The sequence below is a fragment of the Heloderma suspectum genome, chromosome 3 (assembly GCF_057233095.1).
Source record: "Heloderma suspectum isolate Gila_16-S chromosome 3, 16-S_ref, whole genome shotgun sequence".
Taxonomy (NCBI): domain Eukaryota; kingdom Metazoa; phylum Chordata; class Lepidosauria; order Squamata; family Helodermatidae; genus Heloderma; species Heloderma suspectum.
Window position 1 is genome coordinate 258,968,517 of NC_139460.1, and position 133,138 is coordinate 259,101,654.

The following is a 133,138-nucleotide window of genomic DNA, read 5'->3' on the forward strand; positions in this document are numbered from 1 at the left end:
TGTGTTGATTCATGTTCAATGCAATGTTTCATTATATCCAAACAGAAACTATAGCCCTATTTTACTATGGAAGGTAGAGGATATTGCCCAGCATTGCTGACCAACACTCCTCAAGGTTTACCCGATCATTGCATTTCTAGTTAAGATTATTCCAAAGGGAGCACGTAGATAGAGCATAGTGTGATCTATTTTTAAATGCCATCAGATTTCTGTTTGAGTAACATTTCCCTGTTCCCAGATGAGGTGTTACCTGAAGCAGTGCCCATGGAGGCAAAGCAGAACAAGGCGTTTGCACTAAGTGATCACATTTATTTGAATATTTTTTTTGTGTGTGTTCTAAAATTGGTTACAGAATAAATACCTGCGCCTTATAACAGGAAGTCCACTTTTTTAATACAAAGTGCTTGTTAGAGGAAGTTGCATCAACAAAACACAGGAAGGAATGTGTGCACCTTGACACACACTTCCCTCCTGGAAACTAAAACAGATTTTTTTTATTTCTTATTTTTTTAAAGTTTCTTTTCCCTTTTTTGTGCATTTCATTTCCTGTCATTGTGTATTTACAAATCTCTGAAAGAAGAAAACAAATGCCAATATGCACGGTACGTGGCCTTTTAACACACAAAAAAATCAGCCTTAAAAAAAAAATCTACACGTGTCATTTCTTAATGAATCAATGATAGAAATTTTCTCCTGTTAAAAATGGGAAGGAAAAAGAATTTTAAAAGGAAAACCAAAGAGCCCGGAGACTTTGAAATAGAAAAGGATCATTTGTCCCCTTAAAAGTTTTCCAAACTGGAAAAGTCGCAATGTCACATGATCCAGAAGTAGATGCTTGATTGAAATCCTTGTTAATTTCTTCCACACTCCCCCTCCCCCCAATCTGATACAAGGGAGGACTTAAAAAATTAAATTAAAAATAGAGATGACAGCAGTGCCCCTCTCAAACTCTGGCATGTGGTAGGGATAAATGGAAATGGATCTGATTGAAAACAACAACAGAAACTAGATTTTTAAAAAATCTTCAAAAATCAACAGGATTCTATCCGAACCAGATGGTTAACTGGTGACATAGTGTTTGGTGGAAGGCTGACCATAAACTCTATAGAAATCCTGGCGTCCATGTTGCTGAGATGCATCAATCCATTCTCTCACTGCCAATCCCGGAAGCGACTGAGGTACAGATGGAGCAGGTGGGAGTGGGTGGGAATATTCCTGCGATGACACTGTCCATGGAAAGTGGCCTGACCGTGGGTATGGTTGATGCCCACTGTGATTGGATACTGAAGAACAGTAACAATTGTCCACCGAGCAGACGAGAATTTTGCGCCCACCATACTGAGACAGCACAGACTGCTGAGATGATGTGCTGTTGGGGTAGTGAGACGGGTTGAACATGGAGCTGGAGTGAACTGGCTGAGGGCCACTGGGGAGTCCTACTATGTGCTGGGTGGAGCTACAAGGCACCATGGGTTGTGCAGACTGGCCTTCGCCGGCCGAGGCTCCCTGGCTCACATACTGGCTGGCAACAGGTCCCGAGGATGGCTCCAAGAAGCTGGCTTCCGGGAAAGCGGTGGAGTGCTTGCGTTTCTCAGCTCCTGAGTTACTGACGCTGCAAGGGTACATAGGGATGCTCTGCAGGAATGGCACTGGGGTGCTGAAGGGACCTGAAGGGAAACAGAGAAGACAGGTACAGTTATCCTGATCAAAATCTCAGCCCCTGCCTTTTCAGTTAAGTGATCAACTTAAAGAGGTCCCCTCCTCCAAAGATCCATTTGCTTGCTTTCAATGAAACAATGAAAGTCCTGGCAGGTAATGCTGCAGAAAGAAGTGACCTTACAACTAGCTACTAAAAATGAAAACAGAAGCCGGAAAAACAGCCCCTGCTTATCTAAGCCCAGCCTTCCCGACCTGGTGCCCCCCCAGATGTGTTGCACTACAATGCCTATCATCCTCACCAAGAACAGCCATTGCCATACTGGCTGAGGATAATGGATGCTGCAGTCCAACACATCTGGAGGGCACCAGGCTGGGGGAAGCTGATCTAGCCATTTACCTGCTCCTCCATGGTGTAAATAAACCCAACACTGCAGCAAATTAAGAGGGTTTTATCTCAGGACCATTAACCAAGTTCCAGTCAAGGGGGTATGATTCATGGGAGGGCTGTGGAACCTGCAAATCTGTAGCCACATAATGTTTTCCAGAACTTGGCACAGAATACCTGCAGCATGCCAAGCGCTTGGTAAGCACTGCACATAAAGGCAATGCCCCAGGTCCTTCCTGTTTTAGATCTCAGAGCTGCCTGCCAGCCTCCAGTTCTTACAATAAACAAACGAACAGAAAACACACATTTTACAAAATGGTGTTATATAGACATAACTTGGATTTCTGGGGGCCAGACCACTAGCCCAAAGGTTGAAGCTACAGCCCGAACCCCTGAACAGCCAGTCTTTCCAGCTGCTTGTTCTCAGCATTTCAGTACAGTGATACCACAGAAAGTGTAAGATGCTTAGATATATATTTTCAGTATGTGTTTTTAATAGATGTTATAGTTTTATATTGTATTTTTAACATTTTATCTGTTTTGTGAGCTGCCCAGAGAACTTGTGTTACGGTGGAACTATATAAATACAATTAAAACAAACAAAGGTAAACTTAAAACTTTTAGATGCAGTGGGTGCCTTGCACCAGCCAAACATTATTTCACTTTGCTTGCCAGGCAGGCCTAGCAATTTGGCAGAGTCCAGGCACAAAGGATATTCCACCAACACAGACGGCTCTCAAACAACACACAATGTGTGCAGTCTATCAGGACATAAGGACGTAAGAAGAGGGCTATCTAGTCCAGCATTCTGTTCACACAGTGGTCAGCCAGCTGCCTGTGGGAAGCCCATAAGCAGGACATGTGTGCAATAGCACCGCCCTGCCCGTGTTCCCCAGCAACTGGTGTACATAGGCATACTGCCTCTCATACTGGAGGTAGCGTATAGCCATCATGACTAGTGGCCATTAAAGAGAGGACATGTACGAGGCGAAAATACAAAGAGATCCAAAGTCACCAGGTCTTTCAGACTGGGGCTGGAAGAGAAAAGGTGAAGGTCAGCTGCATCAAAGTGGACTACTCTTGGCCAAGCTCTGGAAATGTGCTAGGAATGGATACACTGTAATTGTGAGACAGCAAGCAGAGGCCTATTCAAGTGCTACAGCACCACCCACATTGCATCGCTCTTCACTTCCAGTGAGTAAACAGTTTTCAATGCAAGTTAATAATAATAATAATTTAATAATTTAAATTGCGTAAAAGTAGTGACATTATTTATCTTACAGAGAGAACATGCCACATATAGAACAAATATCTAGGTTTCCAGTTGAAGTTTATCCATAAATTAGGTACAGGACCATGACTATTATTATTTAGGCTCCATAAATAAATTTGTCCCATGCAGCAATGGGGGGCAGAAAATCAATTTCCAGATATTTTGGACTTCAACTCCCAGCATTCCTAACCACTGGCCATGCTGGCAGTGGCTTCCGGCAATTGAAGTCAAAAAAATCTGGAGAGCTGCCTTCTTCCCACTACAGCACCAATCTGCATACATAACAGGAAGGTTGCATGTTTATTTTTGGATTAGTATTTGGTGTTAATATTAGATCAGTGATGGATATAAAACTTGGGTCATGGATTTCTTATTGTTGATTGTTAAATTTGCTTAGGGGTGTGTGCGCGTGCGTGTGTGTGCGCGCGCGGTCTGTCTATATGTCTGTATGTAAATGGTTTTTATATTATATAGAATATTATATTTTTAAAAGTTTTTTGATCTTTGCAAACTGCCTAGAGAGCTTTGACCATTGGGCAGGATAGAAATGCAATAAATGAAATGAAAAAAAATTATCAGGGACAGTATCTGGCATTAAAAACAATTTTTTAGTGAACCACTTGCATGTATATTAAAAAGATGTTGCATTGTGACTGTGCACACTCCTTATTTTGTGTGGGCTTTTTTTTTATCTATGTGCATTCATTTTAAATTTGTCATCCAACTGTATTGGGACCTTGCAATCACCACTGGGAACATTCTCTCAATGTAGAGAATATTTCTTTATAAGCAAAAAGTATAACATCCTTTATTTCAAAACAGGACTCTATGGGGTGGGGTCGGGAGTTCCATATCATGAAAGGTTTAGGTATTATCAGTGTATGTCCAAGGCATATTTGATGCTTTTAACCCGAAGTTAATGATTTGGTCAAAAATCCTGTAGACAGGAAATCTGCATTCTGCAATCAGAATGTATTAGGTCAGTTAAGTAAATAATAGAATCAGGGAGTTGGAATGGATAAGACTTGATACCTCCTCCCAATTCCCTGCAATATCTAGGCCCAAAATAATTTGACAGATTTTCATCCAGCCTCTTCTTCAAAGTCCCCAGGGAAGGAGGTTCTAGCACTACAATAGGCAGCTTGTTTTAAAGCCAAACCACTTTTACAACGAAGAGGGTTTGTTCCTCCAATATTCAGCCTAGATTTGCAACTTGAATCCACTGCTGCTTTTCCTAGACATAGTGGAAGCTGGTAAACAGTTATTCATCCTCTTCTTTACATCAGCCAGTATTTTAGGTATCTGAAATATCTTATCATATCCAGAGCCTTCTTTGTGCCAAGCCCAGCTCTTTCATCTTTCCTTTATTTGAAGGTCATGTGCTTTTACCCATTATCACCCTTTTTGAAATCTCTTTCAAAACTGGAGATAGTACTCCAGCTGAAGCCAAAGTACAGCTAATCTGTAGAGCAGCTTTCCCTAACCTGGCATCTTCCAGATATTTTGGACTACAACTCCCAGAATCTGCTGGTTGTGGCTGATAGGAGTTGTAGTCCTAAATGCCTGGAGGGCAATACTTTGGGGAAGGCTGTTGTAGGGCAATGCTTTTGCCTCCCATGTGTTGCCTATGTTGTTTTGGCTACTACAATCCAAAAGAGAAACTGCCTTTTCTTTTTTGGCAGAAGTGCTATTGTTGCTGACTCGTATTCATTCTGTAAACATCATGCACATGTATGGTTCATTGCAGTGCCATGGAATTTTTCTCAACAGGCACTAGGATTGTATTGGGCCTCATACAGAGAAACAGAGGAGCAATGGAGATGTTTGGGAACCAAAAGAGCAAGACGAAGGCTGAAATCTTATGCAAAGTCACATGTGAGCCAGCCCCTGAAAAACTCAGCGGGGCCTGCTTCTGAGCAAATATACTTAAGATCAGGCTGTAATCCTACACACAGATACTTGGAAGCAAGTCCCACCCAAAGACTGATTGGGAATTACTTCCAAGTAAATATGCACAGGGTTAGGCTGCAAGAGGAAGAGAGAAATTACAGGAGAGTGTGGCTATTGGAGGTGGGGGAAGGAAAAATAGCCTGAAATGTCAGACTAGGGGCCGGTAAACCTTGACATTATGAACTTCCCTAAGTCATGAAAAAACACTCTCCAAGCCTGTCCAAGTCTAACACCCATCTGTTCCTGGTTCCAACTCTAGACAACAGGAAGTAGCCCCAACTCTGCCCTTCTATTCAGTCCATAGGTTGCCCCAGGATTACTCTGCAGTCATCTGCACTACAGGGATTTGGAAGAGCCTCCTGTTTTAAAGTGACGCCTCGAGAGGAGGGGGGAACCTCTGGCCTTGCACATGCTGCAGGAATCTCAACTCCCATCAGTCCCAGCCAGCATGGCAAATGGACAGGAGGGATGGGAATTGGGAGGGCCACAGATTTCCCACACCTGGTCTACAAGACTCAGCTTGGAGAAGGTCAACACGTTCTACTGCCCAAATGGTTTTTCCAGCACTGTTACCTCCTACTTTGCTAAAAATACATTGCAGGCAGCCCTGGGGTTTGAAGGTCTGCCTTTTATCTCAGTGGAGCTGGCGATGGCCATGGACCAATCAAATTCAGGTACTAATCCCAGCCAACACACAGTAGAGACAAGTTTTGCTATGTAGAACATCATTTTGTGTGACTTCTGTTCCCCTGCTACCGCCTCCTGTGCCCTTTGTACCTAGATATCTGGTTAAAAGCACTACACCGACCTGCAACATCAAAGCTAAATAGGCAGAAATTATACAAAGATTGGTTAGAGCTCTCCCTCTCTGGCTGCAGCTTACACTAACGGGGACTCATTGGTGTGTACACAGGAGAAGGAAGGGCCAACGGAGCATCACTCACCTTCCAGCAGCTTCCGCAACTGTTTTTCCTTCTTGGCAATCTCATTCAGGAAGAGCTTGGAATTGAGGTGGCCGATCTTGGGCGGGGGAAGGCTGCCTCCTGTGCAGTTCTGAGTCCTTAAAAGGAGCATTACAATGCATTAAAGACTGAAGTCCTGAGCTTCCCTTCTATCTCCTGATGGGTGACTTCTAGGAAAAGACCTGCAATTCCCTCTGGTTTCCGATTTAAGCCACTTGCCTCTTTCCTAGAGCTCGGTCACTCTGCTAATTTGGGAGGGGCCTCAAGTACTGGATGGTTTCTCCCTCAGGGGGTTCTGCCGAACCTTGCTTTCTACACCTATGGTGAGTCTTCTTTCCTCCCAAGCCCTGTGAGGAGACAATTCTGCAGCTACAGGATCTCCCAACTTATTGTCTCCCTAACTTAATTTAGGGGAAGCCCATATTCTCAACTTTGACTCCATCCACCACTATCGTGTTTTCTTACATTTTTTTGGTCAATAATAATAATGAAGTTTGTCCAGTTTATTTATTTATAGTTAGTTTTCACTAACACGGAGCAGGAATTTATTTTAAGCTGTGTGGATTTACTCAGCATTGTTTGCTTTCCCTTACTTGACCGAAGCCAAATAACACAGGACCATACTAGAGACTGAAGCCAGATTCCAGTAGAGTTCAGAGTCATTGACCGGGTTTGGATGACATGCTGCGACTCACCGTGGGTTATTTAACCCATGCCAAACTATGGTGCCTGCTGGAGCCAAATTGCATATGCAACCTCCATTCGGGAGTTGACGTGTCATGCAAACCCAGTGAGCATGGGTTAAACAACCCTTGCATGACCTTAAAACAGCGAGGGTTGTTTAACCCTACTAGAATCTTGCTTTAACTGTCACATAACCCATGCCTGCCAGGTTCGCACAATATGAGAACCCCAATCGAGGGTTACATATTCAAAATGCCAGCCGCACGTGCTGCAGCCTCACCATGGGCTGAATAACCCACAATGGGCTGTCATGTTGTGTGAACAGCCCTGCTCTTTTGAGGTCAGATTTGGTCAATGCATCTCTTTTGAAAGGTTGCCCAGTCTTCACTTGATCCTTGAAAGGTTGAACACCCGGTCTTATGGGTTTATAATTGCCCACTGAAGTGAGGTGATGGTTCTGGACCGGATTTTGTACAGCTTTAACTTCCCATCATGGGTTCCCATCTAGTCTCCCTACTATTCATGAAAACACTCCCTACTATTCATGAATATTTTCCCCCGGTGAAAGTCCCTTTCCAATTTCTTCTCATCCTTCCTTCTGGAAAGCTAAACAGATTGTGTATCTTAATTCTTTCAGTGAAAGCAAGGCTTTTCCCCATTCAGCCAGTTCTCCAAATTTTTTCTTAAAACACAGGTACTAGAATAAGGCAGTAGGCAAAACCACTCCCATCTAATCCCCGTGTCTGGCCAGGATGGAACCTTGTACCCTTTTGTGAGCATGCTACATGATACAGAGTTCCATCAAAATGCAATAATAAGCCATGGGTGGAACATTTGCTTAGGAAGTCTACAAAATGTACACCCTTTGATAACTTGAGCTCCACCCCCAGGAGATCATCTGGATTTGCTGCATTAGACACACACTCTTTCAGTCAAGCCTGAACTGCCAGGAAATGTATTTCTTACCTATCCATCAAGATTTTCACCGACTTGGTATTCTAGGAAGCAATAGAGAAAATGGAATCAGAAGCTGTCAGTCATGGATGAGCTCTTGTGCCACAGCAGCTTCAGCTTGTCCAGTTCTGTAGACTTCTCTGCTGTTCCCATTGGTTCCATAAGAAAGATGTTTCTCCCGCCCACCTTCACAATATCCACACACTGTGCTTTACAGATATATCCAGGAGGGGCCATAGCTCAGAGCAGGGCACATGTTTTGCTGGCAAAGAAATCCCAGGTTCAGTCCCTGCATTTCCAAGCAGGTTACAAGGTTAAGAATGAATTCTGCCCAAGACCCTGGAGTACTGTGCCAAGCTACATGGGACATTGGCCTGATGATATCAGGGAGCTCCTTATACTGATTTAGGGAGATAATACTGGACTGCTTCATGGGGTTGTTGTAAGAATTAATGAGAATATATGTAAAGCATTTTGAAATGCTATGTAATTGCTAACTTATTATATTCGAGGTCAGTTACATCATGGTTCCACTGACATCCTTCCATCTCTCTGTTGGACTGAAGCTTCTGCTGGCATCTGCTCAAACATAGTCTTTAGTAAGTGTACAACATCTTAACAAGTGAAAAATAAATACTGCTACTTTACAGAATTCTTTTAAGTTTTAGATAGTTAAGTTTAATTTTTCTAAGTTTTTGATAGCTTTGCTCCAGTCTCCTAGACCACAAAGGTGGATCTAGAAGAGCTATCTTCATCAGCCTTGTGGGTATTCTTTATGCTCTCTCTCTGAAGCAGCCAGGCAGAAATGACTTAACAAACCTTTAATTCAGATGGGAATTTCAGCCCAGTCCTTGGTCCAACACTTTCTTTGCTGCACCATATTGATTCTAGACTTTAACCTGCCACTTTGGTTCTAGTCCATAACAAGACAGCCCATGAGCTCTGAAATATATTACAAGGGCTGCTGTTCTCATTTTCATATAGCTCCCTAGCACCCCTGTCATGTTCCCTTTCTGCACTTTGTCAGCCTCATCATCACCATCACCACCACCACATCATCGTAAAACATCCTGCCCTCCAACCAAATGCAATTCCGGATAGCTACCTTGTATCTCAACAACAACAAAATGTTTGGTTTGCAAAGACTTTACCACAACCCCAGTGGTCTGGCTTTGGAGACTTGGACAATGTGGCCAATAGTGGTGGATCAGCCCAGGTAAAGGGATATACTCTAGTATGGTGTAAATACCATGCCAATCAGCTGCTGAGATTTACTTGGAAAGCCTCTTTTTGACAGACAATACTGTTTAAGAGGTGAAGGGTATATCATCCTTCTAAAATTAGGAGTGGGCCATCTGGTCTGTCTGTCTGTCTGTCTATCTATCTCATTTCATTTCTATACTGCCCAATTGCCGAAGCTCTTTCTATGTAAGGGGGAGATTAGCCCCAGATAGGGTTGCTGAGCAGAACCTTACTCTGAGTACAAGGTCTGAGGTGACCCTTTTATTAATTAGTCTGGCATGGGAAGATTCAGTCTAGGAACCCAGAAGGGGACACCTGTTGGGGTCACCTCCCTTCCCAGCTGCAAGGGAAATTGTCCACCAAGGCAAGCTATTAAAAACAGCACCTGAATTACAAATCCCATCACCCTGAACTCAAAAGGGGTGTTTCCCTGGGGAAACTTACTCCCAGAGCTGCAACAATTCATATATAATTTTGCTTGGATGGTTCTCATGGCAGGTAGCAACCTTCCCTGCCTCTGCCTTAAAGAAGTGTTGGCAGAGGGCCCCTAGCCTGATCTACCTCACGGGAATATTATCTAGAATGACAGTTCCAGGCATTGGCCAGAACAGATTAGCTTCAGCTAGGCTGCTGCATCATGTGTGTTCAGGGGATTTCACTGTTATCACATTTGTGATGATCAGCCCCACCCTGCACTTCCTCCAAAGAGCTTGGAGGAACACACACAGTTTTCACATTTCACCCAAATAACTGGTATGCACACCAGTTGCTGGGGAACATGGGCAGAAAGGTGCTGTTGCACTCGTGTCCTGCTTGCGGGTTTCCCAAGGGCAGCTGGCTGGCCACTGTGTGAACAGAATGCTGGACTAGATGGACCCCTGGTCTGATCCAGCAGGGCTCTTCTTATGTTTTTAACCATGTGAGGTGGGTTGAACTGAAACAGTGACTGGTCCAAAGTCACCCAGGGAGATTTAGGGATGAGAGTGGGGATTTGAACCTGGGGTCTCCCTGCTGTATAACCAACACTCTCCCCCCCGCCGCCCCACTTGTACCACCTCAACTGTCAACAACATACATAGAAATGGGAGCCCAATCCTTTCCTAATCTATTCCTTCACATATTTTGTCATTAGGAAGTGGCAAGAGCTCAGCTGTAGAGCACCTTCTTTGTATGCAGTAGGTCCCAGGTTCAATCCTCAGTATCTCTAGAGAAAACTGGAAAAATTCCTGCCTGAAACCCCGGAGAGCCGCTGCCGGTGTCGACAATACCGGCCTGGATGAACTAATGCTCTGACTCAGTATAAGACATCTTCCTGTGTTCCCAATTCAAATGTTCTGCCCTACTCCCAACTGACACAAAGCATACACAGTTTGTTCTTTCCACACACAAGAAGAAAATAAGAAGCAGCCCTGAAAAACATACATTGCTCCACACCTCTGGCCCCATATGGAGACCAAACTGGGTTGAGCTTTTCTCCCTTGGGATAATGCTTGGTCATCTGTATCACCCTGCCAAGTGGTAAGGGAAATTCAGCCATGTATTTGGACCTCAAACTTTGATGTACAGTGCGGTAGATGGTGAGGTAAAATGGCTGCCTGCATGGGCTCACTTTAGACACACAATGGACAACCTTAAGGGTGTCATCTGGGCAGGTAACTGAGTGGGTCTGCCAAGTCACTGCCAAACCCTTAATCAATCCATGTAGGGTAGGTTGAAGAAGGCAATCCTGGTTGGGCCAGCTTTTTAACACCAGAGGCCCTGCCACCTCTCTCAGTCTTTCCACAATCCTTCCTTACATTTCTGTGGTGACTATGTGGTATTTAAAAATGTAGAAATGGTGCCTACGCTTCTGTATTGAAGAGCGAAAATAGGTAAACCCAGAGTATCCTTTGACTTTTCCAGGCGGATGGGTCTTCTCTCTCAGCGACACTTTCTCCTGTTGCCAGAGGGGCTTTAAAATGGTTAAAGGGGAGAAACCACAGCCAAAGGAACAGACAGCCTAGGACAGCCACAGCCAGCATGCTTAAAATATTCCAGGGAGATAACTCTGATGGTCAAGTAAATCTGCATGGGGATGCCACAGAGTACCTTGGGAAGCACTAACGGAGGGGACAGCAGAGGTCCATACAAGCTTGAAAAGAGGAAACAAAAAGGGGTGAAAGGGGGAGAAGCAGCAGCTGCTAGTTCTAGGATGCAAGCCTGAGGCAGCGGGTGAAGGCATAGCTGTGAGGCGCTCGGGCAGATGGGAGCTTGAAGCAGGTTGCCACCATAGGCTCAAAATCCTTCCTTTCTCCTACTGCCAAGTGTCTCACCGATCCCTCCCCTTCCCCAAACAACCCCCACTTCACCTTCATGAAGTTGATGTCCTCGGTCTTGTCATACATGACCTGAACGGAGCTGAGCAGCTTCTTGGCCTCCTGCATGCGCTCACTGAGGTGCAGCACCTGGGCAGCGTTCTCATTGCAGAACTTTGCCTGGGCCTTGTCTAGGATCTCCATCGTCTTGCGCAGGTCCTCGTCAAGGATCTGGTGCATCTTCTCATACTGAAGGCGCACCTCGTCCTTCAGCTGGTTCACCTTCTCCTGGAGGTACAGAAGGGAGAAGAAAATGCCTGTGGTCAGCCACCCTTCGCACCTAGGTGTGGTATCCCTTCATGGCTGGGGGAGGGTGGGGAGGTCGCATTTTGAAATTCGATTACTGGTGTTTCTTATAAAATGGCAGTATCTAAGCACTTTTCACTCTCTTCACTGATTTGTGTTCCTTTGTTAAAGAAATGAGTTTCCTTGCTTTGTTTTATCAGATTATTAGAAAGTTGCAGGAATACAGAGTTGTTCAAGAAATGAATAGGACAGAATGGTCAGAGGCTGGCAAAGTAGTTCAGCAGCCAATGTTCTAATCCAGTTTCAGGGAAACTGGTAAGTCAGAGCAGAGGCAACGTCAGATACACAGGCTGTGAGCCACGAGTCTCGGGTTTTTTTTCCTAAGTCACGGAAGGAGAGGGTGAGACACCTTCATTAAGGCATCAGGACGCAGGATGCTAGGAACGAAATCTTTTGGAACCAGCCCCTGTATAACAAAGTAAGGTCCCAGTTGTATAGAAGCTAGGAGGGATAACTTACAAAACTCTCTGCCCAAGGCTTCACTCCAGGACTCCTTATGTTCTTAATTTATTGTTGTTGGCTTGCCTAGAAACTATAGCACAGGTGTGGGCACATGTGGCCCTGCAGATGTTTTGGACAACAGCTCCCATCAGCCCTAGCCAGTGAAGCCAATGGTGACAGATGATGGGAGGTGTAGGCCAAAACATCCGGAGGGCCACATGTTGTCCACTCCTACTGTAGCAGACAGTCCCCTTATAAGCCCATTCTAATGGATCTATTCTAGTTCCTCCATGCATGGGGAGTTAGATTATTGCTATGAAGGCTGCAGCTCCTTCCTTTCCAAGTTCCCCTATCAAGGCACTTTCTTGATAGGTGGACTTGGTGGGCGACTGCAGCCCCAGGACCCATCTTCGTTTTAGCATCTGGGGTTGGGGGTGGGGGGGAATCAGTTACTTCAACCAGCCGCTTGTCAGATTCCAGCTTGTACAGCTGCTCCTCAATGTCTTGCTCGCGCTCTTCCAGGCGGTCTTGCTGTTTCACCAGCATCTTCTGCAAGGGAAGAGATAAGCAGAGAAAAGGCTATGGAGACTCTTTAAAAAAAAACACTACTGGCATCAGACTAAACAGCTGCAACAGCTATAAGAAATGCTGAAAGAGCTCAGGGAACACATGTGCGTAGAGAACCACTTCCATTGCTACGTTTTTGTAGGAAAGTAGCCAGAAGATAGCTTGAAGCCTGTCTTCACTGTTTCATGGATGGTCAGGCACTAATCTGAAAAAGTGTTCAACTCCAGAACTGGTTTATCCTAGAAGCAGGGTAACTTAGAAGCGACTTGTTCTCTCCCCCTCCCCATGTTGTCTGCAATGTATGAAGTGGAATTCGCTTACCTCACCTGCAGTGTGAGCCTTGAACCCCAAATATCCTCAATGTCTTGACTCTCCCACTGTGACATTAGCATAAGAACAGGGAAATAACTCCTTTTTCCTCCATACTTGCGTGCTTCTAAGTAACACATGAACTGCCTTCTCAAGGTTCATCTTTGACCATCCTGCAGTATAAATTGGCAGCCGGCGGCCATTTTCTGGCTTCTTCCCTACCTGAGCTTTCAAAATGTAATTAGAGGGTGGCTCGCAAAATCATCAAGGCACCCCCTGCAAAGAGCCAAAGGAGACGCACACATACACACACTAAGGCCATTTGAAAAGGATGAGAACTCTGCACTCCTCTCTTGGACATCTCATGTCTATTCTTTTTTTCATACCATGCTGGTCAGAATGAAGGTGCATTTTATCCATTAGCCTGTTTCCTCCAAATGACTTTTGCATTCCTGATCCCTCAAATGGCTCAAGATAATTTTTTATATGACAAAGATGATGACCAACTACACAACAAAGAACTACTGCCTTTCTTATGGGCAGCAGCCCAGATGGAAATTGCAGCCAGCTGGAAAGGAACACACAAACCCACAATACAGAAATGGTGCCTCGGGGTTTGGTCAATCACGCTTATGGAAACGCTGACCCACGTCAAAAGAGCAACTAGGAATGTTAACTATAAACTAGACTTCTATACAACTTGGCATCAATTTATAACTTATATGATTAGGCACAAGGAAACATTAAAACCACCACAGACTCATGGTCAATTATGGAAATATTTGTTAGAATAACAGGATATGAAGGGAGTAGGACAGATGAATAGAGTATAGGTGAGGCAATCGCTGTACTGTAATATAGGAGACTGATGACAGATGGTAGTCAATGTATCCCCAAGTTGTCTTATCATTTATTAATGTTTTATTTGTTACGAAATCAATAAAACTAATTATTTAAAAAAGATCACTTTTGATTAGTTCATGTTATTAACAACCCTTGCCCCCAGTCTCATGAACAGCTTAGTTTATTATTTATATATAATGTTTATTTGTTTATTTGAGAGAGGGAAAGGTTTTCCACCACCCACCGTACTTGAAGCATGCTTGAAGTGCAGACTGGCAATTATATCCCATGTTAGAGATCATGCAAATGTTGTGGGCTTATTAGCCCACAGTTTAAAATTTATGAATATCTCATTGTGAGAAAGCTACCTTAAACATCCCTGAGAGGTATCTGAAAAGGAGACAGACATCCATGCTTTCCTTATTTAACAGTAATACTATTTTTGTAACCATGGGGCTAAGTTATTAACATGTACAAGAGCTCAACTTACATTAACCAAGATAACTTTGCTTGGCTCATTCCTGTTTAAGTGTTATGCACATTTCCCTCCATTTCTATTTTATCTCTTATTTTTGCTATTGTTATTAACGCCCCCCCCCCCCACGACTTCTTGTATCTGAGAACTTATAGCTGGTTAATTTTTTGAAAAGGTATTACTTCCGAAACGCTTAAGAAGCTAGGCACTGTATAAAGCAGGGGCATTTACCTTGGTTTTCTTAGCTGTCAATAGTACTATTTAGGAAACCCCAACAAAGAAAGAATTTATAGTATTTTCAGTCAAACTGGCAACCCCCCCCCCTCCACATACTATAAAGCAACAAGGAAGATTAAAAAGTGGAAAGAAAGAATATCAGTCCTACTATTGGTAGTGTAACAACCAAAGAGGTTGATAGCATTGACATAGTTATATTCCACAGTGCAAGCTTGCATAACGTGTGACTTGCCACATATGTGGCCTGCTAGGTGCTTGATAACTCTCACTCCTTATTTTTGTAGTCCCAGACAACCAGTGACAACAGGAAATGTACTGAGCCAAACGCAAGTCACCATAGATGGTTAGTAGGGTCACAAGTTGTGCAAACATGCTCTAGTGTAGCATCATCAGAAGGTATCAACTTCCATACTGTGCCTGATTTTTAGATGTTAACTATCACCACCACTTGGCTTTTCTAGGTCCCCAGTCAACTCCAAACACCAAATCTGGAAAAATGACACCAAGACAGTGGCACAAAACGGCATTTTGATAATTGCACAATTAATGCACAGATAGAAGAGAATCCAAATAATGCAGCTTCTAATCCAAAAGCCCTTCCAGCAGTTTCTTGGGGAGTGGGGAAGAAATGACAATATTTATAAAGAATCCTCACTGATTTGGAAGAAAGTGGAGATATGAAAGTACATTAGGCAAACAGGTTTTTGAATGAGAAAGCTTCCCAGTTGACTTGATATGACAGGGAAGTTGGTCTCATTTCAGGCACATGAGCTTTTTATGATAATAAAGTTCCAGATAAACCAGTCTTGCTGAATCTTTGCCTTTTGCATCAACAAATGGTTTTTTCGCATAACCTCAAAAGTAAAATGCACACTTTATATCAGATAACATTGCCCAAATATGTCACTGATAAGAAACATTTTTTCACAAAATGATTAAGCTCTGTCCCTTATTGCAGTGTACAATGGCTACAGCTGATCAACAACTACCATATGGATAATTGTTACATTTGTACCTGCATTTCTTCCAAGATGTTGAGGGCATTTCATCCTTGCAATCGCCCTATGGGGTAGGTTAGGCTGAAAGGTAGTCCATGGCAACCTATGGAGATTCTTGTTGGAGCAAGGATCTGACTCCAAGCCTCCCTAGTGAAAACATGTGGGCACTGCCTGGGGAAATCGTATAAGGCGGGGTGACAACTCTGGGGGAACTGCAGGCCATTTCTGCACCCCTGGACTCCTCTGCACCGAACACTCTACAAGAGACCTGCAAAAACCTCTGGTAGTTTGGTACTGAACTTTGGCAGCAAACTGCTATGAAGCGCTACAAGGATGAAATTTAGCTTGTTCAAGCTAGATTTGATCCTTTTAGCACTTCGTTGTCCTAAAAATCAGCAATTTCCCCCCACTGTCACCATTTAATTCAGAGGAGTGGGGGCAGAGGCCAACACTTGGGGGGGTACATGCTGTCCACCCGTTATAAGGTATGGATGAAAGGAGAAAATAAACAGGAGGCTCTGCCCTCCACGAAACAGGCAAAAGGACAAACTTCCAGCCCATTTTGCCTTCAAATACGTCCAAGCGGCTTATGTATAGTTCTCAGGTCGTCTCCCTTTCGGGCAGAGCCAGACCTGCTAAGCTCTGCCTTCAGACTATTCTGAACAATCAAGAACTGATTATGCAAAATAAGAAAACTTCTATAAATGTTGTTTTCTTCTCTTCCTTCCCCCCACCCCCACCCCCACCTACTGCTTTACCCATCATATTATATTGGTCTATTTCAGATTGTGAGCCTACAGGCAGAGAATAGTCTTCTTAAAAATTTATTGTGCAGCACCTAGTAGTTTTAGGCAGTTGATAAATAAAATACGATGGTGGTGATAAAAATTGCTGAATTTATTCAGGCCTCAGGATTTGTGGTTTGTTTTTTGTTTTGTTTTTTAAGTTAGGGCTGTCATGTCATCTATTTAAAGTTGTTCTTAGCCGATTAATAGCAGTGGTTCTAAATCAATTAAATCTACACAAATTGCATACTAGTAAAGTGAATGATATTCTAAAGGAACCACATATTTTCTTGCTTTTTAGGTGATAGATCTATGTGTCACAGCATGCACAATCGTAGAATAGACATTCTCTTCTGTGGGAGATAGAAGGGGAACATCCTCTTCTAAGATGGCACCCACCATAAATGCTTCTTGTAAGTCCGCTTCCATAACCTGATGACCTCTAGATGTGTTGGAGTACTGGGGGCAATGAGAGACCAACACATCTGGAGAGCACCAGGTTGGGGAAGGCTGTTGTAAACTTGTCTTTAAATTAATAATTCCCTAAAATGAGAAGAGAAATAGCTACACTACCTACTCATGCTAGTTCCGTGACCACAACAAAATCTTTACACAGATCAGGGCAAGGAGAAACAAGGAGATAAAGGGGGAAAGGAAAGGTTCCTCTTGTGCAAGCACTGAGTCATTACTGACCTCTAGAGGGATGCAGTTTTTCCTCGGCGTTTTCCTGGCAGACTGTATAGCGGGGTGGTTGCCATTGCCTTCCTCAGTCCTAACTACCTTTCCCCCAGCAAGCTGGGTACTCATTTTACCGACCTTGAAGGATGGAGGGCTGAGTCGACCCGAGCCGGCTACCTGAAAACCAGCTTCTGCTGGGATCGAACTCAGGTCGTGGGGAGAGTTTTGGTTGCATTACTGCTGCCTACCACTCTGCGCCACACCATGCTCAGATAAATGGGGAGGCAAAGCTTTTTTAACTGACCCGAAGTGTTCCTGTTTCCTCTCTGTGTGGTAGTAGGTCTCACTCTGTGCAAACAGTAGTGTACTTTCCACTATCATCAGATGGGGAAAATAATACTCCCCCAAATGCCCAAGTTCCTGTAAAGGTGGGGGAGAGCAGAAGCTAAGCCAACCAAACTCACCAACCCCCAAATGGCTACTCTGTTTGATTAATCTGCTCAACAGCTTGGCTTGGAGAAACAGCTCTCCTGCCATGAGCTGCTGGTATAGGATCAGTGCTGGGCACCTCCAGTCACTACCTCAAGGGCATGCTGTCCACACTACACACACACACTCCACAGATGTTTGCCCTTAATTCTCTGTGTGCGTTTAATCCCAAAAATCTACCTAGTTTCAACCTTGAATAAAACAAGAGGAGGACAGAGCGGGAGAAAATGTTAACTGGTTAAAATAGGCAGGGGACTTTCTGCAAGTTGCATGCTGGGTGCGGGGACAACAGGCAAAGACCAATTTTGAAGGGATTACTACTATTATAAACTACCACTTGGGATTTATAATCAAGTAATTCTGGGTCCAAGCAGGGAGAGATGGGAGGATTAATTGCACTGCAGGGAAAGGCAGCCACCTTCTCCTTAACCAGTAAAAAAGAATTTGGAGCCTCCCCTCTTGTTCTTGTTTTTGTATTGTTTTCCCTTAGGGTCTCAGGCATCTCCGGCCTCCTTAACACCTGCCTAAATTGGGAGGAGGAAATGGCTGGGAGGGCTGCAGCAAGCACTATGGGAAGTTGGGTGGCCTCTGGTTCTGTTGTCTAAAAAACAAAAGGGACACGCTTGCAGACTGTGCCCCTTTAAGGAGAGAAAAAGGGCCTGCTTCTGCTTACTCAGATGCTTTTTAGTTTGCTTGTTTGTCTGTCTATTTTTCCCTTCTGGAAGGTTTTTAGATAAAGTGCTGCTGGTATTTCTTCACCAAGGGGTTTTTGGGCAATATGATTGGCTCTTTAGAGATGAGAGATGCTTTCTGCCTGAGCAAAGTTGCTCAGTGCAACCACAGCTGTTTCCAAGAGCTCAGCTACTCTGCTAGTTAATTAAGATAAGCTCTGCAAAAGCTGAGCTATGAATCAGTTAAGACTAGTATCCCCAAACAGAGGAAGAAAAAAAAAAAAGACCCAACAGTTTCATAGCTTTACTTTTTACATCCATTTAGAAATGTGAGATGAACAAAGTGCAAATGTTAAAAATCCCCAAGCTAGCTTTATTCATGTTCCTGTCAGCATAGGTCAAGAGGCGAGACTTTCGCATCCCCCTCAACTGTTCCTCATTATGGGGGACATCCCACATTTGGCAAAGTCCTCAGTTCTCTCCCAGTTTTAGGAGACTGATGTGCTGGAGAAGGACCCACAGCATTTGCAGCATTCATGAGAGAAGCTTTAAAATAGAAAATGAGAGAAGATTTAAAATAGAAAGGCAAATGTGGGAGGCACCAATGTGCAGCATTTGCGAGTCTATTCCAGGCACGCTACAAGCGATTACTCTTCAGATATCTCTGCCCATAATGCTGGCGGGCATAGAGCTGTCTTTCCCAACCCGATGCCCTCCAGATATGTTAAACTACAACACCCATCATCCCCAATCAGTGTGGGTGCTGCTGATGTGAGTTGTCGTCCAACACACTTGGTGGGGAAAGCTGCCATTGATTGAGGAGGGAGAATGCTTTCCAGTACACTTTAACCAGGAGACAAATGATCCCCGGCATTTTGGAGGTGCTTCACTCCAGTGACAATACTGAAATCCGCATGTGACAGATAAGGAGGAGATGGCTTTGCTGCAGGGACAACAGTTGTGCGGCTGTTCACCCACTCCATTCTACAGTATTTCTAGATGCATACAGTAGGACAGGAGAAGGGAAATGCAATAGCTTGGATCTTAACTTTCCTTCCAGGAATGGAACAGTACTTTCTCACCTCCCCCTTCCCTTTATACCTTGAAAATCTACTCCTGGGAATTGCGAGACACCTGGGAATTTCTTGGGATATGGTGCAAGGATCTGTAGATGGACAGGGGAAGTTGGTGAAAATGCCCCCTCCCTTTCATGAATGAAGGAGCAACCTAGGATCCAAGCCAGTGTCTTCAAGTATTTTTTTTATGGGTCCCCTAATATGTCATGGGAGAGGGGAGGGAAGACTTGCTACACTTTCTATTTTAATAAGTATTCCTGGAAGCATATTTCAGAGCAGGGGTTGCATGGCCTGGGAGCACATGGTCTCCAATTTTTATTTTTAAGAAGTACAAAAATGCTAAAATGTTCACAGAATAGGATAGTTGGGAACAGTAGAAAGGAGGACAAATTGTGTTGCTGGCCACTAATAACATCACAGGAAACATTTAATAGGCACCAATGACATTTGCACACATTTTCCACAAGGTAACCACAACAACAATGGATGCGCTATTTGGAGAAATACTGCATTTTCCCCAGGTACAAAATATTGTGTTTTGACTGCCTGGAAGATACAGTCTCTCAGCAACTGAAGCACAACCTTCAGGGAAGACATGTGAACTGCGTGCAAGAAAAATACATTCATTGTGCAGAAAGGCTCTGAGAACACTTCTGCGTGACTAGTTTTTTAAAAGGTCTGAATGTGAATTTTGATACTCAACATGATTACTTGGGGTAGGGTGCAGTGAGGGTGAGAAGACTTACATGTACAGGGTTATGTCAGGATTCGTCCTCAAACCTGTTTTTACTTTTTCACCTCAGTGAAACTGATCATGATTCCACATAAAGGGGATAATGACATGAACAAGACATGTAGTTTTCTCAAGGGAGCATCTACTTCCAAACTAATTTTCTCTCTGTGCAATGAATAGTTTTGGCTGACTGTTCCCAACAGCCCAATCACGGTATTTATAGGTTTAAGTTTTCATTTAAATTTATTTAACATAAAATATTTTTATCCTGTCTATCCTCAGCTCATGGCAATCAGACATATACCTAAACATTAAAATAAAAAAATCATTACAACAGATAATAGCCAAATCCCCTCTGAAGTAAGAAAGTTTTGTATCTTTCTGGAAGGAAATGAGAGAAGCAACTCGAGATCTCACACCAGGGGCGGGGGGAGGGGGAAGGATTCCAGGGGCTTGTAGCAATAATCTTAAATTTTCTCCTCTCTGCTATTTATATTGTTTTATTCAGACACAGTGGGCCGATTAGGGCTTTCAGGCCAGAGCCCTGGTTGTTTCCCACCTGACTCTCAGCAACAAACAGTAAAAGATTTTTTAAAAAATATTTTTTTGCTGGCAGGTTTTTTTTTCTTTTTTACTATTACCAGCAGCTGGTACACCAGCTACACATTCCTCTCTCCTCATTCAGGAACGTAAGGAGCCCAGGAAATCGTTACTCATGTGCAAAGGAACAGAGCCACTGCACATGCTCACTCCTTCCTCTTCAGTTTATTCAGGCAGCAGGCAGGGCGTTGGAGAGTCCCAACCTGCCTGGCTGCCAAATATGGGCATGTGCAGGGCCTCTGGGCAAACAGGAGACTGGTGAGAAATACTTTCAGACATGGGCATTGAGTCCAAGCGCTCCCAGCCAATAACTAAGCAAGAGTGCAGGGCTGTTATCCAGGGATGAGCCAACCATGAGTGAGAAAAAGCAGACACTGGATGCAGCACTTTGCAGGAGCAGGTAGCACAGATGGCGAAGAGACATATATCCCACCCTCTCAACTTCTGCGCAGTGAGTGGAAACTATTCTATTTTTAACTAATTTGATAGGATTAAACTACACAGCATGTAGATCTGCACCATTTTACCTTAATGTAAGCATGCAGGGCCCCAGTTTGGACCACCACACATGGCCACTTTTTTTTTAACCAAATCCCCCCCAATCCAACCAGGGATTGAAAAAATGAAAATGTATTTTACCTTAGTGTAACTACATGGGCACCCGAGCCAGATCAGGACTACTGCACATGGGGAGGGAAGGTATAAATCTTCCCACCCAGGCACTTTTTAAATTTTTTTTTACTAAACCTTCTTTCCACCCATGAAGGCTTAAAGAAAGAAACTCCATTGGCACCAAGGGAATCCCCCCCCCATTTTATTACACTCCCGTGAGGGCGGGAACAGGAGAGAGCAGCTGGATCAGGGCCCCATAGGCTTACACTAAGCTAAACAAAATGGTGAAGATCTGCTCGAGTTTAGTCCAGGGTGAGAAAAAGTGTGTGTGCGTGAGAGAGAGAGACAGAGACAGCTCCTTCTGTGTCTGTGTGTGTGTGTGTGTGTGTGTGTAATAGTAATTCACAGTGCAATCCTATATATATCTACTCTGAAGTCTGTCTCATTGTTTTCAGTTAGTTTACTCCTACATAAGTCTGTACAGGATTGCAGCACAAATCTCTGTATGTAAATCTGTATATGCCTCATGGAATCCAAACTCCCCTCACCAGTCAGAAAACAGTTTTTTTCAAAAATTATAGGCCGTTTTGGGGTTTGGACTCTTCTTTTATTAAAGCCATGCTGTGGCACTTTAGTTCTTTTTATATACATGTGTGTGTGCATGCGCATATGCTTGCACCTTCTAAACCCATCAAGTTTTCTTGTTTCCCCTTATGCCTTGGGATTTGAGTTCTGTGGGATTTGAATTCTGTGCAGACGAATTTAGGATCAAAAGGACTACTTTAATGCAGCTGTTTGGGTCAGAAACCTCTCCCTCTCTAGTCCTCTGCTTTACCCTAATGATAACTGGCTCCTAGTTATAAAAAACCATGTTTTTTTTCCCTTTTGGGGATGCTCCATGGATGTGGAAAGAGGTGGTTTTTGAATGCTCTTAGACCTTGCTGACCTTGCTTACCCCTGAATAATCCAGTCCTTCATGCTTCTCAGTAGACAACCATAAACTGCTTGTTTTTTGTTTTTTTTTACTATGCTGCTTACTTCTGACGAAGCATGGAGAGTGGTAGTGGTGGCAAAATGATGGATTTTGGATGCTTTCAGAGCCTGATGCTAGGTTCTAAAAACTGCTTTCCTGTGTGGCTATGAGGATATCATCATGTGTTTCTGTGTGGATTCTTCCCCACTGTTTTGCATTTATGATTTTAAAGTCCCAGAATTCTCTGTACAATAGGAGCTGTTGCTGGAACAGGTGAATGTGGGGCCAAATAAGTGCTTTTGTGTGGCTGTATAAATCCCCACCCCACCCCTTTGCATTCAGTTTCCCCTTTCTGTGACATGGGCTGTTGGCTGCTAGGGATTCAGACATTGCTCTGCCTCTGGTGACTCTGCCATTTGCTCCATCAGCTCCAGTGGCCACCTTGAAGTTTTCAGCAGAGCTGGAGTGGGACCTAGATTTCCTAAGGCGGCCAAATACGCCACTGAACCATATTTGGTAAGAGCTCACATTATCCAAAATTTGCAGACTCAGATTAAACAAGAATTGCCTTGCTAGTTCAAACCAAAGGCCTGTGGAAAAAGCTAGAAAAAATTGGGGCGGGAGGAGAGGCTGACTTATTTTTTTTTAACCCTGTTTTTCAGGATTTTTCAGAGACTTTTGGAAAATTGGGGGGATATGATTCCTCCCTTCCCCACGGTATGTGTGTTCCCCAAGTCTTCACATCTCTAGGCCAGCTGGATACCCTGGAAACTCTACTGGCAGAGCATAATAGTGAATAGCCACGTTCTATTAGGTAATTAGGTAATAAGCCAGTTTGCACAACTGAACAGTCATATGAATAAGACCATGATGCTTGGAAGCAGTGGGCTGGTTCGCATGATAAGACAGCCCACCATGGCTTATTTAAGCCACGCTGGGCTGAGGCACATGCCAGGTGATATTGCAATATTCAATACCTGTCCATGGCTGATTCTGTCAGGTTCACAGGTATTGAATATTCAAAATGGCTGCCTGCATGCACTGTAGCTCACTGTGGCTTAAGCCATGGTGGGCTGTCTTATCGTGTGAACCATCCCACTGCTTTAAGCATCATGGTCCCATTCTCATGACTGTTTTTGCACCTCCAAATTATGAGGTTTCAACACTCTGAGCATTCTTTATGAAATTTACTTCTCAGGAATGTTAACTGTCTTTTTAATTGATTATATGCAAGCTGTTCTGGGACCCTTCTTGGCTGAGCAGTGGCGTAAAAATACTTCAAATAAGAAAAGGGAGGGCAGGGAGAGAGGATTATGTATGTGTTTCTCAATGAAGATATTTGATTTTTATCAATTATGAAACATTTATTGCAAGACAGTAACACTGGCCTCTTCAAAGCTAAAAATGAGCCTGATGAGCAAAGCTAAGCAAGTGAATGGCAACATGGAAAATCAATTCTCCAAGGTTGCCCCTGCATGTTACACTTCATAGGATAAGACCCTCCTGGGTATGTACAGGACCCTTTCACATATGAAGATTTAACTAATTTAATGGCATTCCTACCCTTTTTAACTACTACAATTTAGGTTCAGAAACTCTGAAGCAGAACAAAGATTCTTTACATAACAAGTAGTCTTTAAATAATAGTAGCGGCAACAAATTTTACACAACGGATCTGTGGTAATTTCCCCTGTAGCAGCCAATTGGTTTAGCACTGACAGCCCCGCTGGAAAAATGAGCCAGGAGGCCTTGGATAATTTGTGTATTTCCAAATGTAACTTAATTTGCATATAATTTTAATTAACACACTGTATGGCAAGCCATGGCTAGTGGGCATGTTGACCATATGCTCCACTAGCCTTATTTTGGAATTGGTAACTCCCAAATGTGAGCCAGGTTAGGACTAGTCATAATGGGATTGGAAAGCTCTTTTCATTTCTCTACCTGTTCCTATGTCAAATAATAGGAATAAAGGACTACATAAATGTAAGTAAAGTGCTTCAAATAGGCTAAGTGGTAATGGCTTGCCCAAGGCTAAGCTATTTCATCCAGGGACTTCTACCTCTTAACACTATGTAACATCAGCTTTAATCCCTGGCCACACATGATCAAATCTATTTCTTCAAACTGAGAACTAGAAACTTACTTTAAAAGCCAACCCTGGAATTCTCAGCATAGTAACAAGAGACCCACTGGGCTGCATCTCTACAAAAGTGTGTTGGGGGCCTCATGCAGTGCTAATACTGTGTGTTGTACACCCCGTCCCTGCACAAGACAAGCATGCTAAATGCAACAGAAGGATGACATTATGCAACCTTCAGAATCAGTCGCTTTGCTGCACTGTGAAATCTCCCTTCTTAAGTTACCATAGCTGGTTGCCTTAGCAACCAGTGATACAATAGTGAACAGGAAGAACGGAGGAACAATTCCAGTGTCTGAGCACAATAGACTTCTGAATGAAGGGAAGTAGTATTCTACTTCCTCAGGGCAGCTTTTGCTATTGGAAATCTCACTCTAAAGCTGATAGGGACTTTTGAGACAATAGCCATTTAGATAAATTCCACATTCCATGTAACATGACAGCATTATGCACCAGAATAATTTAATTCTATCAATACACACACATACACACGTGCAAAGCAATCTAACTGGAATAGAGTTAGACTTGTCCTATCAAAGACCCAAAAGATAAATACACTCCTAGTAGCATATAAAGGCCATTCACTAGATCTGGTTAAAATTAACTTGAGATTTTGCAAAATTAACCACAGTGTTTTGAACTTGCTTTATGAATGGTGATCCATGTCACTGGCATTTTTCTTTCCATAAACCGTCGAGAGATACAAAATAGCCTAATGGTCCAATCCTATGAGACTATTATTCTGTAAACTACATTTTATCCTATCCTTCCAGAGAGCTCAAGGCAGAACAGATGGCCCTCTCCCTTTACCTCACAAAAAACCTCTGAGGTAGGGAGAGAGTGAGTGACAGGCCTAAGATCATCCTGTGAGCTTCATGGCTGAAATCTGAAAACAGGTCTCCCAGATCATAGCGGCTGAAAGAAAATAAAAAACTATCCCCACATACCAGCAGAAGGATTTACCCCAAGCCCAAAGTGCTAGCATAGATATTCCCTCCAAGGGAAAGTGTTGTCTGGATGCAGGAGTGAGGCTTTTGGATTCCATTTTCTGAATCCTAAATTTGAGGCCAATGGCACAACTTAGTGGTTTATGGGAAAGAGGCAGAGCAGACTTGGCTTTGTACTAGTTGCTACTCATTAATTTTTGAATAAAGTGTATCTACACTGGATATTATCTTTGTCATCACAAAACTGGTTCCTCTAGTCCAGCTAAATAAAGCACATTCACAGAACTGGGTTAACCCCTGCCGCTCCCAAAGACATCTTAACTATTTAAAAAGGGTATAAATTTATTATTTTAAACAATTTCATGTTTATTTTGGCAGTGTGTTATATAGTTTGAATACTACATAAATACTACATAAACTACTTATTCACATACGTTTCTGAAACAAGAACTCCTCTAGAGCCAAGAGATGGGTTCACAGAGTTTTCATCTCAGGAAATATCTGTTTTCCAAGTGTAATAATCAAGAAAGTGAAAGGCAATTAAAACCAGAATCTACTTCAGAAAGTATCACCTATGTTGGAATTCAGCCTTCCCCACCCTGGTGCCTTCGAGATGTGCTTGTATACAACTCCCATCATCCTCAGCCAGTGGCCCTGCTGGCTTGGAGGTGTAGTCAAACACATCTCAAGGGTGCCATGCTGGAGAAGTCTGTTGTAATTAATTTATCCTGTGATTATTTTACAGTACAACACATGACCATTAAAAGTTTGCTTTCAGCAACACTCTTGTCATGTTATGTGTACCTGTACTACAAACCTACAGTCAAGTTCCCATTACAACGAACACTTGGAACCCCACCTACTTTCAATAGGGATAGGCAGGATGACATAGCTTCCCAGAATCTGAAGCCACTGGATCACAGAAACAAAAAAAAACCTCCCCGTTTAAAACAAAGTTAATCATCTGCTCTGTTTGGTATAAGGAGGCATTTGTACTGTTGCAGCTGCCAAGGCTAACATCACCCAGTGCTAACATCAAGGCTAACATCACCCAGTGCTAACATCACCCAGTGCTAACATCAAGCAGCACTGGGGACAATCTTCCAAGCCACAAACCTGCAACAGCATTTGCTGCAAAGAAACTCGCTTATGCTTCCTCAGAGAGTTACTTGCTGGCGCACACACACAAAGAGCACTGTGGTATATGAGCAGATTTGGTTACCCAGAAATTCAAAATGGCAACACTCTTCCTCTCTCAAAAACTTAATGTTTCAGCTTGTTACTTTTTATCCTGCCCTTCCTCCAATTAACTCAGAGCATGTTTCCGCCCCTCACCGTCCATTTTGTCTTCACAACAACCTCGTGAGGTAGGTTAGGCTGAGAGATAGTAACTGGCCCAAGGTCACCCAGTGAGCTTTGTGACAGATTGGGGACTTGAACCTGAGTTTCCCCAATCCAACATGCTAGCCTCAACACATCAGCCACTTTCCTTCTGCTTTCACTGCTGCAGAGATGGGTTTCAAGAAGTAGTAAATCATCAGAGAACAAATAAAAAGCATACATTCAGTATCTTTTATGCTCCTCATGATTTCCAAGTCTGCACAGCTTGAAAGCCAGCTCATGATCTCCACATTTGAATGTACATAAGAACATGGTGTGATAAATGTAACAGGTGCTATAACTATAGTTTGGCACCTGCGATGTTCATAAATAAGACATGTAAATTATGTTAATTTCATGCAATTCAAAATTGTTTGCTGCCTGCTAGCTTATCATATACTTCCAGCGGGATCCACAATACCAAAAAAGATATTCACTCCTACATTGAACTACAAACTTAATATCTGCAGGAGCAGCACGAAGGTCTTCCATTGAAGAGTTCATGAAACCCAGGTGAGTCCCTACATAATACATGGGAGCCAAGCAGCAGATGTTGGGTGTAGCTAGAACAAGCCAGGAGACCTCCTTTCTCTAGTCTTGTGGCACAAAGCCAACCCAAATGAAATGACACTACTGAGAAGTAATGGAGTCAAATGTGTTCGCTAGATAATTTTATGGGCCATAACTTTCAAGTCATGCATGGTAAGATCAGGATAATTAAATGTCATGCTTCAGAAATCCAAAGTCAGGAAGGCATTCCCAAATCCTTGCACTGAACGTTGTGCCACCCAGTCAAGTGTAGACTCCCTTTCAAAAATCCTGGCTGGCCAGCCAACCCTGGAGAAAAACTCAACAAATCTATCTGGACAGACGATATTCTTATGGAAGAAATTCCAGCCTGGCCTGAACTGGAGGCTGCTAGAATTACAGTCAACACAGCAAGTTGGAATAGCTATCGTGTAAAAGCTTGTTCATGTTTCCATCCTATTTTTCCAAACACCAATCCAGATACACCCTCTATTTTAGCTTCCCGATAAAGCATTCACACCGCAGTGAGATTTGGATCTGCTACCTTAGGAAATCTCCTACTGCTCAGATCCAGTCCAGTCCTGTCCTTGTTGTTCCTGTAGCTGTCCCAAATTCTCCACTACCCTGTTGTCACAGCATTCTTCCTGCCATAAGTGTATCTTGGCAAAGAAATAAAGGAGTGGAAAAGAAAAGGAATATAAAGGAGTATATAAAAGGAACAGTTTAGTGCAAGAAGTGGTGCGTGATGAAGCCTGCAAGCTGGTTTTCCCATCCATTTTTCCTTTCATGTAGCAGTCAGGTATGAGAAAGCAGAAGTAAATACATTTTTGATGAGAAATCGGCATGATAATACAAGATTCCCAATGGATTTTCTGAGAGAAGATCAAACCTTTTGTGGGTTTGACCACAGTTACAACCTGGATGGAAATCTAATCCACAGTTCTGAAAGAGGCACAGGTCTGATATGATGAACCCTTTTACAAAGATGTTAGGATAATTCAACCAGGTATTGCCACCTAGCGAGATGCCTGCCACTGTGGTGCGTATGAGTGTGTGTAAGTAGGCAGGGAACTGTCTACTGCAAGGAACCCTGGGGAATGCTGGGTGCCTCTGTGTTCTCTTGACAGATGGAGACATTCCAACCATTATCACTGAGGGCCCAGAACAACTAGTGTGAGTGGCCAAGCTATTCCTCACACTGCTCTAGTGCCAAGCACAGAGCTTTTACTTTTATATGAGGGTAGCAACAGATTCTTCTCTCAATACGAGTAGAATCCCTCATTTTGTTAAGCCCTGGACATCCTTCCATCACTCTGCCACCTATATGGCCAGTCTGTTTCTGCACAGGTTCTCAGAATGTTTCAATCTAATGCTGAACGCTTAATGTAAATAATACAACTGCTTACATTAGAATACAGCACTGCAGATATGATTCTACCAGGTATGATTCTACCAGGCTACATAATCTATCAACTCCAGGATGGCAGCGGATCAAACAAGAGACAAGTGTGGGCATCAAGGGCTGCAGTAATGAGCTTTGACCTCTGATACGATACCTGGGTGCCATCCCTCACCTCTGCTACTCACTTCTCCAGTGACCTTATTCATGTCCCTTCTCAAGGACACAGGAATGCATTAGTGTATCTGCAGAGGCTGCGGCCCAACTGCCGTCTTATCTCAGTTTGAAATAATGCAGAGGAAGGTGGTATCAACCCACTAGGACCTTGGAAGATTTGATATTTTTGTACGTTGCCATGGAGGAGATCTGCATTTTCTTTTCCAGCGGGTTAATTTTTCTATTTGTAATTGACACTTCTTCTTTTTTGGCACCAGCAGGATTATTTAAAAAGTAACACCTTGAATACTAACAGTGAGAGCTGCAGCAAATGATGTGCCTCCAAAGACACAGGCAAAAGATCCAGAACAAGGGCAGGTTAACGGGTTAGTGCAGCCTTGCCCAACTTGGGTGTCCTCCAGGTGTGTTGGACTACAACTCCTATCTTCTCCAGGCAGCATGGCTCATGCTGGCTGGGGATGATGGAGTTGTAGTCTGACACATCTGGAAGGCACCCAGTTAGACAATGCTGCATTAGTACCTTCGAGAACAGAAAACACTGAAGAGGTGGAGCGGGAGTGTCCCCTTTTTTCCTCCAGGTTTTTTTTCTCCTCACTTCATATAAGAACATCAGAAGAGCCATGCTGGACGAGACCAAGGTTCATCTAGTTCAGCATTCTCTTCACACAGTGGCCAGCCAGCAGCCCACGGGAAACCCACAAGTAGGTCATGCATACAATAGCACCCTCCTGCCCATGTTCCCCAGCAACTGGTGTCCACAGACATCTGTTCCTGCTACTGGAGGGAGAATATAGCTCTCAGGACTAGTAACCATTGATAGTCTTTATCCTCCATGAATTTGTCTAATCCCTTTTTAAAGCCATCCAAATTGGTGGCCATCACTATGTCTTGTGGAAGTGAATTCCATAGTTTAACTATGCACTGTATGAAGGAGTACTTCCTATTATCTGTCCTGAATCTCCCACTGATCAATTTCATGGGATGACCCTGGGTTATAGTATTATGAGAGGGGTAGAAAAATGTCTCCCTATCTACTTTCTCCACATCATGCATAATTTTGTAGACCTCTATCATGTCTTCCCCTCACTCGCCTTTTCTGAAAGCTAAACTGTCCTGGGCAGTGTAACCTTTCCTCATAGGGGAGTTGCTCCAGCCCCTTGACCATTTTAGGTGCCCATATCTGCACTTTTCTAACTTTACAAAATCCTTTTTTAGGCTATATTCCTTTGGAATATTGAGACATAACTAGAGCCAGGTTGGTGAGCAGGCATGGAGTTGTATACCTCAAAGTTTCCCTTCAGTCTGACCAATGACCTTGGCAAGCCCCCACGATTGGTCCCAACACCAAACTGATTAGTCACACTAAGGGAATAAACTGCTGTGGCTTAGCTCGTTTGCTTGAGTCATATGGAGCTGTTTGCTCTGCCGACACATGCTTTCGACTTGTGATCCAATGTGGCCCAGATCACATAGGACGATTGCAAGGGTGGGGCTAAGGGCTGAGGTGAAGAGGTGGCAGGCAAGATTCCCATACAAAGATGTTATGGGAATAGCATGGACTTTGAACGTCCTAGTTAACAATGGCAGGAATGCACAGTTCAACTTCAGTTCCCAGAATCATCTGTGAGTAAGTTCCTGGATCCCACCATTCCAAGTTGGTATCATACTCTTACACACCACATTTCCTATGGAGAAATCCCAAAATGTGTTGTGTTAATTCGCACACATTTACAGACCTTGGAATGTACAGAGAAACTTAGAACCAGTTTACACGTACAGCAAAATCACATAACACTATACTGAGTAACACACTATAGCTCAGGAGTCCCCAACCTTTTTTGGACCCGTGAACATTTAGGAATTTGAGGAATGCTGTTGGCACCACCACAATATTTGTTTATTTTACTTACTTACTTACTTATTTATTTATTTATTTAATGTATTGATCGCCCATCTGACTGGTCACCCAGCCACTCTGGGCAACGTACAACAAGAACAATTCAAAACAATAAAATGCTACATTAAAAACATCACATTTCTAAAAATACCCTAAAAATGATTCCCATGGAGGATGTGGCTAGCCACATAATGCCATGGAGGCCTGGCTAGTCAAAAGTGAGCTAAAGAGGGGAGGGGAGGGGAGGGGTGGGGTGGGGGAAAGATAGTGAGGCAAGGAGGGAGGGGGAAATAGCAAGGCCATAGGGTAGTGGGGAAAGAAAAAGCAAGGCTAGAGGTTGGCTGGGGGGAACAGTAAGCTAAAGAGGAGGGATGAATAGCGAGGCTAAAGGCTGGCTGGGAGGAGGAAACAGCAATGCAAGGGCTAGAGGGGAAAGAAAGAGTAAGGCTAGAAGCTAGAAAGAAAGATTGCCCTAACGTTTTCCAAGGTTTTTTCGTGGGCACCACTGGAGGTCCTGGGGGCACCATGGTGCCCATGGGTGCTGTGTTGGGGGGCCTGCTATAGCACTTCAGCCCTCAGGGTTGGAGGGAGGATGTTTTGAATTCTCTCCAAAATACAAAACCCCTCCCTGCACATAAGATCCTAACATATTAGGATAACTAGCCTAGAACCTTTCTCTCCAACATGCTCGTTTTCTATATTTCTTGAAAGGGAAGAATAATTTTTTTTTAATGCAGCCATTAACCTTGCAGTTTTAAATTCTAGGCAGTCACATGACTTTGCTGCTCATGTAGGTCAGCCTGAACTCAATGAGCACAGCACTGAAGGAAGAAGCTCTCTCAGAGAATGTGGATGCAATTGGGAGAAACAGGGCACCCATCTAATATATGTGCAGTTTTTAAACACCTGTCCATGGACAAAATCCTGCTTGGTATTAACTGTGGCTCTGTGCAACAGCTACTGCTTCCTCCCCCACTTTGGGAGCGAGGTGGCTGAGGAAGAAAATGATACTGACCATCGAGGACCTTGTCTCTCTGATTCTAATTAGATTACACTCCCTCACTCAGCAAAAGAGTGGAATGTTGCCAGCCATAAACCCCCTAATGTAAAGGCCTGCATCAAGCTGCAATCCATCCATCCTAAGGCAATGTGGGAAGGGGACTTCCTCTGGCCCAGTCACCATGGCAACAAGGGGGCACCATCATGTGCATGAGCTATGTAGGGGGGAAGGAGGGAAAGGAGGTCAGCAGGATGGCCTCGTCAATCACGGTGACATTAGGCCTGTGGCCAAGTGAGCAGATAAGTGGCTAAAAGAGCAGACGTTACCCTCTGTTAAGTACAGAACAGAATCTGCTCTGCTGAAAAGCAGCTCAGAGAGATCGGGGTGGCGGGGGAGGGGGGGAGAACCTATCAACCAGTCACCCCTCACCCACTTGCTGGACTGGGAATGGAGGTTACAGTGAGGGAGAGGAATGGTGGAAAGATATCCCACCCACTCTTCCCAGATGGCATGCCTAGCCACTCCCCCTGACTGGGATGAGGGAATTCCATCTTTTCCTGCGCTTGCTCCACCTTGGTTCCCTCTGTGCTCTTACCAGTGGAAGCCAAAGGAGAGGGAGGAGCTTCACAAGGAGAGGAAGAGCGAAGCAAAAAGCAGGTTGGGCCATTAATAAAGTATAAGAGGAGAAACCACGGAGGACCAAACACTGCGAGAAGCAGAAAGGGAACCCAAAGAAACTTAGGCTGCAATCCTACATGCACTCACCTTGGGAGCAAGCTGCACTGCAATCTAAGCAAGCATGCCCAAGATGCAAGGCTGAAATCTGTAGCACACTTACTTTGAAGAAAATCCTATTAAAATCCATAGGGCTTACTTCAAAGTAAGTTTGCACAAAGTGTCTGTGCATCAGAAGGTATACACAGATGGAAGTGTGTGCAAAAGCAAAAGGAAGAGAGATCTCACTAAACTCACACATCCAGAGCACTGATGTAGATGTTAGCAACTTGGGGCAGGGGATAATTTGTAAGAAATCAGTAAAGGAGGAGGAGGCAACTATACATGTATAAACACACATGCACACAGAAAGCAAGTAACTAGATTTTCCTTTTAGGATTTCCATTATACCTCTGAATAATACAGAAGCTATTGCAAGTTAAGGATTAAATTACTTTCTTACCTCTGAACTGGGCACGCTTATTCTCCGTAGTTAAGCCCAGAAAGTTTTAGCCTGGCCTTTTTGAAGCTTTAGTCCTGGCCCTCCAACAGCTTGCACATCAAAGCAAAGAGTCTACCACCTGTAATTTACAGGCAGAAGCACCTGCACACCTAAGTTCCAGGCATTTAAGCCTTTTGTGTTTGCACGAGTTCAGCTAACTGGACAGTATCTCAATTAAAGTAACCCCCAAAATGCATGACTGGCACTAATTAGAGAACCAAGAACAAGTATTTTCATGACAATCTACATGAAGATTGCATGCTATTTCCTATGTGGCTTTTCCATGTAAGGGTTGTGTTGTCATATCTAAAGCAGATCTGTTGGTTTGCCTAGCCTTCAGAAGTGAGCAAGATTCTCAGGGTACACAAGTCTGTGCAGTTATACTAATGTTGCAGTTATATATTTGTTTACCTATCCCAAAAGATCTTACAGAAGATATTATAGAAACGTGATTCGCAGAAGAGATATTCACAAGCCTCTTTGTAAACTTGACAAATTGACCCACTGAAGGCAAAAAATGCAGCACCTTCCTGGTCTCTTCAATGAGGGCTCTCGAAATGCACATCTTGTATTCACAGAACCAATGCTGCAAATGTTCCAACCTCCTGTATTGCCTCTGTTCACTCATATACCAAAATGAAGTGGAGATGGTAATTTGTTTTGGTATTCTTCCTTCTGAGCCATTTGGACACTGTGTAGACATTTTATATGTTTTTCTCTACAAAAGAAAAGGACTAGTAACTTGTTTTTTGTGGAAGTTAAACCCACAGTTTTGGAAACTCTTTCCACCTACCAAGGAACCTGTGTATTTCACCCAAGGATGGAGACATTTTGAGCAAACAGCTGGATTTTATATTTATTAAAATGCGGGGGGGGGAATATACCATTGTTTGTGTGTTCCTTCCTTCCTCCCAGCAACCCTCCGGAGGGTCCCAGGTATAAGTTGAAACCATCTTAGTACCTAGTAGAGCCTCATTTGGATATCAGCAGCCCGCTCCCACTTTCCGTCTTAAGACTAACCAATGCAGACTCCATGGCTTTAACAGCAGCCACTTCCCCCTCCTGCTTTGCTTTGTTTACCATCCTGTTTGATGAAGAGCTCTGAAGAACTCAGAAGCTCACACAGTATTCTGTGACCTTTGAGTTAGCCTAATAAAGGGATTATGCTAAAACAGATTTTATCATTTTGAATGAGTTTCTAAATAAGCATATGCTCATGTATTACTTGCAAACTAGTCTACAGTAAACCACACTCCATCAAAGACTTCAAATCCAGGGCAAATTTTAGAGTAAGATCTTTGGTGTTTGATAGGTATGGGCAGAACTAGAAAACCCCCAGACACCTGACTGCCTGGACAGCTTCAAAATTTACCATTAGAACTTAGGAATCATAAATATTTTTAGCACCGGCTCTTAAAAAATTCATATGCAAATTCCTTAGTTTGTTTTTTTTTAATATTTTTCCAGCTCAGGGTGAACTCTGACACTGAATACAGGGGCCCATGTGCAGATATAAGGCTTGTATTCTTTGCATCCACATCTTCCAGCTGTAAACACCAGCACAATTTCTCACTCCCATTAAACAACACGTTTTGTTCTGCATTTATAAAGCAATCGATGCAACATCCAACTAGATTACTGTAGCTGGGTTTATCTTCTTCCTAGTCTATAGATTGGTCTGTGGTTCAAGCACAGGGGACATCAGCTTTTTTGTACACCAAGCCTCAGTTAATTCTTAGCCAAGCACAGGGCCAAGAAAAGGATCTATATACACACAATACTACAACTACTACATAGTAGGAGCAAATGCATGTCCCCTTTATATAATGTTATGAAAGATTTCGCTGGCCTCCTGTATGAAGAGGTCTGGGAACATTTGATCGTTGCATCTTCAGTGCTACATTATAAGACATACTTGGTCTCTTCCACAAGTCAGAAACAAATCCCTTATTTCTGGGGTCGGACCTCTGATTCAGCCACTGACAAAATCCTCAGCCAGGGATTTTTAAAAAAGAGATTTCCACATCAGGACAGATTTTCCATTCAGCCTCCATGTAGCAGTGCTAATTACAAAGTTGCTGAAGCATCCTGACTATTTTGCTAACACACCCTCCAGCTGTCTTTAAAAAAAATGCAATAAAAAAAAATCAGCTTGGATTTTACTTTTTTTGAGGGGGTGGTTGTTCAGAATTCTAAAGGCCTGAATTATAATCTTTTATGAATCCTATCGTTAGAACAGCCCAGGAACACCAGATGTTCAAGCAAAGCTGCCAACCAGCAGCTGGCTACAGCTTGCAGCATGGTGGGGGGGTTGGGGGGTTGTTGTTGTTAATTTTAAAAAGCAAAATGATACAGATCTATATTTTTAAACAAGCACACAGCTAGAGTTTATGGTACCGATCGAAGCTGTGAGGATCGCTTCTCATCTGCAGGGATAAGCAAAGGTGGAGACACTCTTGAAAAGGAGCACCCCTTGTTTCCATAACTCCCTGGGCCCCTTCCTAAGGGCAGAGAGAACACCAGGATTCTCATTAGAGTGGGATACTCCTTTTTGAAGGCCTGTCCATACAAGCCAGGGAAAATGAGAACAGCACCAACCAACACTGTCTTCTCATATGGTCTGTGTGAAGCTAACTGCATAGACTAGGATCATTAGGCTTAACAACTTTTCTTTTAAAAGTAAAGAAACATTTCAAGTCAAAAGTGTTTTGAAATAGATGGCATCTATGCCAATTTGTTTTTGCTTTTAAGAGGGTAACATGAATTTCGGGAAATTCAAAATGAGATTTCACTCATACTCAGGCTCTGATTAGCCATAATTGCGAGCAGGTTGACGTTTTCCTCCAGGTTATTCTGGCTAATGATCCATAGGTAGACTTGGGGGGGGGCGGGGCGGCTAACCCTATGATATGTGGCTTGGCCTCTTTGAACCATCTGGCTATTTGCTCTGCATACACCTTCTTGTGGTACACACATGCACATTATGGCCTTAATAGGAGAGACAGAGTCTGGGAGTCAAGTGGGATAGAAGACAGAGGGAGAAAAAGAGTTGGATGACACTATCTTGGCCTGTTTTCTAGCTTTATGATTCTGCACCCTCCCATAAAGAGATGTGACGTGCCGGCTTGTTGTTTACAGGGTCTTCCATGGAAACAAGGTGATTTGAGGATAGGACTGGGCAGCTTACTCCCTCAAAATAGGGTTTGGATTCCTCAAGCAGCAAGCTGCGCACATCTGCTTTTGCCAACATCTCTTAATGCCATTCTTAGCTTTTGGGTTTATCATCCTCACGCAGGGGACATTCAGATGTAATGCCAAACCATGGCTTACCGTGACAGAACTGGTGCCAGTCTCAATAAGCATTGAGAACTGGGAAGCTCTAACTCATGAGCGTTCCAACTGGAGGTCAGCCTATATTAAAGGCGCTATGGACTTTGAAGAAGCACGAGTACAGAGCGAAAGGGAGAAGTGAGCTCCGCAGGAGGCACGTCAAGCAAACGCTCACCGTGACCGCCTTCCACCTGGAAACCTATGTCCTCACTGTGGGAGGCTGTGTAGATCCAGAATTGGCCTTTACAGCCACCTGCAGACCCACTGCTAGAGATTAATGTGTTGATTGACCTATCTTCTATGAATCCGTCTAATCCTTTTAAAGAGTTATCTATATAGACTCTATCTTTGGAAGACAATCTTACTCGGTCACGAGTGATCGCCATGAGGTGCCAGTCAGCAAGCCGCAGTTTGCAATTGACTGCCAAACCAGGGCTTGATTTGGGCAAACAACAGTTTGGCATTGCATGCAAACTGATAATTAATGCTCCGTACCGCCCTCTGCATTGTCCTCATAAATACACTACCCTCTCCTAGGAATATGAGTGGCTTGTTGGATTTGTCTTAACTAAAGCGTCAGTGTGGGCTTCTCCTCACAGCCCATTAAAAGGATATGGAGGAGTGCCAGCTGGACAGCGGCTGGGAAGAGCAATATTCTGGGCAGTAAGAGGAGGGGCTCCATGTCCTGTCTGTGGGCTTCCCAGAGGCACACACTTGGCCACTGTGGGAAACAGAATGCTGGACAAGATGATCTGATCCAGAAGGACACTTCTGATGTTCTGATGTTTATCCAGACTATACAAGGGACACAATGGGAAGGTTAGTACTTTCAGTATCTTATTAAAACTGCTGGACAGAGAAACCCAAAAGTGGAGTGCCAATCAGGGATAGCACAAAGGGTGAACTGTCCCAGCTATTCACAGCATGGTCAATATTGTGATTTCCATGCAACCCCTCTCTTTCAAATATAAACGTGCTCTTTGACTTGCATCTAGAACAACCTGCCCCAACCTGATGTTCTCCAGATGTTTTCAGCTTTAACTCTCACCAGCCCTAGCCAGCATGGCCAATGGTTAGGAATCCTGGGAGTTGTAGTGCAAAACATCTGGAAGGTACCAGGTTGACGAAGGCTGATCTAGGCTTTTAAGAAGTGGTAGCAATAGATTGTTCTCTCAGTAGATTCCTCCAGAGCTTCTGGTGGCCATTTTAAAGTTTGTCATGTTTGTGTTCATTACATTGTTATTCCATCCTTCCTCTAAGGAGGTTGGGGTGACATACATGTATTATCTCCTGCAATCACCCTGCAAGGTGGTTTAGGCTGAGGAATCGCCTGAGGGTATCTGTGAATTTCACAGCTGAGTGGGAATTTGAACCTGGGTCTCCTTGGACCAAGTCCAGCATTCAAGATACTAAACCATACTGACTCTCTAGCATTAGGACTGGCTTGGGATGCTGGGAGCTGGGAGTCCAACACATCTAGTGGACACTAGGTTGGAGAAGACTGGTCTACTCCGAGTAGCAACAGTTCTCCAGGATCTCAGGCAAAAGCCTTTCACATCAGCTGCTACCACCAGATTGTGTAGTTAAATCGTTTAGGTGCACAAGTCCTGCAAACTTTGGGCAGTTTCCAATATGGCTGCTGCGCCTCCGCTGGCTCTGTTGCACTTACGGGACCCACTGCAAATGCTACAGGAACTAGCACTTGAATATAATCTGTAACCATCACCATCCCACTGCAGGTACCAAAGCTATTCTGGACCACTAATACCATGCAAGTGCCCCCAAACTCTGCTTATTAATATGGATTACTTTTATATGGATAAAATAATGCATCAACTCATTTCATGGGCTGAACAAAGTGGAGTGGTTCTATACCAGCCTTCCCCAACCCCATCATCCCCAGCAAGTATGGCCCACACATCTGGAGGCTGGCAGGCTGGCACAAGGCTGTTCTATACAATAAAACCTTTCTAATCATTGGGGGAAGGGAAAAGAGAAGGAACCCTCATTAAGCTCCGTGCATCCATATTGCTTGCAAACCTATTCAGCAAATTAAGGGCTTACTCCAAACAGTGAGAACAGATGCTCCAGCAGACCTCAGAAGCTGCCTTGCTACTATCCTGGCCTATATGGGACTGAGGCTGCTATTATGCAGTATATTTTTCTTACTGAGCTGCTAAATGTATTGGAGCTCTAATCGAGAGAGGGACACCCTCTTCCCCTGGCTGGGCCTGTACAAACCATGAGTTCTCTTATGATGTCAAGAAGAATTACTTTCCACAAGCACTGCAGGTGAGCTGCAATAATGTGAGGAGGAGGAGGAGGAGGGAGAATGCCTCAGTCAAGCCTGGGGCACTGTTGGGACCTCCCATTAACATTGCTTTCCATCAGTAACAAGGGACTCACAATATGGAGAAACGTAACTGGCTTGCCTTTGTAAGCTACAAGGAAAAAAGTTACTTTCCAGATCTTAACAGAATATATTCAAGACCCAGTATTGGCAAATGGATGAGTGTTGTACTTTGAACTCAGAGTGCTCTCACCCATCTTTTAATGCGGGACTAACTACTGCTAGATCTGGCCCAGTATTCAGTTTGCTAGCCAACTACAGTTTGCTTCTGTGCTCTTTCCATGCTAGCATTCTTGCAACTGTGAGCTATCTTGCTTCTCTCTGCTTTTCTCCTCATCTGCATCAAGTAATAGAAAGCTGTCCAATGCCTTTTGGGTAAAAGACATAGGGGATAAGACCAACCCAATAAAATGTTCCAACCATGCATTTCTGTTCTGGTTGCCATAAGCCTAAGGAATAAAAAAAGACTATAAAACCCAACTCAAATAAATCCCCCTTGTTTGAATTTTGTAGCATCTTTCGCCATCACAACTCATGGGAGCTAGAGAATCTGGCTTGTGAAATGCTTCTAGGCTAAAGAGCTCGACGTGGCAAGAATAAGAGCTGGAGGGACAAAATACCTTTTCTTTTAGAAAGCTGCTCTCAACTATGCTGGGCTGATACCATCCCAAACAAGTAACTTCTGTCAACTTTTGTTTAAAAGAACTGCACACATACATTAAAAGGCCTAAACTCTCAAAAGGTTGTTTCCGATTTTATTTTAAAATGTTTAATTTATACCACCTTTAAAGGTAAAAAAATCTTCTCCAGATGGTTTAAAAATAAAAGAATAGAACAGTGTGTGTGTGTGTGTGTGATCACACACACACACACCACAATGACCTAAAACAGTAAGATTAAAATACTATCCAAATACAAATAAAAAATAAATAAAATAAAAATAACAGAGACAGTTAAAACTATAAAATGTAGGATCTAGGCCAGCATTAGTTAAAAGTGGACTCAGATGTCCAAGTCTTTAAGGCCCATTTAAAAATAGCCAGGGAGGGAGCCAGGGGCATTCCACAAGGATGGGACCACCACAAAAATGGCCCTGTCTCTTGTGTCCACCAGCCTGATAGATCTTTCCAGCCAGCACATGAACAGGGCTTCCATGGCTGATATTCAGGCCTAGGCAGGCTTATATACAGTCAGGGCCAGAAATATTGGAACAAGGCTAACTGTTTCGGCAGTTGGCCTCTATACACCACCACACTGAAGTTGAAAGGAAACACATCCAGATGGGAGCGAAGTCAGGACTTTCAGCTGTAAGTCAAGGGGTTTGACAAAAGTGGAGCACTAACCATTCAGGAAGGACAGCCAGTGGCATACCCCCCCCCCCCAAGCGTTGGTGGCTCATAAGTAATGGAACGAATGGCTGACAAGCAGCTACATGGCCAGGTGTGGCCTGTTTCCTGGGTACCCCATGACCAATCAAGCAGATAAAAGGCCTGGAGGTGGTTCTGAGTGTGACATTTGCATTTGGTAGCTGTTCACTGGAACTCCCAACATGAGGTCCAAAGAGGTGTCCACGCGAGTGAAGGAGGCCATCATTAGGCTGAGGAAACAAAATAAGCCCATCAGAGAGACAGCAAAAACAGTGGGAGTGGCCAATACAACAATTTGGAACATCCTGAAAAAGAAGGAATTAACTGGCAAGCTCAGCAACAGCAAAAGGCCTGGAAGACCACAGAAGACAACTAAAGTGGATGACCGCAGAATTCTGTTCATGGTGAAGAGGAACCCTTTCACAACATCTAGCCAGGTCAAGAACGCTCTTGCGGAGGCAGGCATGTCATTGTCAACATCTACAGTCAAGAGACGGCTTTATGAATGTAAATGCAGAGGCTTCACAACAAGGTGCAAACCACTGGTAACGCTCAAGAACCGAAAGGCCAGATTAGCCTTTGCCAGCAAACACCCACAAAAACCTGCCCAGTTCTGGAATAAGATTCTTTGGACTGATGAAACCTAGATTAACTTGTACCAGAACGATGGGAAGAGAAAAGTATGGAGAAGGAAAGGAACAGCTCATGATCCAAAGCACACCACATCATCTGTCAAACATGGTGGAGGCAGTGTTATGGCATGAGCATGTATGGCTGCCAATGGAACCGGGTCACTGGCGTTTATTGATGACCTGACTGCTGAGAAAAGCAGCAGGATGAATTCTGAAGTGTATAGGGCTATACTTTCTGCTCAGATTCAGCCAAATGCTGCCAAACTGATAGGACGCCACTTCATATTGCAGATGCATAATGACCCAAAACATACAGCAGAAGCTACCCAAGAGTTTCTCAAGGCAAAGAAGTGGGATGTTCTTCAATGGTCAAGTCAGTCACCTGATCTCAACCCAATAGAGCATGCTTTTCACTTAAAGACAAGACTGAAGGCAGACAGACCCACAAACAAGCAGCAACTGAAGGCAGCTGCAGTAAAGGCCTGGCAAAGCATCTCAAGGGAGGAAACTCAGCATTTGGTCATGTCCATTGGTTCCAGACTTCAGACAGTCATTCACTGCCAAGGGTTTTCATCCAGGTATTAAAGGCAATCCTTAAGTTTGAAATGATGTTGGTTTGGTCCATTACTTATGAGCCACCAACGATGGGTGTGTGTGTGTGTGTGTGTGTATGCCACTGGCTGTCCTTCCTGAATGGTTAGTGCCCCACTTTTGTCAAACCCCTTGATTTACAGCTGAAAGTCCTGACTTCGCTCCCATCTGGGTGTGTTCCTTTCAACTTCAGTGTGGTGGTGTACAGAGGCCAACTGTCAAAACAGTTAGCGTTTTTCCAATATTTCTGGCCCTGACTGTAGGTACAGCCCATCCTTCAGATTGTCCTTCCAACATTTTGAACCCGCCCAAAAGGTGCTGCCTTGCTTGCTTTGGAGGAAAATCGATATGGCACTAAAAATCTAATCACAAATGGCACCTAGAACTCACCACACACTTCCCTGGTGCTGTGCCACTGATTTCCAAGAGTCTAAGGCAAGGGTGGGCAACATGTGGCCCTCCAGATATTCTGGCCTACAACTTCCTGCGGTCCTAGCCAACACAACCAGTGGCGAGGAAAGATAGGAGTTGCAGGTCAAAACATCTGGAGGGCCACTAGTTGCTCACCCTTGGTCTGAAGCTTGCCATTTCCAAATTTCCCTTAAGTAAAAAATCTATATTACATCAAAGTATCTTCAAACCTTACTGTAGCAAGGATCTGGAGGCCAACAGATTCCCTGAAAAGCATCTTAAAAATCTATTGACCAACAATCCATTATCACCCAACTCCGTATCTGTTGCGAACATGTAAGTTTAGGTTCAAACTAGAATCTTGTAGAAAGGCAAGACCATTCCCTGGCTTAGTCATCTGTTGTAATAGCTGGCTGGCAATCTTAAACACACTTACTAGGGACTAAGCCCAATTGAATCTAGTGAGACCAAACTTTGAGTAAACATGCATAGGATTGAACCACACATGACACAAAATGTAACATTTTGTGTCCTGCTTAAATTATATCCATGCTGCACCCAGTTTATCAGTATGTTCTCTCTCTACTCAAGTGCCCTTCTCACTTGCACCCGCTCTCTTGCTCTCTCTCCCCCTCAAAAAAGGAAGTGTTCTTAATTCTACACGGATTCCTATTCCGGAATTTTGTCTGCTGAAAATGCACAGTTCATGGAGTGGCCACTCTTGTGTGACACAAGTGGAGCCATGTAAGGGTTGTGGCCAAGGCAGAAACATCTGCTGCCTGTAGATTTATATAGTAATATTTATCTAGTAACCTCTATGAATTGTGCAATCCTTGCAGAAACGAACAACGTTCCATTATTGAATGGGTTACTTGACGTAAGTCATACAAAATATTAATTACATGAACCTCTTTCTTAACATTGCATTCTCGGCTATTGTTGGGTTTAACACCAATGATCTCAACACCCAGAAGTGATGGGGTTTTCCTCCAGTTCTTGGGAGGCTAGGATTAGATTCTTGAGGCCAAGTCTGCTGAGTCACTTCCCACCACTGCGTTTTGTTTCATTACATTTGTATCCTGCCTTGTGTACAAAATGACAGGACACAATGACAAACATGGCATCCTCATGAGGTCACCTGTGATCTAGATACAGGCTGGGTCCAGATCAGCAGTGAGACTGCATTGGATCCAAAGAACGATCCTGAGGGAATCTTTACCCTTTCTGTCTGAAGCAGGTTTGGAGACTTGTGCATAAAAGCACACAAAAACCACATGCCTTCCTCCTCCTCAGTAAAAAATCCTACGTTTAAGATGGCTAGTTGTACCATACTTGGGTTTCCTTCTGCAACTACTAAGCAAGTTCAAGTCAGCTGTAACATTTTCTCTGGGCTTGGGGTATTCCTAGATTTCTTAAATGCAATGGCCATTGTTTTGCTTATGGGAATCTGCCTTCCACCCCACTCCTCCCCTTCTGTCACATGGTTCCCATGTCAGCCATCCAGCTGCTGCTTCATGCTGAGCTATTTCTATGCCTCTAGTTTTCCGGCCTTTTTAGATTCCTGCTTTTCTAAGCGCTGTTATAGTTACTGGGGGGTCCTGTTTCGATGTAGGCCTATTTCTCCACCATCACATATGTGCACATACACTTCCTATCTTGGGAATGGCAAAGCCAGGTTGTTTATATCAGGAAAGTAGCACAGTTTAAATTATACAGAGACCCCTGACAGACTGCCCCCGTTTTTGCTGGCAACTATCTGTGTTGGCCCCTGTGAAGCAACAGACTGATGGCTTATGAATGACTTCCAAGCTAGGGGCATTGCTAATAAAGGGCCTGCAAACTCCAATACCCGGGATCCTACTTATGCCTGAAATTTTCTCCATGAACTTTTAAGTGTTTCATGTCATAGACAAGGCAAAGAACTGAAGGTGGGTGGGGGTGGAAGAGAACTGGCAGAGAAAGAATTTGTGAGCAATTCAAAAAATAGGATATTAGGAAAGGAAATAGCCTGAGGGCAATGACTGGATTTGTGGTTGTGGTTATCTTGGGATACACATATATTTCGCAGATATCTGCACAAAATATCTCTGCACAAAAGGTATCTCACCAAAAAAGCTGTAAAGGTTTTCAAATTCAAAGTGATGCAACCAATTCATACCAATGTTCCACTAAGTGATTCCAAATATGGCCACATTAATTTTGACAAAAAACTAGAGCAGCCTTCCCTAACCCAGTGCCCTCCAAATGTGTTGGCTGGTGGAAGTTGTAATCCAACACATCTGGAGGGCACCAGTTTGGGGAAGGCTGAACTAGAGCGCTATTCTACTGCAGCTTTCCCTCCTTCTTCATCATCTTCTCTATATCATATAAGGAGCTGCACTGATTTTATTATTTATTATTTATTTCTTTGTTACATTTATATCTGGCACCGAAGGCCTGGTTCGCATGTAATGACAGCCCACAGTACAGGTTGAGTCTATGTTGTTGAATCATGGGTTATCATTATGTGGGAACCCCGCACTATGGTTTAACTAAGGGTTGTTTACCACCAACAACCCAGAGTTCACAACCCAACAACAAATGATAGGTTCTCTTGCTGGTTGTTTGTAGTGAACAAGCCATAGTTAAACCATAGCACAGGGTTCACATGTAATGACAATCCACAATTCAACAACTCATGATTCAACAACAACCCACAATTCAGGTTGTAATCAGGTTGTCGTTAAGTGCGAACCAGGCCTCCAGCAGCGTACATGATGCTCCTCATCTCCATTTTATCCTCACTACTCTGTGAAGTAAGTTAGGCTGAGAGTCAGCGACTGGCCCAAAGTCACCCAGTGAGCTTCATAGCCAATGAGGGAATTGAACCTGGTCTCCTGATTTCCAGTCCAACACTCTAACCACTACACCACACTGGCTGTCTTTTACAGTCACAACAGGGACTGGAACTGAACTGTGATCTCATCAAAAGGTTCTACCAACTCATTTTGCAGCAATACAAACCCCTTCCAATGCTGTCATTGTTCAAAAGCAAAGGGGTACAATGCTTTAGTACTAAGCACTGCGTCTGACTAACAAAATAATACATTTTCATACATGCATTACACAGAGATAATCTATGGACACTGCTCTCCTGCTTTAACTTTTAATTCATACCACATAAATGACGGCAATTCCAATTCACTTACAGCTCCTGCCTTAAAAAATATTCTGTAACTACCAATTAACTGGGGCTGTCAGGACAGGACTAAGCACTTGGTGCAAAAGTTCAAGGGCAGACCTGTATCATTCTAATTTTTTGGCCAATTCAAATGAATGAACTCTCAAACCACCATCCAAACAGAGGTTCTTCTTAGCAGACATCAGATCCATGAGGGCATCTCTAGATCAACACATTCCCTGCAAGGGTCTTCCAAATTAAGAAACAGATGTGCCCTTAGGTTTGAGGGGGGGAGTGTCCCCTAAAGTGTGCTCTAACAATAGCCATTGCTCTCAGTGACCAACCAGAAATGGAGATACTCCAGAGCCGATGTATTCCAAACTCAACTTTGTCAGGCAAACTATTCACTTATGGGTGCATGAGATTTGTTGACCATTGTGAACTTTGAATTTAATTTTCTATCCCTTTCTTCCAGAATGTGAAAGAAAATATCCTAACTTTTGCTGGTGGCGCCAACAGAGTATTAAAAAGGATTCTAGAAACATGTTCTACAGATTGTACAAAGAATTATATAAGCTGTTACTTGTGGATCCTCCAATAACACGTCTTGGATATTTTAAGCATTTCTAGACTGCTTTTTAGATGAAACTCATAAAATGGTAATGGAAGCAGAGTGCTGGTCAATTAGAAGTGGAAACGATACTGAACTTAACTGTGGCAAAATTCAAAATAGCAAAATGGAATTTTTTCATTCCAGCACTGATAAGAGAACTGTATTATGACATGCTTGGAAACCAATGAAGATGATTAAGCTAACAACCTAGTAAGAATTAAAGAGGGTATACAAGCAGAACAAATTCCAGATGAGTAAGTTAATTTAATTTCAGAACACATTTCAAAGGCAAAATACACAAATATTTGCTTTCTCCTTGAAGATAATAAAATATTATCTTCAATATATTTGATCTTTGCTTTAAGGTATTATAATACGAGTATATTCGTTCTGATTTCTACAATGTATTAAATTATTTTGGGTTATAACATATGAACTTTGCAGTGGTATAGTTTTCCTGAACATTTTGAATTGGAAAGTTTTCCAGAAAAAAATCCAATGTCTTAAGCTGATTGGAATTTAGCTTTTGACTTACATTTACTGAGGGACTAAGGTGTTGTTGTTTTTTTAAGTACACGATGTTAATTCTACATTTTATATAAACTGCAAAAAAAAAAATCCTACTTGCAAAAGTAGTTGGACTGAAAAATATTTGATTAGGAATTTAAAAAAAACAATAAAGTTTACCACTCCATTTAATTATATTCAAACCAAAGCTTTACTTGGAAATTATTTTTTACTGGAATACTTGTAAATATTATTTAAATTATAAGGGAAAATCAAGGCACACAAAACTGTTAACATATGTTCAGCATACTCCTATGCATGTTTACTTGGAAGTAAATCCCATCATATTCATTGGACGTTCATCTCAGATAAGTGGTGCACAAGACTGCAACCAATTTTTGCACATGTGAAGAGCTGAGCATTATACATAATAAATATTGTGCTTCCTAGGATTAGTCATCTGAAAAAATATTACAAATTAGTCTCATGAAACAATTTAATTTTAGAAATGGAAAAAAATCTATCCGATATTACTGCAGATGTGAAATTTTAAAAAGAACTATTTGAATGTTTTATATTACATTCAAAAATGAAGTAGCAGGTCACCTACCCATAGGCCAACTTCAATGGATGGAACAGTTCAGCTGACATTCAACACCATGGCCAAAATAACCCTGTTCTGAACTATACAGGTTCTGAATGTGGAACAACATTCTAATCCCAAACCCACAATGGTCTTTGATTAGCACTCTACAGCAAGATGTAGGCAACCTGGTACCTTCCAGATGTTTTGAACTACAATTGCCACAGTGTCTGACAATTAACTATGTGGGCTGGGACATATGGGAGCTGTAGTCCAAAACATCTGGAGGCACCAGGCACTACCCCAGGTGTACAACATGAAAAAGAGTGCAAAGGGCAAGACAACATGATGCGGGAAGGGCTGTAGCTCAGTGGTAGAGCCCACGCTTTGCATGTAGAACGTCCCAGTTTCAATCCCCAGCATCTCCAAGTTGGACTGGGAAAAAATCCAGTCTGAAACCCTTGGAGAGCCACTACCTGTCAGTGTAAACAATACTGAGCTAGATAAACCAATGGTCTGACTTGGCATAGGGCAGTTCTGTATATTCCGATGATGTTGAGGCTCACTGTTCAGGATACACACACACCCTATCCACCAAGCGAACTTCAGAAGAAAATTCTCCTCTTTTCTTGAGGTATGGCAAGCCTCCAAATGCATGTAGCACTAAGGATGGAGAATAAAGAACCAACAGTCTATCAATTAGTGCTTTCTTGGGTTGAGGGAGGGGAACGAATTAACGTAAGAGGCCATGTGGTAGTGGTCATTTTGGCAGCTAGGTCATGTGCTTGAATACTTTAAAGCTGCTAAATCGGGGTGGGGGATCAAACTTCTGGAGCTGGACCATGATTAAACGAACAGATTACGCAAAATTGAAATACTGGAGGGTGGGGTGAGGTGCAGGCACCCAGATCCACATCATAAATCATGGTTAACCCCACCTTTAAACATGCATTAGCTCAACGACACACTCTTCACAGACGCCTGCCTTTCTCCAGTAAACATTTATTCCATGGAAGCACTCTGAATTAACTTCATGTCCCTCAAAATGGAAAGGGGATTCTTTTAACTAATGTCCATTAATAAGCTCATTGGGAGGAGTGGGGGAGAAGAGAGATTCGTAAGTATCCCTGTTGTTTCTTCCCACCACCACTGGGGTCACAATGGAGCCACAGATCTTACAGCTTTCATCTTATTTTGCTTGTAATTCAGCCACCCTACCCCGCACCCCACCCCTGTCTCCTCCCCCTATCCCAAGCCCATAGGAAAGCAGCTTTCAGCGTCAGCGTGGTACGCTAGAAGAGAGAACAAAGGGACAGCACACACACACACACACACTCCCTTTGTCTGAGAAAGGCCATCCATGCCTGCTTCCAGAGCTGCAGTTCGAGCTGATTACCCCATCCAGTCTGAAAGGTACAACTGAAAACCCCTAGAACCATTTTAAGTTCACCTCCCTTTCCCATCCACAAAAACCAGAGGCAGAAGAAATCCTCCCAGCCCTGAGACAAACCATGATTGATACTCGTTTGTGTGCAGTTGAGCATCTGACCTCATGCTTGTTTGCAATGTCAGCAAAAAACCACACACACACACAGAAAAACACAGAGCAAAGGGGAGGGAGAAGGACCTATCAGGAAGTAAGTAGGACAAGTGAAAAATGCATTCAGGAAAGAGGCAGATTTTTAAACAAGCTAATTAGAAGGAAGCTGAATAATACTGAATGGAGGCAAAGCTACTCAAACAAGCTACAGGACTGAGCTTCTTTGCTCTGGTCCACCTTACTGGCTCCTGGAAGTACAGTGGAATAAAGGTGTTCCAAAAAATGGGCATTGGGGCGGGGGGGGGGGGAGCAGAGACAAGAGACTTACAGACCACAGCACTCTGCAAAACCAGCAGACTGTACAAGCAGGTTGGCTTGCCAACATTTATTCAGATTTCAGGTGGGGGGAAATAAAGACAGTCATCCAGAACTTCCCTGTTCGCCAACTGTATCATCTGAATCCATCTACAGCTGACATATTTTCAGCTAAGCCTGGGTGTATGTACAAAACCCCCAAATCCCTTCTGCCCTGTTTGTGAGGTGAGGGGTGGGAAGAGAAAGTCAGGCAGTAGAAGATTCCACACAGAGAGGCAAGGCCAAGAGATGGATTATTTCAGCCACCAGCTCTTGGGGGGGTGGACTTGCAACGTGCACCACATTACACTTAATCTTAGTCAAGGCAGCCAAGCACCCCGTCCTCCTTTTGTTCAAATGACCCTAGCACGTTTCCAAAGTGCAAGCTGAGGCCTTTGTTCAAGCCAATACTCCAACACACAACCACGCATTTCTGTGGGTGTAACAAGTTCAAAGCATTCCACAGACATTCCCTCAGTAACCCTTACAACAGTCCTGTAAGGCAGGTCACTGTTTTATCCAAACTGCACATGGAGAGCCAAGTCTAAGCCATAATGGCTTGTCCAAGGCCACCTAGTGAGTTAACAGGGAAAGAGAAATTTGAACTAGAGACAGTTCAGTCTCTTAGTCACTATGCTACACCAGCTTTGAGTTGCCAAAGAACAACCTATTTATTTATTTATTGTATTTTTATCCCGCTCCTCAGCCAAAAAAGGCTCCCGGAGCAGCTTACAATCAATGAACAAAGAACACAGTCCCTGCCCGCAGGCTTACAATCTAAAAAAGACACGACACACAAGGAAAAGGCAATGGGGAGGGGAGAGAAAAAGAATTAGGTAAACTGTCAGCAGGGCTGGTGGGATGGCTCTGTTCCCCCCTCTCATCTCCCAAAGGAGGGGAAGTCCAACTGGAGCAGGACCTGATGTTCCGTTGCCTGCTCCCTTGCTCCTCCTTCTTCCCCTAAGCTCCTACACAAACCTCTTTGCAACTTAGTTTTGCTACACTAAGAATGGGAGCTATAAGCGTCCTAACAACAACTTGTTGACAATTCTAGGGACCATGGGACAACCCTTTATCCAAGCCTCCTGGGTGAACATAATAAAACCCTATCTTTTCTTTGACTTTACCTAAAACTAGAAACCAAAATAAGGGCTACCAGCTGAGAGTCATCTTTATTTATATTTTGATCCACCTGGAAAAAGCTTGCATACCTTACTGTAAACACAGTCTAAAAAAAATGTGGTACAGAATGCTAAGCAATTATCCTTACAGAGGCCTGCTTCAAGAACATCAGCCCTACGAGTACTTAAACGCATCAGACAAATCTACAATTTCCCCAAAAGTACATTAGCGCATGCATGTGGGCATACATATGGGACAGATGGACACACCTCAGTCAATGGGGGGCTCTCTTCAGTAAGGAGTAAACCAGGGGTAGGCAAGACATTTTAGGCTATAACTTCCATTATCCCTGACCATTGACCATGCTGGCTGGGACTGATGAGAGCTGTAGTCCAAAACATCTGAAGGGCACCAGCTTATCTACCCCTGAAAGAAACATTCAAGCAGGCTCTCCCACTGACAAGGCTAAAATAGAGTTTCAGCAAGTGGTCAGTAAAGTCATACTCCTTTCATAGTCGTAAAAGCCATTTGCAAAATGGTGATATACAGGATAACATCTCCTAAATCCTAGGATCTGATGACTTGTCGCTCCTTGGGTTCAGGAAGCCCACAGTAATCAATGTACTGTATATGAATTTAGTTGGGTTGTTTGACATTACATGCTTAAGTTTAGGCTCATGAGCTTCCTCCTTCTCCTCCTCCAGGTTTGAGGCAACCTAGCTTGGCATTTCATTGAAACTGGTAAACTGTGGTTTGCGCTCATCCTGCAAACCAGAATCAAACTGAAAGAGAGAGTCAGGATCATTTCCAGCTCTTCCATGTGGAAAACCATTATGTGCACATAGTATCAAATGCAGATGAATCAGGCTGGAATGCATTTACATAAATGCAGTAACACCACACACGCAAATTCTTTCCAGGGATAGATTGGGAGGTATAGAGTGGGAGAGAAGAGAGATGAGGAAGGTACTGTGGTATTCAATTATATATAAGCCATTTTTTACCCCAAGGCAAGCATAAGGACTTGCACAAGAACCCAAGCTGAGATTGCTCCCTGGAAGTGAATGGGTCCTTTACATGAAATTATTTATTTGATTTGTACCCTGCTTTTCTACAAAGAAATGGCACTCAAGGAGGCTTACAATCAGATAAATAAAAACTGAAAATAACAAAAACACACTGGAAAATACAATTAAACACACAACGATAACAGAATAAAAACAATCCAAGCCAAAAGACTCGCTTAGACGCCAAAGGCCTGCTTGAATAAAAATGCCTTTGCCTGCCAGTGGAAGGACAACAAGAGAAAGAGTCACCCTACCCTCCCTCAGCAGGGAGTTCCACAGCCTGGGAGCAGCTACTGAGAAGGTTCCCTCTCTTGTTGCCACCAAATGCACCTTTGAAAGCAGTAGTATCAGAAGAACAGCCTGTCCCAAAGATCTTCAGACCCGGGCAGGCTCGTATGGGCGAAGGCCGTCCTTTCCAATAACCTGGTCCCAAGCTGTATAGGGCTTTATAGGTTAACCAGCACTTTGAATTGTGCCCAGAAACAGACTGGTATCCAGTGAAATTGTTATAGCAAGCAAGTCAACAGTCTGGCTGCAGCATTCTGGAAGAGCTAGTTTCCCAACAGTTTTCAGAGGGAGCCAGGTTGAATGTGGCAAGATCATGAACATAAAAATTATGTAGATATGGAACTATCTGGAATGTTGACATTGTACATCATGCAGTGAAGGAAACAGCCATTTGTGTACTCACCTCTTTTGAGCTGCCCTTGGATTCTCTTAGGTGCCACTCCACAAGATAGGTTATACTCCTCCAGGGCCACAAGAGGCAGACCATATGAAGAAGTTAACTGGAGACTATGTCTACATATACCATACCCCCTTTCTCTAGCCTCACAGATGATTTCTTCCAAAGCAGCAAGAATGCAGTACTATTAATTCCTGAATAAACCTGAATAATCCAACATGAACCATGCCAAGGAGATGACTACAGACAGACCAAGTGCAAAGATTAGTCACAAAAAGCAACTTTCTCAAATCCTTTTGTAAAGGGGGTTAGACTCGATGGTCTTATAGGCCCTTTCCAAACCAACTATTCTATGATTCCATAAGACCATAGGCTCAGGTAAAAATCCATAAAGTCAGAACATGCCAAAACCTCTTACCACATGCACAATTTAATCCACCGTCCCTCTTCTTTCTGTTGTTCCATATAGATGGGGTGCTGGAGTGGCAAATCACAGCCAAGTACACCACTGGCCATGCACTAGGTTGTCCTAGGTATCACTCTACATACATTATATCACAGCAAAATACCCTGATGAGGGGAAGGACAAACTGGATTAAGTAAGGACTGAATCAGTTCTGTTCTATTTGGTAGGGCATAATGGAAGCATGCCAATTTAATATAGAACAGTATATTGTACCACGCACCCCAGGACAAGAGGCTTCCATCCTTTTACTCTCACAGAAGGAATCATGCCCAAGTGGCCGACCTACATGTCTTCCTTCTCCAGAAGTCCAGAATTGCAGGGCTCAGAAAACTGCTGCATCCTTTTGTAAAGATGCTCTTAGTGCACCGGGTGGGTTGGGGAAGAAGAGCACCCTACAGATTCCCTATAAAGTTGGGGTCTCCAACATGGTATCCATTATCACCTCCCTTGGTGCCTACCAGGCTCATTGCCCCTCCTGCTTTTTATTATATTTTTAATTGGGAGGCTGGTAGGCTGCAAAGTTAAGTGCCAGCCTCCAGTGCCATCTTTATTTCCAAGAATACTTCTGGGACTTACATGGCAGCCATTTTGTGAGAGCACCTACAACATTCTCTCAACATTCAAAATGGACCCACTGCCCCAGAGGTTGGGGACCACTGCTATAAAAGGTTTCCATGCATTTATCTACAGACGTGGTTAAAGCTTTTCAATCTCTGTTTACCCTACCACAATTAATAATATAGATCTTTCCTAAAAAGGATCCATCCTGGAGTTTGACATCTGAACTGTTCTACCATCTAGTCTTGTCTCTCATTTTCTTCACTGTAAGTTATGAGAGAATGATGGCACAACTAGATCTTGAGAATGATGAAAGAGTAGTAACTTTTGGCTTAAAGCTGTGGTAGGCAGAATCTCCGTTTACTGGTAGATCTCTGGGTAATTTGCAGTAGATCAGCAAGAATTTCTGACTCCTGATTGTTTAACAAAAGCAATAAAATGACTTTTTTCCTGCATAATTAGGCTGCTGAAATTAAAGTCTAGGTTAACCATGAGTGGATTTATGTGTGTGGAAGGACTATGGAGCTCAGTTGAGTTCTGGTACTCAAAACAAATTCCTGGGCTCAGAATTATGTAATTCTAAGTGTAAGTTTTTTGCACTAGGCATTGGTTGGAGGAACTTGGGGTTCTAGTAAAACAACAACAAAGTAGATCCTGCAAGCCTGAAGTCTACCCACTCCTGACTTGAAGTCCAGGTCTGGTAAAAGGGATATCTTATACCCTTATGAATTATACAAATATTGGTTTGGAAAGATGAAACCCCAGCTGGTAATGGCAAAGAGAAAGGCTACCTTAATATGAGGAAATAATGTGTTAGTGAGCAAATGGGCTCAAAGAATGGCTTAGTCTGAAGCTGGTCCTAAAATCTCTGAAAGGAAGCCAGGATACGATTTGAGCACAATCACATGATTGAATTTGGATTCCAAATTCAATCAAATACTTGCACTTAAGAAGTATTTGCACTTAAGTACCACATGGATTCCAAATTCAATCTGATGGTAAGACACTCGCCAATACAGTCTTCCGTCTCAAACGCATTTGGTTTAGAGTTAACAGCCAACTTGAAAATTGACAGATCTTCACTTTGGTGGGGCATAATCCACAATCCTTGCACCATTCTACAAGAGTTCTCCTCGTTGCACTGGGAACCCTATTAGCCTTAATCCTTATGGCATCCCGTAAATAGTCTTGCTTAGAGACTCATATGCAGAGTCTTCAAACAGCATGTGATCAATTGCAGCAAAATTAATTGTAGCCGTGTACTGATCCTTGCACTAGAAGTTGTGGGAATAGCTTTCGCTTAAGGGGCAACTTCATATCCTTTCTTGTAGTTTGGGAAACTGGAGTAGGCAAAGCCAGCGAGGTTTTATTAAGACTACCTGTACTACTTCCACCTAGATCTTATTACCTTTCTCTGAAATGGCCAGAAAATTTCCATGAAGATCAAGTAGCACCCCAGGGGTGGGGGACCAATAGCCCTCCAGATGTTGTTGAACTACAGTTCCCATAATCCCTGGCATTGGACATGCCTGCTGCGAATGATGAGAGTTGTAGTCCAACAACAGCTGAGGGCCACAGCTTCCCCATTCCTGAAGTACTTTGTACTCCCTGAAGAAGGAAGATCTTTGTTGTGTTTGGAGACAAAACAAGTCTATTATTGGAGTTCTGACATAAGGTGTTCTTACCCAAGTGACCACTGATTGGACCCTGCTTTCTTGTGATGACTCCAACTCCTCAAACTGGCATCCGCAGTCAAACTCAGAACCATCCATTTTGGTTGGCATTGGTATTCCCCTTCTGGTTAAACATTTGCCCTCCCAATGGGGGTAGTAAATCAGTATATCTTGAGCTGAGTGGATCTGCTATTGGGATTGGACAGGGATGGGGACATGCTTACAACACAAATAAGTGAAAACGCAGATCCTTGAGGCCTGGGGAGCAAATCCTGAATAACCCTTCTTGTCCTTGATCAGAGTCAAAACATGTCATCTTGAGACAGGAAAATCATTTGCATCACCAAATCCATGATCAACACCAGATGTTGTAGGAACTGGATTGACTGGACACAACTCTTCTTCCAGTTGATCTGAAAGTCATGTCAACTCAGCCATTTTATAGATATGGGTACATTTTGGATTGCTCTTTTAACAGGCCTGAATGAGTAGGTCATCAAGACAGGTATAAATATGTATTCCCTGCTCATCCAGCAGTCATCATTGTAACCAATACTTCTCTGAACATCCTGAGTAATGTGGAAAAATCAAAGAGCAGTAAGGCTGCCGGATAAAACCAAATCAAAGGAGTAGGGGGCATTCCAATGGGATTATGCTTTTGGTGTGTGAAGATAAGCATTCTTCATATCTATTCAAACAATGGACTTGTCCAGTTCTCTCATGGTCACAGTGGAAATCAGGGTCTTCATGCAAAAGGACCCAAGTCTCAAATACTTGTTCAAGCTTTTCAGCCCACAGTAAGCTTGGTGTGTACCCTTCTCATAGATCAGGTTAGCTATGGAATTCAACTAGTGCTGTGCCGAATCCTGCCCCCTATTTCAGGAACTTTCTCTCTCCCTGCAAAACAGGCATTGTTTTTTCTGCCTCTTTTGCAGGAAGGGGGAGAATTTCAGAGAATTTTCTCCTCGAGGAGGGGGACAGGGTTTCTACATACCTTTTTAAGTGTAGGCAATTCTTGAGAGGTCTTCTTTCTTGCTTGCTTGCTTGCTTTCTTTTTAAACACCTCCAGCACTTGCAGGAGTCCAGGACTCTTCTCCAGCCTGGCAGTTCTTTCTGAAGTCCCAGGAAACCATGTGATCTTATCCTCTCCAATAGGCATTCAGGAAGAACTCCCAGCTGGAGAAGAGTCCTGGGATCCTGCAAGTGCAGGGTGTGTTTTTAAAAAAATAAAACATGCCACGATCCCTCAAAAATTGCCCACTCTTTAAAGGGAACCCTGTCCCCCTCTGCAAGGAGAAAATTATCAGAAATTCTCACCTTTCCCAGCTTCTTTTGCCAGAGCTTTCGTCCCGTCTCCCCATGCCAAAAATGGAATAATCGAAATTTTCAGCACAGCACTAAATTCAACACCATACCTCTTGGGTCTACTGGGACTGTCTCTGTCAGTGTAGAAGCTAAGTCATGGCCTCCAGCATCAGGTGTCCATCATGTCCTTTGGGGTAGGGGATATTACCAACGCTTCACTGGGGGAATCCTACAAGTTCTAACCTAAGATATAAACCTTGACAATGGAAGCTATGACATATCAGTCCCTGGAGAAGGAAGTTCCCCCCACTCCCACTGGGCCCTGTAGAGGGATTGCAGTCCCCAGGTCAAATGCCTTTCTTCTGGGGGATGCTGGCCTAGCCAGCAGCAGAACCTAGACCCTCTTCTTGGTCCTTTGCCCCTCTTAGTCACATCAAGTCTATGGTGGTTATGGTTATCTACCTGAACTTGGCTGTGAACTAGGTCTGTGAAATATCTGGTCTTTTTATTCTTAACCGGATTCTCGGGATTAGGCAGGAGGCACAATGGTGGGAGTACCTGGTAGCACACAGCATAGAAGGAAGGAAAACAGCTGTAACAAGGTAATCACTGGCTTGGGAAAGTGAAGACTCACCCTTCCTAGGTGCCTGAGGCAATCTGAATGAATCTTATCTCTAGCTGCAAGCTTGCTGCTAGGCCTTGAAGCCTGCCAAGGAAGAAAACCAGTCTGCCACCTTCTACCAAGGGAAAAGACTTCTAGTGGGCTACAGGAAGAGATGTATTATTCCTTGAAGCACTTTCCAATCAATTTTTGTTGTGTAATCTGCTTCCTACTGGATTGAGAGTATAACCCATTTTGTGGAATGGCACCTGAGACAGACTCCAAAAGCATGAGAGGCTTTTAAAATAACTTTTTCTGAACTGTTCATTTTTCTCAGCAGTATGAATTTTCCTTTTGAAGTCTTTTATTTGTCCAGTGTGTGCCTGTTTCTAAGTGAACCTAGATCAACAACGTAAGGGCTCTTGACGGATCAAACCTAAACTGAGGCAAACAACTGCATGCACAAATTGCAAGTTAAGAGTGGAACAGCTCAAATTCCAAAGTAGGTTCAACACTCTACCTTCAGTCCTTGCCAATCCATGGTAATTTGGACACTGCTGTTCCATACTTTTTAATAAATACCTCATAGACAGAACAGTGTATCACTTAGAGAAAACCCTTGTCCCAAGAAGACTAATACCACAAAGAGACAGGCCACCGTGACAAGGGTAGGCAACCCAGTGCTTTCCAAATGTTCTGGACTACAACTACCATAACCCCTTACAATGCTACCTGGGGCTGATGGGATTTGTAGTGCAAAACATCTGCAGAGCCCTAGGTTGCCTACCCTTGTAACAGATGAAAATATGGAGAACATAAGGATTCAAGCTGGAGATGGATCTTCACAACTCGCACATACAAAGATTTGAAAGTAGTTGCCCTGTTCAAAAGGAGTGCATTCACCTCTCTATCATTGCACTGGAATACCAGGTATTTAAAGTAGCATGTTAGAATGATCAAACTGCTTCCCACACTTTCTCAGTAATCTTCACACCCAGCCTGTAAGGCAGGTCAGCATGAGTATCTCCATATCGCTGAAGAGGCAAAAGGATGAAGTGGGCAGCGGCTTGTTTTAAGCCAGCCACTGCGTTCATAGCTGAGAAGAGATTTTAACTCAGAACTTACTGATTCAAACTCATTCTCTTAGCCACCACAGTACCTCTATGGACCCAAGCCATATGCCTTTTAATTCTTGGGCTAGAATTCTTGGGCATATGGCTCCATGCTTGCTTTCAGCCCTTCCACCCTAGAAAACATCCAATGTCTTGGACCAAGGATCTGCCACTTTGAATAGCCTCCACCACAGATGCTGTATACAGCTGTACACTTTGAAATCCATAAATAAAAGAGAAACCAAATGCACAGAAAACAGCCTGTATTTCTACAATACGGAGCTCATTCCAGGCTTTTACTCAACCAACACCTTAAATGGAAAAAGTAGTATTTAATGAAGAGCCTCACAATTTTACACGCAAGTACACAGGTGGTTTCTGAGGCATATTAGCCAGATGTTTGACCTTCCCGAGATCAACAGGAAGCAAAATCTTGCTTATATCAAGATGAATGCTTTGATCATGGAAACTACTGAATCTTTGTTAAGAGCGTACACACAGTGTTGGCATTACTTCCCAGGCCATATGTCCCTGTAGGGCTGCCCAAATCCTTCATTCCTTAAGCCTGCTGCTCAGAAAGGAGCAACATGCCAGCACAGTTGCCAAAGAAACCAACACTGCAGCCAAACCAACCAACACTGCAGCCAAACCTCCCTGGGCCATATAGGGCGAAATCCGACACAAGTCCTACTTTTAGCAGACCCATTAAAACAAACGGGACTTAAGTTAGTCATGACTAACTTAAATACTATTCATTTCAATGGGTCTACTCCAAGTAGGACCGATGCCAGATTTTGCCCATAATGGCGCACCTGGGCAGGTTTAGACCCTAGACTTAATGGTCTCATGTGGACTCACCTTTAGAAGGTCATGTTTTTACTTCAGTTCTGAAGCACAAAGCTATCATTGCTCTTCTCCCCTCCCCACCATTCTATACATCACAACTGCTTCTACGTTGCTGATATGTTACATCAGAAACCCCCACCCTCAAACCAGCAAGTGTTGGACTGGGGCTCAGGAGATCCGAGTTCTAGTCCCCACTCGCCCATAAGGCTCACTGAATGACTTTGGGCCAGTCACCAATTCACAGCCTAACCTACTTCATGGGGTTGTTGTGAGGATAAAATGTAGAGGAAGATAATGTAAACCATCTTCGGTTCCTTGGAGGAAAAAATGTGGGATATAAATGTAATAATAAATAAAGAGCATCTGTAAAAATATATAAATAAACAAAAAAATATAAATATATAAAAAAATGAGCAAGTGTAAACAGGAGCATCTGCAAACATGTAACCCGCCCAGTTGGCTGCCTCCTAACTCTACAATGTTTAAAGTAATAAGTGTGCTGTGGTGGGCAGCATCAGCCCTGTTGGGCCCCAGCATACCCATGCCGGCCCAGGTGATGGCACCTGTTTACCACTTCCCCATCACCTGCTTATATCTGAATGGAAATTGGCGGCTGGGGGGGCGGGCAGACTTCGGCCCTGAGATCCAGAACAAGCTGCACCACTGGGTCCATATCCTGCTCCAAGGGTAAAGCAAAAGCAAACATCTGCCAAGCTGGATCCTTCTCCCCCCGCCCCCAGCTAACTTTAAAATATATTCAGGTTGTTGAGGGTTTTTTTTAGTCCTGACAGAACTACAGTTAGACGTCTAATTCAAAGCATTCTTCCCTAATCATAACACCCATGGCAGGCTACACAGCACAGAAATTACTCAACAGCCAGTTTCCAGTGCCCCTTATGGAAAGCTGCTGAATCTTTAATAACCCTCAATCCTGCATGTTTCTTGGATAGGACTTTCATTTCCACTTCTCCTCCTTTCTTATCCCACGTCTTCTGTTCTTTCACTGAACTGACATGGAATTGCCATCACTGCCACCTCCAAATTAAAATTCACACACGTCCTTCATCTAAAACAAATATAAGAAGTTCTGCAGCATAAAACAGCAATCTGCAACTATGAGGACTAGAAGCATGCCTTTAAAGAAATTAAAATCAAAATTATTTTGTTGGAATGCATCACCTCCACAACTCCAAGACTAGGCCTATGGATTACAACGAATGAGGTAGCAGACTGGGAGCAAAACTCTGGACTGTACCATCTCAGATTGCAATTCTCTGTGTGTGTGTGTGTGTGTGTGTGTGTGTATGGGGGTGGGGTTAGTACTTCCTCTCTCTATATTTAAATCACTCCTGCCTACATGGAGAAAACCAGCACATCAGAGATAAAGCTTTGGGACAGTCTTCTTGCTATGAAAGTGTAATATATGTACAGAAATCTGTGAAAACTTGGCTCCAAGTCCCGATGCTTTTCCACATGGTATATGTATGGTGCATGCAGCCAACACTGAGCGATGCTGCAAATTAAAGACGGAAGATCACCTAGCGAGCAGCAGAACAGTTCACAAGAGAAGCCCCATAAAATATGGGCCAACTGCCATGAGGCTCTAGGGAAGCAAGCACCTTTTATTTTTCTTCACAACCAATCACAATGATGTTTGCAGCCAGACAGCCCCTTAGCTCCTCTATCTGGTTTCAATGCATGAAAAAGCACACCGTCGGGGTTCAGCTCAAGAGCGATGCACACAGCGGAGAGAAATCAGGAAATCATTTTTTCAACATGGGACTGTAAGCGAAGCACAATCCATGAGGCAAGAGGAGGAAGAAACAAGAAGAGCCTTCCAAACAATGTAGACCATACTAAAAAGCGCATCTTCTGCCCTTTTTAATTAGCGGGAGGTCAGCGAGAATGTCAAGCCTTGCCATCAAGCTCCTCTGTTCCGAGGAGGATATTAGACTTTTAAATGAAGGTGCTTTTGGCCTTTTTCAATTGGATTCATACCGAGGAGAAAAGAATGGTTCACCATGCCTTTGCTCCCCCAGTGGTTGCACTGAACAATATAGATGCAACCTAGGGTCAGACTGATACAGCGCCAAAATTTATCACTGCCAAAGGTATTTCCATAGCCCTCCAAAGCTGTGTGTAGCTACGCAAGTCTAGACAGCAAAAGGGACTAGAGTTATTCTAGAGGGAAGGCCAAATTGAAGTAAATGTTAAGTGATGGCAGTAGACGGCCACTCTCTGCTTTGCTCTCCATTCAAGCATGGCTTGATGAGGATGGGCACAAAGGAAAGCCACAAGCTACAATCTTCATTCTCCCCAGCTACCCACAAGGTGAGTTGAGGGTGCTCACTTTTACTCCCATATGCTCTCTTTTTCCCAGATGGCTAAATGGAAAGGACAAGCCAAAAATGTACAACAAAAATTAATTGATAAATTTCTTTAAGCTCAGCATCGAAAAGAGATCATAGGCCTGCCATACAAGGATAAGCAATTATTTGTACCGTATATGTACTCCAAACACATTTATTTTATGGAAGTCCATGTATTTGATTCCATCTGTAGTTACAAACCTTTCCTGCCCCAGCAGGGCTGGCATCAAGGGTCAAAATGGTTGGGCACCTGCAGAGGGCCCACACCTCAGCAGAGAACCCACTGACAAGAGCCCCTCCTCTTCACCACTGCAACCTGCTTATTCACCTGTCTCTGGCTCTGACTCAGATAATGCCAGTAAGAAAGAGGAGCAGTAGATGCCACTGCCTACTTGCTCACTGGCTCTGTTAAGCAAGCATGTGGTAGCAGTGATGAGAAAGATAAGGAGCAATAGCAGCTGGATGACAATGCAGTGAGAAGGTAGACTCACTAAGGGAGGGGGCCACTGAGGGCATCTTGCGCATGTCATTCCAAATATGCACATCATCCTGCCTATTTTTCTTGGTGACTCAATGTAAAGCATATGGGAGGGGAGGCAGTGAAGGCTACTTAGCGAAAGTGAAACCATATAAAGATTTTGCAACTGACAGAGCTTACTGGAAAGACAAACAAGGGAAGAAAGAAACAGCACAACCTTAAAGAAATGCAAAACCTTTATCAGTCTAGAAAAGAATTCCCAAGGTACATTTGTCATACATCCTTATAGCAGACTCCACCCTAGTGGAGCACCCCAGATGTAATGTCATTCAGAATCTGCAATGGTTGAAAAGACCATAATCTCTCAGATTCCTATGAAGCCGTCCTTCCTGCTATCTCATAAGTTTAATTTCCTGCCTCCTAAATTTCCATAAAAACAAAAGCCCAGCTTAAAAGAATTTAGAGGCTGTCCAGACCAATCAGTCAGGGAGAACAGCGAGGGGCACAGGGAGAAGAATGAGGTTGGGTGGGCGATGGCAGATTTGCCGGGATCACCCAAGGCCTCATAAATCATTACAAATAATTTTTAAAAGCATTTCGGCAGAATGGCCAATGGAGAGAGAAATCACTGTATGTAACAGTACTTGCTTGGCAATCCAAGCAGGGGATGATCAAGGGTTCTGCAGTGAAAGGGACTAGAGGGAAACAGCAGGCCAAGGTCCCTTTACAGAAGGGAGAACAGGGTCTTCAGTACTGGAATAGCTGTGGTGGTGAAGAAAGCCTGCAGCTTAACATTTAAAGTGATAGGCATAGCAGCAAAGGGAGCTGGGAAAGCAAGCAGTAGCACGTTTTACAGGCAAGCCTGCGGAAACTTGTACTCCTACTTGCCTGTGCAAGATTATAATCATGGCAGTGTAGCAAACGGAAAGACAAAGATAGGGAAAGGGGTGGGGGGAGAAGAATGACCCTTTTAAATTATGCCTATGTAGAGGACATGATACCACCATCTACACTTAAGGGTTTTAACTACCACCCTTCAGCACAGCAGCTGGCCTAAGGAAAGCCTTAGAAACATCTTCTGCGAATTCTGTTTTCTCTCACTGCTGGTTACTCTGTGGTTTGGGTGGAGCCAGACTAACTCTGCATTTTCAGTCACTGAAAGCGATGGAACTCTTTTCAGCAAGATAATGCACCCCTGACAGAATTTATCTTACACAAAGGCCATCTTCTGTGACCAGCTTTGCTATTGGCAATGGGGGGGAGGGCTTGTGATGGTAAAGAGAACAGCCAATTTGCAGGACATCAACTGGCTACTGCTTTGTCTTCATAGGCAAAGCAAGCTAATCATACCCATGCGGAGGTTTCTGGCAACCTCTTCTCTGGTTCCTACCCTCCTCGACTTTCATGTATAATGCTCTAGCATTAAGTCCTACGTCTCTCCCCAAAAATGACTCATTTCAATATCCTTCCCTCACAAAAAATTATTTTGTGTTTGGCAAAACTCATTGTCCTCTTTCCCATTTTAAATGAAGGTGAACAGTAGCTCTTTCCCTTTTCATTAGATGTAACAGGCTGAGCTTTGTCCCGTATAGAACAGATATATCCATCCATGTGACACAGGGCACTTCAGAGTCAGAAGCATCTCTCCTGCTTGTTAGCCAGAGCAGAGCTGCTGCAGTTAAAACCATATTTCTTCTAGAAGGAAACCAAGGAATACTGTGCATTCACATGAAATGCTAGGCATCCAAAATGCTTACACTGCCCAATGTAAACGCTAGATTTGGGGGGAGGGGAGAGAATCTCATTCACAGAAGAAGTCATCTTAAAAATATGGTTTTAAAATTAACTTCCCTTTAAAGGACCAAGTTTAAAGAGTAATTATATGTAGTTAAATAGTGCTATTTTAAATGCTTATGCTATAGCAATACGTCTACTGGATTTATTATAAAAGTCTAGCTGAACATTGCTATACCCAAAGAACATGGGGCAATTTTTAAGATGTGTTTATTTCAGTACCTTTCAGATGATTTTTTAAAAAGTTCTGTTGGAGCATATACACTTTTTAAAACTGAGTTTTGGCTGCATGTTTGCAGAATTAAAACTAAACATATGCTATGTTTGGTACTGGAAATTCTTGTAGGTATCTTCCAGGATGGACTTTTAAGGTAAGGGTAGGAAAAACACAATTCAGTGCAATTCTTCAGCAAGAAAAAAGAGCAGTAAAGATGTAGGGCACTTAACACTACAAATGCAAGACATCAAGCAGGAAATGGCTGAAAGATGAGGAAGCACTTTTTGTCTTTATTAGCATTTCCTGAAGTCTCATTCGCACTTAAGATATTTATTTATTTGTTTGTTTGTTTATTTATTTTTGCAATGAGCTAGTCTACTGTACCAAAGCTGCTTGTAAGAGTTAGCTCCTCTGCAAGTTGCAAGGTCAATTACTTATATCATATAGAAATGTTAACAGAAAAATATAAATGGACACAACTTGCTTGTAGAATACACCAGGATGAAAGTCATTTTTTCTGCTACTGATGTCAACTTAGGATGGTGCGTGCAACATATGCAATTTAATGAACAGAGTATATTGGTTTGAATTTTAGAACAGATACAAAGATGGGAGTCTTCTGGGTCAAGAATGACAGGAACATATAGGGCAATGCTGAGTGAAGATCTCCTCCTCTTGAATTTTCAGCAATTGTCCAAAAGAGGTTGCAGTGACCAGCTAAAAAAAAAACCTTTGGCTTGCGATTAGTTTCTACTGTGGCCCTTTGGACAAACCAGCCTAAACAGAAGAAGGCCTTTCCTGAGGCAAAGGCAGCCCACAGTTTCCCATAAAGCACATGCAAGAATCTGATTGATTGAAATGAGATCTGAATAACAGACAAATAGTTTCTGTTGAAGAGCAGTCTGCTCCCTTTTGTTTTTAAGCCTTACATTTCCCTTGTTTAGCATAGAAAACAGAACCACCACAGGGGCATTTCACCATCAGCTCTGCTCCTACCTAGGAGAACCCACTGCAGTTTTATCACAATTCTTATACTAACCAACCTTTTGTTATTCTGTTCATTGACACCACTTGATGCCCAGAAGCCACCAATAAAAGGTAAATATTATGGCAATCTTGTTTGCACTAGCTACACCCTGTTGTCTACTGCAATTAAGTGTGAAAGGAAGATGCAGGTCTCCAGACACATACTCAGACACCATTGGCCTATAGCCACTCTGTGTTTGGGACATGCATCTGCCTTCCAATTTTACATACTTACACACATGAATGCTACAAAAAGCATGAAGCAGCCCCTAATCAAACCTTAATAAATTTTGCCCCTCAAATTTTCCAATCCTTGGAGCAGAGCAGATCCAATTAAAAAAAAATCTGTACGGTACTTTGTGTGCATGCGTATCAATACAGCAATTGCTCATTCATTTAAAAAACAAACAAACCCTGCTGAACCATCAGGGCTTTCCTAAACTTTACAAAGCTTGGCAAAAGCAAGGGTGGGCAGAAGGTAGCTCTTCAGATGTTCCCAGAAGCCCCTGCCAGCATGGCCTATGGTCAGGAATGCTGGGAGTTGAAGTCTAAAACTTCTGGAGATCTACCTTCTGCCCACCCCTGGACCAAAGGCCCAAGAATGTCTAGGATGCCTTTTGGCATGCCAGAGTATTTACATTCAACACCACTTCCCCCATCCCACCCCAAGTGAAATGTCTCCATCTATCATGCTTTCTACCTCCTCCTTACCCTCAATACTTGACACATCATCAAAATTAAGCCAAAGCCAATAAAAATGGCACAGGTACTTTAGTACTGGAATTAAGGTAGGATCCCTAAACTTCATAAGGAAAAACACCATAAACTTTACCAATCCCAAATTCCATATTTTAAGACTGAGAAGTAGATTTTAACTTTTTCTCCTCCAATTCTTGTATAAGTCTGGATGTTAGACAGCTTCTCCTAAAGCTTCTCTCACTACTCTTGGGGAATTTACACTCATTTCACTTCATAATCTCTCCATTGTCCTCCTTCATTGATTGTCCTCCTTCATTGATTTCCCAAACATATATGCTTCCTTCTCTGAGGACAGAAAACTTTTTAAGCATAGTTCTGACCGCTTAATATGCATTAAGGATGCTGTTCAGCCTATCATCCTGTGAATGTGCAAAAGAGAATGAGGTCTCTAAGTGCATAAGGACAGCATTTAAAAAAGAAAAAGAAGAGGAGGCTCTTTAGCAGAGCAGCAGAACAATGGCCAGGATGAGTGACACCTCAGGATGTTCGTCAAGGTGACCATGAGGAACACTATGGAAAGGCTGCTGCTTCCTTATCAAAGGACTAACTTTCAAGCAAGGACACCAGGAAGAAGCACTATTCAGAGACAGGAAGAGGCTCAGACTGCATCAGATACTGGTAGCTATATAAATTTTATATATCACCAACAACATGCACAGCGCTTGTCAAAATAACATAAGCAAAAGAGAGCCAGTGTGGTGTAGTGGCTAGAGTGTTGGACTGGGAGTCGGAAGAACTGAGTTCTAGTCCCCACTCGGCCATGGAAGCTCACTGGGTGACTTTGGGCCAGTCACTGACTCTCAGCCCAACCTACCTCAAAGGGTTGTTGTTGTGAGGATAAAATGGAGAGGAGGGGGATTATGCATGTATGCTGCCTTGGGTTCCTTAAGGAGGAAAAAAGGCAGAATATAAATGTAATAAATAACTAAGTCCCTGCCCCACTTCACTTACAATTGAAATTTCAACATTAGAGGAGAAAGAAGGGAGGGGAGGAAGAGGCACCCTGGAAAAGAAATGGGTGTGTGAAAATGCAGTTACATGTGCTTTGGTTTCATTCACATATGATGTGAAAAACAGGAACAGGTACACCTCTAACCTAACTTGCAAACCAGCTCTTGCAAGGAGCACCGGTGAGATGTAGCAGCTCAGCTCTTGCAGAGCTGAAGTGCAGATATTATTACAGAGGAAACCTCAGTTTAAAAAATCCTCCTGTGGGAAATGAAACACACAAGCTAAGTGATGGCAGGTAAGATTAAAGAGAGATATGAGAGATGAATGAGCCTCAATATACTCAGTTGTCTACTGCCCAAAAGATGGTAGGTTTGGCAGAGCTAAGAGAAGGAAAGGTTTTGCCACAAAGAACACAATCAGCTGTCATATACGGTGGATTAGTTCTTTGAGAATAGAACCCAGAATCACCCACCACAACACAAGGACACGGAGTTCAGCTGCTTTAGCTGCTCCAGGCAGTCTCTGCTTATTCAGGCAAATTCCCATCGGAGACTCTGGAAAGACTTTTGAGCAACTCACACAGAATGTGGCCTGACTACCAACAGCAAGGAGAGACTAAATGGGGCAGGATGACTGCAGGTTTCCACATTATAAGCCTACAGCAAAAAGAAAGCACAAGGTAAACTTCTAGCAAAAGATGGGTGTGGACACGATGAAAGATTCCTAAAAATTGAGTCATTAAAAACAAAGCTAGCTGTAAACTGAATTGCCACTGGGATTTGCCAGTCTCAGTTCACTAGTCACGTCATCACAAGGCCTCTCCCAGATCTGGGAAAAAAGGCACTTTTCTGCTTGGCCCAGCATTCCCTCCCCCCTTCTCCCTCATGGGTGCCTATTAATAGAAAGAAAGGATGGGGAGGGGAGAAGCCAGCCCTTTCAGTTTCCCAATAGCCGCGCTGAATCTTCCTTCTTCCTGTGTGGGCGTGGTGGAGCCGCCAGCAGCTTCATTGAGGTCTTTGGCTTCCCCAAAAAACTCAGAAGGGGGAAAAATAGCCTTCCTGTTTGAATTCACAGGCTCCTCTTTCTACCCAGAACACCCCCCACGCCATCCACAAGGGCCTGGCTGTCCAATTGGAAAATAATTAGATAGCAATTTTATTTACGACTCTTCTCTTCCTCTCCCCACCCCCATTTTAATGGCTAAATGGTGACTCATTTTGGCAGCGTTGGAATACACAGGAAGTTGTCTGTGTTTTACAGCCACCGCTGTTCATTTGTTGTTAAATATTTATCCTACACAAGGATACTTGAAAGGAATCCGAGGCCCTGTTGGTGCAGTTTTCTCAGAGATTTCAAGACAGTTGGATCAGATCAGGAAGAGGAGGCAGAGGCCAAATCAGAAAAGAACAAGGGGAAAGGCCTAGACAGCCAGTCCTTGGAGAACAGCTATGTTACGACACCTGCATGCTGTCTGACGTGCCACATACTCAAGATCACACCCTGGAACTCAGTATTCAGAGTAAATGCCACTCCCTAGTTCCAAGCTTGCAGTCATCACCAGTGCAGACTACAACCTCATTTCATCTATAAACATGCATTAAGGGAAGCAGGAGGGGGGGGGAAATCTACCCTTTTAACACCCTTCACCCACCTTTTTGTATTTTTAATTATGTTGTTAAGGGGTAAACAACATACATAAAGTGATTCTGAGACTACAGTATCATTCTATATTCATGCATTAAGTGATTCTGAGACTATACATAGGTCAGCCTTCATTGATTCTTACTGCAATCTTCTGTCCCAGCCTCCATGCATGCATGTACAACCCAATTCTCCCCAAACCCACTCCATTGTATCAAATTCCATCCTAATATCCAAAAGCCAAAAAGACTGGAATGGATTTGGGGAGTAGACAGAGATCCCTTCAGCCCTTTCCGCAAACTTTGTTCCACTGTTATGGCAAATGCCAACCTAAAGCTGTTGGGATTGTTCCAGTGAAGTTTCCTCCCCCCAACACTAAAGAATGGCTTGTCACTGGGATACCCTTCCCATCTGGACAGCTAGGAAGAGATGGTCTCACACCTCCCTCCATAGCACGAAGCCAAGGCATCAGGAGAGAGGGATGGGTTTGTATGGAATTTCCCCTTGGTAGGAGGCTTGGCCAGAAAGGATAGGAAAGGGAGGGCGGGAGGGAGGGAGGGAGATGGTGATTTGACATTGACAAGCCTTACAATAGGAGGGTTGCATTGTAATCAAGGCCTTGCTCCAGCCCCTGGGAGCAAAGCTGCCTGGAACCAGATCGCAGTGCACTCAGCCTTCGAGCCCACTGGATTTCCTCTTTGCCCCATTCTTGTGTGAGAGCAGTAGAGGGGTTGGGCTTTTAAGAAAGGTTTCCAGGACAAGTGAAAGAGCAATGGGCGTTTTATTTTTAAAGCTATAAGCAGGGGGGGGGGTGGGGGACAGGAGAAGTTGCCAAGAATCTTACTGCATCATTCCCTAACTACTGAGAAGAATATATACATGAGGGACCTTTATCTGCTAATAAGCCTGCACTTATCTCTGACCATATACAAATGATCTGCAGCTTTAGCAGATTTCCTCCTATTCTCCTAATTGTTTGCAAAGCAGTTAGATTTAAAGATCCTATTGTTTTCACAGGGTGACAAAAAACTGCCTCAGAAACCACCACCATACACCCCATCCTCCACTCCACTATTGTTTGAATAGCCACATTCACATTGAAAAAAGCCCCCCCACACACACCTCCCACCCCAGCACACACACATTCACACTGTTTTATCCCCTCCCTTCCTCCATCACATCCTGTTTAGTGAGGGTCCATTTCCCTTGATGCATTTCTAATGGGGCCTGAAAAGATCATGTCAGCTTTTGTTTACTTCCTCATTTTCACCACATCTAAGATGTCAGCACAGCACTGGGATAGGTGGAGCAAAACTGTGCCCAGCAACCTGCAGCTAATCTTATTGGCAGTGATGGGAAGATATATTCTGTAGTCCACGAAAAAAGGAAAAAAGAGCTGCCCATCTCTATTTAAAAGGAAAGGTCACTTTTGGATGGAATGGTTCACTTGGTTATTGTAAAAGGTTACACTTGAGCAGAAGGGGCAACCTTTCTCATTAAGGATAAAACAGTTCTTGGCAGAACTAGAGGTTAAAAAGCAGAGCCGCTGGGCCAGTATTGATTCAGTCAATGCGCAATCAAGAAAAATGTAAGAAACAAGCTTCCACTGCACCAGCAGTTCTTATTTATCTCGTGCCAATGACCCTTCTTTGGCTTCTGATCAGGCTTGGCAGACCTTATTTCATGACGGTTTTGTTTTTTGGAGACTGGAGGCTCCATGGGGCAAGGAACTAATTTTGTTATGATCTCTTCTTGTACAGCACCAAGTACACTACTAATACTTTGCAGACAAAAAAACAGGCAACCTGAAAGAGAGGTAAATGCTGCACACTTACCCTGATCTCATTGCGCCGGATCTCCACGTCACATACAGAGTGTCCTTGGTGTGCCCCACTGTAGTAGCAACAGAACTGGCAGACAGCAACCTGCTCAGCCTCGCAGTGGTACAGTCGGTAGGCATTGTGCTGGGGGCAACTCCAGGCCCTGACGTCATCCGCCTCCACCAGGAGGTGCCCACGCGCTGTGGAGGGCTGCTGCAGGTGTGTCTGAACATGGGACTGGCAGCATGGAGCTTCACACCTCAGACAGATCTTCTGGGCAGGCAATGGTGGCCCACGGCGGCAGAAGACACAGTGTAAGACTGAGGGAGTCTTTTCCAGGTTGAGAGAGTTGAACTTCTCCACAATGTTGGTCAGCTTTAAGTTCTTCTCAAGGTTGGGCTTCTGGTTGTAGGCCTGGTTACATTCAGGACAGCGCACTAGTCCCGTCTCTTTGGCCCAAGCTTCTCCTATGCATCCTCTACAAAAATTGTGCTTACAAGGAAGCTGGACAGGTTCCACAAAGACATGCAGGCAAATGGGGCATATAAGCTCTTCTTCAAAACAGTTCTTCCAGTTTTCAGCCATGTCTCACACCAACACAGATTTTATTTGTTTTTAAATCTCTCTTTAAAAAGTCAGTTTTTGGTCTACCAATGCAGATGATGAGGAGTTTCCACTTTTGCAACAGAAAGGCCACTAAGTTGCTAATGAACCAAAAAATTAAGATTAAAATTAAATGCAGAATGATCTCTTAAAATTCAAAGCAAAATACCCCCGCCCCCGGAAAACCCAGCAGCAAAATCCAATAGATGCAATGAAATTAACAATCAGCATAAAAGCTGCAAAGCTTCTAAAGTTGAAAACCAAACAATCTTAATTCTTTCAAAGTTTTTACTTTTGATTCTGAAAAGCAAAAGCAAAACTTACCGAGAACTGGAAAAAATCCATACAAAATCCAGACGGAAGGAGTCCAAATGCCATATAAACCTCTTAAGTTAAACACTGCCAATTTATCACTTTTTGCCCAATATTTGATATTGAGGGAACGTTTATCCTTCCTGACTAAACTCAAGAGAATCCCTTTTCAAATTGTTTTTCTTCCCGTAACAGAGTTCAGAATTCAAGTCTTTAATTAAACCACCAAAAAAGTTGGGAGATAAAATCCAAATGATGGATTAAAAATACAAAGAAGAAACAGAACAGCTAACTTCTAATGCAGCTGAATAGAAAAAAGAAAGATTTCTTCCTCGGCTTTGGGACAGTGCAATCTCAGTAGGAAGACGGTCAATCACTCGGATGAAATTCCAGCCCAGAGCCAAAGGGACCCTCCCATCCTTCGCTCCTTTCACAAATAGCAATGAGAAGAAGAAAAATAAGGACAGGAGAGGGTGGAAACAGCTGAAGCCAAATTCAACTAAGAGAATCAACCTGCTCCCAATACACCCTGGGATTTTGCCTTCTCAAAATCTGTCGCAATTTTTTATTCTAATAAAACTGAAATAGAAATACTTCCCACTCCAAAATCCTCAGTCTTTTGGGACAGTGATGGGTTGCTCTCTCTGGAAGGAAAACAAGTATGCCTTGATCAAACTGAAAAGGAATTTCTCAACTGCTAATGAAGAGCCCGGCCCCCGCCTCTTCCCCTTTGCTTCTCTGTTTTCCTACTGACATGAAAGCTATTTCTCCTTTTGGAACCAGCCTGAAAACGGGGGGGGGAGGGAGGACGGGGACACACGCACACACACGCACAAGCTTAAAGAGAACTGCTGAAATGTACAATTCTAAGAGGACCCCGTCAGTTCTCAGCCATTTTGAGCTCTCTTTTTTTTAATTGGTGAATTTTGGGGGGAGCAGTAGAAACAAATCTGTTAGAGCCGAAGAAGGTTGAGGGGGGGAGGCTGGTGGATGGCACCACCCTGCAAAGTGTGCGCCTGATGTTTGGGGGAGAAGAGCGGGAGGGAAGGGAAAGGCTCTAAATTGAGTTTATACGGTCGCAGCTGCTGCTGTGCCTTTTAGCTGTTATCATCAGATTTAAAAAAACCCTACATGCTCCTCACAACCACCTCCAGCCATCTTGGGTCTCCCCCCTCTTTTAAATAAAAATCTATTTATATATATATATATATATATATGCTCACATACACACAGAGCGATCTTCGGCACCTCTCCCTAAAGCTCCCACAGTCACAAACAACAGGAATTAACTAGCAGACCAATAGATCAGACGATCTCTTTCACCTTTGCCACACGCAAAAAAACACACGAACAACACAGAACAGACCCACGATTTCGACCCAAGAGAAAGACACGACGAAAAAAGGGGGCGGGGGAGGAGAAGAGAGGGATTGCGATCTATCACCACACTATCGCACAGATGGAAGGCAGGGAAGAATAATGGGATTCCAGATCATGAAAACTGGGTGATAAATTAAAAAATAGATCCATTTATCGATTGTTAAGATCCCAAACAGAAAACCTATATAGATTTTTAAAAATCCTTTCCCCATTCAAGGCGCAGGAGTGCGGGGGAAGGTAAGCCAAGAGAGCTCTGCCTGCTTAGGAGAGATTTCCTCCTGCATACAGGCATACAGCCGATTAAAAACCCTACAGCCGCCCCCCTCCCCGCAAGGTTTTGCAATATAATGCGAGACCGAGCTGGGGAGTAGATGGCACAATAAAAATTAAACGAGATCTTTTGAGCAGATCGACCGGGTGGCAAATCAAGGTAAAGGGGGGGGGGGTTGCCTATGGGAATAGGTAGCGAAGCTGCTGCCTCATCCTCTCCTCCTCTTCTCCCGGGGGTGGTGAAAGCGCATTAGGGTTGGTGTGAAAAATGGGGGGCGGGGGGTGTATGAAGGAACTCAAGGGCGGAAGGATGACTACAGATCAAGGGCGCATCGCAGGATTCCCCCCTCCTCCTCCTCCTCCTCCTCCTCCCGCTCCTCCCGCGGCTTGGCTTAAAGGAACAGCGTCTAAATACGATCCCGGCTTCGCGTCCCCCAACTGGCAGGGCCCCTTTAACCGATCAATAGCCAATCGATCGATCGACTCCGGTGAATAACAAGATGCGGAGTCCTCAAGAGGAGCAAGGAGAAAAAGGGGAGGAGGGGGAGAACCCGGAGCCCGATCCGGAGGGGGCCGCTGCCCTCGCTCTGGGCCTCGCCTGGACGTGCTCCCCTCCCGCCGGGTCCGTGCCCAGCCTAGTCGCAGCGACCGCCGGCCTCTCGCTTCCCGGCTCGGTCCACCCTCGGCGGCGCCTACTGCCGGCGCTGCTGCTCAACCCCTTCTCCAGGGCCTCACGTGACCCGCCACAATTTGATACATTAAACACGACGCGTCCGGCCCCTCTTAAAGGGGCAACGGCGTTCCTGCCGAAGGAGAAGGCGGGAGGGCGTCCCAGTAGGCCTCTAGCTCGCTCTCCGCGTTTCTGCTTACTCGGGAGGCGGGAGCCGCTTCGCTCTGCCGGAGGGGAGCCAGCCATCGCTGAGCCCCCCCCGTCCCCGCACACTTACCTTTGCTAGATGTCCGGGTATGAGTCATAATGGGTTACCACCACTCCGACCAGGGCGGGGAGGGGGTGGGAAGCGCGGCCAGGTCTACCTATTTAATCGGCTCAGTGCGTGTTTTCTCACTGTGTGTGTGTATATATAGCTGTACAACGTACGCCGGCGGCAGACTGCGCTATGTGCCAGCTGCTGTATCGAGGGTGGCCATTACTAAATGCACTAGAGGGCAAAGACCTTTAATAGCAAGTTAGGCTATTGGTCCATTGGTTTTAGTGGCCTGAATGTTGTTTCAGTGCTTTTTAAAAAAACGTCCTAGGGTGGTTTTTATTGCTTGTGTATTTTTAGCTGAGTTGTTGTACACCACCTTGGTGATGTTTGTGGAGAGGCAGTATAGAAATGTTATGAATAAAATAATAAAAATAAACATAGCTCAGAACTGGCCATACTACGTGGCAGGGGCTGTCCAGAGCTTCAGACGGGTCTATGTCTGGAATGCAAAGCTATATGTGCTGTACCACTGAGGTACAGGCCTTTCCCTGCTATTCACAAAAGGAATATTGGTAGTTGCAGCAGGATGGGGGGAAATTCACCTATGAAAATCCCCACTTCTCCCTCTTCTGTTTACACAAACAGTCTTTTTAAAGAGATTATTACTGAAAGCCTATGCAAATAGGAAGACAATTCCACCTTCTCCACAGCAATGAAAGGTACAGGAACCTTGTCGAGCACCTGAAGTGTACGTTCACTTCTGTGTTCCAATCCTAGCCTGCTCTGCTTAATTAATTTGATTAATAGAATACATCATAGTTTATGCTCTGCTCCAACTGCCACTATTTACCATTGATTTCATGCCACCAGAGTGTCAGGTGCTGTACTGGTCTTGCCTGCAATCGCTGCTCAGATTATTTACGCTCTTCACTAGTCAGAGAGTGATGCAGCTGACATTCTACACATGTAGTACCAAGATGTTAACCTGTACAGATTTGGAGCAGATGAAAACTAGAAGTACGTGTTTTTTAGGTGGCTAAAAAAATGTATATTTTGAAATTTTCCAACATTTTTCAGTTAAGTGATAGTTGCTCAGACTGGAAACACACTTCTTGTTGTTTAGAGAAGTGAAGATGGGATGATTGCACCTATGTTGCAAACACTCATTCCACTATTCAGATGTATTTCTAATGCTTCTTTTTTGAGCAGAGGTCACAGTGGGATATATGAGATATTAGATTATTCTATCGGAAGTATTTTTACCTCGTTCTTCAGCTGAAAATGTTCCCAGAGCAGCTTGCAAAGATCTGAACTAGGACAGTCCCTGTCCACTGCCTTACAATCTAAAAGACATGCTATAAAAGAAAAAGGGACTGGGAGGGAGGAGGAAAAAAGTAAACTCAGGCACTAGATTTTTAGGGCAGTATCCAATAATGCCAGTGCATTCCTGCTCATTCTATTGCACAAGCAGGACCCACAGCTCACACAACAGAAAGCTAGTGGTTCAACAAGCAACAGTACCAACAGCGATCAGAAAAAACAGCTGTAAGGCTGGAAACCAAAATAAAAAAAGGAACAGCTGCACCAAGGGAATCCTCCAGAAAAGTCTCTCTGAGTTTTTCCCTTGCTGAAGACTTGTGTCGAAACACATTGGGAATTCAATTGGTGCAGCTGTTCCTTTTTTGATTTTGGTTCAGAAAGCAACCCTGGAAACCAGCGGAAACATTCATTTCCTGAATGGAGCAGGTGAGCAGAGCTTCCTTCCGCGAGCTCCGCTGACCTGCTCCATCCTAGAAACAAGTGCTTCTGCTCATTTCTGGTTGCTTTTTTAAGTGCTAACTCTCTGTTGCGCTGGTGGTGGGGCACATGGGCAGACTTGAACACTGCCCTTAGTTGCAAAGTTCAACAGGTAAGTAATTCAGCAGGTCATGGAGCTGGATCTAAGCACAGTGGGAGGCTGCTGCTACTTCTCCCTCCATGGCATCAGCAGTGGCAGTTGGGAGGGGAGGAGGGGTCTCAGCAGGAGCTCCATCCAGGCAGGACAGAGGTTGCCCGCCTGCTGCTTCCTCTCCCGTTGATGTCATCAGCAGAGCTATAGGAGCTACTTTGTCATGTAACGGGGAACAGGTGTGCCTACTATCATCTGACAACTATCAGAGAGTATGTTTCCATATGTTAAGTAATTGGAATGCATATACATTTAAAATAATTTGGTGCATAGCATCTAGCATATCTGAATTAAGAAAGCGGCAAAGGCAGCAGAAGAAATCTAACTGGATCTGTTTAAGCCAGACCTAACCCCTTGCTACACCTTTGCCAACTAGTTAACTTCTGTGCTGTCTGCCTCCTGTGGAGTTCCCTGCTGCATGTGATAGCCCTCATTTCGAATGCTTTCAACATGTAATTAGAATGAGTTGCATGTGAACACTTCAAGATTGGGAGGCACATTTGCTGCTCTAGGTAAAGGGCTGAAGCTCTAAGGGCCACTTCACAGACTATCTAGTAGTAGCAAGCATAATATACAACTGGCATTCTCTTCCTGCATTTCCAGTTCCCATGAGAAAAGGGAAGCATGCATTTTCCCCACAACCAAATTCATGTGCTCCCAGTGTGGCGATGCACAGTGCATGAGTTTGGCCACAGGTAAGCACACAACTTTCCTTGTTGTGGGAGATCGCTGCTTCTGGGGAATGTGCAAAAAGATCCTGAGAATGTTTCATTCACTGATAGCAGCTGCATTTACAGCTCAGCTGATATTAAACTATTCCAATTTTCTGTCAATGCATATGTAAAGGAAAAGGGTATGGTTATCCCATACTCTTTTTTAGAAAAAGGAGGATAAATTAAAATAACAACAACCATTTCCAAATTACTTCTGTTTGGGAAGACAGTATCTGAAATACTAACAGCCTAAATGCACATATTTTCCTGGAATATTTGGAACTACTGTTAGATTTTACAGATTCAAAATAGATTTAAATGACTTTCCTCATGTGTGCTATGATTTTTGCAGTCACCATGGAATGGTTTTCTTGGTGGATTGGGTTGTTTGACAAGGTGTACTATGTGATAGGCTCCAGTGTCACTACGCTTTTGACAAGCAGCAAATCACTTACCCACAAGACACCTATTTGGTTCTTAAGTCATGTCTGGTTGAGAGCTGCCTATGCTTCTGGTTCAGCTCCTTGGAGCTATACTGGAAGTACAGGAAACGGAAAAAAAGCAGACTCTCTTCCTACATGTACACTGTGAATTTTGCCTCTACTGTATATATTGCAAAACCCACATTGATCCTGCAGTCTATTAAATGGATGGGGGCTCAAAACAGGCCAAAATATGAATTGCATTGTGCCAGCTAGATGTGCACAGTAAACGAAGAGCACTATAGACAAAGGGTTGGATCCAGGTTTAAGCTGGATCAACTGCCTACTCCTTACTTCAGCAGCCCTTCCACACTCCTGAAAATGTTAATGGGCCTCTTCGCATGTCACAATAAGCCACCCTGAAAATAAGCTACAGTGGGTTGGTTGTTCACTCGTTAACCCACTTCACTCCCGACAGATGATCAGGCACTCGGCAGCTTGCCGTGGCTTGTTTCACCCTTAGTCCTCCTGTCCATTCCCAGCATGGATCTCATGGGACTTTGCAGCACAACCTCAGCAGCCTACTCCACTACTCTGCTAATGAGCACGTTTGCTCTCCTTACCAGAGCAGAGGATTTTTTTTACAAAATTTGAAAAATGTATTTTTCACCTTCAGGGAGATTTGCACAAATGTAATGTTATTTGCGCATATTTATTTGCATTTGCACATATTGAATGAGTAGTTGCTGCACTCTAGCAGATTTGGGCAAATCCCCCAGAAAGGTAAGTAAGTAAGTAAATAAATAAATAAATAAATAACGTTTAATTTGTGCAAATCTCCCCAAAGGTTAAAAAAAAAAAGTGGTGCTGTCTAGGGAGATGACAAAACGGAGGAGTAAATTGATTAGCGTCATTTCGAGATGTAATAGATATTGTTTGTAAGATTGTGAGGAGGGGTCAGCAGGGTTATTTGCCACTCTTGCCAGGCATCTCGCCATTGTAAACAACCCGTACTGAATTGACTCTGCTGGGTTCAGGCATTGTGACAAGCCACCCTGTGAATAAGTCACCCTAAAGAACCCTACTACAAGCCGTGGGTTCCCAGGGTAGCTTGTTTGTGAAAAACAACCCATGACGGAAAAGCTGTGCTGGGTTCGGACGTCATGTTAAGCCACTCTGCAGCCACCCAGGGTGACAACCCACCATGGCTTAGCGTGATGTGTGAACCAAGGCAATGAGTCAGGTGATCCTGCTGCATGGGGTGAGCTGTGGCATGGAGGGAGGAGGGATCCCCAAAATCAGATGGAGGGATATTCCTCAAGTGGACCCTTTCCTCTCATGGAAGGTGTTTTCCTCTTGTGGGAGGCAGATCCTGGATCCAACCCAGACCCTTACAGCCCACTTATTACTTGCACTTACAGCCATTATTACTTGCACTTAATTATAGATTTTTTAAAAAGGAAGGAAGGAAAAGCAGGTAACTGAGAACATTATTTTATATAACACAAATGTAAACCATTTTCAGCTCTCTTTAACTGCCACAACATGCACCCAAGGAACCCTGGGGACTCTAAGGGAGTAGAAAGATGTCTAATAAAATATTCTCAGCACCCTCATAAAACTACAATTTCCAAGGCTTCTTACAGAAGCTATGGCAGTTAAAATGATTTGAAACTGGTCTAAAAGCAGTTTCATTTGTAGGGCCAGCCTTTTCCAGCCAACCCTTCTTGCTAGGGAACAGGTTCAATAAAATAAATATTGAAATGCTTGGCTTTTAAAATCCCAAATCAATCCTTCTTAAAGCCAAAGGATACCTTTCCAGAACACTGCAGCTGTAGTTTGTGTTTATAACGTTAGAAATTACCCACAAAAGATTTCTCTCCCCCCTAAAACAGTAAATTTGTTACTGCCACCTATTGTTTTCTTCTATTTTTTTCTGAAAACTAAGCAATTCCCCTCTCCTTTGGAAATGCACAGAGTGGTATATCTGTTATCAGAACTTTCCTGCCAATCTTATCAGCAGCAGCTTTTCCCACGAGGTTGGGGAGAAGGTTATGAGTCCAAATCCTGGAAAATATGCAGGGTGTAATGTACTTTTCTACTCTGTGTAAATAGGCTGGCCAGAAGAAAAATGCATACACTCAGCTTTGTGTTGGATTGGGGGGGGGGGGATGAATAAAACTCCTATTGGTTTTAATGGAATAAGATTGCATCCTTAGTGTAGAGTACCTGGAAGAAATATGGTTGCCAAGGTCAGGCAAGCTACAGATTTAGTTAAAAGAAAAATAGGAGATGAGCAGTTTACTTCCTAATGTAGGTGAGGCTAGAATAGGTGAAACATATAGGCCTGGTTTGCACATAACATTAACCTATGATTTATTCATCCCATGGTTTGTTGCTCTACCCAGGTTTTGTATGGCAAACAATTGAACAAGCTGTGGTTTGTTTTCTCAATCCCTGGGTTGTTTGTTTCCCTCTTCCTTCACCCGCTCCCTCCCTGTATCACAAAGGCCTTTGCAGTGCTGTACTACTGGCATGTAGAGCAGCTAGGTTTTTTTTTAATGCTCTTGCCTGTTGCCTCTACACTGGCAAAACAACTCATGAACAGCCCATCGTTGGGGGTTCATATGTAATGACAACCTATGGTTTGAATAAACCAGAGTTCACAATCCAAGAACAAACCATGGGTTCACTCTTTGGGTTGTTCATGGTTAACAAACAATAGACTGTTAGCTCAGCCATGTTCAGACACTGACTGGGTTCACACAACATGAAAACCAACACTCAAAGTTGAGTATGGGTTGTTGTTCAACCATGGGTTGATGTTGAAACAGGGCTTCTTATATTGTCTGAACCCAGCCATGCTAACAAATCATGGTTTGTTAACCATGAACGACCTACGAAGAGAACCCATGGTTTGTTGTTGGATTGTAAACTCTGGGTTGTTCGTGGTTAACAAACCATGGCTTGTTAGTGTGGCTGGGTTCACACAACAAGCAATGGTTCAACAACAACCCACGGTTCAACGACAACTCATAGTTCAATGACAACACACGATCATCCCATACTCAACCTTGAGTGTGGGTTGCCATGTTGTACGAACCCATCCTGACAGAAATCAACAACTCATATCCAGAGTTAGTGTTGGGTGTGAACCAGGCCATATGCTCAATAAGCCAGGCTCTCTTCAAGATGGAAAGAGCTTATGAGGGATGGGTTTTATCTAAATTCTCATTGCTTAATTTGTTTGGTCCATCAAAGATGGATGCATCTATATCTTGATTATATCTTGAAGGGCCGCGGTGGCTTAGTGGTTAAGACGCTGAACTGCAGACTGGAAGGTCGGCAGGTCAGCAGTTCGAGACCCGAGTGCTGCGTGACGGAGTGAGCTCCCGTCTTCAGTCCCAGCTCCTGCCAACCTAGCAGTTCGAAAGCAAGAAATTGCAAGTAGATAAATAGGTACCGCCTCGGCGGGAAAGGTAACAGCGTTCCGTGCACCTCGGTGTTCAGTCATGCCGGCCACATGACCACGGAAGCGTCTTCGGACAGCGCTGGCTCTTCGGCTTAGAAACGGGGATGAGCACCGCACCCTAGAGTCGGACACGACTGATTGGGGACACTTTTACCTTTACCTTTTTATATCTTGATTGCAGAGTACTATTAAAAAAACTGTGCCAAAGAAAAGCTGTGTTGGCAGTTACATATCTATGATTGCCAACAGATCACCAGTCAATGCTAAACTGACATTCCTTCAACCAATATAATAAAAAGGGCACCATCTAAAATTTGGGCCAAAGTATAACAAAATATAATCTATGACATTCAGTTCCTGGAGATCAAATGTAGTCAGTGGTGCAGCTAGGCTGGACCTTGGGGCTAAAGTCCAAGACACTGCAGCTCAGGGCTTGCCCAAATGACCACCCAGAGAGTGGCAGGTGATGAGGGCAACAGAAGCAAACTCCATTTTATTCCTCTAGTCATTATGGTGCTATGACTTAAAGTGCAAAACTGCGCATGGTCAGAGGATGTGTTAATTGGAGTTGGCAAACTGTTTTGTTGTACTTTTAGTATCAGGAAATGTGGAAGCAGTTGCAAAGCATGGAATGGTGGCTGGGGGTGAAGATAAATGTTAGTTGTGTGCTTCACAATACACATGGCTGTCTAAGGGTGGGGGCAAAAGACAATTAATTCTGGGGTCTAAAATTACCTAGTTGCACCACTGAATGTAGTGAATCTAGGTGGTTCTCTTAAGGTATCTTGGACTGAGAAGAAGCAGGATCACCAGCTTTCCAAAACAGATTAAGTGCAGTACTTTACTCAAAGGTAAGTTCATCTGAGCTCAGTGGTACTTACACCTAGATTAAGCATGTATAGGATTTTAACTTTGTTTTCTTATCATGCTTATTTGTAAATAAAATAAATTGAACTTGTCATAACCAGATACTAGCCTAGACTCCAACTCTGCTATAGTTCTTTAGCAGTTTACCAGCCCTCCTCCTCCTCCTCCTCCTCCTCCTCCTCCTCCTCCTCCTCCTCCTCTTTCTTCTTCTTCTTCTGTAACAAATTAAATAAGACATTCTAAAATTGGATGGTGACGACAACAGTAGTTTAGTCAATTGCCATTCAGCTTCTCTCCACTCATTAGCATGTTTGAAATGCATTGAATGGGCTGAATGAATGAGAAAATTAAATCTAACGGAAAATGTGCTGGACTTGCACTGGACCTGGATTTAAGTCCCGACTCAGTTACAAACTCATGGTGACCTTACACAGAGGAAGAGGCTCTCTTCCACTTGTTCCACATCTGCAGCTAATGGGAATAATAAGGACCTACCTCAGAAAGTTGGAATGATGGCAACAATACTAGATAAAACAGCCTTCCCAAACTTGGCACCCTCTAGATGTGTTTGGACTATAACTCCCATCATCCCATACATCTCGAAGGCTCCAGGTAGAGGAAGGCTGATACAGAAGACACTGGTAACACTAATGGAACATGTATGATTAGAAGCTGGTTTTAGCAGATTTTTGACAGTTTCATCATGGACATTCTGCATTGTGCAATCCAAGAGAAACATATCAGGCCCTCTTCATGCCACCCTCATTTGGTTTTTATACATAAACATTTGATATGCAGCATGTGTCTGTGTTGAGTTCAACAGACAGGTCAACCCTTGCCAAAGTGGTTCACAATCCATGTAGGCACCATTGATTTGTAGATGGGCTAATTCCCTTTTATTTATACTCACACAATACTATACATTACCATAACAACTTCCAACCCAAGAGCTGAGTGCACTGTGATGTCAGCAAATTAAACCCTAGAATGCCCTGAAGGCAGGTAATCTCTGCTCCTATTCTACAGGTGAAGAAACCAAGGTTGACATTTGCAGAAACAGCATTTAGTGATACACTCACTTCCTTACTTGAGTTGAAACCAGTGTCTAGAGCCCCTAGAAGAATCAGGCATGAACCATATCCTTGTTGGTATCAATAAATAAATTGGCTCCTTTAATATTTGACTGTACTCTACTTATCTAAGAACTTGCCATGTTCCAATCTTCCCATGTTCCTTCAAAGGTCCTATAGATCCTAACTGGCACCAAGTTCAGCCTTCCTGCTAATTCTATATCAGATTTAAGGGTTAGGTCAGCCCCAGCACTGGACATTGTGCTACTTCAGGACTCCTTTACTTACTTTGCCTGGGTTTGCTTGACTGACAAATTTCTGATATCAGCCATAGCACCAGGATCTAGGAGCAAGATGTACTCCGGGGATCCTTGTCAGAGTGTGCTAGGTTCATAAATTGAGAGGCTCTGATCCAACAGCGATCAGAAGCAGGCAAAATCAATGATGCCAGCAGTACAGAGAAAGAGTGAGTCAATCATAGTTAAAACTGTACTTGACCAATTAGAAATAATTCCTTAGTTGTTAATAAGTCAGGTTCCATACTTACTTTCTAGCCAGTTAGATGTTGTCTTTCCAGTTGAGTGCCTACCTATGCCCTAGTTCGGAGTACAGTAATATGTATTTATTAGCTTAGAGGCAAAGAATCAAGCACATTATTTGAAGGTCTCATTCTTCTGAAGCTGGTTGTCAGAACTACTTGCCGTTTGTGGTGACTGGCTGCTAGGTTCAGTTTACCTAATTATTTCACCAAAGAAAATACCTTCCACATCATGACTTGGCTTTGAATTGACAAGCCAAAATGACCTTCCTATGTACTGGAGAAGGAAGTGACCTCAGACAAGGGAAGGAGAAGAGGCTATGAACACAGAGTTTGCCTTCCTGTTTATAGGAGAGAAGTAGAGAAAAAGATCCTTCTGATATTGTGTAAATGTAATGATTGATTGCCTTGAAAGGTGTAAAATGCAAGTGTCATAGAATTGTAGTGCTGGAAGGATATGCAGCCCAACCCACTGCACTGAAGTAGAATCCCATCTTGTCCAGCATGTTCATATGACTTAGATGCACATTAATGTATTAGCGTAGCACATGGAGCAAGAAGGACTGAGGTACATTATGCAAAGGAGCTTGAAGTATAAGGAATCGTTTTTAATAAAACATTTGGATCTTTGGACAATCTAGTGAAGTGACCTTGAACAGCTAAAGCTTACAAGGATATTAAACAAAATGGGGCAGGGGGGATAATTAGTGTGAAGTTGTTTCTTTATTTGCAACCAAGTTAACTCCTCTGCTTTCTTGCCACAGTGAAGAGAGTTACTAATTCACAATTGCTTAACTAGGTCATGATCCCAGTTGGGGATTTCTTGAAAATATATCCCTTGTGTGTTAAAAGAAGACATTCCTTCCTGCCAGAACAGACTCTGTAAAACAAATACATGCATGTAGGAACATGTCTCTTAGCAATGCACAAACTCTGTCATTACCAATTGATGTTTGTTCTCCGGTTGATCAGGTGGTGCGCAAGCAACAGGTATGTTACTGCAGGCCCTGCCTGGGCCTTTGTCCCACCAGCAAACTGCCACAAAAAAGCAGTCCAAGCAGAACCGACACGACGCTGAAACTTGACGTACTGACAAGTTGCACAGAGCTCTGGAAGTAAAGCTGACTGTGGAGGAATATGATCCCATGTGCGTATTTATTTCCATGGGAAAATCCTAGTTTCCTACTCATCTACCTCTCCTTATGGATATAGTCACCTAGAATGATCCTTTCAATGAAGCTCCCCTATTCAAACGAGCCTGATGTCATGTAAGCAACCAATTGCCTGCAATGAGTCTGTATTCCGTATGGCTGCAACTCCAGGTTCCTGATTTAGGAGAGATTGAGGGAATGGCTGCTATGGAACAGGCAAGTGTGACACAGCCATGGAACATCCAGCCTGGGTTTCCTGATCTCGCCAAGCCCAGCAATTTGACTCTTAGGGCATTTCTACACCAGCCTAAAATCCTGCATTTAAGACGGGGCTTTCTGCTTTCGTTTTAAATGCAGGATCACCACTCACTCCCTTTACATGTGCTGACTCCCCCCACCCCTTCTCCCCATATCTGAGTCTTCCACTATCTTTCATTGATCTCACTCCTCTTCTTGCCACTTTAAGTCTTTTCACAGAGGAAACTGAAGAGGAACACAAGGGGGTGGTGGCAATTTGAAAGCTCATTATCTCCGATCTATTTAAAAACGGAACAAAGGGCATTTAGTGCAGGAGGGTCAAGGTGTCATGTAAAGAGCCCACAAACTTCCGTGAAGGAGCAATCTCAATCGCAGGATAAAAGCTCCGTGTGATGATGCCCCTAATATGCAGCCCCATCGTATGCAAGCTTACTTGGAACGAAGTCCCAGTTAAATGGGCTTATTCCCCTGTAAGTGTACATAGGATGGCAGCCTTGATATAGGTAGGGGAAAGAGACTAACAGCACAATCCTGTACATCAGGGGTGGGGAATCCCAGGCCCATGGGCCAATTCTGGCCTTCCAGGGTTCCCAAGACAGCCATGCCCACTTCCCCTGGCCTCACCCGCTTTCTCTGTTTGGTGGTGTTCTGGCATCTGCACATTTTTCCCATTCAAAAAGGTTGAAATGCCTTTCCCAAGACTTAGTTACTGGCAAGGAAAGCTTTAAGTTTAATATGCTGGCATTTTTGGCCCCATCTCTTTTTGCAATGGTGCCTCCCACCACTAGAATGTGGCCCTTAAGAGCTTCTCCAGAACTGAATTTGACCCTCAGGTGGAAAGAGCCCCCCCCCCCCCCGCTACACATGTCCATTCAAAGCAAGCCCCATTCAGTTCAACTGTGCTTATTCCCAGGAAACTGGGTGTAAGATTGCAGCCTGAGAATGGTTCCTTCCATTTTAAGCCCCAGGAACATTTGTATTAAGGCTATTTTGTTCCAAACTAGCCTTTAAGCAAGCAGATAATTTCTTTCTCATGTAGGGACTTTCCAGCCACAGGATGGACTTGAATGACTTCCAATTGTGTGCATATCTTCCATACCATCACTATGACTGAGACATAAAGACCTGGTTTGCACAACATGCCAGCCCACCATGGCTTAATTTACCCATTGTCTCCACCACTCTGGATTAGGGGATCTGAACCCGAGTCCTTTTCAGTTGGTTCTAACATGCCAGAAGTTGTTCACCTTGGAGACCTGCTGCAGATATGGATATGGCCTGGCATGAGATGTACACCCTCTCCCCTAGATTTTCAAGGGCCAGCGAGAGCTCACTAGCTGCTGGCAGAACCATGACACTTTCCAAGGCTTGGGCCCCTCTCTCAGGGTGAACCCATTCCAGGGCACCCAGCCCTTCACAAAGAAAAGAGAACTCTCCCCGGGGCTCCCACCGGCTTCTCTGGGTTGGTCACATTACTGTACTGGATGCCTTGCAGCACCATCTCAGACTTAATTTACCCATGGGGGCTGTTGTGTTGTGCCAGGTGCCCATGGGTACCATTTTTGCATAGCATCCCATGGGCGCCTGGCTTCCCATGTAATGAGAACCCAGGTGGCAGGTTTGAGGGTTGTTTGAGGGTTGCTTAACCCTGAAACAACCCATTTTCCAGGTTTGTGCAACATGACAAGCCACAGCAACCTGGGTGTCTGCAGGCGCCACAGAAAATGGTGCCTGTAGGCACCAGTACAACACGATAGCTCCCATGGGTAAATTAAGCCACGGTGGGCTGTCCTGTCATGCAAACAGGCCCAAAGACTCCCCTCAGTGAAGGAAAACCGGAAAAGTTAGATGAAAAAATAAGTTTTATGCATTTTTGCTTCCAGCACATTTGCAAGGAGCATAATTTGGCTGGTTATACAGATGAAAACAGTAGACATGTACCTCTGTTGCCCCACTAAGTATATTAAAATAATGTAAATACTATTTTTATTTATATTTCCACAAACATGATGAAAGCACATCAATTTTAGGTGAGAGGGGGGAAGGATGAGAAACAGCTAATGGAAAACAGAGGGTGGAATGAGAAAAATAGGGTGGAAGGGGGCAATAAAACATGCATCATCAGTACAGTTGATTCATATACAGCTCACTCCTATACATGTTTACTCAGAAGTAAGCTTTACTGTGTCCAGTGGTGCTTATTCCCAAGAAAGTAGGCATAGGATTGCTGCCTTAATCTAAACAAGTTATTACCTCATCAAACCTCATAGATCAGCTACTCTTATCCAGCCTGTCAGAAAAGGAGAACAAAACAGAAGGGGCCTGATATAAGGTCTTTCTTTCGGGCATGCAAGGACCATCACAACCATGTGCTCTCACTGGACTCTTATGCAAACAGGAGGTTTTACAGAAGGTTATGAAAAGGGGGAAGTGTGGAAATAACCTAACAAAGCAACTGCATTTCTTAGAGGCTGAGCTCAAGTAGCTCTTCAGCTCTAGCCTGTAAAGACTGAGCTATTTCCTGCCCTCCGTGAAAGGGAACAAATGAGCAAAAGCAGGAGAGTGGGTGTTTGTTGTACAGATTTAAGTGTCATGGCTGCCTGCCATCTCACAGAACACCTAACATTAACAGGGTGAGCATCAGAGTTTATGTCCCTACCAAGGTACAACCCAGAGGCCATGGAGGTGCTGGGTTTGATTCCGTGGAATCAAATTAGAAGCTAGGCTACTAATCAGAAATATGTGGAAACCTCAACACACCTTTATATGTTTATATGTGAACTGCTTAGTGATTTATTATAAAATTTAATATTTTATTTATCAATATATTAATATCACAAATAAATACCTCCTTGAGAAGAGCAACTGCCCTCAGAGCAACAGACATGAGAATCATGCCTTCCTCATCATCATCCTGCCTGGTCTGAGGAGTCACTCTTTGTTAGAGAACCACTTAGAGACCACCAGGAGCAGGGCCTTTGGATGTTAGGGGGTTAAAATGTCTGTCTCTCTCTCTCTCTCTCTGCTGGTCAGTATCCACCAGAAGGTTAATGTTTAGTTGGATTAGAGGAGCCAGGATATCTGCTCAGGAAGCCAATGGTTTTCAGGCAGCTCAAGTTAGAAATTCAATTAGGTATAGAGCCAGTATGTCTGTAGACAGCAAGAAAAACAGTTTTTTGGAGACTCAACTGAAGGTCAGAGGAAGACCTTAGGAAAAAGAATTTAGGGTAAAGGAGAACAAGTAACCATCCTCTTGATTGGTTAGAGTTGGGGAGGGAAAATAATTAATTTTATGATAAAAAGCCTAAGACAGAGAGAAGAGAGAAGTAAAGAACGAAGAAGAAGAGAAGGCTGTTAGTTGCTAGAACTGGAGAACTGGTTGAGAAGAGTTGGAATTCTGATAGTAAGATAGTCCTTGAATAAGAGACCTGGATAAAATAGAGACACGGTCCAATTAGGTTAAAAAGGTGTCCTCAACCAGTCATGTCCGACTCTAGGGTGCGGTGCTCATCCCCGTTTCTAAGCCGAAGAGCCAGCGCTGTCCAAAGACGCTTCCGTGGTCATGTGGCCGGCATGACTGAACACCGAGGTGCACGGAACGCTGTTACCTTTCCCGCCTAGGCGGTACCTATTTATCTACTTGCAATTTCTTGCTTTCGAACTGCTAGGTTGGCAGGAGCTGGGACTGAAGATGGGAGCTCACTCCGTCACGCAGCACTCAGGCCTCGAACTACTGACCTGCCGACCTGCCAGTCTGCAGTTCAGCGTCTTAACCACTAAGCCACCGCGGTCCTCCAATTAGGTTAGCTGGATGCATTTATCCCTGGTTATTTTATTACTCTATTGCTCATATTGGAGGAGGGGGATGCATGTGTGTATCCATTTAGATTTCAAAATTACTTATTAACATTTTTCTTCAGTAAAATTTTAAACTTTATTTTTGTTAAGTCTTTGTGGTCTCTTCTCTTTTAGGGTTATCCACCCATATCTAATAGCCAATCTCTACACTGTCCCACCTAGGTTCTGTCAGACTCATCATTAAGGCAGTTGAGGGACAAATCTAATGGCAAGTCAATTAGGCAGGCAAATAGTCAAGCACAGAGGTATCAGTCCAAGTGTGGGACCAATTTAAGGCAGGAATAGTCAGGAGGTCAAGACACAGTATTACCAGGCAAGTGGGTGGTTTCTTGAAGAAAGGTCTGAGGTGAAGCCAAGGTCCAAACACAAGTGAGCAGTCAAACAGAAACACAGTCCAAAAAGCAGAGTAAAGCAGGAGTCCAGAGGTCAGTAGCACAAAGGTTTAGCTGCAGAACAAGGTAAAGAAAAGAACTCAAGGCCCTAGAGGCTGAGAAAAAGCATTGTTTCCAGCTAGTCAACACTGACTGAAGGCTTATATAGCCAGAGCTTCCAGAGCCCCACCCAGGGCTCAGCTGCAGTTCATTACTGGCTGTCTAGCAGAAGTCCTGCTTCTTAGGAGGGCCTTGCTTTATCCTTGAGGAGCCTGGTTGCTTTGGTTATTGAGGCATGAACTTTCACCTCCAGGTGGATGCCTATGCATCCACCTTATAGCACGGGCACACTCTAGCGCTTGGCAGATGCTCAGCCTCCATGGGGGATGTATGGTCCTCAAGGGATCCTGTTCAGGGGTTTCTCAGTGCCCTGCAGTACTGGAGGATTTGGTGTGGCTTCCCTGGAGGTGCTAGTGGTGTTAATGTCAGAGTGATGCGCAGGGTTGTTGGACTCTGAGATCTCCAAATCCTCATCCAACGAGTCATCTTGGCCTGGGTGATCATTACCTAAAGTAGATAACTGAGATGCAGAGACTTTTACGGCTGGGTTGGTGGAGACAGCCAGAGGGGGGGAAATATTTCTATCTGGTGGCAGAGGAAAAGGCCACAGGAAGGGAATGCCATAAAGGAGTGGGGGCGCACATCAGGACCTTCTCCCTTGCCACGTCAGCAACTAGACACGTGTTAAACAATCAGTACATCCTTCTATTACAGCAGAACAGAAGCACAAGCACTTCACCAGAGTCCATGGATCAAATTCTTTAGTGTGCCCAAGTTCAATAAATTCAGGTAATCCAAACAGAAGCCAGAGGCAGGATCTTAAAAGTCCAGTGTTATAATCCAAAGCAGGATCCCAAACACAGGATTCAGGGCACGCCATAGTCCAGGGGTCCACGCAAAGGAACGTCTGGGACCAGCAGCGTTGTACTCAGAAACCAGTATTGCCTCTGTGCTTGCTTTTATGTAGGGGCAGAGTGACTAGAGATCCTCATTTTTCAATTTATCTCTACTGGGAAACTTAGCCTGGAGAGGCCCACCTTGTCAAGTCGGTTGCTTTTCCTCTAGCCTCTAATCAATGCCGTACCCTAAGAGATAACCTTGGGCACCCCCCTTTGTTGGCTGAATTTGTCTTCTGCCCAGCTTATCAAGGAATGTTCCTCTGCCTGGGGCCCCTCAAGCGCTTTCCCCAATGGCTAGGTTTGGTGGTACTTGAGAAGGAGCAGGTCCCCGCGCCCCCACCGCCTGAAATCTACTGTAAAGCCAGGAAGAGACGAATTCCCTGAGCCCTGCCAGTCTGCACCTTGACTCGACCTTAAATCACCTCCTTCTGTCTCTGAATCATACTCTTCCTCTGAGACTGTGGCATCAGGGGCAGGCATGACAGTGCACTATTTTTGCAGTTTTCCCTTCCGCTCATGGAACAGGGTGGTGCTGGCCCATGACAGTGCCTTAATCCCAACTGCCATTTTTTCTGCTTCTGCAGATGTGTGTGTCTTGGCAACTCTGTACAGACCCGTGGTGGTTGGAATTGGACTATCAGCAGTCTCTGTGAGCAATGGACACAAATTAATGGCAGTGGGTGTCAGGGCTGGCAGTCTGGATATAAAGTGGTAGTCCAGGCGCCAGGCCAGAGGCAGCAGATGTCTAGGGCCAAATAGAACCCTTATTGATCCCTTGCATCACTTGACCCCTGTTGAGTTGGTAGCTACAGTACCGTCCTCTGGCAATCCACAATGGTGGTGCTAAAGCACAACAGAGAGCGGGCCAATAGTTCTGGCAAGCTATCATGCTGCTGCTGAAATTTAGGTTCTTGGGCCTTCTCCCAGAGGCCTTCATCTAGGATCACCAACGCTGGATATAACAGGAGTGAAAGAGGCAGGGGCTCAGATGGCTGGCTGGAGGGGTTTGGCAACTCTAATGTGGATAATTGCATTGTATCCCTGTGGGAGCATCACATATCCTCTGGAGAATAGTTTCAGTGCTGGGGGCTGCTTCAGTTTATGAGCTGGAAAGAACAGGTCATAGGCAGGGCTGGCAACAAGGGTCAGGCACTGCTGAGGGCCCGCATGCCAGCGGAAGCCCATTGACAAGAGCCCCCTGGACTTGCTCCTCCTTGTCACCATTGCAACCTGCTTGTTCACCTGCCTTTCGTTCTGGCCTAGACAGCGGTGGTGGTGAAAAGGAGGTACAGTAGATGCCACTGCCTACTTGGCCGCTGGCTTTCTGCTTGTCAATCATGCAAGCGGCAGCATTGAGGATGAGGAAGCAAAAGCAGCTGGTGGCAACTGCTGTGAGAAGGTAGATTCACTAAGGGAGGGGGCCCATTCAGGGTGTCTTGCCCAAGGGGTCCCCATAATCCTGGAGCTGGCACTGGGCATAGATTTCTCTTCATGGGGGTGAATACATCTACATTACTTAAATTTAGCAAGTCCAAAGCCAGACTGGACAAGGCGCACACTATTCCATGTAGTGCTAGGTCTACCAGTTCTTTCTTCATACCATTCTAGTGAGTCAGCAGATGGAACTAAGGTTTGGAAAAGCGAAGCAAAAGTACTGGACTGATGTGAGTCAGCAGGGAGGTCCCAGCCAAGCAAAAGGATCCACCTCTCCTGTTAGTCCTTCCAGTTCACAGCCTAGGCCTGAAAGCAGGAACCAGATGCCATACCAACCAGTTAAAAACGATACATCTTCAATATTCACATCAATATTACACATCAACAATAGATTCTTGTGTTATGTTTTATAGCACTAGGTCTGCCATAGTATAAGCGCATGGAGTGGAATTTGCAGGGAGGAACCCCATCTAAATTCTAACTGGGGCCCAAGATTTCTTACCTTGCCTGATGTCATACTTGTGCTCCTGAGACTAAGAAATAGTATATAAACTAACAGTAAGAGTTTGCATCTCTATACATCAGATGATTGTTCTGTTCTCTCCTAGAGGATGCTGTTTGGACTATTTGAAAACTTTAACCTGGTGCAGAATACGGCTGCACTGAACTTGTTCTCTCTAGGTCTGCATTGTCTTGCAGGTTGCTTGCAGGTATATTTCAAGGTTAAATAGAAAGCAGCCAGGCAATTGGTTGAAAAGCTGCACACAGAAGATAGTCAAAATAAATGAAAAGCGGTTGGAAAGAGGTACAGTGGCATTCTGCTGAGATCAGTGGTAGCTCCGGTACTGTTCAATATTTTCATCAGTAACTTAGATGAAAGAGCAAATGGGAAACTTATAAAATTCGCAGGTGATCTAAAACTAGGAAAAGCTGCAATACTAGAGGATAGGCTAAAATTTTAAAGTGATCCCAATAAGCAGAGAGCTAAACAGACAGCAACAAAATGAAATTCAGCAGACAATAGTAAAGAAAGAACCAAGGAAAGAAGAACCAAAAATAAGATTAGGGAGCAATTTGCTAAGCAGTACTGTTTAAGAGAGCCTATATGTCTGATGGAGGAAGGTAAGACTTGCACTCCTCTTTGACTTGCCTAGCATCTTCAGCTATGGTAGGTGCCATGGACAGAGGGAGGTGAAGCGAAGCCTAACTGTAAGGGATAGCAATTTGAATATTTGTCAACAAAGGGATGATGTGTGGCAGATGTGGCAGATGAGACCAGTGCTATGTCTGAAGTATAATTTCCAAGGCTCAGGATGTACCAGTTGGCTCATCACTAGTAAGACCTCATTTTGATGTACTAGTTCAGTTTTAAGCCCCACAATGCAAGGAGGAGATGGTCTGAAGGCACAAGATTTAGCAGCCTTGCTAACATTAAGCAGGTCTGGGTCCAATCAGTGCCTGGATGGGAGATCCTCTGAGGACCCTATGTACACCACCTTGAGTTCCATCATGGAAGAAAGGCAGAATATAATGTAGCAAATAAAACAATAAATAAATGTTGAGATGTTTGAAAGGGTTCAGGTAAGAACTGAAGATAATCTAAGAGTTTTGATTCTGCCTGAAGAAAAGAAACTTAATGAGAGATGAAAGGTTGGAGAATATGTTGACAGCTTTAAAATGATGTTAGGAAGAAGGAGAACTGTTTATTCTATCCATTCAAGACATCCAATCAGGATATCAGGGGGCACTTTGTTGAAAGCTTTGCTGAAGTTGAGGTATATTATGTCCACAGCATTCCCACAGTCCACAAGGGAGGTTACCTGATTAAAAAAAAAAATGAGATCAGATTAGTCTGGCAGGGTTTGATTTTGACAAATCCATGTTGGCTTCGAGTAATCATTGCATTGTTTTCAAGGTGCTTACAGACTGATTGCTTTATAATCTACTCCAGAATTTTCCCAGGGATTGATGTCAGACTGACTGGTCAGTAGTTCCCAGGTGCCTCCTTTTTGCCCTTCTTGAAGATAGGACAACATTAGCCCTCCTCCAATCATCTGGCAGTTCACCCATTCTTCATGATTTCTCAAAAATAATAGATAGTGGTTCTGAGACTTCTTCTGCCAATTTCTTTATTCTTTAAGAAGGATGCAGACAAACTGGAGAGGGTTCAGAGAAGGGCAACGAAGATGATCAGGGGACTGGAAACAAAGCCTTATGAGGAGAGACTGAAAGAACTGGGCATGTTTAGCCTTGAGAAGAGAAGACTGAGGGGAGAGATGATAGCGCTCTTCAAGTACTTGAAAGGTTGTCCCAGAGAAGAAGGCCAGGATCTCTTCTCGATCATCCCAGAGTGCAGGACATGGAATCATGGGCTCAAGTTACAGGAAGCCAGATTCCGGCTGAACATCAGGACAAAATTCCTGACTGTTAGAGCAATACGACAATGGAACCAATTACCTAGGGAGGTGGTGGGCTCTCCCACACTGGAGGCAGTCAAGATGAAGCTGGACAGCTATCTGTTGGGGATGCTTTGACTTAGATTCCTGCATTGAGCAGGGGGTTGGACTCAATGGTCTTATAGGCCCCTTCCAACCCTACTATTCTATGAATCTATGATCTGTGCATTTAGAGTAAACATTGGAAAAACTTGTCAATTATAAGAACAGTTCAGCAATACAACAAGTTGCCTAGGATACTTCCTTGGAGATTTTCAAAAAGTTGGACTGCCATTTCTTGAGGATACTTTTGGATGCATGTTATTCTGTCCTGGGGCCCTGTGCACACTGTTGTTGTATGGGAAAGGTGGTGAGCACCACCGACCTAATGCAATCTCAGCTCCATGGCTGGCATCAAGGGTAAGCATGGATGGGCACCTGTCAAGGGCCCACATTTCAGCAGGAGCCCACTGACAAGGGCCCCCTGGAGGTGCTCCTCCTCTTCACCATTGCAACCTGCTTGTTCACCTGCTTCTCTCTCTGGTGGAGAGAAGGAGGGGCAGTAAATGTCACTGCTCACTGGCTCTCTGCCTGACTAGCAAGCAAGTGGTAGCAATGATGAGAGAGAAGAGAAGGAGCAAGAGCAGTTGGTGACGATGTCAGTGAGAAGGGAGGGGCATGGGGGGGCATGCAGGCTGTCTGGCCCAGGGGCCCTCAAAAACTAGTGCCCAGTTCCGAAACAACTGGTCTTCCCCACCTTTCTGATCTTCCTGTCTTCTGCTCCTGAACAAGTGGTGGTAAGTAGCTGCTCTGTGACCTTCAACCAGGATGGCTGCATTCCAGTAATGGGTGGAGAACTCTTTCAGTCTTCTGCTTTATTGTCACAGGACAGCTACCCTTGCACTCTTTCAATGAGCTTTCATTCACATGATGCTCACCCTGCCCCTAGAGCAAATTGCTCCCTCTTTGACTCCTGAGAATAAAGCCCTCTTTAATGCCTCTGAAGTGCTCTGGATGATTTCATATGATAAAGACAGGCGAGCGGAGAAAGAAATGTATGTTCATTTGGACAATAGAGACTCTTTTTATGAGTCGCAGAAAGCCCTCATCAGGATCTAGGCATGGCGGAGAGAAGCTTATGGGTGGGCACATCCGCTGTGCATATTTTTAGGAATGTCACATTCACCTCCAAACATTTCATGACTTTAGTGTTGCTCTAAACTAAGCTGTGCACTGTTTCAGCCTGAAGCCCAAATAACAAAGTAAAGCGGGCTGATTCGGAGGTGCCTCATCTTGCTATGAAGCAGATCAGAACAGCACCAAGGTACCCCAAATGGAAGTGGGTCACCTACAAGGCACCTCAGTCTGCCTTGTATATTCGGAGCTCTTCTTATGCCTTCTGAGCAGCCCAGGCAGGCTGTCTCCAAAATGTATCAACTTCTGAAAGAACACATGGTGGGGCAGGAGGACACAAGGGATGATGGGGGGAAGGGGAGAAGAGAGGAGGCGGAGAAGCCAAATGTATCAATTTGAGAGAGATCCGGCTGCTGAGAGGGGCAGAAGATGAGGGACAGGGGAAGGGGATAGGAGGCAGCGGTGGAGGAGTGAGTGAGTGAGTGAGTTCTGATGTGAGTCAGCCTCTGTTTGCTCATTGTGAGAGAGATGGTGTTACTGGAGAGGAGAGGACTAGAAGCTAGAGCAGTGGTCTTCAAAGTGGGGTGCCTGCACCCCAGGGGGGGCGCAAGATGATCCATTGGGGTGCACAAACAGTCTGATAATTGAGCAGGCTCCTGCTGCCCTGATGAGCTGCCATTGTGTGCAATGATGGTAGTGGCAGCGGCAGCAGCAGGATGGGACAGGAGCCGAGAGGGAAGCTCCATGGCATTTCTCTCTCTGCTCCAGTCCTATCCTGCCTCTGCTGCGGCCACTGAGAGCAACTGCGCTAGTCTGCCAGGCATGACAGAGGAAGCCTTAACGCTTCCCACTCTTACTCTTCCCACTCTTCTTTGGCAGAACGAAGCAGAGAAGAAAGTGCCTGCTATGACAGCTGTGTTAGTGTCTCCCCACCCCAGCCCACCCTTCTGTAATAGGTTTACCAATCATTCTTGTTGTTTATTCATTTAAAAATCCAGACAATTTCACTATAGTTGCTTAGCCCCCCCCACACACACCTTTTCAATTCTGTCTCAACCATTAGTTTGTCCTTACTTTGATTCTGCCTAGATTTTTAATCAACCAACCAACCAACCAACCAACCAACCAACCAACCAACCATACTTTCCTTGTTCTTGGCTCCTCTCCACCTCCCCTTCTCAATTCCTGTATTCCTTCCCTTCCCATTTTTGATCTCTTTATCCTAAAGAAAAAATTAAAATTAAAAACCCCTTTCTCTTCTCTTAGGATTATAGTTAGTCCCCCCTTCCTTTGCTTGTATTTTAGTATTTGCTTTTCTTTTGCTCGTGTGTGTATGTGTGTGTGTGCGCGCACACGCACACATTTGTGCTGTGTAGACAAGCAAACAGTGTGTGTAAAAGGATGACACACAGTCCGCATTTCCCAAAACAGTGGGCAAAGCACTACACATTAACAGCTATTAATAATATACTACACTGTGTGTTGCAAAGCATGCAAGCCCATTATGAGGCATCTTCAGGGTCTTGGCAGGGCAGAGGTGGGCGAGGTGCTGCTGTGCCCTCCTGGCAGGGTTGTTGTGTTGATTCCTGCCTGTGTCAGTCCAGCAGACAACTGTCGTTGCTCTTTGTTCAAATCAATGTGCCCACCTGGCAGGGTTGCTGTCTTTGTCTGCTTCCTGCCTACCAGCCAGTGTTTTCCCAGGCAATTCAGCCAAAGAGACCCTGAGGTTACTGACTGTGAATAGGAAAGTAGTGCTAGGGGAAAGGGGTTATTTGCACTTCAAAGAAATCTACAGCAGAGCTTAGGGATAGTGACCCCCTCACCGTTTCAACACCTAACTTGGTTATCCCTTTATGAACTTTGGTTTGAGTTTCTGAGAACAGCACATTTTACCTGTGCCTTGCATAAAAATTAGTGGGCCAAAATGTCTGAGATTTGGCAGGTGGGATGCCGTCCAGGGGGGCTGTGCATTCCCCGGTGTTCATGCACTTCTGTGCAGGCAGTGAAAAGTTATAGCTCTTTGCTTTGAGAGATTTCCTTGAAAAAAACCAAATTTCACCTGCACCTAGCACAAAAACTACTGGGCTAAATTGCCTGAAATTTGGCAGGTGGACACCCCCCAGGGGGGGCTGGGAGTTCTCCACATTTCCTGTAAGTATCATGAAAACTGAAAAAGCTTATGGCCGTTTGTGTTTCCCCATGCAAGTCAATGGGAAAACACCAAAAATAAGTGCTTCAGATGTCCGAATTTTGCTTTGGATTGAAGTGGATGGGGTCTGAGTTGGTCTGCAGTGAAGCGGGGCCACTTCGGAAGGTCTGAAGCGGCATCCAAAGTGAAGTGGGGAGGTCCATGCACAGCCTTACTCTAAACATACTCACTTGTGAGAGGTGGCAGATTTGGCCTAAGTACCCCCCGCACCCCTCCGACTGAAAGGGCCCTGTCTTGTTTGTTTATTTTATACCCTGCCTTTCCACCAAGAAAATGGCACTCAAGGCGGCGAAGCCTCATTAGCCTTAGCCATTAGGCAGAGTGAGGTGGCCGCCTCAGACAGCTGATTTTGGCTGTCATAATTTTGGCAGCAAATTGTTAGGTTTAATTTATTGTTGTATTTTTACTGCCAGGGATGGGGAGAGGTGCTTGTGGGATTTTCTGCATCAGGTGCCAAAATAACTTGGCTGACCTCGAGTACTATGCACCTTGACTTTGGTGCAGGTGGAGAATCATTTGCTGCTCTGTCTCCAGCAGAAAAATGTCTTTAGGTGTCCCTGGAAGAAACTGTTTGTTTATTTTTGTGTGTTTGTTACATTTATATCCCGCCTTTCCTCCAAGAGTCCCAAGGCAGCGTACATTATCCTCCTCCTCTCCATCTTGTCCTCACAAAGCCCTGTGAGGTAGGTTAGGCTGGGAGTCAATGACCAGCCCAAAGTCACCCAGTGAGCTTCATGGCTGAATGGGAGACCCAGGTTCCAGTCCAACACTCTCACCGCTACACTGGAGCACTGTTTAATGGGGTTTCTTGCGTTTTATTTTAATCCTGTCAGCAAAGGCTGCTAATTCCAAGGGAAGGGGAACCGCTATTTAGTATTTGTTGAAAAAAATAACATTTAGATTTATGTCTCATTAATTCACAGAGAAACCATGTGTGGTAGGCCACCATTAATCCCATTCTACAGTGGAAGAACTGAAACGTGACAGCTGTGGGTCACCACACCACACGTTTACCATTTTAAAAAGTGAAATTATTTCAAGAAATGCGGAACTTGTGATTCTTGTCAGAATTCTTGGAATGATAATGAAAGGACAATTCCCAAGCTTCTTTGGGGGCAGCAATGACCATCATACCGTCTTCATTTCAACTCCAAATCAGTTTACACATGTAGTGAATATGTACCCTAACCTGCCCAAAGTCACCCAAGCGAGTCCATAGCTCAGTTAGGGATAGCATCCCTGTTTCCCAGGTACAAAAGTCTATCTGCTTAATAACACTGAAAGTGCCTGTATATGTCTAATCGGAAGTAAGCCCCATTGAAAGTAAGTCCCAGGAAAGTGTGTATGGGATTGCACAGAGTAGCCTTATGCAGTGGAGGCTGGTGGCTCTGATGTCAGTGGGGTGGTGGATCCGTATAAGGCCAATGATGGCCTACCTTGGATAGCTCCTTTAGAATTCTGACTGGTTCTGACTGAAACTCGGAGTGGATTTACCACCCCACTGACATCGGAGCCACCAGCCTCCACTGGCCTTCTGTAAGTGAATTTCCTTAAGAAGAACCCTGCCTGAGTGTCTGAATGCTGAGCAGCAGAAACACCCTGGCTAGTACCTCTGACATAAGAGAGTCAGTTGCTTCTTGCTGCCCTGCAGAGCCCTTTGGCTATTCCTTCCCAGCCCATCCTCTTGCCTCTTTGCAAGTTCTTTGCAACTGTGACCTTGGAGCACTTCTCAGTCCTTTTCTTCACTTCCCTTATAGGTCAACAGCCATTTTTCATTTCATAAATTCACGTCTTGTTTTTGCAGCTCACCATTACTTCATTTTGCATGGTGATTTTTTCTCTCTGTGTCTCTCTCTCACACACAAGGATTGTGCTGTCTTTATCTGTCTGGCCTTCCTCTTCTTTTCAGCTGTAATATGAATATGTGAAAAAAGGAACCAAAATCAAGTGATGGGCGCAGAACCAGACAACATTCTCTGGTGCCTCCTGATCCTGTGTTCTGTAAAATCTATAAAGTTATAAAAAGCTGCCTTGTATTGAGCTAGACTGTCGGTCTATCTAGTCCAGTCTACTATGAATGAAGCAGCTGTCCAGGGAGTCAGGCCAGGACCATTATCAGATTTCAAGTAGGTAACTTAACTAGAAATGCCGGGGACTGAACCTGAGACCTTCTACATGTGAAGTCCATGCAGTACCACAGAGCTATGGCCCTGCCCTATTGGTCACCGCTGGAAAGAGATATCAGACTCAATCCTCTGCGTGTTTACTCAGAAGTAAATCCCACAGAGCTCAGTAGGTTTACACCCTGGTCAGTATGCTTTGAATAGAATTCTAAGGCTGCAATTCTAAATATACTTACTTGGTAGTAGTATATTTCATTGATCTCAATGGGGCTTATTTCTGAGTAAACAAGTTTAGGGCTGCTTTGTAAGGCATTGCCCAGACCAGGGACATTTTCTTGCATTTCACTGTGATTCCCTTTAGTTTTGGTTTGGACTCCATTTTTCCCATTCTTGTTGTTGTGCATCTGCTAGGCATATAGACCTCCTCCTCTTGTTAAATAAGGCTGTGTGCAATGCAGAGGTGTATCCTGACAAAACCCAGTAATTGTTGATGTGCTTAGTAAAACAAGAATTAAAGAACATCTTTGTGCATATATGTGTCCTTGAGACTTCTCTGTGGGATTATAAAATAGCTGGGATTTTGCAAGTCAGAAAATAACCCTCCTGACTTCCCTCAACAACTGATTAACAGAAGAAATTCACAAGGAGTCTATGGTAAAAAGGTAGATGTTTATAAAAGGGGTTCTTTTTCTTTTCTTTCTAAAGGAAAAAGGTTCTGACAATGAAGGAGGAATGGTAGAACTGGAACAGTGTGAGGGCACATTGTGAGACACTTATTCAAACAAACAAATTGACACGCATGATCAGTTTATTTATATTTATTTATTACATTTATATCCTGCCTTTTTTCCTCCAAGGAACCTAAGGTGGCTCACATAATCCTCCTCTCCATTTTATCCTGACAACAACAACCCTGTGAGGTAGGTTGGGCTGAAAGTCTGTGACCAGCCCAAAGTCACCCAGTGAGCTTCTGTGGCCAAGTGGGGACTAGTAGCTAGAGTATTGGACTCACAGTCCAATACTCTAGCTACTACACCACACTGGTTGGGTATGAATTGTCACATGAAGAAACCCATAAGTTGGGGTGAGGAATCTGTGGCCATCCAGATGTGGTTGGACTACAGCTCTTATCATCCCTGACCATTGGGCATGTTGGCTGGGGCTGATGTGAGTTGGAGTCCAACAACATCTGGGGGGCCACAGCTCCCCAGTCCTGCTGTAAGTAGACTACAAATTGGGGCACATTGTATGATAAAGTGTGTACCATGCCTCCCATTTGAGATACTTCTAGGTATGGGTCACAGAAATCAGCCCATCTGGATGTATCATGGGTCTGGACAACAAAGTCTGTCCGTATTTAGTGTCAGAATCAGAACAGAGCTAGACGGGTCATTTATTGAGCCTTTATCCCTCTGGGTATTCCATTTCAAACCTTTATAGTTTAAAAAGGAGGTGAACTTGCACCCCGTAGAAATCTACCTAGATTTTAATCACTAAGAAAACCTTAGTCCATTGCATATCATAGTACTGGACTTGTGCCTGAGAGGTAAGATTATTTTTTAAAAACAGCAATGAAGTCTAGGTTTGACAGTTTGGATACTTGGAGAGCTAGTAATCATGTGCCCACACAGCCAAACATGAATATCTGCTCCAACTGTCTATCATCCACATTCAGGATATGAAGACCCAGAGACTTACGAATGTCTTTTTTTCTTTCTGTTGTAGATGCCAATATGGAAGCAGCAGCAGCAGCAGCACTGTCTAGAGACAAACACTGCAATCTAACACAACATTAACATGTTACATCAACGGGTTTAAGTGCTCAACCCTTTCTTGGATAATGGATAAAATCCTTGTTCTGTCATCAAGAAGAGCCTGTATGTGCCTCAGAAATGTGGAGGGCCTTGTGGCCCTTTCTGAAATACTTTGGTCATAGTTAACTCCTCCCGCTTCTCTTCTGATGTTGCTCATCACTTGTTCATCATTATCCTTATGTATAAGCCCTCTCCATTTTATATTTCTTTCTGCCTTTTATCATCCTCATTTGATCTGCACAGCCCAATCATATGCATGTTACTTACTTGTAAGTAAGTTCCATTAATTCAGTAGGACATTTCCAGATGAACATACATAGGATTGCAGCCCTGATTTATGACCTGCTTTTATTGATGTAATTTGCCTCATACTATCCCAACATAGCTCCTCCTCTTTTTCCATATATGTCACATATACTTTTAATAAAAGGACTGTCAGTGATTATATATATATATACAGAGAGAGAGAGAGAGAGAGAGGTATATATAAACTGCTTTTTCCATTCATAAAATGTAGATAATCACTTTGCAATGGCTGGGAACAGCTTTGTGCATCTCTGATGGACAATAGCTCTGTTCAGGCATTTGTAAGGACAACATGAGAGGAGGAGGAGGAGGAGTAAGGACACCCCCCCTTCATTTTTGTCGCTCTCAACCCATAGAGGGTTACTGTCTGCAGTGGAGAGCCTCCTCTGTCCAAGAAGACTCCCTGTGCAATTTAGAACCCTAGAAAATAAGGGTTCTAAATCACACAGAAAGTCTGCACAGACAGAGGTGGCTCTCTGCTGCAGATAGGCAATGAGAATGACGGTGGAGGAAGGTGGAACTAGTATGCTTGTCCCCACTCCTTCTCTTCATATGTAGGCTTTACATATTTTGCAAACACCTAAACAGGGCTATAGTTACAGATGTACCAATATAAATATAGCCCACCTCTCACCAGAGTAAGGGCTTTTCTATGCGAGGTATTTACCATGCGCTTGTCATTCCCTACTCACAGTTGTTTATGGGTTCTTCAGATGATGTCATGACCCTCCTGTTTTACTTTTGTGTCTAACCAGCACTTTCGGTGAGTTTTTTTAGAGCAGGAAAAATGCAACATTTAATTGTGAAAGCAAAAGAAAGCATGATTTCCTCATGTGTATTTGTGCTATTCTGCTATACCACAGTGCCACCTAGAGGTTATGTAGCAGAAAAGCAGGACAGGAAATACTCCTTGTGTAGTGCTCTGAGCTCAATTCTGTGACAAAACCGAAAGTAGATGGAGTGGATTAACAGCCAATTAACAGCCTCGTGTAGAAAATGTATCTGCATAAGCCCTTCTTCTTCCAAATAGTTCAAAACAATGCTTTCCTTTTTGAACGTACAAGTACACCTCTCTCTCAGGGTCACCCTGTGCCAAACATAAAGTGGCAGGAATCAACTTTTATGGTCTTCTGAAAATACACAGACTCAATGCTTGGACTAGGGATCGGGCTTGTGGCAGCAGGCCCCATCTCTGCTCTTCATGTGATCAGGTACAAGAAGAATGTGCAGCAGGCATCAGCTCTGTGCACACAGAGCAAATAACCACATGGAGGTCAGGAGTAAGGCCTGCCACCCCAATTCTGATCCCCGCTCCACATATTTACCTGGTTCAGATATCACAACAACTTACCTTTTACACAAACTATGGGTTGTTGTGAATGAGTGGGAGCCATGGGTTCCAAGCCTGGGTTGTTCCTTCCCTGACAACCCAGAACTCCAGGTTTGTACATTATGCTAAACAACCCAGGGATGAAGCGTCCCTAAGTTATTTAGCACAGCAGGAACAGGAAAATGGACAGGACCAAGCACGTTTGCTTGCTCCCAAACAACCCACGGTTTGTTTAACCATGGGTTGTTGTGTCATCCGAACTGGGTCACGAAGTTTCCACTTTCAAAAGGTTTGAAAAAGACTTGTGTATTCTAAATGGAGGCACTTTTTGGAAAAGCAGGACGGAATGATTAAATGTATAAATAAACCCACAAAGATATTTTCACAGATTTTGGAAACTGGATCATGATTTCTGTCAAACATGAGTCAAGATCTAGGATCTATGAAGTCAATACCCAATTTTTCTCCCCAAATTTTTCTGCCTTCCCCTGCAACATGACTCGATTGCCTTTTGGAAATTCCAGATTTCCCAACAAAGGGATTAATCTTCTTTGGCTAGCGTTCCATCAATTATGCTGTTCGGCATAACAACCTAACCTTGCATAATATAATCTTCCACTGAATTTGAACTACCCTCCCCCCTCCCCTCAGGAGTTATTACATCCAAGTCTACTCCTGCACAAAGGTTTGGGGATTTTTTTTGCTGCTTTTTGTTCACATGCGGCAATTATTCCCTCGAACTGTTTTCTCTCTTCCCACTTTTCCCATGAAAACTGCTACCACTTGCCATGAAGAAGGGCGTATAGAAGAGGCAGCAATGGATAGGTTCACTCCTGGGGGCCAATAATAGTTATTCCATTGTCCTTTTAACGCTGGTTCTTTGTAGTAATTGGAACAACTTGAAGTGATTACTACACCAAATTTAATACTGATTAATCACAGCCAAGCCCTAAAAAAATAAGGGTGCTACTAGTGGGAATTAGGGCAGGATCAACAGTAAGCTGTTAATGTGAATGAACCACCTTGCTGCTCTGTTGGGAGGTTTGGAGTGCAGAATTCCCAAGCCCTTGAGTACTTGGCCCTTGCTGCAGTGTGTATAATAGGCCAAGTAGTAACGTTCATAATACACAGCGCCCAAACAGTTTTTGTGATTGAGACACAGTGCTGTAATAGAGCCCTCCGTACTTTTGACATCTGGATGCTCCACACCAACTGCACATGCCCCAGCCAGGTGGAGTAACAAATGTCCAGCCACTGCAAACAGCTGCAACTGGGTTTGAAGACGGAAGCATGCAAAGAAACAGCCAGAAGAGCTTTTAGAGGCTGCCTCCCAGGGCTCAGGCTTCTGGGCCAGTCACACCAAGAACATCTGTCAATAAGAATTAAATTTATTGGCAATTTGACCATTGGCTTAGAGTCATGCAGATTTACAAGAACAGCCCTAATTAAAAACCAACAACCCCTGATAATAAAAAAGGTATCCAATAATTTTCCAAATTAAAATAAATATCACTTTCATTCTTTCAAACAGCTAATGTATGGGTGGGGAACCTTTCTTCTGTCAAGGGCTACATTCCTTCTGGGGCAATCTGTCAGGGGCCACGTGGTGTGAGTGGGTGGGCCACCCCTTCTCTCTCTCTGCTATGCCCTTTCCTCTCTTTCTACCACCGCTTTTCTCTTCCTTCTAGCAGGCTGTGGGGGAGAGACAGATCGCTCTTGCCAGATCTCTGAACTGATCACTTGCAGAGGGCTTTCTTCCCCTCCTTCCAGGTGGAGCGATTTGCACCAGAGAAGTGGGATGGGATGCAGGGTGGCCATGTGCCCTATTTTATAGAGGACAGTCTCCTGTTTGAAGGGCTGCCAGAGGACAGTCTCCTGTTTGAAGGTGTCCTCTCTTTGAAGGGCTCTCCAAGTCTGGTTTAAGCAGCAAGAACCACAAGAAGGGACAGCAGGGGCCTTGAAGTTGCCCATCAGTAGTTAGCACCTGGACTGAGCAGGCACACAGCTCACCTGGTCACAGCCTTCCCCATCATTGGGGCTGGTGTCCAAGGAAGGCATGATTGGGCACCTGCTGAGGGCCCACACCCCAGCAGGGGCCCACTGACAAGAGTACCGTAGAGTTGCTCCTCCTCACCATTGCAACCTGCTTATTCACCTGCTTGAACTCTGGCCAGTGGGCAGAGGTGGTGAGAAGGAGAAGCAGTAGATGCCACTGCCTACTTGCTCCCTGCATGTCAAAACAAGCAAATGACAGCAGTGATGAGAAAGAGGATGAGGAGCAAGAGCAGCTGGTGACAGTGGTGGTGAGAAGGTGGACTCACTGCGGGAGGGGGCCCAGTAAGGGTGGCTTCCTAAAGGCCCCCCAAAATCTGGAGCTGGGACTGCCCGCTATGGTGAGATGTATGACATTTCTATTTAAATTGTACTTATATATGAATGTGCATCTATACATATAAATTAGGATATGCAGATCTCTATCCTCTTTTATCCTCTCTTTTGGTGATGCATTTCCTCTTTTTTGACAGTGCAAGTGGCCGGTGCTTAACCTGTCTGGCTGCTTTCCCCCTGCACCTCTCACTGCTCCAAACTGCTTTTCTCCCAGCGGAGGTTCCAAACATGTTTACCTTCCAAACATTCATCCAGAATCCCACGGGCGGAGGGTGGGGAGAGCTTGGGCAGAGGAGTTTCAGTGGGAAGTGTGGGTGGTTGGGTGGGTTAAGCACCTTCTGTCTCCTCCTTCACCAATGCAGAGTGCCCCTTCCTGATAGGGATGTACGAAAGTCACTTACCTTTTTGAAGGGTGACATTCGCGGTGGGGGGGAGGCGCTCTGTCCCTCCCCCCGAAATTCTCCCCAGCCAGCTCCGCTCCGCGGCAACTCCACGGAGCCGCCGGCCGGGGTTGCCCGCAGCTGGACATCCGGCCGCTGGGCAGCCTGCACAGGGACGCAAATGGCGGCCGCCGTAGCCACCGCCATTTGCGTCCCTGTATTTTGCCATTATAAGCTACGTAAATATTTATGTAGCCTATTACAGCAAAAAAAAAAAAAAGGGAACGCAAATGGCGGCGGCTACGGTGGCCGCCATTTGCGTTCTCTTTTTTTTCCATGATAGGCTATGTAAATATTTACATAGCCTATCATGGCAAAAAAAAAAAAGGGAACGCAAATGGCGGTCACCAGAGCCGCCACCATTTGCGTTCCTTTTTTTTTTTTTTGCTGTGATAGGCTACGTAAATACTTACGTAGCCTATCACGGCCTCCGTAGGGATGCAAATGGCATAAGTATTTATGTAGCCTATCACGGCTATAATGAAGAAGTGAATGGCGGCCGCAGACGCGGCTGCCATTCGCAAAGCAGTGCAAAGGGCAGCAGCTAGGTGCTCCGTTTCGCACACCTTTGGCGGGATGGGCGGCCATTCGGCCTCACTGAGATCTGTGGCAGAATTCTCTGACATCCCTACTTTCTGAGGCCCATTTGCCTAGTAGAAGTGGCCACTTTATAATTCAGGAAATAAACAAACAGGTGGTACAGAACTCATGGAGAATGTGGCTGGGGGTGCTGAAGGAGGTGGAATCACAGATTTGTCCAGCTAGCACTTCCCTATAGTTATGCATTTAAAGTGTGCACACACACCCACACCCACACACACACCATAAGCCATACAGGGGCTCACAGAAGAGCTTACAAAGATCAGTAGTATGGCAGTCCTACCCCTCAGGTTCACAATCTAAAGGACACAACACACAAGGAAAAAGGGGATGAGGAAGGAGAAGGAAGGAAGCAAACTCAGGCACCAGTTCTTAAAGTTACAGTTCTTATAATGACCAGCTGGGATGGCAAAAAAATAGCTTGGAAACAAACACGACCTGGACAAAACATCCCATTCAATTCTATCACTGAAAAGTGACTCAAACATTCAGAAAAAGCAAGCAGTACAATCCCCACGTGACTACTACTGCAACATGCAGGTAAGGAAAGGTTGCATATTTGAAGGCTCCTTCATGTCAGAATCTCTATGTAGGTGGAGAGCTGGCACCTCAGAGACATTGGGCCTAGCACTGGCTAACATTTGAACAGGTTCTCAATTTGTGGCAGGTACATGCAGTCTTTGGACAGCACAGTCCTAGACACGTTTACTTGGAAGTAAGCCTCCTTGACTCATGCCCAGGTGTTCAGGATTCCAGCCTAAGGCCCTTCGAACCTTGCTATTATGTAAAGTTTTTAGGCCAGGGCTGCAGAACCTCAGGCCTGGGGGACAAATCTGGCCCTCCTGAGTTCCCCAGAACCCTTCCCCTGGGCCCCCTTCCCCACCAATCATTTGATGGTTTCTCAGCTTTTGTGCTCTTCCCCCCGCCCCACATTCTAAATGGTCCAGATGCCTCTCCTAAGTCTCAGTTACTGGCAGTAAGAACCTGAGGTAAAATGTACTAATATCTTTGGTATTTTGCCCCACCCATTTTGCCTTCACACCTGCCCACCACTGGAATGTGGACCCAAGAGTGTCTGTGAAATAGAATTTGGCCCTCACGCTGAAAAGGGCTCTGCATCCATTCTAGGCACCCCACCTGTTTATCCACCTCGTTCTTTATTTTTTTACACCCTAACTACTGAGCCATGCCACCGGCTGTATCCCTACTGCCCTACCTGAGCTTACAGTTGCCTCTTAGTTTAAAAGGCCACATTCCCGACTCCACAACATCATAGGGCTATAGAACACGGTGCAGCCTTCCCCAACCTGGTACCCTCCAGATGTGTTGGACTACAAGCCAGCTATGCTGGCTGGGGCATGCTGGGAGTGGTAGTCCAACACATTTGGAGGGCACCAGGCTGGGGAAGGCTGATGTAGTGAACACCCGTTATTTTTGCATCCTGCAGTAGTTGGGGGGGGGGGGTGGAATTTCCTGATAATTTCTTTTTCTGCACAGACCTCGAAAAGAAAGAGCTAGGCAAAATTTCCATTGCCCATTCCATTTCAGACCTCCCTGCCTGTTAATGTAATGGCAGATGCCTCTCCCAAGGATGGAGCACTTGAAGTGGGCAGCTCCTTGTGCACGTAGTCACACAGGACACTCACTGGCTGGTAGCAACTCTCAGCCACCAGAGCTGGACACAGACTGCCACTGTAGTGTCAAAAGACCCTTTGGCCTCTGAGTCATCCCCGTGAGTCATCTCTGTCCCAGAAATGTGCCGTTACATGTTGCAAATGCCTGTGCACTCTGTTGGAAAAACTGTCTCATGCCCAGGGAGTACACTGCTAAGGCAACTGTGTCACTCAGTTTGCATCAGAAAATGCTGGTGCGCATCTGTGAAGGGAGGGGGCTGTGCCCAGCGGATGGACAGGCTGCCTCTGCTTCCCAAAGCGATCACAGCCATTTTTCAAAGCAGCCTAAAGATGTACCCAAACCACGATTGCTGCTTAGGCCCACAGGCTTCTCTAGTCTGTTGTTTACATAGGTTTAGCAGGTAGGGCTTTGTGAAAGTCAGAGAGCAACCTGCTGGCTGACCTTAACCTCCCACTCCACCCCCAAAATTCAGTCACTGACCACAGGACCCCCACCCCCTGCCTTGACTAGAAGCCTTCCTTTGGGAATTAAAAATCAGCAAGACATTTTTAGCACCCAAGTGTGACTCCCAAATTGTGATGCTGGCCAAATCCTTTTCAGAGATTAAAAGGTGGAAGGATTTTGGCTGGAGAGCACTTAAAGTTGGAGGGAACACCTCCAACCTTCTCCCCATGATGATGATGTGTTTTAACTGAAGTTTTAAGAGTGAGTTTTAAGATTTATAGATTGCAATGCTGCTGGAGACACTGTGGCTAGTTGCTGTCCAGATCCAAGTAGCTGTGGTCAGGCCTAATGGGCGTGCTTCGTGACACTTCCTTCATTCAAATCTCCAAGATAAGGGGCAGAGCAGCAAAACAGAAGTGGCATCTTGGAGAGGAGTCCAAGAAGAGTGGGGATAATATCCCCCCCCAACTCAAACAATAAACACTCAAGTACCTGAATCTTAGCTGCCCTAATAACACATAGAGTCTCCCCCCTCATGCACATCAATGTCAGCCCTGTGCAACTAAAGCCCTATTCAGACATTCTCTTTCCAGTTATACCCAACACCCAAGGAGAGAGAGTGCTGTAGCCCTGCCCCCTCCTTGCACATTGCCGCCACCTCCAACTTGTGGAAAATCAGCATTTTGGCTCACATAGAAGGGTTCCATGGATTCAGAAAGTCACCCTCCATGAGGGACAAAGGAGTGGGACAGGACTGGAGTGCTCCCTCTCCTCTCATGTTAAGAGCGCAATCCTATGGGGATAGGTGGTCACCTCCGAACTTGGAGGCGACCGCCTATCCAATGCAGGGCAGGAGAAGCATGGAGGGGATCATTCCCTCCGCACTTCTCCTGCCCTGTATTTGCAGCTAGACAGCCAATTTCGGCTGTCTAGCCACCGGAAGGCAGAGCGGGGGAGGAGGCTGCTGGACGACACATAGGATGTGTCATACCAGCATTTCTGCCTTCCCTGCCCCAGAACACCCCCCGCAATGCCCTGTTTTGGCCACTCCATGCTCCTCTTCAGGGAAGTAGGGGAAGGTCGGTTCTCCGGGAACTGACCTCGGAGTGTGGGCTCTGAGGTTGGTACCCGGAAAACCAGATATCCTATGGCCGTCTAGCTGCTGACTAGCAGTCATAGGATTGCTCCCTAGGTCTAACAAGAAACAGAACACCTGAACAGGGCTTGAGCCTTGCATTTATCTGAAATGGTGAATATTTTGGATGCTGTCTCCTCAGAAATAAAACATACTTTAAGTCCAGACATAAATTGTCAGTTGCTCCTGTGGCATATAAACTGCGGACACACCAAATTATCTCACAGAGGGCACAAATTCACATGGTTGCATATATCCCACAACATTTTTTAAAACAACATCAGAGACTAGCCATCCCCTCAATTGTTATTTATACAAAATACACAATTGTTATCCACACCAGCTGCACATCACTAGCACAGGTACATATGTGCAATACCTGAAATAGTTTTTCTTGTATTTATAAATATGTGCTTTTTCAACAGTAGCCATTAACATAGTTTTCCCAACTTGGTGCCATCCAGATGTCTTGAATGACAACTCCCAGCATTCCAAGCCATTGGCCATGTGGCTGGAGCTGATGGGAGTTGAAGTCCAAAACATCTGAAGGGAACCAGGTTGGGGAAGGCTACATTAGCAGATCAATCCTATTGGGGATGGCAGGGAGGGGTCTGGGGTAGAGGAACCACCACTTCATGAGACCTCCCTGGCTCTCACCTGCCAGAGCAGAAGCAGGGAGGTGTGTGTGGGGGTCTTCTTTCCTGTTTTCCCACTGGTTGTTCCTTCTTTAAATTTTCCATCCACTAGTTACAATTGAGAGGAAATAAGTACACCAGCTCCAGGGCAGAGATATTTTTTTTTGCCTGGGGGGGCATGTCAAGGGAATAAGGGGGTCCTTGGATCCAGAGGCTCCAACGCCTCCCCCGAGCCCTCCCCCGAGCCCTCCCCAACACATCCCTTTTAACCCCCTACCCCAGGCAGATCAGGCAGAACGGTGCAGCCGTCACCCAGGAGGAACCTGTGGGCAGATCTCCCTCTCTGCAAGCAGACCTGCCTTGCTGCAGATAGAGAGGGAGCTCCACTGCACAGGATTGCTCTAAGTCACCCCTTCCTGACAAGGGGAGGATGTTGTAGGAAGGAGATCTCAACCAGCGGAAAACAACTCGATATCAGACACACAAAGATAGCTCTTTTAGGTGTGCCCAATGGTCTGTGAGTGTCTCTATGGCTGGGGGTGTTCTAAAAGAGTAAGTCAAAAGTGCCTATGGGCATATGCAGTTGCTATCATGTAGTTCTCTGCATGAGGAGCATTGATCTTCACATTCACTTTTAGTCAGACTGGTGACCGGCTTCCAAGTTGCCCACTGACCAGCAGGGTCCCAGTCTACTAAGTGTGAACTACTTTTTTAAAAAGAAAAAGATGCCCCTTCATTTAAATGAATTTAAATGAATTTAAATGTTCTGTCATCCAAAGCAGGATAGAACATAAAAGGTATCATGTCTAACATTACAGCTTCGGAGCATCCATTAATTAAAACAAAACCCTGTAGGTCTGCATTATGTACTCATATTCCCCAAACTGTTGGTGCATTATAGTGAGAAACAAGAAGATCCTTGGCCCTCAGATTGTCACGCTGAAGTCTCATATCCTTCTCTTTGGCGATTTCCCCTCCAGTATTCTCCTACCTGCAGCTCGGCCTGCTAGTGAATTTGCCCTTTTAAGAGTAAGCGTTACCATCGCAAAGGACAGGCTCCCATCCTTAATGATTAATAAAAGGGGACTTAGAAGCGGCCAAAACAATCCACTCTCTGTCAAAATCCCAATGCACAAAAGGGCCTCCCACCCACTCGGCCCCGGACCCCACCGACCTAGCTGGGTTAGTTCAGCGCAAGAGGAAAATTAATCCCTTTGCAGCCAGGAATCGATTGAGACAATGGTGCCGATGTGAGCGCAGTTTACGTCTGTATCATCCCCGTTGCCAGAGCTTTGTCCTTGTGCAGCCAGCTTTGCAGGGCTCCTCCTGGGAAATCACCCAGGGGCCCCCCAGCGGCCTTGCCCCGACCTCTTCCAGTGTGCCAGGGATGCTGGGCAGTTGGGGTGTGCTGTGCGTGGGGTTTATTTAAAACAGAGGTTTCGTGTTGACTTTACAGGCAGCACTTTAAAAGGATCCAGACCCTGGATGTTTGGGGTTCTGTAGGGTGAGATAGAGCAGATAGATGTCTGAAGGACGGGGGTGGGGAAGGGTGGTGGTGGAAACATATCAGGACAGAAGACGGATTGCTGGCTGAACGCATTGCAGATTTTATTCAGGCCAGGGCTGGGAGGCCTGGTGTCATTTTCCTTCTCTCTGGTGGTGCTTCTTTTTATGCAAATGGCTGAGAGCAGCTGCCCTACCGGGAGTGACTCATTTCCTGCTCTTGTGTCACATTCTGGTCAAGCCAGTTTGGCAAAGTCTTTCCTCTCCCCCTCTCCACTCCACTCCCCTTTGGGTAAGCTGGGATCTTCATTTGTTCAGTCCCTGGCAGGACCAGGCAGGACTTTCAGGAAACTCTGTCTGAGCTGTGCACACACACACACACACACACACACACCCCAACACCAAAGCCTAGAGTTGTTGTTTTTAAGTATTATTCTTTTTCAGGGGGGAAAACACACCCCTCATTTCTCTTCCCTGTCCAGGCAACATCTCCATTTTGGTAGGGTCACTGCAGCCCCAAGCTCACAGAGGCAAAGCTGAGTGGATATGCTTTGGAAGTACATTTCTAAGTCTAAACATAAAACAGTAAAGTAAAAGGGGGAAAAAGCAACTTGCTGTCTAAACTCCCATCTAATGCTCACAGATCAGGCATGTCCAGCTATAGCTGTTCTTATGCTGTCATTTAAAACAGAGCCCAGAAAGCAGGAGATCTGTGTTCAAAATCTACCCACTGCAGAACTGTGGGAAAATCCACCAGGTGCTGTGTATTGAGAGTCCCCCCCCCCTCATTATTTCTAGCGTGGTTGCAGAAATGCCCTTGCCACTGGTATACAGGTTCATTTGGTGCGTGCAAATTTCTGTAGCAAGCTGTGTCCCTTAAAACAAGTCCTCAGAAATGTGGCTAGCACTGTAACAATAAGCATGTGTCCATTTTGGTGTGGATATTGCAAGGGTCTAGTGCAACCTTCCCTAACCTGGTACCCCCATGCAGGCTGGGAGTAATGGGAGTTGTAGTCCAGCATATCTGGAAGGCACCCTGTTGGGGAAGGCTAGTCTAATGGCTAATGCTCAGGATGATAAATCTCTCCATCTCCCATACCAGAATCATGTTTGGACTGTTTTTTTTACAATATTTTTTTAAAAAATGCATATGTGAAAGGATGGGAACCTACCAACATGCTCACATAGAAACTGTAATTTTTCCTTACAAGTGAAATTGACTAGAGGCAATATCATATTTCCTTTGAGTATGTATGTCCAGTGATCAAGCTACTGCTGCAGGATCAGAACTAGTGCCATGATGGATCGTAGTCAGGGGAAAGTCACTCCTGTTCCTCCAGGCAAATGCTCGGCTGTATGCAGGCTTAGAACATATTCAGACAAAGCATTAAGCCTTGTGTGGCAACATTTTCTGCATATATATTCTCAGCTGGATGGTAGCTGTAATTTTTATCAAATGGGAACCCACCACGTGCCCCAGTAGACCTTGGCTATGGGATACCTGGAATTTACCCTGTTTTGAAGAATGAGAGTATATTGTGTAGATCAGCCTTCCCCAACCTGGTGCATTCCAAAAGTGTTGGACCAACTCCCATCAGCCCTGGCCAATGCCAATGGTCAGGAATGTTGGGAGCTGTAGTCCAAAACACTTGGAGGGCAAGAGGCTGGGCTAGGCTGGCATACATTACAATGTATGCCAGACTGTTGCATCTGGATGGCCAATGGCATTTGGACTTTGGAGGCATCTACTAGTTTTGCTTTATGTCAGAAGGCAACCTGGTGCCCTCCAGATGTTTTGGACTACAGCTCTCATAATTTCTTACTGGCTGAGGCTGATGGGAGTTCTGGTCCAAAACATCTGGCAGGCACTAGATTGCCTGTCCCTGCTTTATGTGGATCATGTACTCCAAACAGACCCCCTCCAAACCAGAAACCCCTCTTGCCATAAGAAGCAACCCAAACCCTTCCCAGGAAATGTTATGTTTACAATATAGAAACAAAATATTTAACGGTGCCATTTTTCAGGGGAGGTTCACGCAATCCACAGTAAATCCTTCCCAAATATGCAGCTTCGTGTGAAAGTGACTAAACAAATTAATTATATGATGCCTTCTCCTGGTTGCTGTTCTTGTTGTTTTATGGATGAAATGGCTTTCAGTCTGAATGTGTGGTGTGGTACATAGAGTCTGCCCAGTTTTGCATCTGCTTTCCTCACTGAGAGCCAATGTGAGGAACAGAATAGGGAGATACAGCCTGTAGACAAAATCAATGGTTGCATCCTGAGGCAGACATTATGGAAGACACTCTGTCTACTTAGACTTCATTTCCTCATGGAGAAACCAGCAAAAAAAACCCAGCTATTCCCTCTTTTAATCCTACAGCCAGTGAAGGCTGGTGGCTCCGATGTCAGTGGGGCTGTAAATCCACTGTGGGTTTTGGTCAGAACCAGTCAGAACTCTGGAGGAGCTATCCAAGGTGCTGAACCCATTTTGGGGATGGGGTTCGGCACCTTGGATCATTCCTTTAGTGTTCTGACTGAAACCCAGAGCGGATTCACAGCCCCACTAAGTACAGCAGCATCATTGTGGCTTGCATTTCACACATGCACATACACACACACACACACGCCATTCAGTGGTGGAGAGGTGATCAGATACAAGATGATTATGGCTGCAATCCTACACATTTACTTGAGCACAAGTTCCATTTAACTATGTGAAATCTTCTGAGTAGACATGCATAGGATTGTGCTGTGAAAACACACCAATCCTTAACTCAATGCCCCAAACCAATAAGAGCAATATGCACAACACTGGGGAAAGAGGAGCCCTGCCAAAACCCAGCTTACCTGTCAGCTAGAGATAGGCTTAGGATGCCTCTCTGAGAAAGGCTCAGCTGGTCCTTGAATAGCTCACAGGAAAATGGGCTGGTGATGGGAGCAGAGAGTTCTGAAGGTGGCACAACCACAGAAGACCTACAGCCTACCTACAAACTGTCATGAATTCTATGGCAGGTGCAACTAGGGGAAATCCCTTCTTGCTGGCTAGAGGACTGGGGGGAATGCATGTCCGCAACATTTGATCCAAGCAGGGTGGTTAAGCCATTCTGTGCTTGGGTAGCATAATTGCTCTCTCTTTGTTGTCTACTAATTCCCAGACACAACTGAGACAGAAAGGTGCAACTACACGCAAGATTATTTCTTGGTTTTCAAAGAGCAGAGCCTGCTCTACTGCCAGGCTGCCAAGGATGCAGTGATACTGTCAGGCATGCATCTGACAAGAATCCCCCAGGGGGAAGCAGCCTTACAGCAGGCAATCCATGATCCTTGGGAAGGAGGCCCAGCGGGGAGGGACCCTGTGCAGACAGGCAACAGAAATGAGGCCTCAGTTTTCCCCACAATACAGTGCCAGTTGTGACACAGCCTTCTGCTCTTTCATCTCCCTGGCAGCACTGCATTCCAAATGTGTGTCTGCACAGAGTACATGTTGTCTGACAAAATGATTGCATAGACCCCTCCCACTCCCACCCCTGAGCATCGAATGAGTTGGCTTTGGGGCCAATTTTGGTTTCCAGGATGACTCAGGCAGCAATCCTATACCCACTTACCTGAGAATAAACCCCATGGAAATTACATACTGTCATGCAGGCTGCTGTCAGTGAGCCTGGCCGCATTCCCATATTCTTTATGTAGGTATCCCCAAGTTAAAATAACTGCATGGATTATTTGAAACAGGGGATCATATAGACTTATCCTAGGATTAATACTCACAGAAGTGGCATCATAAAGTTTTAAAAGCCTTGTTGTTGTTTATTCGCTCAGTCGTTTCCAACTCTTCGTGATTTCATGGACCAGCCCACGCCAGAGCTTCCTGTCGGCCGTCGCCACCCCCAGCTCCCCCAAGGTCAAGTCCTTCACTTCCAGAATATCATCCATCCATCTTGCCCTTGGTCGGCCCCTCTTCCTTTTGCCTTCCACTTTCTCTAGCAACAGCATCTTCTCCAGGGTGTCCTGTCTTCTCATTATGTGGCCAAAGTACTCCAGTTTTGCCTTTAATATCATTCCCTCAAGTGAGCAGTCTGGCTTTATTTCCTGGAGTATGGACTGGCTTGATCTTCTTGCAGTCCAAGGCACTCCCAGAATTTTCCTCCAGCACCACAGTTCAAAAGCATCTATCTTCCTTGGCTCAGCCTTCCTTATGGTCCAGCTCTTGCAGCCATAGGTTACTACGGGGAATACCGTTGCTTTAACTATGCGGACCTTTGTTGTCAGTGTGATGTCTCTGCTCTTCACTATTTTATCAAGATTTGTCATTGCTCTCCTCCCAAGAAGTAAATGTCTTCTGATTTCCTGGCTGCAGTCAGTGTCTGCAGTAACCTTTGTACCTAGAAAGATAAAGTCTGTCACTGCCTCCACGTTTTCTCCTTCTATTTGCCAGTTATCAATCAAGCTGGTTGCCATAACCTTGGTTTTTTTGAGGTTTAAGTGCAACCCAGCTTTTGCACTTTCTTCTTTCACCTTCGTCATGAGGTTCCTCAGCTCCTCCTTGCTTTCAGCCATCAAAGTGGTATCATCTGCATATCGGAGATTTTGTTAATGTTTCTTCCAGCGATTTTAACTCCAGCCTTGGCTTCTTCAAGCCCAGCACGTCGCATGATGTGTTCTGTGTACAGGTTGAATAGGTAGGGTGAGAGTATACAACCCTGCCATACTCCTTTCCCAATCTTAAACCGGTCCGTTGTTTCGTGGACTGTTCTTACTGTTGCTACTTGGTCGTTATACAGATTCCTCAGGAGGCAGACAAGATGACTTGGTATCCTCATACCACCAAGAACTTGCCACAATTTGTTATGATCCACACAGTCAAAGGCTTTAGAATAGTCAATAAAACAGAAATAGATGTTTTTCTGAAACTCCCTGTCTTTCTCCATTATCCAGTGGATATTGGCAATTTGGTCTCTAGTAGGCCAAAGCCTACATCCAGAAAAAGCCTACATCCAGATATACACTTTCTCTCTCTCTCTCTCTCTCTCTCTCACACACACACACACACACACCAGCCTGCACTAGTGTATTTGTTCAACCCTTTCATCTGTGTAACACAGAGACCCTTTATGTAATTTTTTTTGGGGGGGGAATCAGCATCTCTGCCTTGTTACAGCTATTCCCATGGCCCATTGCTCCCTTTTGCCCATTAGCTTGTATCAGATGTCCTGTTGCACTGTCCCACAGAGAGAGTGCAGGGGTGTGGGTGTGGGTGTATGGCATGTGTGGGAAATACAGTCCTCAATGCAACTGGGTCACTTTGCCTATCCCTTGGAATGGAGGTGCTAATTTAACATTTATGCTGGCTGCTCAAGTGCCACAAGATCAAAGCATATTTGCTGAATGACAGCTTTGAAAATAAGATATGGAAGGAAAGCAAAGGTTCACAAGCACCAGTTAAAAGATGAGAAGTTGGTGGTTCAGAAGGATGGCTGTTATGTTCTACACCAGCCTTCTGCAACCCGGCACCTTCCAGATAGGTTGACTACAGCTCCCATTCTCCCCAGCCAACATGGTTATGGGGGCTGGGGTGATGGGAGTTGTAGTCCAGCCCACCTAGAGGGCACCAGGTTGTGAAAGGCTGCGGTAGGCTACATGAACAGTAACAACTGGTTCTTCAGCCCAGGTGTGAGCTCAGCTTTGCAACTGACATTAAATGCATACATATCAACAGACTGAATGCTGCCTCAGCCCTCAGAGAGCTATCAGGTGGCCTCTGCCACTCTTCAGATGTCATGCCTGTCTTCTCCCTTCAAGTTTTGATGCCCCCAGTAAAGTCCTGTAGCCTCCCCATCAAGCAGAACTGCTCAGGATTTGGCATCTCTTCGGTCAGCGCTGGCTCTTCAGCTTAGAAACGGGGATGAGCACCGCACCCTAGAGTCAGACACGACTGGTTGGGGACACCTTTACCTTTTTATTTTTTAAGGATACATCAGTGCTGTGGTGGTTCAGCATACTCACACCAAAGATGCCTAGAAACACACACATACACACAGGTGTAGTAATATGGCACAGAGGGCAGCCACCCTGTTTGCTTGCCTCCAGCACCACCCTTGCTTGCAACACAGACATCGATCACTAAGCAAACAGCAGGGAAGACAAATCCCCCATTCCTGACATCTCCTCCTTTAATGCAGAGGCTGGCATTCTATCAACAACTGTTTCTTTAAAGCCCTCCAGTTACTATCCTGGTTGAGGCCTGTGATTTTTTTTGCAGGCTGATTCTCAAGTTGATTTTGACTGGAACAGACACTGAACGTAGATATTTTCCATCAGTACAGATGGATCAAAACCTCCTGCTATTTCTCAGGATAATGGGGGCGAGTCCTTCCACCTGATCCTTAAAGGTTGTTAATTACAACCCCAAATCTCCAGGGATGCAAGGATTTGCCTAGGTTTCAGTGTCCTTGGAATAAGGCAATGGAGGGTAATGTCTGAGTGTGTGTGATCTATGTTTTATTTACACATATATACAGATTGAGCATAGTTGGAGATCCACAGCAGTACTGCTTTCCCATTAGGTTCCTAGGGGGGGCTCTTGAATTCTAAAGATGCTTCCAGAGCTCCAGCTAAGCTCTCTCACCTCCAGATCACTTCCAACTAAGTGCATTTTCCCAGTCCTCTGCATTAGCACATTCCACAGCTGGGAGAAGGGAGGAAGATATATCTCCTTCCAGAACAGTCCATGGCTACTTCCTTGTCATTCCAAAGGTCACATGGAGGGCCATCAGGCTAATATCCAAAACAAAAAGAAAGTGCTGAGCACCTTTGACAGAACTATTAGCAAGTCCAAGACTATGACCAGGTATGCCTCAGGCAACTGAAAGGGATAGAAAAACCATTCAGAGAAATCTTAAGAGTCAAGAATCACTGGGCAGGTTCCCAAGATCATGGAGATAAAATAAGCCAAGGTGGAAGAGATCCCAGAATGAAGATTGTTGTTGTTTATTCATTCAGCCCCTTCCGACTCTTCGTGACTTCATGGACCAGCGGAAGCTGCCTGTTGACTTAGTGCTATAGCACCCTCCCAGTTGTGTTCCTCAGCAAATGGAATTCAAAGGCCTACTGACTGATACTGGAGGTAATATATCGCTATCAGGACTAGTAGCCATTCACAGCTTTATCTTTATCAATACTGAGTTTAGCACTGGGAGGATCCAGACCCTGAGAAGGCTTCTGTACCTTTAAGAGCTGCATATGGGGGTGGGGGGAGAAGAATCCTACCATGTGCAACTTCTTCCATCATTGTAGCCCAGTGATAGGGCAGAATTTCACCAGGTGTGGCTTTCCCTTCTTTGAAAGTCTTGTTTATTTTCTATACTGTCCAATAGCGGAAGCTCTCTGGGTGGTTCACAAAAGTCTTGAAAGGTACAGGAGCCCACTCACCATCTGGTAGTGGCGACGCTATGTCATCTCTGACTTTGGGATTTTGGTGTGGTTTTTTTTGCATTTTCTTAGTATTTGTATCAAACCATCCATTCAGTTCAGGGCAAGTGAACCTGCTGTCTGCTGGGTTCAGGCAAACAGGCAAAAAAGCACAAGAGAAGAGCAGCTCCCTAACCTGAAATTGCAATGTAGCTTTTGGGGATATCAGTCTCATTGGTATGTTCGACAGCCTCAGAAGCAGAGCAGAGAGGAAAGGGGGGGGCTGCTATTCTACATTTCACATGCAAAACTGATGCTTTCGGAGGGGCTCCAGCTGTGTTGCAGGTTGCTCCAGCAATGATTGAGATTTAAATGTTCAAAGCAAGAAGCGAGGTAGGATAACTTGAGATTGGGGGTGGGTGGGGTGGGAAGAGAGAATTGGGACAAAAAGTAGGAAAATAAATTATACACAGATGTGTATCCATCAATGTACTTAATGGGAAGATAGGGAGCTGCCTTACAGTGAGTCAAACCATTGATCCACCTACCCCAATATTGTCAACACTGACTGGCAGCAGCACCTCCACAGGGTTTCAGGCAGGGTTTTTCCTAGCCTTACTTGAGACGGCAGGGATTGAACCTGGGACCTTCTGCATGCAAAGCAGGTGGTCTACCATTGAGCTATGTCTCCTCCTGGGGAAAGGGAGTATGCACAGCAGCTGCAACGGTACGTCCCAGCATCACAATCCCGGAGATTCTCTGGAAAGCTGAATGATTAGATTTTTTTTTTTAAAGGATTGAGCCTGGTGGCCATGAGCTTTAGCGAGAGGTCCATGGAACTTGGAACCAGGTGCTGGGCCTTATGGAAGAGGGAGGGCATTTCAGAGGGGAGAGGAAAAGGTGGCAAGGTTCTCAGGAAGTTTCAAAGGCCTGCTCTTGGATATCATTACGGATCTGGGGAAGGGGATGACTTTCCCTATGGGTGGGCCCCTTCTTTGCAAGGATTCCCCCCAAATAGGGGTGGGAAACCTTGGGGGTGGGGGCCAAATCCAGCCCTTTGGGGTTTTCCAGATGGCCATACCCCCTTTCCCCGGTTGTTTGGGGTTTTCCCAGGTTTTGCACAGACTTCCCACATGGTAAAAGACTGAAATGGCTCTCCTAAGGCTTAGTTACTGGCAGTAAGGGCTGTACACTAAAGTATGCTAGCATTTTTTGCCCACCCCTTTTGCCTTTGTTCTTGCCCACCACTGGAATGCAGCCCCTGAGAGCTTCTCCACAATAGAATGCAGCCCTTGGGCTGAAAGAGGTTCCTTCCCCCTCCCCCAAAAAGAATTATGATAGGCTGCCATCACTTGGGTTGAACCTCCTGACACACCTTAGTCTGTCCAGGTTCTTGGGGAGTTCTAAGCCCTTCTGCCAAGGACCTCTCCCCTCCAGCCCAGACGTAGGGGGGGAAATAACAAGAAAGGTGCTTTGGAGTTTCTTATCCAAAGCCCAGAAACACAAAACTGGACAATAACCTTGTGAAAATCCTAAGAACACCAAGGGTACACAAACTGTGAAGGGTCCATTTACTGCGAATAGGAACCACGAAAAGGGTTGCAGGGATCCTAGATCTCTCTTAAAAGGACTTGCTGGAGACTTGGGGAAGTGTGGAATGGAAGTAGGGTGCCCACAAGTGTCAGTTCAACACTTAAAACCCTGAGGATCTCCTTGCTAAGTGGGTGATCTTGTCCCCTTTTCCCGACCTGTCACCGTCAAATAGTATATATATTAGCTTATATGCAATCTCATCTTGTCCATTTCCTTGTACGTTTCATACTGCACTTTGTTCCCCTTGACTGCTGAAACATACAATGCTATTGACAAGGCAAGGCTACACATATCTGACAGCCGCAAATCTGTACTGACACACCTGCGAAAGACTGACCAAAAAAAATTAGAAAAACATTACATACACATTTCTGCACCCTCCCAAATATTATGGCCGTGTTTGGGCAAATGTCTAGGACCCCCCAAAATAAAATAAAAGCCAGGAAACAAAAAGGGGTCATGATTGGAGTGAGGAGGGCAATGGGACAGGCAGACAAGACAGGTTCTACTGTGCAGGACACTGGGATACAAGTTGGAGGACTGAGGGGAAGAACAACCCATGGTAAACCCAAGAGTCTATCGGGCACACTGTCAGTTGTTCCAAAAATAACCCACACTGACTGGGTTAACACAACATGCTAACCCACACTCAGTGGTTGACTATGGGCTGTTGTTTAACCATGGGTTGTTTGCTGAACTGCAGATTAGTGTGTTATCTGAACCCAGGACATTTTCTGCAGGGTGGCTTGTTAACCCTGCAGGGTGGCTTATTTTTCTCAAACAAGCCATCTTGAGAACCCATGATGTGTTGCTGAGATGTTCGGGGTAGTTAACAAGCCACCCTGTGGAAAACATCCTGGGTTCAGACAGCACATTAACCCACCGTTCAACAAACAACCCATGGTTCAACATCAATCCACACTCAACTACTGAGTGTGGGTTAGCATGTTGTGTGAACAGCCCCACTGTGTAGCTTATTTGCAGGGTGGGTTGCCGTGTCATGCAACCCCACCCAGTGTATCTTAAGAGTGTTTGTTGTGGTTATTTAACGAAAGGTCTATCTCACCATACTTCTGTCATGGAACTCAAGGCAACATATATGGTTCCCATACAGTTTTCCATCCAGGCACTAAGCAGACCCAGGCTTGTTTGGCTTCAGCAAGGTTCATCCAGCCATTTTTGCATATAGGGTGCAGATGTGAAAGACAAGCGACACCAGCTGAAATTCCCTCTTCTGCACAACTATTAAAGGTGCAGGAGCCCTGTCTTCTTTGGCGTCTAGCCACCCTATTTGCATACCACAAAAATGTACTAGGGATTTATGCACTTGACAAGCATACCAATAAATAGGCCTATTCACTGATTTAACATAACCAATTGTAGAGCTACTGAGTTGGCCAGAAGCACAAGTGTTCTGTGGAATAATCGCATTTAGTCTGCAACACAGGGGATGGATGGGGAACATGAACTGCCCTTCTCTAGTCTCTCCAATGGATCCCCAGGCCTGTTGATAAGAGGAGAAAACATGTTGTGGCTACTAACTGAATTCCCAGGTTCAGACATGTGCTTCATTGTTCCACATGCATTTTCTGGACCCTAGTATACATACATATTCATGGGACAAGAGCATAAATGATTGTTAGCAAAGTAATGTAATGTACAAGGCAATGCAATGGTGTCTCATGGCTGCCAGAAGAGGGGTAACCCTAATTTTGATACTGCTAAGAGGTGGGAAGAAACAATGGGGACTAAAATACTTATGGCTGGGCCTGTTCATGCTCTGTACCAATCAAATAAAAATCAATAAAGTCACTCCCCCTAACCCCTTTGATTGCTATTGTCAATCCTCTACTCAAAACAGGTTACCAAATCAATACTCCCTGACTGATTGGAGTGTGCGACATCATTTATGTTGCAATAGTTTACCCACTTGGCATGCATTATTCCAAATCTGATATTGGAATTTTCGAATTTTGCAAAGCATGGTGATGGGGGATAGAAGAAACAAGCAGGCCTTGTTGTAAGTCAATCTAAATGAAGGCAACCATGGCCTAGGGGAAATGTAGAACCAGCTGGACAACGCAACAGAACATTTAAAAAACATGTTAAGTATTTACACAAATGATTGTTCATAAACCCCAACAAAATTATGACCTGAAAAACAAAAACCCCTTCCCTACAGAAAGTTGGTTGGGAAAAAATAAAACCTTTCTGGCAACATTTCACTTTTGCCAACTTGTCATGAAGATATCTATTTCTAAGGAAAAGTTCATATTGTATTTCTAATCAGCATACCCATATGTTCTTTAATCATCCTTAGGCTGGTCACACCACCCTTTTTTCTTAAGTGGGAATAGGTTCTCCATGGAGGAGATGAAGAAGCAGGGGGCTGGAGAACAGAAAATGAGGATTACTAGGTACAGCTGTTTTCACAGGGTGACCATTTATTGCAGCCTTCCTCTACTTAGTGCCTTCCAGATGTTTTGGATTTCAACTCCCATCAGCTCCAGCCAGCATGGCCAACAGTTTGGTATGCTGGGAGTTGTGGTCTAAAACTTCTGGAGGGCATCAGGTTGGGGAAGGCTGACTTAGTGCATCTCCAAAAAGGCCACAGATTTGCATAAAATTTGCATATGCTAATTTGAATGTATAGATGCACATTTAGAAATCATTACTATCATTTAAATAGAAATACAATACCAATCACCATACTGTGGAAGATTGTGACCTGGAACAATTGCTGGGCAAGCTCAAGGTCTTTACTCACCCTTCTAATGGGTCTTTATCTTGAAACCAGACTGCAATTGGATAGCTCTTTGAATAGAGGGCTATCCATTGTGAAGCAGGGCACATGACCACTTTATCCACCAGCAAAACTCATATGTAGTAGAGATATGTCAAGGGCTCCTTGGAGGCCTCTCTCAGTCTAATCCAGTAGCCAAGTCCAGACACAGACAAAGAGATTCTTTTCAAAGCTTTATTCCTCTTTTACAACTTAACAACTCTACTGTTAGCAACTAGCTATGAGCAGCAGAGTACCTATGCCCTAAGTTAGAACAGTTGGTCCCCGTTTGAAGGAGAATCACTGGTAGACCCTGAACTTATGGGCTAGGGAGAGTCCCTCCCCTTTTCCCTTGGATCCTCTGGGCGCAACCGTTGTTTGCGCGCCAACCGGGCACTACGCCTCCTTTCTGCGCCCTCCATTTGGCGCCACTCCCTGCGTCGGCGTCGCGCGCCCAGCAAGTCGGCTTCCCGCACTCTCTCACTCCCGGGACTGCTATCTATGCCAGGAATGCCGGTGGGAGGAATCTCTGCCAGCTGTTGGCCCTGGGAAGGATGAGCGCGCTCCTCTCCCAGGAGCGGCTGCTCTTCCTCAGAATCAGAACTACTCTGGGATTCTATGGGCTCAGTGTCCACCCTGACAAGATATGGGGCAGTGACAGTGACAGCGGGGGTAGGGAGCGTGGGGAACAGCTATTCATACTCATATAAAGTGATTATGCAAAAATATATATAGTGCAGTCTAATATATTTGGAGACTCAATACTAAAACTCCCTTTAGACTTCACAGTGGCATTAATATAGACTATTTAAAACTAATATTGAGATTAAAATTCTTAGTCGCAGGTCATCTACTGATGACAGCTACATTATTATTAAGAAGAAATTGAGAGGAGGTAGGGGGGAAATGGTTATCCTTAAAATGTCAAGCGGGATAAAAGACATGGCTTCTACATTTGAGAAGGGAAAACATAAGTGGGCATAGTGGAAGGGACCACAGGTTCTGTGGCAGAGCGCATAGTTCGCATGCAAAGAGTTTTGTGTTCTCAGTCCCTGGTATTTCCAGTTAAAAGGCTCTGAAGTCACAAGGCTGTGGAAAGACTTTGGCTTGAAACCTTGGAGAGTAGACGATACTAGAAGTTTGGCTCCAGTTTCTTTCTTGACCTCCACACCACTACAGAACTGCTCTAATGTGCACTGCTTTCTGAAAATAGCTGCCCTCTTGTTTGCTTGCTCCCTTTCTATGTTTTTTTCTGTGCATATGCAGCCAGTGTTTCAAAAATAAATCCAGCACAGTGATTGGCTGTGGGCGGTCTCCTTCCTGCCCATTTCTTGCCTCAATCCCTCCAGCTAAAGTCCATCCCCTGATTGGCTCAGGGGATGCCTATGCCCATAGATCCACAATCCGATGACCTGCTTAGATGACTGAAGAGTCATCCTGCACACTGAAAGCCCTGTGGTGGAGGAGGACAAAGGGAGTAGAAGGAGGTTTGCACGACTTGGCACTGGACATTACGCACGCTGTTTGACTCAGCGACAGACAGCAGAGAGTGCAAACCAGGACGAAAGAGCTGGAGGAAACTGCTCGCAATGGAAAAGAAATCAAATTTAACTGGGAGCAGTGAGAAGAGTTTGACATGGACAGGGTCACAGGCTGGGCCCTAATGGACTGACTACGCCAGACACTAAGGTAAATGGACCAATGGTCTGACAGTATGAGGCAGCTTCATATGTTCATAGTTTGTGAGCTGGAATTTTTTATTATTATTCACGGAAAGCGTATGTCAGCTATATTGTACAAGAGCATATACTGGCATTTAAATGGGAGGAGGAATGAAAATTAGGAATATTTAAATTTTCATTCCTAGTTATAGGTACAGATGTAGACACATATGCAGTTAGACTGAAAATAGTATAGAAGCGAGCTTCTGAAAGGACTAGTACTCCTGCATGTCTGTGGTATAAAGGGCCTTATAACTACACAGATCTTTTGCTTAGGAAGGAAGAAACAAAAAAATAAACTGCGGGATGATGTGATGGACAACATGAATGGTGCAGATGAAGAAAAAGATAATATCCCCAACAGGCATTTGATGAAAATGACCACTTACAAGTGGATTTTATTGGTTGTGTTTGTATGCGGTTTGTTCCTTTGAAGCAAGGGTTGTTGTTGTTGTTCAGTCGTTCAGTCGTGTCCGACTCTTCGTGACCCCATGGACCATAGCACGCCAGGCCTTCCTGTCCTGCGCTCTCTCCCGGAGCGTGCTCAAGTCCATATTCATTGCATCCGTGATGCTATCTAGCCATCTCATCCTCTGCCGTCCCCTTCTCCTTTTGCCTTCAGTCTTTCCCAGCATCAGGGTCTTTTCCAGGGAGTTTTCTCTTCGCATTAGGTGGCCAAAATATTGGAGCTTCAGCTTCATTATCTGTCCTTCCAATGAGCACTCAGGGTTGATTTCCTTTAGGATGGACTGATTTGACCTCCTTGCAGTCCAGGGGACTCGTAAGAGTCTTCTCCAGCACCACAGTTCGAAAGCATCAATTCTTCGGCGCGCAGCCTTCCTTATAGTCCAGCTCTCACAGCCATACATTACTACTGGGAAATGAAGCAAGGGTGTTGAACCTTAAATCCAGCCCCTGAGGTTCCTCCTTCCCCTGAAGGCCGATTGTTTGGTGGCTTCCCAGCATTTGCATAGTTTTTTCCTCATTCTAAAAGGTTGAAATGCCTCTCCTAAGGCTTAGTTACTGGCAGTAAAATACAAATTAAACAAAGCACCCCCCCCCCCCGCACCCAGATGAGCACCTGTTCTGAACTATTCCATTATTAATGAGAAACCGGTTAAGCAGAAGCTGTTCCGAATGAAATTTTGGATGAGTGGGGGGAGAGGAGACCACAGGAGCGTCTGTCTCTTGCTTTCCCACAGATCATAGGTAGCTCTCTGTCCTGCAGTGGAGAATATTTGTCAATGAGGTGCAGGATAGGTTGCTGGGATACAACTGCTAAGAATTCAGTAGCCACAGGAAGCAGCCCAGACTGGTCTGAATTGAAGCAGAGCAGGGATGGGAAATGACCATTTCCTGACATCACCAACCCTCTGAAGAGTCCCTATGTATTTAATATCTCCATGGCTTAGTCTATATGCTGAATATGAAGGCAGGAAACTCGTTTACAAACAGTCTGCTTCTAATCAAAACCCTGTTGGACACAATAGGGCAATATATTTCAAAAGGACAGAACTGGTTTTGTGTTTCCACATGGAATTTGTTTCATTCTTGCCTTTACCATAAAGGGGAGTTTCTAGTCCTCATGGTGATAGATTTAAAGATAGAGAAGCAGAGCCTGCTTAAAGAGAGAGGAAAGGGTGGGGTCTGGGTGAGACCGTGCCCAGATGGTAGACCACCTACAAACCCCACAGATAAGAGCTTCTGTGAGGGTCACTTCCATGGGAGAAACCTTCAAAGCATGCCCCCTAAAACTTTACCTTTGCATTGTACATAGGGAAGAAAGCTGCCATGGTAAGGGGCTTGGCTGGGGTACCCCAGCTCTCTTCCTGTCAGTTAAGAACTCACTTAGGGCACAACCCTATGCATGTTTCGACAGGAAAAAACCCTACAGCCCACAGCATCCCCAGCAAGCCAGGTGTTGTAGGACTTTTTAAATGTCTAAACATGTGTAGGATTGCACCCTCAGTGACCTTTGGAAAACATTCCCAGCCTCAGCCTCTTTCTCAACCCCCTATCTATACAGGGATTATATAACTAGCCTAACTTACAGAACTGGTGTAAGGATTTATTAAGATAATGTGATGCACTCTGAATGCATTAAAAAGTGCCAGATGAATATTAATTATAATTATGTCATCATTATTATTTAGTAGTAGCAGCAGTACGTGTCCTCATAAACCATTCTAGAGGGCACCGCTTGTAATAAAAAGTGTAAAGAATGTTCTAAGGTGGAATTTGCACTTCCATCCCAGAGTGGAATAGTTCTGTGGCTCAGGGAAGCTGACCAATCCCTCCCAACAGCTTTTGGCCTAGTGGAAGTTGGTACCTATTTAGTGGTGTGGGCAAGAGCAACAGAATTCAGTCTGCCAGAGTGGCCAAACATCATTCCTGTCCAAGTAACAGTTTTGTCTACGGGTCGAAATCAAACTGATGAGCTGGAATGGACTGAGGAGAAGAGATGTGACACCTCTTTGGCATCTACAGGCAAACATTTCTCCCAACGTGATAATTTGTATTGCTCCTCCCACAAAGGACATGTTTGGGAATTAAAATGCCTATGCTGGTCATCTTGTGCACAGTGGGTTGAACTGAGCCCTTGCAAAAAGGACTAAAATCCATCCCCTGTTGATCATGTATGTTAAATGTCACAATTACTATTACATTCATATCTCACCTTTTGTCAAAGAAGCTCAAGGTGGTGTACATAGTTCTCCATTTTATTCTCACAACAAACCTGTGGGGTAGGTTAGGCTGAGAGTATTGACTCAGTAGGGATTTGAATCTGGGTCTCCCCAGTCTTAGCCTGACATGCTAACTCATCTTTCCCCAACTTGGTGCCCTCTAGATGTTTTGAACTACAACACCCATCTTTGGCCATGCTACTTTGGGATGATGGGAGCTGCAGTCCAGCATATCAGGATGATGTCGGTTTGGGGACAGCTGCTCTAACCACTACATGACTAAGCCACTGCTAAGTTTGTGTGTGTGTGTGTTTTAATGCACCATTTGCAGCCAGCTTTGCTCTACATCAGGGGTGGGGAACTTGTGGCCTTTCAGTTAGGGTTGGGTTCCAGTTCCCATAAGCCTCAGCCAGCATGGCCAGTGGTCAAGGATGATGGGAGCTTGAGTCCACTGCTTTACATAGGGGTAGCGACCATTTCAAAGCCTGAAACTGGGCAGCTTAGAAGGTTGCAGACAGTTCTACAGCCAGTTGTTTGCCCAATGCCCAATCCTATTTTAGGTCTCTTACTGAGGAACAGGTAGGACAGAGTAGATTTCCTCACAGGAAATACTGGCTGGAAAGGGCTTCAGGATCTCATGCAGCACCCTGATGTGACCATAATGCCCTGTCACTCACTCAGTGCCAGCATTCATGAAAAAGCAATTAACCGACATCCAGGACTAAATCTTTCAGACACACAAATGACCTCGGCCTGGGGTCACATCCCGTATTTTTTTCCACAAGACCATCCATTCCCAATCTCCACAGAGCTTTCCCAGTGGTTGGAGAATGACGTGACTCCTCTATTCCCTTCTGCTCAATGGATCTTGGACAATGGCTCAGTCCTTGCTTTAGCTAAAGGACTCGGAGCTGGGGGCGGGGGCAGCAGAACTGTACGTCCCTGATGAGAACTTAGTTCTTCTTGAGGGCTCTTACAAAACTAAGGCCCTTTCCGATGCCCAGAATTTTAGTCAATCAAGGGAGACTAATTAAGATGGGAAAGAATAAAATCTCCTCTCCTCCCTGCCAACATCCGGCATTTTCATTCCCTTGGCCAACACATTCACTCTCAGGGTCATGACCTTTGGGGGGATCACAAATGAGTATGGGGAGGTGGTGACCTTTGCCAAGAGAGATGGAAGGAGTGAGGAGCTATCCCCAAACCTTTCCTTTGGTGGCATGGGGTCGCTGTCTGGGAAGGGTCAAGCACTGCAGGATTAGCTCTTTCATCTAGGCCACCCATTAAAAATCCCAGATCATTAGCAACACATTAATGCTGTCTCAGAAAAAGGGTTGATCCCTTTACCTAATACTGGCTGCTCAGCAAAGCAACAAAGGCAGTTTCTTCACAAATTCCCTGAGGATACTCTGATTGCTCCAGCAAGTTCCAGAACTGATCCTCCATTTGCAGTGTTTTACTACACTGACAGTGCACCCACTTTTCCCTGGAACTCAGAAACTGGGCTCTCAACCATTTCAGCTCTTACTGGTCCCGGCTGGTCTTCCTTTCTTCAGCAATTTCTTGTCAGATCCCATATACCAGCAGCCACCAGTGGCAGGTGCTGATGTAAATAGGAACATAGGAAGCTGCCTTATACTGAGTCAGACCGTTGGTGTATCTCGCCCAGTATTGTTGACACTGAGTGGCAGTGGCTCTCCAGGGTTTCAGGCAGAAATTTTCCTTGCTCTACCTGTTGTCAGGAATCGAACTGGGGCTCTTCTGCATGCAGAGCATGTACTCTACCATTTAGTTACAGCCCCTCCTTTATAATTATCTGCCATAGTTACTATGCCTCATTGATGGCTATGTGGAAGGAAATGCACTGCTTATAGCATGATCTCTTGCTGTTTCCTCTAGCATGTTGGGAGTTCACTCACTGTGGGAAACGCATGGAACTTGACGTAGCTATAGGGAAATGCAGGGATAGAATGAGGCCACTGGTTCATCAAGCCTACCATATTCTACTCAGAGGCTGATGCTTCCACATCTCAGGCCAATATCTTTCCCAGCCCTGCTTCCCAGGATCTTTTTAAAAGCAGAGATGAACCAGGGGAGCCTTTAAACATGCAAAGCATATGTACTGTTCAACCTTCAAGTCCAGAAGGAAATGAAATTTGTGTGACTTGTTTCTCTAGCACTTTTCAGAGTGTGAAATGCTCTGCAGCATTTATCCTCCCAGCAAGCCTGAAAGGTAGGTTAGGTGGAGAGGGAGAGCAGGGCTTGCTCGAGGCCACCCACTGAGCTTCAAAGCCAGGAATAGTTCTGGCCCGAGGTTGCCCGCATCCAAACCAGAACACTTTCCACTTCACAGTGCTGCTTGATGAACTGCTTTGAGGCTTTGTAATTCATTTGTTAAAGCAGCACTTTGGAGTCAATCCTAACAGAAGTATGCATGCACCCCTTGCATACCTTTTGGACCGCCACTTTAAAAAAATCTCTGCACCTCCTGGTGCCGTTGCTCGGGTTCTTCCAGGAACTGTTTCTCCACAAACTCACTCACCACTTCAGTGTGTGTGTGTGTGTGTGTGTGTGGTGGGTACTTACTGGTATAGACCACACACTGCAAGGAACTTGCTCCTCTCTGCCCTAACATGCAAGGCAACCACACAAGATAGAAAATCACCAGTGGAGACTGGTGGCTCCAATATCAGTGGGGTGGTGAATCTGCTGCGGGTTTCAGTCAGAACCCTAAAGGAGCTATCCAGCACCTTCGATAGCTCCTTTGTAGTTCTGACTGAAACCCCAGAGCAGATTCACTGCCCCACTGATATCGGAGCCAACAGCCTCCACTGGAAGTCACACTGAACCAGTGTAGGAAGCCATGGAACTGCAGAGCAATTTGGTCTGTCCATCTAAACCTCATAGAGGCAACTTGTGACCCTCCAGATGTTTTGCCCTACAACTCCCACCAGCATGGCCAATGGCAAGGGATTATGGGAGTTGTAGGCCACAGATCTGGAGGGGCAAAAACTGCCCACCCCTGGCCTAGAACCTTGCACAGCTGAACCATCTCTGTTCTACACCAGTGGAACGATGCTCTTAGAGGGGAGAGTGGGTAAATATTAAGTCACCCCAATCCTTCTCTTGCTCTTTGTTTTATATGACTGTGTTCAGAATCATGTACATATAAAGGTGTATCAGCTGCAATGGGGCTTGAACAAGAAGTCCTGTGGATCAGCCTCTGCAGCACTGAGGAGAGACCTACAGGCCATTCCAGTCACGAATTTGCCACAGCAGTCCATGATTGTCTTGGCCTGGGAAATCAATTGATGCTGGAGAGCCAATCTGGTGCTCTTGAGGGATACAAACGCCCACAGACCTGTTGACTTCCCTCAGTCTGGGCTATATGTCACATCGCAGGTGGGGCGGGAGCGCCAAGTGAGGTCCCCTCCCCCACATACCGCCACATTTCTTGCCCATCTGACCGCAGCCCACCTATCAGCCTGCTTCTGTGGTCTCTGCCTGCCCTCTGCCTGGCATCTGACAAAAAGAACAGAAATTAAATGCACACAAGCCAAACCTCAGTTTGCCACTAGCAAAGAGAAGCAGATGCACTGCAGAATGTTTTCTGTACAGCAGATTGTTCTGGATAATTTACAGCCACATATGTTCTTTCTCCAACGCTCCCCACACCTCCCTCCCTTTTTGCACGTGCACACAAAATTACAACCTGCTTTCCATACCTGAATTAACTCAAGTTTAGGCTTAACCTCTGGGTTAATTAGGGAATGCTTGCTAAGCTCATTGAAGATGAAAAAGGCCTAAGAATTCTTATTATGAAATCCAAGGGGAAGCAAAATGTGGTGGGGGGGGGGGGAGAAAAGGAAGGTAAAGTTACTAGAAAAGCAACAAGGCCAACTTGCAGCTTTTTTTGTGATCAATCAAGCACACAGAGAAAGGTAACAGTACTATCCCCAAGCTAGTTATTACAGTATAGTCCAAGAGTTCCAGGCACCTGGGTTCATTCCTCAACCCTACCACAGGCTCCCTTTGGGCCTCATCAGCTCCTGTGCTGGGGGAGAAACCGCAGGTCAGTGGCAGAGCACATGCCGTGTGTACAGAAGGTCCAGTTCCCGATCCCTGGCAACTCCAGCTCGAAGGATCAAGCAGCAGGTGAATGAGAAAGATCGCTGTAGAGCTGGTGCCCGTCAGGGAAAATAATGCTGGGCTCAATGGACAAACAGCTTGACATGGTATAAAGCAGCTTTCTGGGTGTGTGTTTGTGTGTATACACATACATACACACTGCAGCTCCCCCCTGCCTCATAGATGGGGGCGACAGTGCACATCTCAAAGAGCGACACTATATGACACACTCTGGGCCTGGCCTCACAATTGCTTCAGCTCACGAGTTACTGGGAAAGCGTACATATTCCAACACCCAGCCACAACCGGGTGGTTGTATGCTTAGGCCGCCATGCACAGAATCCAGCTTTTGTCATGCTACTGAACTGTTCCGTGAGTCTTGGAATATCGTGCATAAGTGGTAAGTGCTTCATTGTGGGAAGCTGATATGTGCAGGGTTTTCCAGGTGCTGTTCTGGTTGCTACCATGAGCCAGAGTGGTCATGGGAACAGATTTTCAGCGAATCAGGGGTTGTATCAAGCATCTTCCATTGGCCATTCTGGCTGGGATTTAAATGGGAGTTGAGAGGGCGCCCAGTTGGGGAAGGCTTTACAAGAGAATTGCTTTGCAAATGACCAACCTATATACTAGACCTTTATAGCCTGAAAAAGAAAGATCTATGATCTCTAGCTTTCTTAACCATCTCTAACTTTCTTAACTGGGACTGTGACCCTGACTGGGGGCAGGGTGGGGAAAGAGAAAAACTGCTTTGTTTTTCATTAAACAGAAGAATCTGCATGTAAAAGCTCCTAATGGGTTTCAGACTAGCCTAAGCAGGAAACCAAAGATTGTGTGGGGGCCAAACAAATGCTTATAGCAAGTTCCAGGAAGTGTTACTTAGTAATCTGGCTAAGCCCTCACAAACACAACTTGTGTAGGCAGAGTGGAGAAAACAGCCACCCGGCAAGAGTCTGGTTAGGGAATGAAATGAATGATCTTGCAAATGCAGATGAACAGCTGATCCTGATGATACTGGGGCTCAGTACACCAAAAGAATGCTATTCAGTGTGCCCGTCCCCCCCATAATTGTAGCTAGCAGCTCATAATGTCCCTCCCACTGAAATGGTGTTGGGGTGACAATGGACAGGAATGTTCAGACAATCCTGAGCTAATGCCTGCCCTTAAGAAGGGCATATAGACAACTTTGTTGAATAATCAAGTTGCAACCCAAAGGCAAAAACTTGCCTAAATTTAAGTAGTGTATTCTAAATGCTTTGGTGCATCTGTTCTGGCTGAAGTGGTGGAAAGGAAGGAAAAAAAAGAATCAGTGCTGACAGGCTAGGAGGCCTGAGGGGCCTGCAGGTGGTGGACTTGGAGAGAAAAATTGACATCTTGGTCAGCTGTGAAACATCAAGGTGAGCTTTCCTTGCTCATTGCTGCATCCTTTATCAGACATGGCTTGTGCATAATGAAATATAGCAATAGACATGAAGGCTTCGAAACACTTTTTAAAAGACCACCACCATCAAACTGAGGGATTTTCTTGTAAGGCTTCAGAAAATTTGGGTCCATTCACATATATTTATCATGGAGTGTCCTCAGAATACCTGATAATCAGAGAGTGCGACGGAATTTGTGTGTGCTAAACCCCCCAAAATGAATGAAAACCAAACTGTGTAAATTAGATATTTATTTTGCATCCTTTTTTTCTTTCAAGAGCCGGGTTTTCAAGTAACTTGTATTTTAAAAAAGCATTGAGAACAAGGCCAGAAGATTGGGAATGGTGAATGAGCTGTAGGAGCAGATGCCTGGGAATGGGAAAAGACAGGCACACCCTGCCTCTATTAGACCACAAGAACTAGCAGGATCAGCCTCACTGTCACAGCTACTACCAAAGTGATGATGGCTCTCACTCCTGCAATAGGGAGCACTGTTGTTATGAAGCTCCATGGTTTGGTGCTCCTGTTGCTGCTAGAATCAAAGTCTGGAGGCAGACCAAGTTCCCCCCCATCCCCAGTTTGATTTGGTTTAGAGTTGACCATCTAGCAGGAAAAAAAGATGATCTCAGTTCTTGCAAAGTTTATCCAAACCCAGTAACAGTTTAAGAAACATCAGTGGCAATAAACGTAACTGTACAGCAATTTACATGAAACAAGTCGGGGGCAGAATTAACTCTGGGGTAATTGAAAAGATTCCAAAGTTGTAGGGAAACAATCTCAGCCTCATTATTAGTTATTGCCTATAGAAGTAAGAGTCCATGGTTGTCTGTATGCTGCCATCCCCAAGAAACTGCCTCAGGCCTCCTCCAGCCTCAGTGGATATTTCACATTCAGCCCAACCTCAAAGCAGCTGAAATATTAACTGTGTGCCACAGGCCAGATGCACATTGCCTGAGGGTACTGAGCATAGAACTATCTTTTAAAATGGCTGAATAAATCACTGCCCCATTCTTGCTGTTATTTTGCACCTCCCACACCCTAATCTGTATGCGCCCATTATCTTGTGTGTCAGACAAGGTCTAACCTCTCATCATACATGAGAACTCCCTTCATACACATAACACCAAAAGAGATTCCAAATCCTCCACTGAAATATATTCTAGTCATAGAACTTGGGCTAAGAGTGAAGCCAGTCTACAGGTACCTGTATATTGTGTACCATTTATTCTATTGTCAAGACTCATATTAATGAAACGGTACACATTTGAATCATTTTAGGAAGGACTTGGGGAATGGAAAGAGGTGAAGTAGACTGAGGAATGGGCCATAAAGTAGAGGCATTTTACAGATGGGGGGCAAGAGCCTGACAAAGTAAAGCAATCCACTGAGTACCTGACCAGATGAGATTTGCACTGCAGGCTAGCGATTTGGCTGGCAAGGGTTGAAAACTGGAAATGCCAACAGAATAAGCACTCCAGTGGTCCTCAAAATGACATCCCTCTGCACAAAGAAGGCATGTTGTTCCATTGCAGCAAGAACCTCAAAGCAGGTGCAGCCTTACAGGAGATACAGATCTTTGCCAATCAACAGCAACAGGACAATCAAGTGAGAGAGAAGAGCTGATGAGGAACCACATCACTCCTTTGGAGGTAAGGTACAATAAACTACGGGATCCATACAGCTGGGGTATGGATCTGTAAGAAATGTGGCACAGTATGGTTCACATGCTACCTTCATGATCAATATACTAACTGGTGCTGGCGAAGCTGTACCGTAATGTCGACTTCTCCATTGCATCCTTGGGTGTATGCATCAAGCAGATGGTGCACGTTCCTACTTCACCAACTCTC

General features: G+C 44.6%; 1 protein-coding gene and 1 long non-coding RNA gene across 3 annotated transcripts; one reads left to right on the forward strand and one right to left on the reverse strand.

The window, feature by feature from the left end:
• Nucleotides 1-288: 288 nt before the first annotated feature.
• TRIM8 (tripartite motif containing 8) lies at nt 289-72,248 on the reverse strand. Of its 2 annotated transcripts, XM_084846453.1 has the most exons (7): nt 69,796-72,248; nt 68,884-69,572; nt 12,664-12,759; nt 11,458-11,691; nt 7,880-7,911; nt 6,212-6,327; nt 289-1,667 (listed from the first exon to the last, which is right to left on the reverse strand). In XM_084846453.1, the coding sequence occupies exons 2-7, from the start codon at nt 69,451-69,453 to the stop codon at nt 1,060-1,062; spliced, it is 1,656 nt and encodes a 551-aa protein (XP_084702579.1). In that variant the 5' UTR covers nt 69,454-69,572; nt 69,796-72,248; the 3' UTR covers nt 289-1,059. The 2 variants fall into 2 exon arrangements, with proteins under 2 accessions (XP_084702579.1, XP_084702581.1); XM_084846455.1 differs by lacking the exon at nt 69,796-72,248 and having other exon boundaries at nt 68,884-69,710.
• On the forward strand, nt 36,814-46,914 carry LOC146351079 (uncharacterized). The gene is made up of 2 exons (XR_014789507.1): nt 36,814-37,089; nt 45,257-46,914. It is a non-coding gene; the product is annotated as an uncharacterized LOC146351079 (long non-coding RNA).
• Nucleotides 72,249-133,138: the final 60,890 nt, after the last annotated feature.

What these genes read in the sequence shown, in the direction of transcription:
- TRIM8 (XM_084846453.1), bottom strand. Translation starts at nt 69,453, where the DNA reads ATGGCTGAAAACTGGAAGAACTGTTTTGAAGAAGAGCTTATATGCCCC. An exon ending in CTGACAAGCGGCTGGTTGAA is followed by an intron (nt 11,692 to 12,663) that starts GTAACTGATTCC and finishes CTGTACCTCCAG; the next exon opens with GAGAAGGTGAACCAGCTGAA. An exon ending in GTTGCGGAAGCTGCTGGAAG is followed by an intron (nt 1,668 to 6,211) that starts GTGAGTGATGCT and finishes GTTTCCCTTCAG; the next exon opens with GTCCCTTCAGCACCCCAGTG.